The sequence below is a fragment of the Phocoena phocoena genome, chromosome 19 (assembly GCF_963924675.1).
Source record: "Phocoena phocoena chromosome 19, mPhoPho1.1, whole genome shotgun sequence".
NCBI lineage: Eukaryota > Metazoa > Chordata > Mammalia > Artiodactyla > Phocoenidae > Phocoena > Phocoena phocoena.
The window spans coordinates 2019986-2164164 of record NC_089237.1 but is presented as its reverse complement, the minus strand read 5'-3'; the positions used below and the strand labels follow the sequence as shown (position 1 = coordinate 2164164).

Sequence of the window (144179 nt, the reverse complement as noted above, 5' to 3'; positions counted from 1 at the left end):
TTGGAAATGTGCGGTTTCCACAGCAATTTTTGGAATCTCGGTGCAGAGAATAACAGGGGTGACTGTATCTGAAGAATTTGCAGCCGCTCCCCAACCGGCAAGTCACGTGTTGTATGAAATCTTGAACCACAGCCCTTGTGTATAACCCCTCTCTGCTCGAGGGTATCTGGGGAGATTTGGAAGATTGCAGATCAAAGGGAGAGTTTGCTCCAGTTTCTCAGAGTTGGGGAAACATCTTTCAGACCAATAGCGCACCTTCAGCCTAAACGTGCTCAAGACTAGATGGCTTAGCAGAGCATGATTTGGTTTTCTCGGAAAAGGACAGACGATTGAACGAGAAAGGAGAGCAGAGAGAGCGAAAGCTCAGAGAGAATGGAGGGTCCACCCCTTGCATGCTGTCTGGCTTTGTGCAACTCTTGCCAGATCTTGGTGCCATAGTTTTTCTTGGGCAAAATGGAGCTCATCGTACTCAGATCGTCAAAGAATCACCAAGTTCGGAGAGATCTTAAAGGTTATAGTCTGGCCACTAAGAGCCTGATGCATAGTAGGGGCTGAATAACTCTTTGATTCGTCACTGGAGACATAGAGGAAAGGAAACGGCGTGTGAATATGTGCCGGGATCCTGTACCACATCCCTGCAAACGGTGGCTCCCTCTACGCTTCCATGTCACCAGCGATGGGACCGTCTACTGAGATGGGCCACTCCGTCTTTGGCGGCTGTGGCTGTTAGCATTGTGTCCAAACCCCAATCCAAACCTGCCTGCCTGTAGCTTCCATCATTGGTTCTAATTCCGCCCACTGGGGCTGGTCAGATGAGTCTGCTCCCTCTTCTACATGGCAGCCTTCAGATATTTGAAAGTAACTGCCATGACCCCCACTGGATTAATTCTTCTTCAGTCTAATTATGCCCACCTCTTCCAGTCATGCCCCAAAGAAAAAGAGAGCTTTAGGGTTTTCGTTTTCTGCGCGATACTCCTCATTCCCCTCTGCGTGACCTACAGTTTGTCCAGGTGGCCTTGAGCTGAATTCGAGGATTCAGCTGTGATGGGACCAGGAAGGGAAAAGTGGGTCCAGCTCCTGTGTCTACTGATGCCGGGGGTGGCCTTGCTGGCATGTATGCTGGCTACACTCCACTCACCTTACCCCAGACTTGCATATATGCATATATTTTTTAGACAGACACTCAGATAAGGGGGCTCAGAGGCAGAGAGAAACTCCTTCTTGGGTCTTCTCTGCCTCAGACAAAATTAGACACATCAGGCCCAATGGGTGATTTGCTATCCTGGTTTAATCTGTTTAGGCCACCTTATTCCCCATCCCACGCCATGATCCAAACTTCCCATGAGTCAGTACTGAGGAAGAGGGGCCTCCCCGTCCTTCCCCTTCTTACCAATTGCATCAGTATTAAGGATCCTGAAATTATAACAAAGACATTGAATTTTTCCGTGCACGTGCTAATGCTGGTCAGTTTGCCAAGTATTCTCCAATACCTAGGGATAAACCTCATGAAGTAGATGTGTATATCAGACAGAACAGCATTTGACCTGAAGAAATGGAAAGAAAAATGTCCACCAACACAAAGAGTGTATTTTCCCCAAACGACAAGGTGTCCAGAGGAAGGCCAGGAGGGCTAGTAGGTGGCCCCACGGTAGCGTCAGAGACCCAAGGCCATCATCACTATCTGCCTGTCCTCATCCTCCCGAGATGGCTCTCTCCTTTGCTGGCTTTAAAAGTCAAAGGAGATGCTGACTATAACAGTAGGTGTCCAGCAAGCAGCAGCTGCTATAATTCATTTAGAATTTTTGAGCATCTACTACATGGCAGGCCCCATGTCAGGAGCTGGGGATTCAGAAAATCATAACACAAACCTTGTCCTGAAAGAAATCCTAGCATTTCTCTAACACTAAAAATGCTCCCCCCACCCCCAGTTCAAAAGCTGTCCAATAGCGATAAAGCTTTAATCCAATGAAATCTGACTTTTTGATATGAAGACTCAGAGTTTTCTTGGCTCGGAGAAGCCATGTCAAAAATAAAAAGTGCTGACTCCACTCAAGTGCTGTAACCCACAGGATTCTTATTTCCAGCCTTAAAAGCCCCGTTGTTTGACTGCTAAATTATAGTCAGAGGAGCAAACTTAACTTTGGCTGTACATGTTTGAATCATCTGTAGGGCTTGTCCAGGGTCCCATCTGCCAAAACGCAGATGGATACGGCCTGGGGTGCACGCTTGCCTTGGAAGTTTTTAAAGTCCCCAGGAGTTCCCAACACCGCCCCCCCCCCCCCGCAGGGATGAGAACCGCTGCTGTTGCCAAAGCCTGATCTTTTCCCAATGGTGTGAAAGCGAAATTCCCCTTTAAGAGATGGGCAGAAGACCTAAATAGACATTTCTCCAAAGAAGATATACCGATGGCCAGCAAACACATGAAAAGATGCTCAACATCACTAATTATTAGAGAAATGCAAATCGAAACCACAATGAGGTATCGCCTCACACCAGTTAGAATGGCCATCATCAAAAAGTCTACAAACAGTAAATGCTGGAGAGGGTGTGGAGAAAAGGGACCCCTCATACACTGTTGGTGGGAATGTAAATTGATACAACCACTATGGAGAACAGTATGGAAGTTCCTTAAAAAACTAAAAATAGAACTACCATAGGACCCAGCAATCCCACTACTGGGCATACACCCTGAGAAAACCATAATTCAACAAGAGACATGGACCCCAATGTTCATTGCAGCACTATTTACAATAGCCAGGACATGGAAGCAACCTAAATGCCCATCAACAGACGAATGGATAAAGAAGATGTGGCACATATATACAATGGAATATTACTCAGCCATAACAAGGAATGAAATTGAGTTATTTGTAGTGAGATGGATGGACCTAGAGTCTGTCATACAGAGTGAAGTAAGTCAGAAAGAGAAAAACAAATACCATATGCTAACACATATTCATGGAATCTAGAAAAATGGTTCTGAAGAACTTAGGGGCAGGATAGGAATAAAGATGCAGAGGTAGAGGATGGACTTGAGGACACAAGGAGGGAGAACCGTAAGCTGGGACGAAGTGAGAGAGTGGCATTGACATATACATACTACCAAATGTAAAATAGATAGCTAGTGGGAAGCAGCCGCATAGCACAGGGAGATCAGCTCGGTGCTTTGTGACCACCTAGAGGGGTGGGATAGGGAGGGTGGGAGGGAGACGCAAGAGGGAGGGGATATGGGGATATATGTATATGTAAAGCTGACTCACTTTGTTGTACAGCAGAAACTAACACACCATTGTAAAGCAATTAGACTCCAGTAAAGATGTATAAAAAAATAATAAAGCCTCTGACAAAGTGAAAAAAAAAAAAAAAAGGCGAGAGAGAGAAACTCCTGAAGACATAAGCCAAAGAGACACGGCCAGCGACAAAGTGTTTTTCCATTTACTTTCAGCGAAGAGATTGAAATTCAACACATTTCACACCTTTTCAAGCCACCCTCCCAGGTCTGGACGGCTGCTACTTTTAGCAGACAACCCGCGTCTGGCTGGGGAGTAGCGGGGGTAGTATTGAGAAAAGATTAAGTTGCCCACATATCCAAGAAGGCTGTTTTCTCATGTGGCTCGTTCAACATTTACTCTGTCACCTGCAGGTATCAAGCACCTACTATATGCCAAGTTTCATGCCGGGTGCTGGGTTTTCAAAGATCAGTACAACCCAGCCTCTGCCTTAAAGAGCTCAGAATCGAACACTGAGATGCAAAGCTGCCCTTTCTGTACAAGAGAAGTGCTTTCAGGATTGAGGGCATGGAGCTAGTTTTGAGGTGATAAAGAATCATCTCTGAAATTTGCTCAGTCTTCTATGAATATTTGTATCTCTGTCCAGGGTTTATTCACTTCCGGAGAGCAGCCTCTTTCTAATTTCCCCCTCTGGTCCCCCAGCCACCATTCCCCTGCCCCTTCAGAAAATTATTACCATGGATAGGGTCCTAAAAATTGCCAGGGTGCCATAATTTTTTCACAAGGAGAAAGAGCCACGTGAAGCCGCAGGCTCCCCTTCCCTAACCCCTTCTCATCCGCCGGGTCCTTCTCCCACACGAAGGGCGAAGGGCGCACTCCACACCCCGGGAATGCGTCCTGTCCTCTTCTGCCTGCGGAATATTCCCTGATTGCAAATGCAGCAGGAATCCGATCCTCACTGGCTGAGGAGGCTTTGGCAAAGCCCAGGGAAGTTGGATTCCTCTTTTTAAGATAACCACTCAGCCAGTGGCAGCCGTTTGACACAGAGAGCGATGTGAACCCTGGTTTTGTAAAATTAAGGCTGGATTTGGTTTGCCTGGGTCTAAACAGGAACTTTCCCCCCGCCATAACATCACAGGCTTCTACAAAGACCTGAAATGCAACCTGAGAGGCAGTGCAGCTAGAAGGAAACCCTCACCCCCTTTTATTTGTTTTACAGACATCTGCCGAGAGTCCACTATGGGGGAGATGCCAGGCTGTGCTAATCACCCACCACTGCATTCCCACCCACTAAAAACATCAGAATCCCACTAAATTTTCAGTGTTTTTTGGCAGACTCCAGAGAGGATCATTCTGAGTTGTTGGTTTTTTTTAATACTGACTCTGGCATCCTGGAAGAGATGCTGCGTCACGCTTACTGCATGCTCTTTTATCTTCATTCTGGTAGAAGAGCAATGCCTCCCCTCGGGCCGCTGGAAGGATGCAGGAACCACGTCAGCAGACACCTCTCTTCACAACACCAGCTCCTAAAATCTGGGGCAGAGCCAGTGAGGAACACCAAGGTCATGGCTGGCCCAGCAGAGGAAAGCATTGAAGAAATGCTTTCTTCAGTGTGTAGAGGCGTAGTCTTGCGGTGATCTACCCCCTCAGTGCCTACGTGTGGGAGGATAAATAACTGTCCAGCAACGTTAGGAAGTTAGATTACACTCAGGCAGGGTTGCATTGCACCTGTGAATGTTAGCCAGCATGGACACGAGCGACGGACGAACACAACGAGATCACTGACTCTAGGAGTTGAGTTCTTATTCTCTTCTCTCCTCTCCTCTCCTCTCGTCTTCTCTTCTCTTCTTTTTCCTCTCCTTTCCTTTCCTTTTCTCTCATAGAAGCGAGCCTTGTATCTCCAAGCTGCTTTAAGTGCAGTCACACGTAAAGTCTAGAACATGGATCGGATGACTTCTAGGTGCCTTGGGACCCTAGAATTTGTCATTGAATTTGCAGCCAGCCTGGGCTTGATTCCTTGAAGGCTCTGAACTTTTGAACATACTAAACAACGCGCACCTCCCCCAAAACAAAAACAAGACCTTGTCCTTCTTTACTTTTACTCCTTAACCTTTTTCGCTGATTCACGGAAGGCTTAATTTTTTAACATCAGCCTGTTTATTATTTCTGAGCTATAGGAAAGGCACAGACACCATGGTCCCCTCCTTTCTGGCACATGTCCTCTTTCAATCTAGGGTACACAGCTCCCTTTGCAGCTACGCTGATTAATTCAATTGTCTACTTGCTTTTCATCTTATTGCCATGAATCACGATGACACAGGGAGAATTTTATATTTTAGCGTTTCCCATCTCTCTTAAACCGGGGATTCCCACACTACAGCTCTTGGGCCAAACCTGACCCTCCTAGTTTAAGTACATCAAGTTTTATGAGAATGCAGACACTCCCTCTTGTTTGCACATTTTCTACTGCGGCTTTGGGGCTACAACAGCAGAGTTGACTAAGTTAGTTACAACAGAGACTCCATGGCCCGAAAAGCTGAAAATATTCACTATCTGGCCCTTTGCAGAGAAAGCTGCCTGCTCTTTCTTAAGCCAAATTCCCCTTTACGATTTCTGACTAAGGAATTCTACCTGTCTCCACTTCATAAAATTTTCCTTGAAGTCCAAAGTCCATGACTATGTCCATCGACCAGCAAAGGAAGTCAGGAAGGTATCCAGGTCCCTTCCTAGAAGGACCTGGGGTGGACAACTGTCCCCGTCCTACTCTACCTGCCCGCAGGCTAATTTGCCATCTGAAAGAAGAAACCATCCAGCATATCTTGTGCATGACCTGGCAGTCTGTGGATAAGTTTCCGTCTTTCTCTCCTTTTACTCTAACCGTAAGCCACTCCTTCCCACCAGCTTCTATTTCCAGGTGGAGGATTTCATGCAGAGAGGCCGGCTCGCACGGGTGCCAGTGAGGCCTTAACCTCAGCACTACCCCACCTGGGCATTGTGTTTTCTTTTACGCAAGGTGTAGACTTCCATCCAGACCCAAGTAGAGCTTCAAGCTCCAGACAATTACGATGGAAGACAGGAAAGCTTGAGACCTCCAGAGGAAACTTCCCACACTTAGACCACGTGCCCAGGCATCGAGAGGAAGAACTACCAGTGAAATTCACAGCTGACAATAGATCTGATTTACATACATCTTTGCAGAAACCCATTCACACACAAAGCAAGATCTACACAGACAAAGCTCTTCTTCTGCTCTAGGACTTGAGCAGGCAGGACTCATAGGTGAGAATAGTAATAACTGCATCCGCCAGTGTATCCTGAGTAATTACTGTGTTCCAGGCACTGCAGTAAAAGCTTCTGTGGATTTTCCTCATTTAATCCACACTATTGCTCCACTAAATCAATCCACTATTATTAAGGATGAGACAACCGGCGTTTCAAGAGATTATAACGTTATCAGCGCGTACCTACTCCCTCGCTCATTCAGACGCACCCTCCCAGGCTTGCCCCGTGCACGACGGCCTGATTAGCAATCGCTTGTGTTCCACGCTTGTTCAGAGCCGCCACGCGCGTGCTTGCCCCTTCTGCCCTGCGGCTGATTTGTCCCCCCCTCCTTTCTGAGCTCTCTTGATCAAATAACCCTTGCATGTGTGACAGGTGTCCGTGGATTCATCTGTCCCCGATTGCAGACAACGTCTTTCCATTTGGGCTGCTGTTTCTGGAGCTGATGCATCCAAGCGAGGACATCCACCTCCTGGCAGCTGAGGGGGAGACGGCGTCCATGGCAGGAACCTGGAAGGGAGACGGTGGACTCTGCAGGTGTGCCAGCACCCCGGGGGGCGGGGGGAGGCGGTCAGGAGCAGAGGAGGGGAGCCGCTGAGGCCTCCTGGCAACGCAAGCAGCTGGTTCAGGGAGAGCTCTGCTACTTCGGACGGGACGAGCTTGGGCGTGATGCCTGTGGGAGGGTGAGGGGTCTGGTTCCCGGTGAAAAACCTCTGTATGATTTTTCAGGCCTGACCGTCAGCAGTTGCAAGGCTTTCCCTGGCAGGTCTCAGGTGAAAGCTGTCCTCCCCACACCGGGCCGGGTGGCAGCCATGCAGATGCTGACTGGAGTCGCAGACAAGGCCTCAGGCCCTTTCGGCCTGCTATGCTTCTCACACACTCATCCCTCAGTGTCTGTGGGAGCATCGGGTCCGGGACCCCCCGTGGATACCAAACTCTTCAGATGTTCAGCTCCCTTATACAAAACGGTGTAGTCTCTTCTTGTACCCTACACATCCTTCTCTATACTTTAAAGCATCTCTAGATTAATCATAACGCCTAATATAATGTCCACACTATGTGACCAGTTGCCAGTGGGGAGAGGGGCGGGTGCAAATTCAAGTTTCGCTTTTTGGAAATTTCTGGAATTTTTCTCAACAGTTGGTTGGATCCAAGGATGAGGAATCCACAGATATGGTGGGCCAGCTGTATTTGCATTCCTAGCCCTGGCACCTTTTTTCCTAGGTGTCTTTATCTGAGGCCTCGGGTAGACAGAGGCCTTCTTCAGGACCCTGGCCTCCTTATGGGGTGAAGCATGAGGGAGAACCTTGCAGACCCTCTTCCCATCCCTGACTCAGCACACAGTACTCTTCCACTCCCGGCCTCCCCTGCGCCACTCTGTCCCCGCCACCAACCTCAGGTCCCCCAGCCGTGACACGACCCCTCGCCTGTCTAATCCACCTGACCCTCACTGTTCCAGGGTCGGGGTGGGGAATGCAACAGGGAAGTCAGCATTTTCTCTGGTTTCGGACTTTTGGTGGTACCGTCGCAGTAAGCGTTTGAAGGCTTCACTCTTTCATTTTTGGCGTGTGTCCAAGATGGACTACCGGCCACCTGGCGGCTCAGCATCTTCTCTCCAGCTCGCTGAGCTCCCGACACACACGCCCTGGGGTCCTCACGGGTGAGAAGGAGATCGTGGCAGGCCTGTCTCACGCCAGGGTCCCGCCTGGAAGGTGTCGAGCGCGTGATGAGTTCACGACAGTAGCTGCATGGCTTTTTCCTTCCCTTTTCCAAGGCTTGATTCTAAGTCTCACATCCAGACCTCGGTGCACGTGTGTGGGGGTGTCATGAATTCAGGAAAATTCCTGCGACACTCCCTCTCACCATCCGGGGAGTTCCACCTTTCTCTCTGATGCGTACCTTTCCCCTGAAAGTAAAGAAATTCTCTTCCTGCCCTGAAGGGCAGCGGGCCCCCTCTTGCCACCAGGTGTGCCAGCCTACCCGGGAGCCCTTGGGATGCGCAAAGGCTGGGACCCCCGCCCGGTGGAGGAGAGCACAGGCAGCTGACTGTTTACAACGGGGAAGCGAGACTGAAGCCCAAAGAAACGGGGTTGGTCCCATTTTTACGGAGTTTCAGGGGTGCCTTTTATTTGATGCTCTAGAGATGGATTTTCTTACTGTGTGTTAAACTTCCCCATCTGCTTTGCCATTGTGACTGTGGATATGTCCCTGGATAAAGATAAGAGTCCTCAGAAGCCCTCCCAACCCCAAGGTGGCAGGAAGGACAGGAGACCTGTGATGCTGATTGGTCTGGGCTGGGAGAGACTCGTCCTGGCGGGAAGCTGCACAGCCACTAACCCAGAGACAGGGCACTTCCCGTCCCCTGGGCGCCTGCAGGGGATTTGGGTCCTGAGGGTGAGAGGTAAAGGAGGGAGGCAGGGTCATTGGGGAATGAGGGGGAGTGAAGAAGGGGCCCCGCTCTCTGCCCCTGCATCACGTCCCGAGCATCTCCCATCCCACATGCCAGGCTCGTACCGGGGCCTGGGCATAAACCGCAGGCGGGACGATGTCCCTGCTTGCGTGGGATCCTCAGTCCACTCTCCCCATCGCCCTGCTCAGTCCACTGCCCGCGCCCTCACCAGCCGGCTCTGTGGTCCTCTGACCCCTTCCACCTGCCCTGCTGCAGTGCCTGTCCTGACCGTGGCAGCTGCCCCCATGGCTTGGCCTAAGGCAGTCTCTACTCTGTCCACTCAGGGTGGTGGCTGTGAAGGCGGGGGACTCTGAGATAGTGTCGTGGTGGCTGGCAGGTGTCTGTCCCTCAGGCTCAGTCATTCATTCGGCAAATGTCTCCGTGAGTCCCTACGACGTACCAGCGGGAGCAACTGGATGGGTGGCGGTACCGCTTGCTGGAATAGGGTCAGCCATCCAGGCTGACCTGAGGACCCACACACCACTGTCTCCAGACAAAACTGAATCCCCAGTTCCAAGACACAGATCTAGCAACAAACAGCTGAAACGGAGCTCATACAAAAATAGCAAATAACAAGCTCCTTCTATATAGTACAGGGAACGAAAGTCAGTACCTTGTGATAACCTAGAATGGAAAAGAATCTGAAAAAGAATAGGTATACATGTATATCTATATATATAACTGAATCACCTTGCTGTACACTTAAAGCTATCACAACATTGTAAATTAACTCTCCTTCAATTAAAGAAGTGAACTGAAAGACAAAAACAAAAAGTAGCAAGTAGCCAGTCCGTTTAAGATTGTGTTATATCAGGGAATTTCAAACAAGTCTAACCCTTTATAAGCACGCCTGGGTCTCACATTATCCACATCCCCAAGAAACCAAGCAAAGCAGAAAAAAAAAAAAAAATCCAAAGTCTTGCTCACGGTTTTGTTTTGTTTTGTTCCTATTTCTTGCTGACTGGAACTAAATGTTGCCATATGCTCAGAAAACGTCCAACATTTGCATGTTGGGTTTTTTTTTTTTTTTCTTATTTAGTTTTATCTGGTCAACTCACAGAGCCTTCAGCTATGAAACCCTATAATCTGCACTTCGTGACTGGCCATATAATTGAGCAATTGTAGTCACGGCTGAGGGCTGCTGTGTGGACGGTAGTCTCTGGGGTTTTTTCCAAATGTTTTTCTGAATGCCAGGAAAGGGAACACGTGAGTGGAATCTCAGGGCCCCTGGTCCTGGAATCTGCAGACCTTCTTCCAGGAGTAATGAAGGTGAAGAAACAGAGCCTTGGAAAGCACAGTGAATCCAGCTTGGGAGCATTTCCCAGAGTGATCTTCTCTGTGTTTTTTTTTTTTTAATTAGAATCTTGGGAAAAGCTAAATCTGCCCAGAGCCTATTTGAGTGCTTAGAAGCGTCTTTTTAGAGCTCTGTGCCACAGACACCACCGCTTGCAGAGTGCCATCCATGCCTCAGGGCATCAACACCAGCCCACTGTTCGCTCTCTCAGCACAGAGTTGGGGAGTAGCAGCCTCCACTTTTCAGGTGTGCGAGCAGGCTGGCTGCGGCTTAGCTTGTTTTACATCAGGCTGTACGTAACTTACGGTGACAGATCTTGAGCCCAAGCCCATGTGATGCTCAAGAAGATAAAGTCTCCCATTGTACCCTAAACGTGTTGACCTGTGAGTCAAGTGCAGAGGTGTTCCACAGCACGGCACCGTCTGTCCTTTCGTCCCTCTTCCCAGGGTTCTAGAACTGTCTGGGTGTCTCTAAGTCCAACATGTCCCAAACTCCAAACATCACACCCCCTCCAAAGTCTTAATTCCTTCCTCCTATATTCCCCGTCTCACTTAATAAAGCTGCCGTCTACTGTTATTAGAAAAGGAAATCTTGGGGAAGTCTTAACATCTCTCCCCCTTCTCTCTCTCTCTCTCTGTGTGTGTGTGTGTGACCCACTTCTCTTCCCTTCTAAGCATCTTTCGAATCAACTACATCCCTCATCTCCATCCTCTCTCCACTATCTTAGCTTTAACCCTCTCCATCTCTTCTCTACATTTGCAAGAGCCCCATAACAATTCTCCTTGTCAGAACTATTTTTCTGAAACACAAGTGTGATTGCGGGTCCCCACTCCTCAAATTGCTCCCCTTGGCCTCTAAACAGTAGGAAGCAAAATCCTTGGCGAGTCACACAGGGCCCTTCTTCATCTGCTCCAGCCTCATCTCCTGCTTCTTCCCACCCAGCTTCTTCGATTCCGCCCCCTCACACCCACCCTGCTCCGTGCACACTGACCCCTCTGCACCACCAAATATCCTGGATGCCCACGCTCTTCTCTATGTTTACACAGAATCATCCTTCTGCCAGGACTGTCCTTCCTCTCCTTATCTTCTGGGGAACTCCAGCGTATCCTCAGGACTTAGCTGGAAAGTCACCTTCTCTGCGAAGCCCCCTCCCGACTCACAAGCAGGACCCGTACCTCTATTTCCTCCGCTGTTACAATCTTTATCGCAATGAGTCGTGGTTATCCGTTGTCTGTCTTGAGGACTCTGATTTCCCAAAGAGCAGCAGTGACGTATTAACTGCCCCCGTGTCCTCCTACGCCCGGCCCCACGCCTGGTACTCAGTGACTACTCATTCAATGTCTGGCAAAGAAGAGGATGAATGAGAAAAAGAAAAACATGGCCCCCAGGCTTTGGAAAATCAGGTGTGGTTTTGCACTAAGGGGATAGCTGTTACCAGGCACTGGAGAAGATGCTGATGAAAGCACAAGGAGACTCAGAGGTCAATGTGCCCGTGTCGGAGGGGGTGCACGTGGCGGTGTTTGAAAGCTCCAAGAGCTACAACGGGACGTCAGCTGGCTCCCCTGCAGCCGGCCGGCAGCTTCCTTAAGCAGCACCGTGTGTTTTGTGTAACTGAGGCAGTTCTACCCATCTTGTAAATCAGAGTCTGAAAATGGCCACGTTGCGGCAATCTTGCAAGGACACGGGAGGAAGGCTTTGTTGGGAGGCCTTCCGCTGCCAGGCTGGGCAAATCGTTTCCCAGGTCCCATTTTATTTCAGCATGAATACGTTGCACACATGTTGGCGACCTGGCTTTTTGCTCTCCACTCTGATGAAAGTTTTTAAGTAGTAGATATTCTCTCTCCACTCAGGAGACCTCAGTCTGCTTGGAAAAGTCAGCATATATACCTGGAATTATTAGAAGTCCCAAGACCGTATCAGATCAGTGGAAGACTGTATAAAATGAGTTGGGAGTAAAGAGGCACCTAGAGAGTGGACAGATGGATGGATGGGTGGATGGATGGACGGATAGATGGTTGGGTGGGTACATCGATGAATGGGTAGACAGATGGACAACTGAATATTCTCTGGACCGAGAATTGCTTTAAGTTCATCAGATACGTGAGAAAATTTTAGTGCTTCAAGGTGCCAGTCTTTCAACACTCCCAAGTAACACAACGATTTAGCCCAATTTAAAATAGTCTATATTACTTTAAGGGGTGACACTAATGAGTGCGAGATGTGAGCATTTTTGGAAAGTTGCAGGTATTGACGTTTTTTTGGTCCCCAAATGACACCTACTTTGTCTGCAGAAAATGCTAGTCCTGGCAGGAAGTCCCAGAAGCTCATCACCACTTAGGAATGAAAATAAGCAACAAACAGGAAACCACGTTTATTTTTTACTGCAAGTCAGCCAAACTCCCACACCTGTGCTCTGCATTTCCTCTGTTGGGTGTCATAAAGTACAGCAAGAAAATGACACTTGCCTGCTCCCTTTCTCCCGAGAAGCTGTCTTTACCGTCGCCCTGCTGGGTTCAGAGAGCGTGAGGGAATGCAGGGGAGCACAGCTGGGGACAGTACAGGGGGAAATGCTCCATCCTCCAGCCAGGGTTCCTCAAGAGAGTCATTTTGCAACTCTCCCTCCCAGGGAAGCATGTAGCTCCTTAGCCATGGCTGTGCTTCCGAGTACGAGGTAGCATTTGATAAACCGGCCCCTCCCACCGACAACGTGAAAATTATTCTGGAATGAAATGATTTGGAAGAAAACGATGGACCCTGACAGCCACGGGCTGTGCTCCATGTTCCTTGCTCACCAGGACAGGGAACATTTGCCTTCGAACAATTACGTTGCCCACGATTCCTTCAGTCAATGTACTTTATCCCAGGGAGTCTCTTCCTGGGAGCGATTGAAACGTGAATACCTTTTCTAAGTTAGACTGCTCTTCCAACTCCATTTAAATTACTGTTATCGTTCCTCATCTTCCATAATGATGCACCTCGGGAGGCCAAAATGTCTCTGAGGTGCAGACCTTTAATGAGGATCTTCATCCAAGAGAGATAATTTGACCCGTCGGCTGTGCGGCAGTCACCAGCTCAGCCGGGCCGTGTCCCCGCTTGCACTGAACTTCTCTTGCCCTCTTAAGAGGGCTTCTGCTTGGCTCTCTCCTGTTTTCTCATGGCCCGGGCACCTGAGGTGTCTTTCTGCTTAGATCTGCCTGTGCAGTCTTCATATAGCGATAGCATCATCTCTGAACCCTGACAGACAGATTGGAGAAACATCCTCCTTCATGTGCACAGGAGTAAAAAAATCATCACCAGGTGGTTCAGCTGAGAACAAAGTTGCTTTCTTGTCCTAATTTTAATTTTTTTATTGAAGTAGAGTTGATTGACAATGTTGTATTCGTTTCTGGTGTACAGCAACGTGTTCAGTTATACGCATACATACACATATGTATATTCCTTTTCGTTATGGTTTATTACAGGATATTGAATATAGTTCCCTGTGCTAGACAGCAGGACCTTGCTGGTTTTCTATTTTATATATAGTACTTTGTATCTGCTAATCCCAAACTCCTCATTTATCTGGCCCGCCTCTTCCCCTTTGGTAACCGTAAGTTTGTTCTCTATGTCTGTGAGTCGTTTTCTGCTTCATCAATAAGTTCATTTGTATCATTTTTTTAGATTCCACACGGAATCTATCACATGGTAAATGGATATCATATGGTATTTGTCTTTCTCCGTCTGACTTACTGCACTTAGTAAGATAATCTCTAGGTGCATCCATGTTGCTGCGGATGGCATTATTTCATTTTTTTATGGCTGAGTAGTATTCCATTGTATATATGTACCACATCTTCTTTATCATCCATCTGTCGATGGACATTTAGGTGGCTTCCATGTCTTGGCTATTGTGAACTAGTACTGCTACGAACATAGGTGTGCATATATCTTTTCGATTAGAGTTTTGTCCAGATATATGCCCAGGAGTGGGATTGCTGGATCATATGGTAGCTCTATGTCTAGTTTTTCAAGGAACCTCTATACTGTCCTCCATAGCGGCTGCATCAACTTACATTCCTACCAACGGTGTAGGAGGGTTCCCTTTTCTCAGCACCCTCTCCAGAATGTGTTATTTGTAGACTTTTTAATGATGGCCATTCTGACTGGTGTGAGATGGTACGTCTTTATAGCTCCAATTTGCATGTCTCTAATAATTAACGACATTGAGCATCTTTTCCTGTACCTATTGGCCATCTGTATGTCTTCTTTGGACACGTGTCTATTTAGGTCTTCTGCCCTTACAACAGAGTCGCTTTCAAATGTAGTCGCTCTCTACCTCACACCCATTAGGATGGCTACTATTTAAAAAAAAAAAACAAAAAAAAAAACAGAAGATAACAAATGTTGGCAAAGATGTGGAGAAACTGGAAACTTTGTGCACTTTTAGTGGGAAGGTGAAATGGTACAGCGGCTGTGAAAAATAGTATGGCAGTTCCTCAAAGAATTAAAAATAGAATTACCATATCATTCAGCAATTCCACTTCTGGGTATATACCCCCAAAGAATTGAAAGCAGGGTCTTAGATGCTTGTACACCCATTTTCATAGTAGCATTATTCCCCATAGCTAAAATGGGGAAGTGAGCAAGTGTCCATCAGTGGACGGATGGATAAGCAGAATGTAGCCTATAAACACAGTGGAATATTATTTAGTCTTAAAAAAGAAAGAAGTTCTGGCATATGCTATAACATGGACGAACCTTGAGGAAATTACGTTAATGAAATAAGCCAGTCAAAAAAAGACAAATACTATATGAGTTCACTTATATGATGGACCCAGATTAGTAAAAATCAGAGACAGAAAGTGACTGGTGGTAGCCAGGGGCCGGCGGGGGGAGGAATGGGGAGTCAGTGTTTAATGGCTTTAGGGTTTCAGCTTTTCAAGACGGAGATAATTCCGGAGACAATGGTAGCGATGCTTACACAACAGGGTAAATGTACTTAATACTACTGAGCTGTTCGCTTATAATGGTTAATGCAGTAGACGTTGTGTGTATTTTATCACACTTAAAATTTTTTTTAATTCTTTATACAACGTGTGCCTGAGTTTATGCACATATTGACGAATCTAGACCATTCTGACATTTTCCCAGGTACAAAAGAGTCTGAAAACTCTTCTAAGAGTTTCAGGAAAGCAAACTGGCGTTGCTTTCAGTGTAGGAAGGATCTTGTCCTGAACTTAAGCTGTGTTTCCCTAAGGACTCAGGTATGAGCAGGAATCACTAGAGGCCTCTAAGGTTGATCAGATAATGATGCCTCAATCATTGGGAAGTAAGAGGCCACTTCTGGCCCTGCAGGGGGATCTGTCACTCAGGAGAGCCCCTCGTGGACTTAGGACTGAGTCCCGGGAAGAAAGGGGCTACAAGTAAAATGATGGAAATATTATGGGATCGTGGGGGCCATGACAGTGATGGCCTGGTACCGAGACACGGTAAAATGAAGTGGGAAGAGACGGGGAATCCCGAATAACTCTGGCACCTCATAGCCACCAGCCAATTAGCAGCGCCCAAGGCTCCAGCGCTGACAGTCTGAGCCCCCGGAACCCACGGCTAATTGGGAACAGGAAGAAGCGACTCTGGACCAAAGTCAGTGCCCTCGGTGGAGATGCCAGTATTTTTAATCATGGGCCCCTCCCACGGCAGTGCTGTGGCCAAGTCCTTGGGTATAGCTCCACGGGCAGAAAATATCATCAAAGCAGCCAAGGCAGAAGGAAAAGAACGTGGCAGAGGCCAGGTGAAGCACAAAGATTTACGTATGGGCACATATGAGGACACCCTGAGGACACCCAGGAACAATGGGTGGGGATATAGAAGGGAGCCCTTCATCCTTCAACAACAAGCAAGGCACATCCGAAGTCAGCATCCGTTATTACCGTTATTAACGTGAACCCATTCTGACCCCTGGGCAGGCTGGAGATACCATGAGTTGCATTAAGATTCTTAAATATATTTGCTAAGTGAAAAATTCTCACCAGGCTATGTGTATAGACGGGCCTGTGGACATTTGGAGTATGAACTACCTGTCCTAGGATAGGAGCCCTATGACACAACGCTGAGGTGGAGATACCTGTGACTAAGGTTCGCTGCTGAGTGCCCTTAGGAGCCGTGCTTGTAAAGGAGTGAGGGACACGGGACGGGGAGAGGAGGCTTGAGCTCTGAGGCAGTTGCAACTGCAGCCTCAGTTCCCACCCCATGGGGGGCCCTGAAGCAGAGACGGTTCTTCTTTCTAGAAAGCTGGGTCTTTGGGCTTCTGCATCAACCAGTCACTGGACGGGGCTGCCGCGCGGGAGGACGTGCTTTGAGTAAGGGTGCTCTGTTCAGTGAGGGGGGCGCTGGGGGCTCAATGCGAGCCAGGCAACCCTCAGGACATCTGTAGGAACAGCCTCTGGTCCCGAAGTGGGATCTCAGTGGCATATTTCATCACCCACTACACTCCATTTCACGTAACTTCTTTTTACTGCCGTGCACCCCTAATCCTGAGTTATTCTGAGAAGTAGAACACAAAGACCCAGCTGAGCCTTCCAGCCTCCCTCCCCCAAACTCACTTGAACCAGAAGAGGGAAATAACGGGGTAGAGGAGGGGGTATGAAGCAGAGACCTAACTTGTTGAGATTAGACTCTGGGAAGGAAAGGAGCCAGCACCAATAACCCTTAGAGAGCATCACAGCGTCTGCCTTTGGTGCCGTCTGACCTTCCTTTCTTCATTCTTCCCCTCTTCTTCCTCTCTTCCCTGCTCATTAATGGCCGAAGTCCTTTTCTTGTACGGACGGGCAAGACCCCAGTCTTCATGGAACTTCCCGCCTAGTCGGAGACACAGGTGAATAATCCCAGTAGGGTAATGAGAGCTTATGACTCTTGCAGCACAGGTGCAGGGGAGGGGGTCCAGCACCAACATCAGGCAGGCCTGGAGCTGGGAGGAGGTCAGGAAATGAGGGGTGAGCGTGCAGAAGGGGAGAGCTGGAGGGCTGCTCACAAGCGGAAAGGACAGAGGCGCGAAGACGTCAGCTCACACCATGTACGAGCCCTCTACCTGAAAGTTAGCGGGATGCTGTGGGTTGTCGTCTGATGAAACAACACGATAAACATGTTTTAGCTGTCACGGTCTCTGTTGTTGTTTATTACATCATTCAGACTTCCATCTAACAGCCTCCCCACCCCAGCCTTGCCTTTCAACTTCAATTTTTTCTTTGTTCTCAATCGAAACTCCCATTCCAGGAGTGTTGCTGCCTGTAACTACGTGTGGAGCTGACGGCCAGGTCACAGCAATCAATACAAAGACGTACCAGTGTTCACAGCAAGCAGCACTATTTACAGTAGCCAGGACATGGAGGCAACCTAAGTGTCCATCGGCAGAGGAATGGATAGAGAAGATGTGGTCCACATATACACGGTGGAATATTACTCGGCCATATTTGCAGGAACATGGATACACCTAGAGATTATCATACTAAGTGAGGTAAGTCAGAAAGAGAAGGACAAATACCATACGATATCTCTTATCTGTGGAATCTAAAAACAATGATACAAATGAACTTAATTATAAAACAGACTCACAGACGTGGAAAACGAACCTACGGTTACCGAAGGGGAAAGGTGAGGGGGAGGGAGAAATTAGGAGGAGGTTGATATTAACATATACACACTGCTAGCTATAAAATAGATAACTAATGCACTTCCCTGGTGGCGCAGTGGTTAAGAATCCGCCTGCCAGTGCAGGGGACACGGCTTTGAGCCCTGGTTCGGGAAGATCCCACATGCCGCGGAGCAACCAAGCCCGTGCGCCACAACGACTGATCCTGCGCTCTAGAGCCCGTGAGCCACAATGACTGAGCCTGCATGCCACAACTACTGAAGCCCGCGCGCCTAGAGCCCGTGCTCCGCAACAAGAGAAGCCACTGCAATGAGAAGCCCGCGCACCACAACGAAGATTAGCCCCCGCTCTCTGCAACTAGAGAAAGCCCGCACGCAGCAATGAAGACCCAACGCAGCCAAAAATTAATTAATTAATTATAACAGATCGGCCCACTGGGATGACTGAATAAGAAATAAAGCCGTTTGCCTTGAGGGAAGTGACATCAGTGTGGAACGGGTTTAGTAACAGTGAAGCCCAAATGCAGGGACGGGTGAGTGGAAGGTCTACTCTCCCTTCATTTAATCACCTCCCATTCTTACCACTGTCCTGAGATTAAAATACCCAAACATCTGTTTAGTCGAGATGACGTTCACCCAGAAACAAAATCTCTCACCTCTTGGTCCCCTAGATACTGACTTCATATCCAAACCAAAGGAAATGCAGGATGAGAAGACAAAGACAAGGCAGGGTTTGGACCATAATGGCCGTTTCCTCTCGCCAGATGGGTCTGTCCTTAATTTCACGGTCCTGCTAATTGGTAGGTCTCTGCTGTTATGGACTTGCTGGCATTTGGGGCCGTTCTGGTCTTAATTTAAGAGAAGGAAATAAGTCACAAATCTTTGTGGACAAAGATATTTGCCATGGGCCACGCATTTCCCAACCAGAGTCTTTTCCTCATTGCCACTGGATCCACGAGGACTCCATCTCGCCAGCCTCGGCCACAGTTATTCCCCCAGAGTGGGCGTCCGGGTCCCGGCCCTCTTGGCTTTTAATGTAGCCATCGGCTAGTCGTTGAATTTCTCCTCTTCCACCCTCTGCTACCCATCTCCCGAGGCTTAAGAGAAGTTTCCTTGAGAGCAACAACTCTCAATTGTCCAGAGAAAGGCTTTTGTACTTGTCCATTTGCAGTCTAACTGTTCGATTCATAAATTGATGAACGAAATGGTCTATTATCTCTCCGTCTGACGTATGCTGTGAACTGGCCTAAGGGTCATGCATAACTTGTAAGCTGTTTAGGGAGATCATGGCAGCTGCTAAAGAAGTTTAGGGTGGGGAAGGTTTAGCTATTCTCTTACAACCTTCCTGCCAGGGCGTAAGGGAAGAAAATCTCAGACCAAAGTCTTCCAACCACATGGACATTTACTCAACAAACGTTTCTTGGCAAGCAGACACAAAACAGTTCACGCAATCAGTCTGCAGACTCAAATGAAGTCCCAACTCTCTGTCTCTTGGGAGCTTTGAACAGTTCCTTTATTAGAAAGGTTTGCTCAAGACAGACACAACAACTCCAGAAGCAGGATTCAATTCTCTCAGTTGGATTCAGGCCACTGGAAATGTTCCAGGGTCACAAGCTGAACACAAGACTACTCAGTCTAAGAGTACCAGCTACAGGCTTGCAAGATCTTCATACCCTGGGGTTGGAAGGTACAGGTGTCTCCAAAACACTTTAGCCAACACCCAAAACCTGAATACTTTCTTTTCTCCGATGAAAGCTGATTCTAACAATCATCGTTCTAGTTAACAAGGTACTATTTTCACCAATAGAAGTAATTCTAATATCACTCTGTTTCCCAGCGATGTCTGCTGTTTTCAGCCAGCAGCCTGTAGTATTTGCTACAGTGAGAGAGAGTGCAGGACAGAACAATGAAGAAGACCAATCCTCCGGGTCAGAGGAAGAGCGGTCTGCAAAGCACAAGGACTTTGGAAAAGTAACAAGAGAGGAACGCATGGTCTTCAGTGTGTTGGACAAAGCTCCAGGAAGGAGTCGACTTTTGGAGAACTTGCAAGGTGGAAATGAGAAATTGGAGGAGGATGAATTTTCGACGCTGGTGAAATCAGGGTAGGGGCTGTGACTGGGAAGATCAAAAAAACGAATTAAGAGAATAAGATCAGGGCCTGGGTGTGATGGGGGAAGAACAAGATGACACAGAGGATGTAGACAGTGCAGGGGCAAGGAGGCTGCAAGTGACACACTGAGAAGACCGGCTGACAATCGAACAGCAGAGAAGCACCCTCTCAGGATGTGTGCAATCACAGCAAGCCTACATCTGATTGGCTCATGAAGAACCAATCAGAGCAAGCCTGGGGCCTCCAGAGTAGTCATTCTTTTGCCAGTGTAGACCTTAAACTCACGGGGGGTGAATGATGCCCTAGAATTAAAACTATGTACGGACTTGCAGGAAAGGCCCCTAACTCGGATTTCCCCTCACTTCTTTTCAAAATAGAATTCCTTTGACTTGACTGAATCTAATTCACCAGTCGTTTGTATTAACAAGCCCACACAGATTTGGGAGTTTTGCTTTATTCTATGACAGCGTATAAAATGCTAATGAACGCAGTCTCCTAGCTACTTTCGAAAAAAAAAATAGAAAAGAAAAGATTCTGTTGCAAACAATCCTCCTTGAATTTTGACACTGCTCCCACAACTTTCCCTCTGGTAGCCAGAGGTAACTGCACTCAGTTGGGGCAAAGAAATCTTTGTTTTCTCATTATAGAACAGATGTTTTACAGAAGCCATTACCCCTATGCCACCCGTAAAAAGTAATCTAACAAATTGATCTTTGATTTAGAAAATAGCTGTGTGATTCTGCCAGCAAAAAAAAAAAAAAAATCTTATTAGGAAAAAAAATGAGTTGTCATTTATATGGACCAGATGTATTTCGGAGCGGCTTTCCTTGATTTCCCAGGATTCTGAGAGTCCAGGAAATGGGGACAAGTGCCTGTCACTGCCGGTTCCGTGGAAGTAGGTAAGGGGGGTGGAGGTTAGGGGGAGGGGGTACAACACAATTTATTTTGGCAGAAGAGGTGTTTCTTCTTCTGTTGGCTCTCAGGACCGAGGTCGATCTCAAGTGATATCTGCTCTGTAAAGGTAACTTTCAACAGGATCATTGTGACCCATCATTCACGTAATATTCAACTTTACGGAGCATTGACAGTCTCAGGCAGGTACCACTGCCCTGCTCAAGGACTTTCAGTGGTCCCCCTATTGCCTACTAAACTAGGCATTAGTGCTTCTCCTGGAAGCTGGAGACCCACCGCGGATACTCCTAAAATCCTTCTCCAGCCCCAGTTTCCTCTCCTCTGTGCTCCCACCAAGCTAGACCACTCACCTTTTCGCCAATCCCCCTCAGCTTTTCCACCCATCCCAGCTGGACCTTCCCAGCTGGAGGTGGGTCCCATTGTATGCAAGGAATGTGTTTCTTCGATTCACACATCTTAGGACCAATTAACCTGCAGCAACACATATAAAGTTTGGAGTATATATTCTCTGACCAGCCAAAGCTACAAGCAAATTTGTCCTTACAGATGTGTAGCCGTCAGTTTTTCCAGTTTCCAAATCTATAAACTATTTTAGGACTTTTGTTAGCCACAAGTATATTTTATAAAGCATCCATTCGAAACTGTATACTTCTAATATTACCCTTTTCTTTCAAACATTTGTGAAAATGACCATGTACGTTGTCCAGTAGCCTCCTTTCTTTGCTTGTTTCCTTATCCACAAATATAGAGCCACCTTTTCATTGTTAACAGTTGTTTAGCATTTCAGTGAATGAATACACCACAATTTATTTAACTTTTTTTTTTTTTTTGGCAGTCTTGTCAAATCATTTCTTCGGGTGTAGCCTGGAAATGTAACTATGTGTAATCTGGAAGGGAATTGTGGACCAAATTTTATTACCAGATCTCCATTCATCCATTCTTTCAACGAATGTTTACTGAGCACAGACTATGGATGAAACCTTGTTTAAGTACTGGAGATACGGTGGTGAGGACAGCGGGCACCGACTTTGCCTTGTGGGAGCAACCATTTCAGTAGGAAAAGACGTAAATGTATAGACAAGTAAATATATAAATAAGCAAGGTAATTTTAGATGGAATTCAGTGCTTCGGAGGAAATAAATGGGGTTTTGTGATAAAGAGCAACTGGTAGGTGGGGGAAGAGGGATGTGTCCTTCAGGGTCAATCAGAGAAGAGGACCAGTACAGATACATATCACGAGATGTATTGCAAGAAACCGGCTTACACAATGGTGGGCCCTGGCTATGCAAGTCCAAAATCCACAGGGCAGCCTGTTGGGAAGAGCAGGCTGACACTTTGGACATGGACTTAAACGGCTAAGCACAGGTGAGATTTCTTTTTCTTTTCTATTTTTTTTTAAATTAATTAATTTATTTTTGGCTGCGTTGGGTCTTCGTTTCTGTGCGAGGGCTTTCTCCAGTTGCCAGGAGCAGGGGCCACTCTTCATTGTGGTGCGCGGGCCTCTCACTGTCGCGTCCTCTCCCATTGCGGAGCACAGGCTCCAGACATGCACGCTCAGTAGTTGTGGCTCACGGGCCCAGCCGCTCTGCAGCATGTGGAATCCTCCCAGACCAGGGCTCGAACCCATGTCCCCTGCATTGGCAGGCAGATTCCCAACCACTGTGCCACCAGGGAAGCCCTCTTTTTCTTTATGGAAGCCTCAGCTCTGCTTTTGAGGCCTTTCAAATGGTTGAATCAGGTTCCCCCAGATTATCTAGGAAACTCTCCCTATGTTCACATCAACTGACTATGGACTTCAATCACATCCACAAAATACTTTCACAGCAGTGCCCAGATTTGTGTTTGGCTCTAGAACTGAAGACTGTAGCCTAGCTAAAGTGACACATCAAAAAGACCATCGCAGTGTCCTGGATGGGATGGTCCCAGAGAGTGACATTTGGACAAAAACTTGTGGAAAGAGAGAAGCCGAGCAGGAGAAACAATTACCCCGGCCCTAACACTGGAAAGATCACAGTGGGTTTAAAGTACTGCCGGGAGGCCAATGTGCCTGGCCTGTTATAAGCCAGGAGGAAGAAAGAGCAAAATTAAATGGAGGATACCCAATTACGTGGGCCTTTTAGGTCACAGAAAAATATGTGCATTTCATTCTAACTCAAACAGGAAGTCATAAAAAGTTTTAACCAGCAAAGTGATCCAAATTCACACCGTTTTAAAGAGATTACAAGGGAATACCCTGATGGTCCAGTGGTCAGGACTCCGAGCTTTCACCGTCGAAGGCCTGGGTTCGATTCCTGGTCGGGGAACTAAGATCCCACAAGCCACGAGGCACGGCCCAAAAGAAAAAAAAAGAAAGAAAAAAAGAAATGTGAAGCCGTTTAAAAACATAAACTAAAAACTACAAAATAAATAAAAATAAAAAGATAACCAGTCACTGTGCAGGGAGATCAGTTAGAAGGGGATGCAGGTGACAGTGGATCGTGGTACCACTGGGCTGCTGCAGGTGAGACACAGGAAAGCACAGAGGTTTGGGAAATTTTTTGGAGGAACCCCAAGACAGACACTGCTACTTAACTCTCAGGATCCATACTCCCCTTTTCACTTACGAGTCTCACCTTTGCTCGAGGCAGGAATATTGTAAGCTTATTATCCTCAGCTATGTCTACTGCTGGAGTTGTCCAGGGACCTGTGCAAAGGATTCTAGGAGAGCTTTTCTTAAGGACAGACTCAACTGGCTTGATTTTTGCCCTTCCACCTTCTTCCTGCCTAAATAAGATGCAATTTTAGGTACAGAGGCTATCTTGCGCGATGAATACAAAAGCCACACTCTTAGGGGCGTGCATCTGTGCGTGTATCTGTACGGAGACAAGGGTGCTTATTTGCATATACATTAGCATTAAGAAATGGAACCCTTGGGGCTTCCCCGGTGGCGCAGTGGTTGAGAGTCCGCCTGCCGATGCAGGGGACGCGGGTTCGTGCCCCGGTCCGGGAAGATCCCACATGCCGCGGAGCGGCTGGGCCCGTGAGCCATGGCCGCTGAGCCTGCGTGCCCGGAGCCTGTGCTCCGCAACGGGAGAGGCCGCGACAGTGAGAGGCCCGCGTACCGCAAAAAAAAAAGAAAAGAAAAAAGAAATGGAACGCTTTATAAATGAACTAACTTGTTGAGTCTGGACTTGAGTTATCAGAGGTAAAAGTTCTAAGAAGTCTCTTCTCTTGTCTTGACAAACAGAGCACCCGTTTGTCTTTTCCTAGCAAGACCCAATTAGGCCTTGATGTAGAGATGGCAGGTTGAAATACTATGATTCCACCCATCATATTCACAATTGATGCATTTGCATCTCTAAGGAACCAGATCAGAATAAACAGACTCCTGGCATTTTCTTAAATTTTGGTCTCTGTCATTTATCTCTTAATAATTTCCAGAAGAGGCGGTGGAAAAAGAAGCAATGGTTCAGCCGGGGTCAGCTTCCAAGCAACTGACTGATGTTAGCATTGGAATCTTTCTTCAGTGACATCTTCAGAAGAGAGAGGAGTGTGGAGGCATAATGCGTAATCCCCACGTATGCTGAAAGGATGCAAGACACTCAACAGAGATGCTTACAATCTAGTGCTTTTGGATTTCTTTCTTTTTTTGGCTTTGCTGGTTACTTTTGTTAGGAAGATAACTCCATCTTGTTTCACTGAAGCAAATGTCAAAGTGGCCTTTGGAATAATAGGGCCCAAGAGTTTATTTGTAGCATCTCTTGTTAGGAAACTAGAGGAGTGACCCTAGAGAATCACTTGCTGTACCAGATGTTTTGTTCTCACAGCTCTGGTTGCCCAATTGTCATCTTATTTACAAACGAGAGATTAGCCTGCAGAAAGAGCAAAGGCCTAGCTTTGTAAAGTTGCAGATTCCAGGGCTAAACCTCAAACCAATAAACTTCAGGGGTGAGACCTGGGAATCTGTATGTGATCCTGATAACCTATGACTCTTCCCCACTCCTAAGATTCCAGCATATGGTGATTTCTCCTGGAAGCAAACAAGAACAAGGTTGAAAGAAAACTCCAGAGGCAAAGTCTGTTGAAAGTGGCTAAATTCAGAGCTGGGGAATATGCAGGGGAAAAAGCTACCAGGCTCGCCACCATTTATTGGGGAAATCAAGCCTGTTCACAAGGTCAGATGTTTCAGGAGTAACACAAAGTACCACACCAACAAAAGAAAGAAAACCAGCCATAAGGGCTAAAGGTACGAGTGGTAAAAGAATAATCAGAGGTGGAAGGGGACTGTTTCTTGCAAGAAAATTAGTTTGTTTTGATATTGGGGAAATTGCACTGATTTGGTGACAGTTCTATATTAGAATTAATTATTTTCAGCCCAGAAACAAAAGCATGACTGTGTGGGCATATAGTATAGGATGTAGCATTTTCCAAGTGGAGGGGAAAAGAAACACTATTTAACAATTGTGTTGAGATATTCCATTTTGCAAAAGGAGTTAGATCCCTCCCTCATACACAAAAATGAATTCCAGATGGATTAAATACCCAGAGATAAACCACAAGCTACAAAAGCATTAGAAAAAATAGACAAATTTTTTTATAACTTTAAGGCTAAGAAAGACTTCCTAAGCAAGACATAAAACTGAGGTCTAATTGAAAAGATCTGACAGATTTGACAACACAAAAAATGGAAAATCTGCACTACAAAAGATACCATAAATAGAGTTAAAATCAAACAAACCAATAACAGCCTGAAAGAAAATATGCTCAGCAAATAAAATATAAAGAAATAATAACTAGGACTTCCCTGGTGGCGCAGCGGTTGAGAGTCCGCCTGCCAAGGCAGGGGACGTGGGTTCGTGCCCCGGTCCGGGAAGATCCCACATGCCGCGGAGCGGCTGGGCCCGTGAGCCATGGCCGCTGAGCCTGCGCGTCCAGAGCCTGTGCTCCGCAATGGGAGAGGCCACAACAGTGAGAGGCCCGCGTACCGCAAAAAAAAAAAAAAAATATCCAGAATGTAGAGTTATTGCAAATCAACGAGAAATGGGGAAACAGCACAACAGAAGACCAACAAACAAGTGAGACCAGGTGAACGGTAAGAACAGACAACAGGAAAGGAACCCAGATCATGAGCAAACATGAAAAAAATGCTGAACCTCATTGAAACTCTAGCGGGATAAAAATTATTACAGGAAATACTTTCATGATATTGATAACATCCACTGTTAGCAAAAAGGCAAGATCAAAGACACTGTCGTACACTCTTGGTACGACTGTAAACGCACAAATATTAATTTGTTAATGCCCATGTCCCTGGAATCTGAAATTCCATTTCTAAGAGTGTATCCTCAGAAAATACCAGTGCCAGTACTACAAAGATGCATGTAGAAAACAAAAAAGTTCACTTCAAAACAAAAAGATGTGGCATATAGACATACACACACACAATGGAATACTACTCAGTCATCAAAAAGGACAAAACTTTGCTGTTTGCAGCAATATGGATGGACTTGGAGGGCATTATGCTAAGTGAAATAAGTCAGGTAGAGAAAGACAAATACTGTAATGATATCACTTATATGTGGTCTAATAAACACAACAAGCTAGTGACTATAACAAAAAAGAAGCAGACCCACAGATACAGAGAACAAACTGGTGGGTACCAGTGGCAGTGATGGGGGCCAGGGGGAGCCGCAGTACAGGGGTGGGGGAGTGAGAGGTACAGACTAGTGGGCGTAAGACAGGCTCAAGGATGTACTGTACAACCCGGGAACTATAACCAATATTTTGTAATAACTGTAAATGGAGTGTAACCTTTTAAAACTGTACAAAAATTAAAAATTATAAAATTAAAAAATAAGTTAAACGTTAGAAACACCTACAAATAGAATTCTTGATCAAGGGGTAGGAAGATTTTTAAGTTGTCTCTTTTTTTTTTTGTTTGTAAATTTACTTATTTATTTTTGGTTGCATTGGGTCTTCGTTGCTGCGCGCGGGCTTTCTCTACTTGCGGCGAGCGGGGGCTACTCTTCGTTGCGGTGCGCGGACTTCTCATTGCAGTGGCTTCTCATGTTACGGAGCACGGGCTCTAGGCGCGCGGGCTTCAGTAGTTGTGGCGCACAGGCTTAGTTGCTCCGCAGCATGTGGGATCTTCCCGGACCAGGGCTCGAACCTGTGTCCCCTGCATTGGCAGGCGGATTCTTAACCACTGCACCACCAGGGGCACCAAGTTCTCTATTTTTAAGAGGCATATTTCAAAATACGCTGTACATTTTCTACACAGGACTCAGGATAAAAATAGTTAAACTGCCCTATAATTATTTTTCAGCAATATTACAGTCCTGGCGCTGTAAGCTACCCGAGGGCAGAGACCATGCCCCGCCTGTGCCTCATGGTCATTATGGAAGGAGCGCAACTTTCCAAGCCTTGATCAAACACCAGATTCTAACGAAATAAACAACTTCAGCTATTTATGAGAGTGTGAGACTCTTAAAAAGACCCCGCTTTGCCTAATGAAGATGGCATGAAACTAGGAATTGGATGACTTAAGTCAAATCACCTAAGGCAAGCCATTTCACCTCCCTGATCTCCAATTAACATGTTTGCAAAAGAAGGATAATAACTGTCCTTCTAAAGGATTCCTGTGAGGATTCATGAAATAACCTAGGAGGTCAAGCTCAGTGCAGAGCTGGAGTTTATCAAGACTGAGTATTTTGTGCAATAGAATGAAAACTGAAAGATACTTATGACGGATAATTGCTTCCTTCAGGAAATGGTTTCTTCAGGGAATGGTTTCTTAGAAATACCGATGATTTACCCCATCCCGGCACTGGCGTATCAGCAGAGCCAAGAGTAAGCAGAATGGACAACGCATCCTGAGCTCTTAGGAAACGGGGTTTTGCTTCAGGAAAAGAAACAAAAGCTTGTTGTTTCGTTTCAGTCTCAAACTGGGGTTTTGACATACATCTAATCTTCACATCACTTCCTGAGCTTGTGTGGCGGATACTTGGAAGAGGATAGGTCCAGCACCCTATGACATGTCATTGTGTCCCTTTGCAAAGTCGTGAACCCCTGGAATCCATTCTGTACACGGTGACCTCAGCCCCTGGTCACAGATGATTAGTCTAGAAAGGGGTGGCTGCCCAAGCTGGTCCAATCAGAGTATCTCTTCTAGAAACTTGCAAAAGGCCAGCCTCTCTGTTGACCAAAGCTGTTAACTTTAACCCTGAAATGGTATGGCGACCTTTCTCTTTACAGTTATTAAAAGTGGGATTTTTGCACTCCACTGACTAACCTCAGAGAATTTATCAGTAGAGGTAAGACTGAAATCACAACCTGTTATGTATCTTTGGCTTTGATCTCTCTGTCTCTCTCCCTCCTTCTCTCTCTCTGGTCATGTACATGCGCGGGGCGAGGGGGGGCGGTAGGGAAATTCACAAAACATTAGTACTGGTCATGTAGTTCCCCCCCCCCACCATGGTGCAAGTTTAAAGAAGAGTAACAATGGTAGGCTTCCTCATCCACAGCCCCACTCTCCTCCAGCTGTTGAAATTTTATAAGCCAACAAGACAAGCTTGTGGCTGGATGAAACAGCACACAGAAAACAGACGAAGCGCTTCCTAGGCCACAGCTCACTTGGATGCATCGAACGCGGTGTGGCTTTTCCTGTGCACCGAGGCAGGCTTTTTGCGGCCACTAATACATGCAGCAGAAGCCGTGTGATCCGGACCACACCACTCAATACGAGAAACAACTTTGAAGAAGACCTGTGTCACCAATATGGAAAGGCCCCAATCGAGTATTTTAAAATGATGACTTCCACAGCCAAGTTTATACAGATATCCTCCCAAACTCCCCCTCCCCCCATAAGTAGTTTAGGAGCTGGTCTGGAGGGTGGGATGGGAGAATGAAAAAATCGGCAAGGGAAAAGTAGAAAAGAAAGAAGAAATTCTTTTTCCCGGAGCTCCAGTGGCTTTCCTGCTCCTGATTCCTTTTTTTTCGTAAGTTACATGAGATAGATACAGAAGCAGCCTTAAGATAAATTGCTGAAGTTGTCTTGGGTGAGGTTCCAATGTTTGTAACAAAACAAGTCTAAATTTTACTGATAGATGTTACTATCCCCCTTTCTCAGTGAGGAACCTGAGGGTTAAGGAAGGCAAGTGAGTTGGCCAAGGTCAAACGGTTCTCGCCCCAGGTTTATCTAACTCCCAAGCCCACGGTCTTTCCATTGCGCTGATGCGGACAGGATGTGTCCCAGCCGACAGCAGCCTGAATTATCCTGAATTATCCGGCTACACTGCCTTGTTGATTTCCTTCTTGGCTCTAGGCAACAAGTTATCTAATGAGAGAATCTCATTCATTCCTTGTTCCTCTGCTTCCTATTCTCCAGGTCAGGACTAGAATTCCATTCCCACCCACAGCCCTTGAAATCTCTAGGTCATAGCAGGTCAGGGAGAGAGGAATCTGGGAAGGAAAGTTTTGTGTACCTCTCCTCTCAGACTCGAAGCTGGAAAGGGTGGCTACTGTCTACCCTTGTATTACTTGACTGTGCTCTTAAAAATTAAAAGGCAAGATGTAAATCTAAGTCCTTCCAAAGGTCAGCTCACTCAGTCTTCCCTCCCACCTTGCCTTTACACACAGGTATTTCTGAAGGAAGGGGGCCCTACAGTTGAACAGAATTACTGCCTCTGAATTTTCTTTATTTTGGTAAAAATTAGAGGGACAGAAACATGGATCACCCAGAATCCTACCATCCTAGCAGTACCAGTGTTAAGGGATTTGGTACATGTTTCCCATCCTTTTTCTTATGCATCTGTTTCAAATAAAGTTGTTATGAAGGGGTCCGATTTTGTAACATGTTCTTTTTTAATAAGCATTTTCCCTGTTGCTGCATGTTCTTTGCAACCATAAATTTAAGGATAGACAAACTTTAAGGATATAGCATAATTAAGATGGACATTTACAGGGGGTTCTCTGCAGGGAGCCGAATCATTGTAAAATAAACTTTACTTCAAGTTAAAAAAACCTAAAAAGGTAAATAAGCATCAGGGATGTAATGCACAACAGAATGACTACAGCTGCCTGGGCTGCATGATACATCGGGAAGTTGTTCAGGTCCTGAGAGCTTTCATCACAAGGAGAAAATCTGCCTTCTTTTTTCTTTCTTTTCTTTTTATTGTCTCTACATGAGATGATAGATGTTAGCTAAACCTGTGATGATTTCATTTATTTCACCGTATATGTAAATCAAACCAACACGCTGCACGCCTTAAATTTATCCAGTGATGTATGTCAATTATTTCTCAGTAAAACTGGGAAAATATATATACAGCTAGTGAGTTTTGAAAAACACACACATCTGTGTAACCACCACCACAGTTAAGATGTGGAACTTTGTCTTCATTCCAAAAAGTCCGGGCTTCCCTGGTGGCGCAGTGGTTGAGAGTCCGCCTGCCGATGCAGGGGACGCGGGGTCGTGCCCCGGTCCGGGAAGATCCCACATGCCGTGGAGCAGCTGGGCCCGTGAGCCATGGCCGCCGAGCCTGCGCGTCCAGAGCCTGTGCTCTGCAGCGGGAGAGGCCACGGCAGTGAGAGGCTTGCGTACCACCAAAAAAAAAAAAGGCAAAAAGTCCTCCATGTCTACCTTCAGCCCCAGGCAACCACTGAACTGTCACTCTAGACTGGTTTTGTCGGCTGTAGAATTTCATGGATACCATTTACTCTATTTCCTTCCACACATCATAATGTTTTTGAGATACAGCCATGCTGATGCACGTATAAAGTAGTTTTTGTTTCTTTTTATGGCTTTATATCCACCGAATGGATATATCACAATTTCTTTATCCATTCACTACCTGGTGAACGTCTGGGCTGCTTCCAGGGTTCTGTTGTTGTTGTTGTTATTATAAATAAAACTGCAATAAACATTTCTGTATAATTCTTTTTGTGGATGTATGTTTTCATTTCTTTTACATGCACACCTAGGAGTGAAACTTCTGGATCGTCTGGTAAGTGTATAAACTTTATGAGAAACTGTCAGGACTTTTTCCTAAAGTGTTTCTACAGCTTTACATTCCCAGCAGTCATGAAGTCGGTTCTCATTTCCCCACATCCTCACGGGAGCTGCTGTTGTCAGCCTTTTTAATCTGAAATGGGTGGAGGCAGGACCAAAATTCCAAACTCTTTCTCTGGAAAGAGGTAAAGTGTTATACTGTACCGCACAGCCATGCAGCTTGCGCCTCACCGGATGCTACTGGTTAATTTCTGTGATGTTTGTTTGGGTGGAGAGCAGGCTAGAAAGAAAAAAGCAAAGGGGGAGGTAAGGAGGGGGGGAATATTAAAGAAGTAAAGGAGAGTGTGTAGGTGGGCAGCGGGGCTCCAAGGACACATCCCAGAAAGGATTAGCTGGAGCTCAGAGGTTGGCAGATGTCTGTCATTCCCAAGCTTAGGTTCCTGGATAGAAGGAGTCCCTAAAATTGGCGCAGGAGCCCAGAAATCACACTCGTGGCAGCAGACGGAGACTCCTGCATATGTATGAACTCTCCGATGGTAAGACTCAGCTTATCGCTCTGTGAATTTTATCAGTCCTTGCTCACGGGCTTGTGAACACCTGTCTAGAGTTTTGCAGCTTGTGAATATCCAGCCTCAATTACTGAAATGAACCGTGTGTTTAGGGTGAAAATACCCTTTCCTTCGCCAACTCCAAAGCATGTGTCTTGCTTCTTGGACATGACCAGTCGTGATGTCAACAGGAACAGCCTAACCTAGTCTTCCCACCGCAAGCATCTGCGAATATGTTACAAGAGGCCATGCTTCAGATCTTGTATATAAAAACCAGGGTCTTAGGTTTGCTAAATCAACATGCTCAAAATAAAATATGTTAGAGCCATAATTCCCATGGTGAAAAAGACAGTGGCTAGTGTACATCAGAGGCTTTGCCTGCTTTCAGACTCATGCACAGTTAAATAAAGGTCTTTGTGCCTCTTGGGTTTTTCCATCTTCATAAACAAGGACCAAACAATGGACCTCCTTGATGCTAACTAAAAAGGGGAAATTTTCAGAAAACCAACCCTATCTGTATGATGATTACCATAAATTAACATTTATTCTGTGCTTGCCAAAGGCCAGGCAGTCATTGCACTAAGCTCTTAACAGGCATCTGAGTGACTTATTCAAACATTTAAACAGCCCTATCCCATACAGTCGTCCCTTGACATCCCTGGGTGATGGGTCCCAGGAGCCCCTGCCGATACTCAAATTTGCGGATGCTCAAGTCCCTCATATAAAATGCTGTCCTAAGCGAGTACAGTCGACCATATCCGCGGGGTTTTGCATCCGAGGACTCAACCAACCGCAGATCGTAATTTCGCGATTGGAAATCCTCCATGGGTTGAATCTGCGGATATGAAACCCGCGGATACGGAGGGCAGGTGCTGTACTCCTCTTATCCCCATTTTAAAAACTGGCGAGGTGGAGTAGCTTGCCCAAGGCCAACAATGTGAAAAGCGCCAGAACCAGGAATCGAGTACACGCTTTCTCCCTCCAAAGCTGATGTCCTTAACGACCACCCAGTTACAGCACACAGTAAAATGAACTTGCCACCAGTACTATCTCAATGAACGGAATTGAGTTAATTAGTTTATCTCACCTTGCTACAAACGCACATAGGTTGGGCCATTAGTATAAGCCACGTTTTCCAAAGCGTAACCCAGCAAAGTTTCCAGGAGGCTTCTCTTATTCTCCTTCCTTCTCCAGCTCCGGAGCTCCCACCTCTCCAGACGCCACACGTTTCTAGCAGACATCGGGTGAACCTTAAGAAAGAAGGCCAAACATGAAGAGTAGCTTCTAGGAGAATTATAGTATCATTAAAATGCCTACAGGGTGGAAAAAAATCAAAACACACTTGGATCTACACAAATTACACGGCAGTTCACCTGGGGCATTAGATTTTGTGGCAATGTAATGTATTTCAGATACTATTAACTTTTGTTCTCTCCTTTTGGCCCCTTCTTCTGTTTTTAACAGCAAAGATATTTCATGCTTATTGGTTCAGGAGATGATGTAAAGAAGGAAGCAAAGGGAAAAAATAATACTTTCCAGACTGTGATGTTTCAAAGGCCCAGGATGTTAGGGCCCTGGAAAGGACTCCCAGCTTAGGCAAAACATTTCTTGGAAAACATCCTAAGTAAGAGTAAAGCCAGGTAGGAACCATGCAACAGGAACAAGGAAGTCCCTACGGGGACATGCTTGGGCCAATGAAGGAAGATCAAGTTGGGTGGTAGTTGTCTCATCCAATGCCCTTGTAACCTCATTAAAGAGCAGATAAGCCCGTGGGACATTTGGTTCCCCCAAATTTAAATACAATCCTAGAGCAGAAAAAGAAAAAAAAACAGTTAACAGAGATTAAATGTTTTCCACTCTGGTGAAATAAGGGTTTGAAACAGAAGTTAGATTGAATTTCAAAAATACATTGTAAGTTGTTTTTCTTGTGTACAATTTATATTTATATAAATTTATATAAATTTATACAATTGAATGCAAAGCAGGCGAGCATTCCTGGCAGGCTCCTGTCTCAAAGGGTGTCTCAGGGAAGGATGGAAAGGAAGACTTTACAGGCCACAAGTTTGGGAAATTTCTGGACAGCAAAAGGGACAGGCCATGCTTTACTGCCAAGTCATCTCGTATTAAAGGACAATTTGTTTCTTTATAGACATCCCAGAGCAGGGACGTCAAACAATTTCGAAACACTTCTTCTTAGGGAAAGCGCCAGAATGTTACATAAAGTTAAACACCAACGTGTAGCCCAAGGCCCAAGACCAACAGCGAACCTCTCCAAACGTACTAGGAACCCTGTTTCCCTGGAAGGGGCAGCCTCCACCTTGTGCCCTGCGGACTTGATGCCACGGTTTGCTTTTCTCTTTGAGAGGAGCTGGACAGGCTACATTTTTAGCCAACAAATAAAGGAAGGGAGAAATCCACAGAAAAACAGGTGCTGCATCTGGTTCCCCTCTGATGGCCGCATATCCTGAGTGTGGATCCAATTTCATGCACACGTTTAACTCAGTTGCTGCTTTACAGACAGGACAGGTGCAGAAATGACAAGAGAGGTGCTTCCTGCAGTCACAAAGGATTCTGGGTCTTTATACGCAAAGTGTGGTCCAAGGATCCACAGGAATAGCATCACCTGGGAGCTTGTTACAAATGGCTCCTCTGTGCTCCACTCTTGGGCCCCACCCCAAAGTGGAGCACACAGCACTTTTAGGGCCGTGAAAATACTCTGTATGACATTATCATGATAGGTAAACGTCATTATACAATTGTCCAAACCCATAGAATATACAACACCAAGAGTGAACCCAAAGGTAAACGACGGATTTCAGGCGATGAGTTAATGTAAGTTCATCCATTGTAACACACGTCCGGCTCTGGTGAGGGATGTGGATCACAGGGAGGCTGTGTGGGGGGAGGGGGCAGGGGGTATATGGGACATCTCTGTGCCTTCCTCTCAATTTTGTCTTAAACCTAAACTTCCCTAAAAAATATATAAAGTCTTTTTTTAAAAATGAGACCCCCCAACTGCTCCAGCTCACGGTGGGAGCTGTGTGAAACCCTATAATAAGCACAGAGAGGAGTACAGGCCTGGAGGGAGTCTGCCTGAGATCGAACCCTGCCCTCTTTATTATCAGCTCTACAGCTTTAAGCAAAGCGCTCTCTGGGCCTCAGTTTCTTAATCTGTAAAACGGGGACAATGATGATAGTAATGGAATTTAGCTTCCAGGATTGTCGAAAGGATTAGATGGAACAAAATACATTAAAAACATTTAGGACGACACGTGGCACAGTGAGCTCTCAAGAAACGTCAGCTTTTAGTGTTCGTAAGAGGAGGTGTTTTGTGTGTCGATACCTAACAAAGGAGTTGAGACCATCTTGGAGATTTCTTCCCTGCTCTTCCTTTTCAGCGGCAGAAGACGCAGTAAATGGTTTTAACTGCTTCTGTCGGGTCCACGCTAAATGGTGGGCAGTGTAGTCAACTCTAGGAAAGAATGGCTTACATCACTGTTTCTCAAACTAGTCATTCTAGAAACGTCTTCATTTTTTTAAACCATTTCCATATACAACCTTTATACATTATTTTTACATACATCAATTTACAATGAATTTGGTTTCTTTAGAAGCCACATCAAATCAGTAGTTTGATGTGCTAAGTTGTATTTTTTTTCTAATCCACGTGAAAGGGAAACCATAACTATGGAAATAAAAACATTCACATATGCATAAAAGTGTGACTGAGAACTTGAGGAAGTCTCTTCATTCCTACGTGAGCATTTTATTAGCTCCCAGCGGCGCTTCTAAATGTTTTGACGTTAAATCTCTCCACCCAAGTGACTTGAGCAAAACCTTCCGGCTTCCAGCTCGTCCAGCTCAGCCAGGGACCAGAATCACCAGTCGATTTGCCCAAGATTTACACGGCCGGTGCAGGGAGGAATAGACCACAGCTTTTCTGAAATACAGAAGGGGTGAGCATCCTTCTTTGCCCCAACAGCACTGAGACAGCAGCTGTGTCTCCAGCCCTATTCCAAGCCTCCCCACTTGGTGACTTTGTGTCTCATTCCTGTGATTGTTTAGAACGCCTTTCTTTCACATCAGGATGATTGGTGCGTTCATACTGCAGAGGTAGAAGTAATTATTTCTAAATGTCATGGCTTTCATTTTGCAGTTTTCCAACGTCCGAGGGGCCCAATTTCTTCCAGAGTCAGTCATCAAAGTTTTTTTTCACAGAACCAACGCAATGGCTTGGTGCTCTTGCCATCCTGCTTGTCACAAAGCATATTTCAAAGGCTGAGTCTCCTTGGCCTCAGATTCCATTCTTCTTAAACATGTAAAAAAAAAAAAGCTACTACAAAAGGAATGTGTGAGCAAACTCCCATGAGTGACAGCCTCCAGCCCAGTTATTTCTTTTCCACATTTTTTCCTCTGTGAATTGCCTATAGCAATATTCTAGCGATTCTTGACAGCACTGATTAAGGTATGAGGAAGGAGGACAAGTTAGTAGTGTCTCTCTGCTCTGCTTTAGAACAAGCGTGATAACATCCTTGGACATGGTTACCATCAACATTCAGTTCAGTTGAGTAACTATTTTTTGAGGGTTCCAGGCAAGCCACAAGTGCTAAGTGCTTCCCGGTGACAAGACTTCCATGTGACATCCTCCGGTCATCACAAACGAGGGATGTATCTCTTCCATCCACCCAACAAAAAATGTCTTCAGCTTGTGTTTATCTAAATCACGCATTCTCGGTGGGAGGAAAATCGGTTCTTAGAGGTGAAAATACCTTGGCCATGAGAACAGTGTGTGACCCTCCAAAGCTCAACTCTACCCCACAGAATCTTATTTCCTAGAAGCTAATTTCTCTCATCAGAGACACATTTAATTTTAGTTAATTGAAGTATTTAATTGCACTTAATAATTTAATTTTTTTCTCAGGGGCAGCGATAATGGGGGAAGAAAAGGTCGAGAAACACTGAAAATGAAATGAAACTGTACTTCAGATGGACTTCTCCTTTGACCTAGAAATTCTGCTTCTCTTATCCTCCTAGAGAAAAGGTTCCCGAAAGAAGCACGTATACAAGGTTGCTGACAGCACCATCTTTTTTAATAGTGCAAAAACCTAAATGTCCATTAGTTGAAATGGTTAAGTAAACCAAACTCTCTGTATTATGAGAGACTATGTACCAGTTAAAAGGAGTAAGGTAAGTCTGGATACAGACAGCGAACCACGTCATATTACTGGGTAGAAAAAGCAATCTGCAGAATACATATGCGTGATCGCATTTATATTAGAACAAAAACACAAGATCTACATGGTTTTGTAGGCACGTGTCATATATGTAAATACAAAAGAAAGCGAATGGTAGGATACACACGAAAGTAATAAACCCAGGTTACCTCTGGGGAGAGGAATGGATGTGATGGTCGAGGGGCGGTGGAAGAGGTCCATGGGCTGTTGATTTATCTCTTGCCTTGTGCTTTGTTTTTGCATTTTTTTCACAAGAAGGAGTCGTGAACAACTTGTAGAAATAAGAATAATAATAAATATTTACACAAAAATAAACCCTACCTCAACCACCTGACTACTGCCCTGAAGAAAAAGTTAGTCACTTTATTTCTAATAAAACTGGGAATCAAAAGCCTGCAAGCTCCAGTTGGGTTAAAGTTGTATCTGTTTAAAAACTCGAATTATAGAAAACAATGACAAAAAGATACGCCAAGGCTTTGAAAAGAAAACGTCTACCAAGGTTTGAATAGAAGAAATCAAAAAGTAAAGAGATCGGGCTTCCCTGGTGGCGCAGTGGTTGAGAAACTGCCTGCTAATGCAGGGGACACGGGTTCGAGCCCTGGTCTGGGAGGATCCCACATGCCGCGGAGCAACTAGGCCCGTGAGCCACAACTACTGAGCCTGCGCGTCTGGAGCCTGTGCTCCTCAACAAGAGAGGCCGTAATAGTGAGAGGCCCACGCACCGCGTTGAAGAGTGGCCCCCCGCTTGCCACAACTCGAGAAAGCCCTCGCACAGAAACTCAGACCCAACACAGCAAAAGTAAATAAATAAATTAATAAACTCCTACCCCCAACATCTAAAAAAAAAAAGTAAAGAGATCGATTTTACTACATAAAAATGAAACAACAGTGAGCAATATTTCTCCGGGATGGCTTGGAAATACGTATCAAAGTGTAAACCAGCACACCTTTTAACCAGCAGTCACAATTCTAGGAATTACACAAGGATGTTTATCGCTGCGTGCTTTATTATGCAATAGAGAAAAATTAGAAATCACTTAAGAGTCCATTACTAGAGGATTGATTAAGCAAAATATGGCAGATACGTACAAAGAAACACTCTGCATTCATTCCCAATGATGGTCTATTATTTACTGACATGGAAAGAAATTTCCAAGACATTACTGTATTTTTTTTAAGTTGCATCCACCAAGGAGATTTAATGTTGATTTGCAGATACAACACAAATAAGGCTTTCACTAACTTGCCAGAGAGGAAAATTCTAATTGTCAAAAAAAAAAAAATGTATTGATGGTCAATCAAAGAAATTTGGTGGCCCTCTTTCAGGTGTAATGATGACCCACTTGCAAGGTCAAACAAACAAACAGATGTATTATTCCCACCTATCAAGTTATCAAATATAAAACATACATATAATGTACAAAAATATATTAAGAAATAATATACACATAGAAAAGGACAAAATCTTCAATGTAACAGTCAATGAATTTTGACCCCGATGTGCATACACACACAGTGAAACAAGACTTTACTGTATTTTATTTTATTTTCTTATTGCGGTACGCGGGGCCTGTCACTGTTGGGGCCCCTCCCGCTGCGGAGCACAGGCTCCGGACGCGCAGGCTCAGCGGCCATGGCTCACGGGCCCAGCCGCTCCGCGGCACGTGGGATCTTCCCGGACCGGGGCACGAACCTGCGTCCCCTACATAGGCAGGCGGACCCCGAACCACTGCGCCACCAGGGAAGCCCTGTGTGTGTCTTAATGAGAAAGAAAATATAAGACATTTAAAACGTTGAGTCTGAACGTTCTAAACCGTTTTTCAATCTGTCATCAACGTCCACGTTTTTCCACACAAAATTCAGGCGACCAACGATTCTCCTCCGGGATTTTCTTCTAACACTGACACCTGTTCTGCAGCTTTTGATGTTGGTGCTCTCTTGATCATGCTACAGTCAATCACGACAACCTCTCATTGCATTGAAATTTCTTCCCTCTAGTCTGTGGAACTTCCCAGTTTCTCCTGCCTTCAGTCACATAGCTTAGCAAGGGATAAAAAAAATCCTTCTGTGTGTATTTCCAAAATAAATAAATAAATAACGCAGCTTTATCTACTCATCGATATCGAATGAGTCGATATCGACTCACTTTATCGAATCCCTTCCTCAGGGTCTCATGAAACCGTCATTGTTTTGCAAGAAGAAAACATGGAACTGTGGTCATTTCTCCACTGATGAATACTTGCTTCACAAATATCCAATTCATGTGCCACCTGTCTGGCAATAATTGTAAGATGCATCCTTGACTTCAGAGATGTTAAACTATGGACGATATACAGCCTAGAGTTGATGACATATAATGTCCTGTTTGAACCTCCCAACAGCCCTGTGACATAGTTAATGTTTTTACAGATGAATATGCAGAAATGTAACTAGAGAAAAGAACTTGTCCAAGGCCACACAATCAGTGAGACAGAACAGATACTCAACTCCAGGACCTTCTGATGCTATAACCTGAGCATACGACCTCCACTCTGCTGCTTCACGAGTCAGTAGAGTCCCCTTCGTCCCTAGCATCATGGTCGACATTGTCATCGCCATGACTCCGTCATGGTCATCATCATCACTGTCATAGTGAGACAGGCTGGGGCCTGGGACCCTTTGCTGCAGGGCTTGCACCTGGACAAACGTCTCCTCAAGCAACAAAATACACAGAAACTACATGGGACTAAAAATAACTGCGTGCATGCCCAGTTGGGGCAAATTCTGGACGACAAGATACAAAAAGGCCCAAAGAACCCAACTGCCTGTTTCTGAAGAGCCGGGAGCGACAGCCGGGTGCTGTGCAGGCCCCCTGCACTCAACACCACCAAGGGGTGGGCAGGACGCATCAGCCACCACTCCCGCCCGACCCCCGGATGCACCCCTACCCTCACCCCACGTAAGGAGCCAGCTGCCCCCGGCCTCAGCGAGCGAGCAAGGGGACCTCTTACTTGTTCTCAGTCCCCCTGCTGCAGCAGGGGCCCCAGTAAAGCCTTGCCTGAATCTCTTGTCTGGTCTCTAGTCAATTTCTCTTGATTAAGGAAGCCAAGAACCCCAGTCAGTAACGACAGCAATCACCAGCATCGTCGTCATCAACACAGCTAATATTTACTGAGCATGTATTGACCCTGTGCTAGGCTCTGTGCTAAGGTTTGCCTCATAACTTCCCAACAGATAGGTTTTCTTATAACCTCATTCCACAAGCATTGATGGTAAGATGGTAAGATTCAACAGGATCAAGTAACTTGTTCAAAGTTATTCATCTGACACCCGAATTCAAACCCTGGCCATCTGACTATAGATACCACACTCTTAACTACTACAGGATTAAGTACAGGGCACAGCAAACTGAAGGCGCTCGATCCATGACATGTACACTGCGCCTGTCCCAGGGACTGGCGTGCAGGAAATGAACAACTATTACAATAACAGCAGCTAGCGTTTACCGAGCGATCGTGACACGCCAGGCATTAGGCCAAGGGCTTCATACAGTTTCGTTCTTTTTGTCTTCATATGAGCCCTAGGAGGCAGGCACTGCTTTACCCTCATTTTACAGGTGAGGAAATTGAGAACTGGGGAAATTAAGAACATGTCCAAGGTTATACAACCAGTTAGTAACCCAGCACTAAGTCAAGCCCAAGAAGCCAGATTCAAAAGCCCATGTTCTCAAGTACTACACAATATGGCCTCCTACAAAGAGCATTATGAGAGAATTTGTTTCCACTGACTCACTCCGCAAATATTTCCAGGGCTACGTGTTGTGCCGAGTGCAACGGATACAGTAAAGGATAAGAGAAAGATCGATTCTGCCTCCGTGGAAATTAACAGTCTGGATGAAACACCAATAAAAATGAGAACACTGAGGACCGAATAGAAAGGTGGTGATAGAACACTCGCATTTACACCCTACCCTTCCCGAAACCCTGCTAAGAAGATCATGAGATTATAATGATGGTAACTAAAATGTGTCGTGATGTGTCAGACATTGATATGAATGTTTTACAGGTATTATAACATTAAACTGTCATGGGAAAGAACAAATCTGACTCCATATTGGATCTGTTTCTTTTACTTTAACCTTTGTACTCTATTGCTTTTGCTAGAAGTTAATCACTAAACGAATGTTGCTTATAGCCTGAAATATACAGGGTAGCCCATTCTCAAGGCTCTGACCTTGAAGCGTGTAACACTTCTCCATTCATATCCAGAGGAAAAGCTGCAGAAGAGAATAACATTTGTCTGGTTGGAGGTTCACAGGACCATCCTGACCTGACCTAAGGGGACAGCTGCAAGAACAAAGGATGCTGACACCAAGAAGTCTGCAACAACCAACCACGGCCGCGCGCCTTTTAGTATAAAAGCCTGAATTCTACCAACCACATCCCCACCCCTTTTAGTTTAAAAGCCTGAATTCTAACTCCTTTGGGACACTAGTCTACCATCTTCTCGGTCTGCTGGCTTTCTGAATAAGGTCACTATTCCTTGCCCCAATAACCAGTTTTTCGATTTATTGTCCTTTCCTGTGGCAAACAGTATAAGCTTGGACGTGGTAAAAAAACAAAAACAAAACCACCTTATAACAACCTGTTTTACAGATGAAAAAAATCTAAGGCTTGGAGCAGTCAAGGAATTTGTCCAAAGCCATACAGTTAGTTTGTGGCAAAGCAAGTGTAAGAATCCAGAGCTTGCGCTTTAATGCACCTCTTCACACAGTAAAGGAACAGAAATATAAATTCTCAAGGACAGAGGCTTCAGGAGAAGGGATATCCTTGAATGGATCAATAGAAGCTTAAAGAATGGAAAGCAGGGCGGGAGGAGTGGCTTATTTAGCCGGGCAGATAACATCATGAATAAAAGAAGAGGACTGAGAAAAGAACTGCTTCTCCCCACTGCTGGACTTCCCAGACACACATAAATTGGGGATATCTGATGTCACAGAGTGTGGGAGGGGGTCACAAGAAGTCACCCTAGAGGATGCAGTGGAAGCCGATATTCATCACCATCAACGCCTTCACCTACTCCCGTGCAGGCAAGGACCCTCCCCGCAAGCAGACGCCAGCAGGGAAACGTACCAACTTCCGGTGTCTCCTTCTGAATGGAGATGTGACTCACTCTTGGCCTCTCCCAAACTCTCACCTGCTCCTCCCACAGGGCAAGAATGGTTAATCTGGGAAGATCTGGCCACGCTTAGTTCAGCGACCCCCTCCCTTTCTTCTTGGGAGAGGGTCTGTCCAGGAGACAGCACGTTTCCTTCTGCTCTTCCCTGATTTAAGTCTCACCATGAGAGGAGGCCTGTCTGGGTCCAGCACTGCCCATGACTGGGTATATAAGTCTCCAAATTCTAGGGTTCAGGTCACAGGCCCACGTGGCTCTCACTCTAAGCCACATCTCAACCTGAGCTTTTAATAGTTTAAGAAAAGTGGTGTTTTGATCTCCCATCTGCCTTAGGTTTTTGTCTTATTTCTCAATTTTCTCAGAACTTTGGTTAATTAAGAAAAACAGAGAAAGAAACAAAGAGACAGAGAGAGAAAAAGGAAGAAGGAAGGAAGGAAGGAGGGGAGGGAGGGAGGGAGGAAGAGGAAAGGAAAACAGAAGATGCAGGATTTTTTAAAAATGTTAAATAACATCCTTGGAGAGATATGAGGAGAATAATGTCTCCATAAAACAAGAATTTATTAATCAGAGAGCAAAGGAGAGTTCTCAAAAAGTAAAGAGAAAGCTCTCAAAATAAAAATTTCTCTTGATGAACTTGAAGATGAAGTTCACCCTAGTTTCTCTCCCAGAAAGAGAACAAATAGAGATAAGGAGGTGAAAACTATTGGGTGGAGGGGGAGAGACATGAAAGAAAGGATCAATCCAGAAGGTTGAACAGCCAAATAATAACAAGAGCTCTAGTTCCAAACAGAAAACAGTAGGTAGGAAATATATATATCCAAGGAGAAAGGAGCCTCCAGGTTGAAAGAGCATTCTGGGAGCCCAGCATCAGAAGCAAAAAGACACCTACATCAAAGGCGCGTCCTCACAGAATTTTACAAATCAGGGATAGAGAGCCACAGAAGGCATCCCTCCAACAGTGCCCCCGCGACAAGGCACTGTGAAGGTTAAGGCAGCAAACTTCCGAAATCTTCACACCTTCAAACCCCTATGATTTTCTGCCCCAGCTTTTTAAATTTTTTTTTTTAGCAATTCCTGACCCTGAATAAAGCCAACCATCCATTTTCTCTGTTCCTCTTCCCAAGTGTTGCTAGAGGAAGTTCTACAACTGTGTCAATTGTGTTACAAGCCCAGGACTCACAGCTTCCACTGGGCACACCCTCTGGCTCATCACGCCCAGCCAAGAACCCTCCCATCCCTGCCTGGCCGTACGAAGGCAGTCGGATGTGAGTGTCTGTTCACGTGTGTAGATATGCTGCTTTCATATTGTAAAGTATATTACATACTATATAAAATATAAATAATGTATATAATTCTGTATTACAAACTATATCATCACATAATATATAAAATATCTAAAATATTTTACATATAAAATATCATTACACATATAACCATATATATACACATATGTATATGTGTACATACCATATACATACACACACATATGTATATACGTATATATATAAAAACTCAGATCATGATAAGGGCTGTAAAATCCACATTCCTCCGTGAACGAGACCCTCACAAAACGTCACCCTGTTCACTACGTTGTTACAGGGACCCTTTTGCCTGGACTATTCCTACCCATTAATTAATGTTCATTAATGATAGTGTCTTGGTTCAAACCTCCTTTCACGCAGAGGCCTCCTTTGAGCCCCCTACCCCAATGCATTGTGATGCCCCGGAGCAGGGTAGCAAATTCACAGAGAACACTCTGGGGTATTTTTTAATTTCAAGGGAAATCCTACAGTGGTTGACATCTGTCGGACACATAATTCCTAATTCAAGGTTTTGCAGTTTCAACGTTAGATCACTGCCTTCTTTTTGATCAAATTTGAGCAAAGTTGGGATTAGGGCAGTTGGCGTGATCAAAAAGCAAGAACCACCTGACAGGGCTTCCCTGGTGGCGCAGTGGTTGGGGGTCCGCCTGCCGAAGCAGGGGATACAGGTTCGTGCCCCGGTCTGGGAAGATCCCACATGCCGCGGAGCGGCTGGGCCCATGAGCCATGGCCGCTGAGCCTGCGCGTCCGGAGCCTGTGCTCCGCAATGGGAGAGGCCGTAGCAGTGAGAGGCCCGCGTACCGCAAAAAAAAAAAAGAACCACCTGACAGTCACTGTGGGAAAGGACCTGAGAGTGGCGGGGTCTGATCTGATGCCAACATTTGAGAAGTTATCCCCAAAAATCACACATGTAACTTTAGCAAGTAATCATTTTTCAAAACAAAAGAGTTTTCTCTCGATTTCTGTGTATTATTTTTCAAACTTCTACTAAATTGTTAGGACATAAACCCTAAGTTTTTTGGACCTGATCACTTAACAAACAGAAATTGGGTATTTCTTTTGGCCTCGCGCGCTGCGGAAGAATTACTAAGGACTCTGTGAACCCAGAAAGTTTGGGAATCTCTGTCCTAGACCATTAGATCCACTGTCATCTGTCTTTGTAGGGCTCTTCCCTTCACACAACAGTCGCTGTACTTTTTTTTAATATATAAATTTATTGCTTTTATTTATTTATTTTTGGCCGCACTGGGTCTTCATTGCAGCACGCGGGCTTCTCACTGCGGTGGCTTCTCTTGTTGCGGAGCACGGTCTCTAGGTACACGGGCTTCAGTAGTTGCAGCACGCAGGCTCAGCAGCTGTGGCTGGCGGGCTCTAGAGTGCAGGCTCGGTAGTTGTGGCGTGCAGACTCAGTAGTTGTGGCTTGTGGGCTCTGGAGAGAGAATTTTGTGGCGCACGGGCTTAGCTGCTCTGCGGCACGTGGGATCTTCCAGGACCAGGGATCGAACCAGTGTCCCCTGCACTGGCAGGTGGATTCTTAACCACTGCGCCACCAGGGAAGTCCTAGTCATTGTACTTTGTTGCAAAGTACTTTGACCGGCCTGCTGCTAGTACAGACCACGCGTGCACACATACACACACACACACACACACAGGCACACACATCTCTATCTACTTTCACATGCATGGAAGCTTCCTCCATTTGTAACTGGCCTTTGAAAGAGGAAATTTGGAGAACAAACCAAATGAAGACGAATGAAACCGTGTCCATGCACGGGGTCCCTTTCAGGTCCAGCAGGAGGGAAGACAGTAGAGGCAGAAACCAGGGCAGCTGTTGTAAAACTATAGACGGAAAAAGGGATATTTTGCAACCTCAGGAGACAAAGCATAGATGGAGCCCAGTCCAGGGTGGCACCCTTGCACTTGACACTGATGCTTCCCCGAGCACAGGTTTTTCAGGCAGTGGGGATGGAACAGAGGAATGGGAGGTGGAATGGGAGGACAGATGCACTGCAGGGGACAGACTGGTTTCTGGACCCACCCGTTGAGAGAGTCCCCTCAACATCTGGGAAATCATTTAAATGAGGGCTGAGAGCCTGTCATTCATAGATGGGAAGATTTTTGGATCGATGGTAAGCTGTATGAAGACAAGGACAAAATCTAACATCTTTACCCTCGTGTCTCTAATACCTAAGACAGGGCTGACCTCGCGGTTAAGTGCTCGTTCTTTTGTTTTCGTCTATGTGTGTTTTTTGTTTCCGTCTAACTCCCTGCTAAAAGAGCACAAACCTTTCCAACCTATCCAACTCAAAACATACAAAGCCAAACTCAATGTCTTCTCCTCATTTGCTCCTGCCTGTCTTGGGAGGTCCTTTACCGTCCCACGTTCTTCAATACCCCCAAACCAATCCTCCGCTGTGGTTTCCATCTCTGGTCTCTCTCTTGAATTCTGCCTGAGTCAGGTCTCCATTGCCTCTTCCTTGAGCCTCTGCTCTATTCTAGCCCATCCTACACACTCCTTCCTGAAACTCAGGCGGGGAGGAGTACGTCTGACTCCGTGTGGATCTCTTTGTTTTACTTCCGCCTCTGTGCCGTGCTGTCTGTGCTTAGCCATGCTGACTCTGCACCTTTTGCAAAAGAATGTTGCCTATAGCCAGAAATATACAGGACAACCCATTCTCAAGTCTCTGACCTTTAATAACACTTTTCCATTCACACAGAGTTAAAAAGTTGCAGAACAGAGAGTAACATTTGTTTTGTTGAAGGTTGACAGGAACGCCACGATCTGAGCTCTGTGGACAGTTGCAAGGACAAAGGATTCCAGCACTAAGAAGTCTGCAACGACCAACCACAGCCCTCCCTCACCTTGTCTTTAAAAAAGGTTTTGCTGAAACCCTTTGGGGGAGTTTGGGGCTTTGGGGGCAGGAGACATCCATCTACTCGCATGGCCCTGCAGTAAACCTTTCTCTGCTCCAAACTCCCATGCTTCAGTTTGTTTGGACTCACTATGTGTTGGGCACACGAACTTAACGTTCTGTAGCCCGTAACAAAACCCAACTGTTCGCTCTGCTACTCAGAAACTTTCCATGGCTCCTTAGTCCTGTCTAATAAAGGCCAAATTCCTTAATGAAGATTGTGAAGGCTGCTTCTGGCCCCTTTCGACATCAGTTTCTCCCATTTCCCTCACCCTGTACTGAATGCCCTACACTCGTCCATCTCTGTATTTTTACCCCGACATCAGTTTCTCCCATTTCCCTCACCCTGTACTGAATGCCCTACACTCGTCCATCATCTCTGTATTTTTACCCATTGCATCGTGCTGTATCTACTCTCTCATGCTGGATTATAAGCTCCTTGAACCCTAGGGCACGTGTTATTTGTCTTTGTAACCCCCTGTGCCCCTGCACCCAATACAAGTGCCTTGTTTGGGGAGGGGTACTTAATACACAGTCTATGGGAACAATACTTACTAGCATGATACTCAGGGCTCTCCCTTCCCCCCTTAGTGACTCCACCCCAGGGAAGGAGAACATGACTTATCTGACTCATGAGTTTGGCAAAAGGATCTGAGTTTGCTCAACTCAGACCCAGCCCCCTCCATTCTCCCTTTGAGGAAACAGCCACCTATAGTTAACCTGTATTCTCACTGAATTCTCATTTCTTCTTGGCCACCCAGAAAGTTTGGGGTAGGATCATTCCAGCAAAGGAGGCCTCCAGTTTTGGGGAGGGATGCAAGTTTGATCCAGGGGCATGTACACAAACCTATTGGCCAGATTAACCCATGCCCTACAATATAATGCTTTGTGAGTAAGAAAGGTGATATTTTTACCTCCATCTGTCTAATTCCTATGTCCATTTTTCAACTCTTCCCAATTAAGGCAGGTTAGAGGGGTGTTATATTTTAGGCCCTCTCAAAACCTAGTGTCTCATACAGACAATGTGTATCCTATATGTAGCCTTGATTTAGCTGGCTCAAATTCTGTCCCAGAGACTTATTTTCAGCTTTCTCATCCTGAGTGAGATTGAACAAACAAAGCCTTACTTTATAAATAGTACAACAGCAACATGGCATCTCTCAACTGAGGAAATTGAAACATTTGGGTTTTGAGAAACATTATTTGTTATTGCACAAACAGCAGGCGGTTGGGAAAAGCCAAAAGTGAATTTTCCATGTCAAATTCCTCTTCATCTATAAATCCTCCCCTTCCCGGGGAAATTTATAGGATTCTGGCTCCCGTTTCCCTTTGGTCATCAAATTTAATTTCCCAGGAGGTTTGTTTTTCCTTTTCTTGGTTTCTATTCTAAACTTGTAAAGTTTTCCCGATTCTTGACGTTCCAGATCTTCTCCTGTCTCCTCAATCCGTCACTTCTAACCTATTCCTTCCCTCTACCTCCACTCTCCACTTTTATTCCTCTGTAAATTCTAGAAATGACCAGACCTCCTGCTTCTCTAAGGTCCATTTTGAGCCTTTGCATTTCTTTTGTTAACATCTCAAAACATCCACCAACATTTTTCATCCTTCTCTCCATTCTTTGATCATATGCCTCTTCTCCTCCAAAGTGAGCTTTTCACTTCTACCCTCCATTGAACCCAGGAGACCCCTTTTCTCCATTCCTTTTATATCCTTTCTATTTCTTTTTCTCCCCTGGCTGCTTCCCACCTGCCTTTGAACATACCCAGATCCCTTTGTTTTGAAAACCCTCTCACTTTTCACTTCATTTGTTGCCCAAATGAAGGCTGCCTTCCCGGCTCACCGCCCTCTCATTCACTGTCAAAGCTCTAAAGACATCATTACACAGGTTCTACCTGTATTTCCACATCACTGAATTGCTCCAGGACTCCACGACCTTTTGCTTCCAACCCAAGCATTCAGTGGAAAGAACTGCTCTTAAAGTTCACCAACAATTTCTTCATTGTCACATTCTTCAGTCTTTACTCAGCCCTTGTTCCTCTTGACTTCTCTGATTCATTCAACACTGATGGCCACTTTCTACCCGACCAACACCACCAGCTTATTTATCTGTCTTTTTGTCTAAGTCTTTTGTTCTTTCTCTCAAAACTGTGATCCAGTCCTGAGTCTTGGTAAACTCTATAGCAAGCATTCACGGTTGCCGTGCTCACATGACCTGACTAATACAACAAGGTGTTCAACCCAATCACGGCAAAATGTTCCCATTTGACGGCAAGTAGTGTAGGGATGGGCATGTGACCCATTTGTGATCCATGATAAAGGGAAGACCTCTTAGGGGTTCAGGGAAACATTTTACTTCCTATAAGAGAGGCATACAAGGAAAAAAGCATTTCTTCCCGCCCATCCCCTTTTTCTTGGGGTGTCATCACATAAGAACATGAAGTATCGAGCCGTGCCATCTCGTCACCAAGAGGGAAGGTCAAGAGAAGAACATAGAAGCCAAGACTGTCCCCTGACATCAAGGAAGTTCCAAGCCAGTGCTGAAACTTCCCATATGTTTGAACAACAACAGGTCTAGAGGTAAGTAATCAACTATTGACTGTACTTCTATGACTTGCACCCAAATACATTGAAGCATTCTTCCAAAACTCTACCTCATCCATTCTCACAGAATAGATCGTGATATCTATGCTGACCTCATCAAGATCCTTATGTCCAAATGTCTCTCCCACCCCCAGATGTCCCGAGTCCTCGGTGTTTCCACTCGGGTTTCACACCATCAGCTTAAAGCACCATGTTCAAATCCAAACTCATCAGCCAAAGGCAGCCAGCCTTTTGTCATCTTCATAAAGATTAAGAAACCATTTGAGCTTTATTAGAAGAACATGAGTTTCAACCTTGCTAGAACTTCCCAGGTGGTATGGGGGGGGGGGATTATGCAGACAGGTAAGACAGAATTTAAGATTTATGTCTTAATGAGGCTTATCTCTGTCTGGGTATGCTAGGTATTTCACGATGGATATGGGTATAAAAACATGGATGAGACACAGGGTACATAGCAGGAAGTGGCCAAAGATAAAGCCCAAGTGAGAGCAGTCATGAGACCATAAGAGACGCCTTCTTAAAGAGTTAGGCCTTAATAGTGTAGATTGTGTAAGATTTTAAGCCATGGAACAACATGACAGATTTACACTTTGCAGAAGTAGCTTCAGCAACAGCATGAAGAATGGATCAGAAGATGAAAGCCTGAGATACCAGAGCTTTTAAGGCAGTTAACTGAGCCAGGTGCGGTTGCCAAGATCACTTCTTAGCTAAGGCAGCCCTGCCAATGACAGAGCAAAGCGTGGTGCAAAATCCCCACCAACACAGGACTCCAGAGCTCTCCATTGGGCTGGTAGAGACTATCAGAGCTTCACCGCAGTCAGATGGCCCCTTCTGCCCAGTAAATCCTGTGTACACAGCATCTGTATCCCAGAGAACCCAACGGACGCAAAGGACATGAGTTCATGCCTTTTATTCGATCTGCTTAAATAAACATTTAATAGGTATTAAAGTAAAGGGTAAGAGGTTAGTGACTTCCTCAACTAACCAAAACTACCAAATACAGATATTCTTATTCAAAGCAATTCACTTCTAATTAATGTGCTCAGTCCTCCCCGGTTCTTTTTTTTAAATTAATTTTTATTGGAGTATGGTTGCTTACAATGGCGTTAGTTTCCGCTGTACAGCAAAGTGAATCAGCCATACGTATACATATATCCCCTTGCTTTTGGATTTCCTTCCCATTTAGGTCACCACAGTGCATTGAGGAGAGTTCCCTGTGCTATACAGTAGGTTCTCATTAGCTGTCTATTTTATACGTAGTATCAGTAGTGTGTATGTGTCAATCCCAATCTCCCAATCCCTCCCACCCCTCCCCCCTTCTCCCTTGGTATCCATACATTTGTTATCTATGTCTACGTCTCTATTCTCCCTGATTGTGTATCTCTGTTAACCCAGAATATAACCATATTCCATCAATACTCTCTCCAAAACATCATCAATTTCTATTGTTTTACTTTCCTCTTAAATTTTATCTTGCAACCAAATATTACGTAGGAAAAATAAACAAGGATGAATAAATAAATCACATGTAAAAGAATTCATTCAAGCCCCTTTGTGTATGTCATCACTGGTTATTTTCCAGACTCAGCTATCTTATGACATAAACCACAGTCATTCAACACATAACTCCATATGGCAAAAGCTCTGTATAGTAAGGTGAACTTACAAGGCATGTATTAAATCTGTTCCCAGAACATCATGGGCAGAAGCACTGCCAAGAGAATTAATTGAAAAGATTCTTGTTTCTGAGAATCTAACAATTTATTTCACAAAGACAGAGGTTCATTTTCTCTTTCTTCCTTTTATACCAATCATCACTGATCCCAGATTAATCTTCCAAGAAAAGCACATATAGCTACAAATATGTTGGCATTTCCTTCTTACAAGAAAAGCAACAGGGACTTCCCTGGTGGCACAGTGGTTAAGAATCCGCCTGCCAATTCAGGGGACACGGGTTCGAGCCCTGGTCCGGGAAGATCCCACATGCCGTGGAGCAACTAAGCCCGTGCACCACAACTGCTGAGCCTCGCTCTAGAGCCCATAATCCACAACTACTGAGCCCGCGTGCTGCAACTACTGAAGCCCGCGCGCCTAGGGCCGGTGTTCTGCAACAAGAGAAGCCACTGCAATGAGAAGCCCGTGCACCGCAACGGAGAGTAGCTCCTGCTCGCCACAACTAGAGAAAGCCAGCACACAGCAACGAAGACTCAACGCAGCCAAAAATAAATGAAAAGAAAAAAAAGAAAAACAACAAAGCAGATAAAAATCTGCTTTCCCAGATTCTAGACGGCCAGTACTGTATTACTGGTGTCCTATTGCAACTTTCTGATTTTTTCTTTCAGGGGTCAGCAAACTACCACCCATGGACGTAATCTGGCCCACCACTTGTTTTTGTAAATAAAGTTTTACTGGAACACAGAGATGCTGTCTGTTTACTATTGTCTCTGGCTGCTTTCCTACTACAATGACAGAGTTAAATCATAGCGACAGGGACCATCTAGCCTACAATGCCTGAAATATTTACTATCTGGCTCTTAACAACAACAACAAAAATTGTCCTAATTTAAAAAGCATGGGATTTTCTCACATTTCAGATATTTATTCGTTCGTCATTAACCATTCACGACATTTTAACTGATACCGTAACATGTTAACGTCATTGTTAATGTGTCAGTCTGAAATCAGCAATGATTTCTTTTTTTTTTTTTTGCGGTACGCGGGCCTCTCACCGCTGCGGTCTCTCCCGTTGCGGAGCACAGGCTCCGGACGCGCAGGCTCAGCGGCCATGGCTCACGGGCCCAGCCGCTCCGCAGCATGTGGGATCTTCCCGGACCGGGGCACGAACCCGCGTCCCCTGCATCGGCAGGCAGACTCTCAACCACTGTGCCACCAGGGAAGCCCCGGCAATGATTTCTGAAGATCATAATGAATTACTCTTCTTTTCTTTTGATTAATATGTGATTATTATTTTTTTAATGAACCTAATTTTTAAAAATCTATCACCAAGAAGACATTTAGAATCTTGAGTATAGCATATGTTCATCCATGTTTTAGGCTAGCTTTAAACTTCAAGCTTTAAAACAAAATAAGATTAACCTCCACGAAAGACTGGAAATAAAACTACAGCTTTAAAAAAAATTAAAAGATAATTATACCCTAACTGCCATGTTTTCCTTTCTTTCCTTTTGGAAAGATTGCCTCTCTAAATAAAAGAATATGTCAGCCTTTTAAAATGCCTTTTATCCCCGGATCTTTTGATGTCACAGACCTTCCTATTTTAATGGTGCAACATCTTCCTAGGAATTAATCAATGAATCATAGCCTGAGAATGAGATGGAAAAGGAGGAGGAGGTCTACGCTGAAAGAAAGAGATGCAGGGAGATTCCAGACCTGATCTGCTGCTATAGGCGGTGAGGGCTGCCCAGACCACAAGTCTGCTCAACTCAGGTGCCCAGGAGGCTAAGCGTGGACGTCTGGTTACCGACTTCCGTGTCCAGCTTTGAGCTGGGAGCTCTTCAGGTTTGCCCTAGAGCATAAACGAACACAGGTCTCTGCGTGATGAACTTGCCCCTCCACCTGAGATGCCTTATTTCCTCCCCGTTTTCTTCTCTAAGTGGATACAGTTGTTTGGGGTTTTGTGAACTGTGGGTTCAACCATATCTTCGAGAGGATGAGATCGGCATTTCTCAACGTAGTCCTTCATTTGTCATATGCCAGCTATTTTTTTACTTTTTATTTCAAAAGTAAGACAAAGATCTTTGCATAAAAATCATAAAAATACTGGTAAGCAAAAAAAAGACAGAGGAAAATTCAGATTATCCCTAAATCCTACCACCCAAGGAAGCCACTGTAACATGTTGCTATGTATTTGGTCATACGTGTCGTGGGTCAAATGTGCTCATCCAGTTCCCCCAAAAGATGTGTCAACTAGACCTGGAAATGTGACCTGATTTGGAAAAAGGTTCTTTGCAAATGTAATTACGTTAAGGGTCTCAAAATGAGAGCACCCTGGGTTATCCGATAGGTGCTGAATCCAATGGCTCGTGTTCTCGTAAGGAGAGGAGAAAGTACGTGAAGACAGAAGCAGAGACTCGAGTGGTGCTGACACGGGCCAAGGAATGCCTGTGACCGGAGCGGGGCCCTGTGGTCCTGCCCGCCCATGTCCTCCACCTGCCTTCTGTCTGTAGAAAAACCGTAGCCAAAGAATAAGTTTAATTAGAGACGTGAGAAAATGCAGAAGCAAAGGAAAGCAAACGGGGCAAAATAATAACAGCTGAGTCATTAAACAGGGTCAAGGACCTTTGGCTCCTTCTCAAGGGCTATAGATAATATTCTGAGCCATGTCCTGCGAGCTGCCTTAGAGATACTGAAACCCCACCAGGCGGAAGAAGTTAACTACTTGATGACCAGACTGTAGCTGTGACATGAGCTACCATAATTCCAAGGCCTCAGGAAAATGGGAACAAACCCACCCTGGCATTGAAGATTTGCTGTACTTAAAACAGTCAAGATGTTGCTGGTCAGACACCGCAAGATCAATTTCAAGACGACTGTCAAGCTGACTGTGCTGTCTCTACATGTAGCCCCCTCCTTCTGCCTATATCCCCCTGAAACTCCCCTTTAAAACCTCTCGCCCTGGTTGTCAGTCAGGGAGTTGGCCTTTGGACACGGGTCTGCCCTCCCCGCAGTTGCCAGCCTCGGGAATGAAGCAGACTTTCCTTTCCACCAACCTAGCCCCTCGTGCAGGGAGGAGCCACGCCCCACTTTTGGTAACACCTGGAGCCTCCAGAAGTTGGAAGAGACAAGGGAGCATGGCCCTTGCTTTCAGACTTCTGGTGTCCAGAATTGCAAGAGAATAAATTTCTGTCGTTTAAAGGTGCCAGCTGTGTGGCCATTTGTTATAGCAGCCCTAGGAAGCTAACATAATACATCTGTTCAGTAAATAGTGAACAACGGCTGTGAACCAGATATTATACCCAGGAGTTGACGAATAAGACACCAAACCTTTCAAAGTCTTTTTCTACCCATACACAGAAATATATGTATAAATATATTTTAATGGGTTATAATGTAAAAGTTGCTATTAATACATCTTTTTACCTAATAATATAGACACATGTTCATGATAATAATACATAGAGCTTCATCTTACAGATTTTTCCTAAGCAGTCCTCAACTTTGGAACATTGACCTTATTTCCTTTTTTTTTTTTCTATACTGCAATAACCATTCTTTATCTAACTACTTAGGTACACGTTTGATGATTTCCTTAAATTTTTAAAAATGGAATTAGAGGTCAAAGTCTGTGCCAGTTATCAATTTCTTGTCTCAGTTCCAAATCTACCTTTCTTGCCCCTGCTTTGTGAAACCAGAGCTGGACCCTGTAAACATTTCTCCTCTACCAGCTGGCACAATGTGGGGCTTTGTCGACAGAAGCTGCCGTAGAAAAACCGCAAGGCGACAGTGGCAGGAAGACACTTCCTTCTGGGTCCCAGTGCCTCTTTTTTTAGGCAGCAAAGAGGCCGCCCTCACAGACCAGCTCCAACCCCAGGCTCGGCCACATGAACAGCTCCACACTGTAGCTGTTTCCACTGCCACTCTGGCCATGGCCTCAGACATCTGCCTCACCTCCCATGGACACGTCTACAGATCCACACGGCGTGCCGTGTGCACAGTTTCTCTGCTACCCGTGGCTGGGTTTTCCAGCAGCGGACACATGACCTCCAATGAGATCTAAGTCTCAGCCTTGCGTAGGGGGTGGGAGAATCTTCCTCAACCTTAATTCCTTCACTGTCCACTTCTCCTCAGCCTAGATGCAAGAGCTTCTTTTCTGCACGTGCTACTCCTGGATCCTTGAAAGGCGCCCTATCATTTTTACTAGCTAACGGTCCTTCTGATTAAATCTTTCTCATTCAAATAACCAACGTGCTTTCGGTCTCCTAACTGAGCCTGGCTGATAATCAAGTCTCAATGCACTGACGTGACCAAATTAAGCTCCAGAACGGTTGCTCCCATGTACAATGCCTTCCCCAGGCTCTAACCAATTCTGGATATTTTCATTCATTTTTAGCAATGACAGTAGGATAAGAAAGTATCCCTCGTCGATTGCTTTCATTTGCACTTCCTTGATTACTAGGAAGGTGGAGGAAAGACTACGTGAGTGAGTATATGCTGTATTGGAAGGAGTTCTATCCAGCCAATAATATCGTCCCCTGGGAAGGGGCTGCGGTTAAAGAGAGGGAGGGGGAAGGGGGCCGTCCATTTATTCTCTAAAAGCTTATATATTGTCCAAATACTACCCACAGAGAAGATGGTCATGGATTACTTCTATAATTAAGCAATATCCATCATGACGACACCGTGCTGTCGCAACCTCTCTCTAGCTGGTACGAAATTCACTAGCAGAGCTGAGCAACCGACTTTGGAAGTGCCTTATCTAGACCTGTAACCTCAGGCTCCAGCCCTCATCTCTCTAAGGCTGCATCTCGAACACGGAAAGGAAACGAGGGCCCAGCATGTGTGCTTGGTCACAGCAGCTCTACTTCCCGTATTTCGGGGGATGGGACCTTGTTAGAGCACATGTGAAACCATGGGCTGGACCCTAAGTTCAGATGTTTAGTTCATGAGTTACGGTCACCAAGTCGTGGGGAGAACAAAAGGAGAATATAGAGGCCAATATAGGGTCCAAGTGCCTTTTCCCAACTGTGAGGTGAACACAGTTGGAGATTTTGAATCGCGGGACTTAGCCTAACCCAGAGAGAAGAGGACATGATTAGTTCTGCACAGGGATGGGCTACAGTCATCTACCTCCTTCCAAAATGATTAGTCATCTGTCACACCTTTCATCCTTGCTTCCCAATTAAAAACAAAAAACTGGGACTTCCCTGGTGGTCCAGTGGTTAAGATTCCACCCTTCCGCTGCAGGGGGCGTGGGTGGGATCCCTGGTCGGGGAACTAAGATCCCACATGCCACGGGGCGTGGCCAAAAAATTAATTAATTACTTTTTAAAAATGTTTAAAAACCGAAAACCATGAAGAGTTAAGATGATGGAATTGTACTTATCACAACTGAGAATTGTATAATTCGCTGTCTGATAGGGCTAAAATATGATAATATTGTGTTACAGATATCTGAAATCCTCCTTTCAGGGAGGAAAGATTCTTTAATTACCCAGATGTTTAGAAAGGTACACTAGTCATCAAAAACCACAGCAAGGTAATTTTCACTTCTCCACCCCCCTCAAAAGACATTGACTGAAGGCAGGTTAATTTTCAAAGCTTTTTGGACTCATTTCTATTTATTTCAGCTGTGTTGATGTTCTGTGGCTGAACTTTGAGCCAGAACAAGATATTTGTTTGTGTTACCTTTGTCTAATGTTTGTCTCACCCACTAGCTGTGAATTTGCATAATGGGTTAGGAGCAGTGAAAAATGCTTAAAGACCTGGCTTTCCAAATACCCCCCAAATCCCAACTTCCCACCTTCTGAAAATAGCTATGCTATCGAAGTAGCAAAAAGTGAACCAGAGAAAACGCATCTCTTGTTGTTCGGTGGGATTATAAAACTCCCATAACATGCACAAGTGTGCTGCTTAGAGGAATTACATGATTTGGGAGCAGCTACACTTAAGTTTATGGATTTCTTCCAATTCAAAATAGAATTTAATATTATGCAGCTGATTTAAGTCAAGATGGTTCTCACACGTATTCTTTGCCCTCTATCATGTATCTCCTTTTGAAAGAAATGGTTCAAGTTTCTTGACTGTGGATTTTTATTAACCTGCTTAATCTGAATATCAAAGCCCAACTCTTTAGCTCAACTGCCTCTTTAAAAGATTGAATACCCCAGGATATGAGCCACAAGGAAAATCAAGTTTTTAAGGAAATATTGTAAGTATACAAACGAGCACAGAGAATAATATGACTAACATCCATACACTCACCACCCAACTTTGTCAAATTTAAACGTTTTGTGATATACACTTCAGATCTCTTTTTCTAAGAAATAAATCATAACCAACATTTTTGAAGACCCATGTATAATCTTCCACAATCCCACTGCTCTCACTTCAATCCCATATATAACCACTATGCTGAATTTGGTAATAGTCCCTCTCATAAAGGTTTTCCTAATTTCACTAAATCTATATTTATCCATAAATAATATTGAGAATTGCTTTGCCAGTTTTGAAGTTTATTAAATAGCATCCAACTACTATACACACATACTCACACACACACCTATATATCGTATGTAAATATTCCCATCCTTTCTCCACTTGAAGATGTATCTATGTTCAGAAAATACAGTTCCTTCATTTTAACTGCTGTTTCCCATTGTATAGCCATACCACAGTTTATTTACTTATTCTCTTGTGGATAGACATTTAGATTTTTTGCACTTCTTTGCTATTATAAGGCAGGCTGCAGGGAAAGTTCTTTTGGATAGATGTATGCGTCTTTTGTTTTTTAGTTTCTTTTGTTTTTAATGTATAGATAAGAGAATACTATGACCAATAAAATTCACCCTTTTAAAAAAGGTACAGCTCTGAGAGTTTTAAGGCATGTACACACTGGTGTGACCACCACCACGATGACGACTCAGAGCAGGTCCATCACCCAAAACAACTCTAACAGGCTCCTCCTTTGTAATCACACCTTTGTCACTGCCCCGATGCCTGGTAACCACTGGTCCATTCTCTGTCACCACAGTTTTTCCAGTTCTGGGATATCATACTAATGGCTGCTTCCTTTCAGCACCATGCCTTTGAGATGCAGCCATGCTGTAGCGCACATCAATACTTTGTTCCTTATTATTGCTAAGTAGTATCCCATTGTACGAATGTACAACACTTTATCTATTTTGCCCATCGAAGGACATTTGCATTACTTCCGAACTTTGGCAATTATTAATAAAGCTGCTCTAAACCTTCACAGACAGGTCTTTGTGCACACAGAAGTCTTCGATTCATCTGGGTAAATACCTAGCTGTGGGATTACTGGGTCTAATGGTAAGTTTGTGTTTATCTTTCCAAATTCTTGGAAATTTACAGGTATCTTTCTGTAATTGATTTCTAGTATAATTTTATTATGATCAGAGAACATAATTTGTATGATTTTGATGCTTTTAAATTTTTTAAGGTTCGTTTTGTAACCCGGGGTATAGTCTATCTTTGTGTATGTCACGTACACTTAAAAATAATATGTATTATGTTGCTGTTGAGTGGCGGGTACTGTAAATGTCAATTAGATCCAGTTGGCTGAAGCACTGCTCAGTTCTACTATATCCTTGTCTTGCAGAGAAGAAAAGAATTGGTTTCGAGCTGTAACTGTTGGATTTGTCCATTTCTTCCTTTGGCTTTGTTAGTTTTGCTTCATGTTGTTAAAAACATACATGTTAACATACATCTTGTTAAAATATGCACAGTAAGGATTATTATGCCTTCTTGGTGAACTGAGGATTCTTTAGGGATTACAATCTATGAATGTAACATTTCTCAGTCTACTTAGCCTTCATATTACCACTTCAAGGGGAGTATAGAACCCTTACTGGCTTTATAGGTTACTTTACCCTCCTCCTTTTATGTTTAGTGGCCATTGAGTCTGTAGATGTTGTAACTCCATCAGACATGCTTTCAACTATCATACATATTTTTTTTTTAATTTATGAGGAGAAAAAGAATCTATTATATTTTCCCAGACATTTAGCATTTCTGTTGCTCTTCCTTCACTCCTAACGTTCCAGGTTTCCCTTTGGTAGAATTTGTCTTCCATCTGAAAAACTGATTTAGCATTTCTATGAGAGCAAGCCTGCTGGCAATGAATTCTCTTAGGTTTTTTTTTTTCCGTATTTCATCATCATTCATGAAGGATAATAATTCTAAGAGAGGATTTTGAAATCGTCTAACTTAAAGTACTCATTTTACATATGAGGAAAATGAAGCCCAGAGGCATTAGATGATTTGCCCCCGTGTCACCGAGCCGCTTATCGCCTGAGCCAGGATCAAGGTTCCCGCTTCCTGACTCCCAGCTCAGTGCCCTTACGTTGCCTCAATTATTTACTTTACGCTGGAAATAAAGTTGTGCAAAAAGAGCTGGATTATTGCATGCTAGTACAAGAAAAAACTGTACAATTATCATTTTTTAGAACTGAGAAGGACCTCAGAGACGACTCATATCTGTGCTTCGTGTTTCAGATGGGGAAACCGAGGCCCAGGGAAGGTAATGCAGCAAAGCTGTGACTTTTTAAGGCAAGATCACACTTGTAAAGAGCAGGCACTGGGGCTGCTTGTTTATTTGTGTTCCCTAGTAGTGGTGATGGATTGTGCTGGACCAAACTAACTTATACCCCTACTCTCTCTCTCTCTCTCTCAACTTTATGACACAAGTCAGAACGCCAGCCCTGGACAATGCATCCCAGCTGGACCGTTTGGAATCAAATCTATATGTCTGCTCCCATTAGCACTATCCTCTCAACCAATGATTCCCAAACGTCAGCGTGTATCAGAATTGGACCTCAGTGTGTGCAGAACCGTATGAGCTGGTAAGAATCAGCTTACTAGCTCAGAATAAGAGAAGAGTGAGTCCAACACCAAATCAGTATCAGTTTTCTGAATCCCGCTCCGTTCTGGATCTGCCATTGACAGTAGTCTAATTGCCTCTCTCCTCTCTCACTGGCTGCTGAGACAGCAGGTAAAGGTAACGTTGTCCTCATACACATCTATACAGTAACAAAATCTCTTAGGGACACAGATGTCTGCAGTTAGCATAGTTATTTCATTCTACGTCTCTTACCTATTGCTCTTTCAACAGGACCATCGAGATTCCTAAGGTTTAGATATTCTAACTAAATGTAATATTTAACATATTCTGGGGTCAGATCTTAAAAGTCCCGATTTTTTTAAATTTTATTTTTATTTTGGACGCGCCGCACGGCATACGGGATCTTAGTTCCCCGACCAGGGATCCAACCCATGCCCCCTGCAGTGGAAGCGTGGAGTCTTACCCACTGGACCGCCAGAGAAGTCCCAAAAGTTCAGATTTTTTTAATACTCTTTTTCAAACCACGTCCCGGATACCTGAGCACACACGGACCCACATATACAGGTATCAATTATTCCACAGGTGTTTGTTAATTTCAGCTCCATGCCTTCGATGTAAGAGTTCCTATGAAAGCAGGAAAAGGAGGGGGAACATGTCGGCCCCGTGCTCGTGGAGTTAGCGCCTAGTGTAGAAAACCAACCACACAAACAAGAAACAACTAGTCGTGTTTTAAGTAACATATGAACATGTGTACAACAGAAATAAGTGCAACCTTCACAGATTGAAGAGCTCTTGTGTTTAAATGTTGACTGTTGTTTTCGTGATTTAATTCCTGGAAATAGAGGGCTTGATATTTAGCTAGACTGAAAGGAAACACAAGTGCCCTTTGCGTTTCCTCCTCCTAATTTCTGCCGTGGCTCAGATTCCCTGGCCTGCTCAGGGACCTCTGTCTTAATTGTCTCCTGGATACAGACAGATCTGGTTTCCCTAATAACCATAAGAGATGCTTCAAGGGAGGAACAATGTCTTGTATTTCTTCTTCATCTCCTACAGGGTCCCAAGTTGTTATTTTATTCTAACCAATAGTTCAGCCCCTCCGGGACACCAGGCTCTGTGTGAGAGGCTACAGCTGCAGAGGTATAGCCTGAGATCCCTGCCTCCAATGATTTCCCTTCATTCCTTCTGCAAAAACTTCTCAAGCATTTCCCAAGTGATAAACCCTGTCCTCAGAGCCCGCAGTCCTTAGGTAACAGCCTCCTTCTACGCTTGAGGAGGTCATGCTCCAGCGAGGAATGCAGATGTGTACTGGATTCGACTGCAAGGGCTGCTGTAACTAAGGGCCACAAGCTGGGTGGCTGAGACAACAGAAGTATAGTGTCTCACAGTTCTGGAGGCCAGAGTCTCAGATCAAGGAACTGGCAGGGCTGGTCTCCCCTGAGGGCCAGGAAGGCAGATCTGCTCCATGCCCCTTCCCTAACTGCTGGTGGTTTGCTAGCCATCCTTGGCCTTCCCTGGCTTGTGGAAGCAGCACCCTGATCTCTAACTTCATCCTCACGTGGAATTCTCCTTATGTGCATACACCTCTGTGTCCGAAGTCCCCCTCTTTATAAGGACACCAGTCATACACTCTACTCCAGTATGACCTCATCTTAACTGACAGCATCTGCATCGGCCCTACTTCCAAATAAGGTCACCTTCTGAGGTATGAGGAGTTAGGATTTAAACATATAAATTTGGGGGGGTACAAAATTCAAACCGTAAAGCAAACAAACCACTAAACTCAACGTGAGGGACACAGATGAGGCTGGGGAGGGAGCCAGGGCCCAAAACGTGGAGAGTCAGTGCAGGAACCCAAGGGAAAGGCTCATTTCTGGGAGAGAGAAGGAGAGATTTAGACAAACCCTGAGGACAGTGACCTCTGCCTGGTCAACTCTGCCTGTAGGGTTTCCACTCTCCCACCCCAACCTTATTCACACTTCCTATCTGACTTCCACATGCCCTTTTGCCCTTGACCTTTGTGGGGCAGGGAAAACACGCTGCGATAGTCCCTACTTGAGTCAGGAATACTGTTTCCTGAATTGAGCTCATACAAAAGACTCTACTGAGCGAGCAGGACCCCGTGGGTGCGCGAGAGGTGAAGTCATAAGACGTGTGATGGCTTCATGGCCACGTCCTCTGCCGGCCCAGAAACGCAGCCTCGTTATTAGGGATGCAACACCGACCCACGGCCGACTTCTTCACCCTCTGGCATGGATGCCTAATTAGACACGTCCGAAGCTGCAAAGTTTCTTAGAAACTGGAGACCAGTTCGAGATTAACTGCAGAGAAAAAGAAGAAGGTGGTTCAGAAAAAACCCCTAAAAATCCTGCCAGCACCCAGCTGAGAGGAGCAGCTGGCAATAGTATCACCTCGGGACTGCTCACTTGGACTAGGCATTTTAGGCCACTACGTTGTGTTGCGGACAATCGTCCCTTTTGGGCATCTTCCTTTTCAGTACTTTTCTATTTTTGTCCCACTCACCATCTCGAACCCGTCCCAGTGTACGACAGGAACCAAGAAGTAATCATATTTCTGGCAAACGCATCTTTCACACGTACCGCGTGCCGTTCAAAGCAAGTTACAGGCTTTAAGTGGCTCACGCCACACAATAACCCTGCGGGGTAGGATCTGTTACCATGTTCCCTTACAAATGATGGGGATGGCAAAGGCCACAAGGATCTCCCGCCGAACCACAGGAGCAAGAACTCTGGTCTGAACCCACAAGTCCAAGTGTGTCTGAGGGTTCTTGACTCCAGCAGGGAAGGACGGGGTTAAAGACCGGGGTCCCCAGACGCGGGAGGGAACCGCTGCTGCCTGGGCGGGCAGCTCGCTCAGGCGAAGATGCCTTTCGCTCCACATCCAGCAGGCGGGGGGGTTTCGGTGAGCACTTCGCCATCCCACCAGGTCATTAAACAGAGCAGCCCGGAGTTCAGGGCCAGGCAACTGCCTCTCCCTCTTCCTCAACGGGAAAATGGAGTGGGGAAGTAGAAGTGACCTCACAGGATATCGGGAGAAAGCCTGAATCATGTGGGCGGACCCGCCTTCACACCCAGCTCACCGCAAAAGTTCGGAGTGGGGTCATGCGGGCGGGGGTGGAGTCCAGACCCCCTCCTTCGCTGCAAGACAGATTTCCTCTCGGTACAGTGCAGGCGCAGTTGGCACCAAACTCCCTCCAAACAGGAAGTCGCCAAGATGCTAGGTGGAACCGGTGCCTTTTTTTTAAAGGTCAAACTTTTTCCTTGGCTAAGCGGCTGTTTCCCGAGCGCCTAGTACGTGCCAAGCACATGCACACGACACGCAGTCCTTATGGATCAAGTGGGTGCTCTGCGGGAAGATGCAAAGAGAGAAAAGCCCACACACGCGCGCGCGCGCACACACACACCTGGCAAATCTTACAGGAGAAAGGCTTTCCGGGAGCTGTCTTGTTTTCTAGGAAATCAACATGAAAATCGAAGGTCTCGCGCGCACACCGCGGGAGCCCCACCTTCCCCGCACCAAGCGCCCGGCCTGAGCCCCGGGCAGGGCAAGCGGGGGTCCCGGGCGAGGGCGGAAGGCGCGCGCGCGGCGGGGCGGGTGACCAGGTAGACCGGCAGGGCCGGAAGAGGGCTCGGAGTTGGCTGGCGGGCGGCGCCGGAGGCAGGTGCCAGCGGGAGTGGGCGGGGGCGACCCGGCGTCACCCTCCTCCGGGGACCGGGCGCGCACACCAGCTCGGCCCGCGGAGCCGGGGGCACGGGCGTCCCCGCCGCCCGCAGGAGGAGCCCGAGCGGCCGCATCCTCCGGAGAGACGCCGCGGGCTCCGCAGCCGCCCTCCCCCTTCTCCGAGAGGCGAGCGCCGCCCGTCCCCGTGCCCCGAGCCTCCACCTGCCGCGGACTCCCGGGCTGCCGGGCGCGGGGCTGAGAAGGTGCGAGAAACAGGGGCCCGGGAGACAGCGGCTCTCGGGGACCGCTCCGCGCAGAGAGGGGACGCCCTTCCACGCCTCCAGCCCCCGCGCGTTCGGCGCCCCGGCCCCGAGTTCAAGGGCCACCGCCCTCGCAGGGGGCCCTCCGCGCGGGCAGCGCCCAGTCCTGGGGCTCCGGCGCCTCGCCCCACCACCACCACCCCGCGGCGGGGCCATGCCGGGGCTGCGCCGGGACCGCCTGCGGACCCTGCTGCTGCTGGGCGTGCTGCTGGCCGCCGACCTCTACTTCCACCTCGGGCCCCGGGTACGGCGCCGGCTGCGGCCCCGGGAGCGCCCGCCCGGCTGCCCGTGCGCCCACCGCGCCGCCACCTCGGCCCCTCGGCCGGCCGCGCGCCACGCTCCCCCGGCCGAGCCGGACGGCGGCGGCCCCGGCTCCAAGCTGCGGGCCCTCTTCGCGCACCCGCTGTACAACGAGCCGGAGAAGCCGCCGCTGCTGGGGCCCGAGGACTCGCTCCTGGCCGGCCCCGAGGCGCTGCGCTATTACCGGAGGAAGGTGGCCCGCTGGAACAGGTGAGACCCCGCGCCCCGGCGCCCGGCCCCCGAGCCGATCTCCGCGCGAGGAAGAGCTTCTGGGCAGCAGCGCCAGCAGGAGGTGCTCCCAGCTGCTCTCCCCGCGAGCCCCTGGGGTCCATCCTGAGCCCCTTCTGTTCCCCGGGCCATCTCCCCCCTCTTTCTCCTGGCCCTGATGTGGAAAGCCGCTGCCGGACTTCGGTTTTCCAGAATGAGGTTCCCCAGCAGAGCAACTCGAGAGAGAGCTGCTTCGAACCCGGCACCTACCTCTAGACCTGGGCGCCTTCCACGAACCGAGGCTACGCCCGCCACCCGGCTCTTCCCCTTTGCTTATTCCTCTGCCCGGGGTCAGAGATCACGAGAGGTCACCCGGGCAGAAAGTCAGTGGTCAGTTTCCTGAAATGGTCGCCATGCTGTGCAAAGTGGCTTGTCCCGTGAGTCTTACGACCTGCAGGCGGTTTTATTATCGTGGGGATTTGAGCACTGGGAAGATAAAAATCTACCTGGGAATTTTGTTTAAATCCAAGGCAAAATATAGAGGGAAAAAAAGCCAAACATGTGTAGGCTAACATTAAGAAGGATTTTGTGTGTGTGTGAAAGGACAGGGTGGGAGGGTCCTTTGGAGAAGCTGGAATGGTCAGTTCTGAGGTCCCCAGCTGATGACAGAAGGCCTTCATAGGAGTTAGGACTCTGTTTTGAAGTACACACTGGTCTGCAGATCACTCAGTCCACTTTCGGACCGCACCCATCACTTTTCTTAATACAAGAGATTTCCAGATTAGATGTCTTTGCTGGCTTTATAGTCCCTCTGGAGGATGGGTAGACATTAAACGCCTATGGAAGGTCAGCGCTAGCCCAGTTTTACTGCTCGTTACTCTGTAGTGCTGAGACTGACCAGGGGTGGAGGGGGCCTTCAGAAAGCAAAAAGAAAAAAAATTGAGAGTTACTGGCCAAAGTCACTGTGGTGTGTTTCCGTTGCAACTGGCTGATGATTTTGTATTAAAAAGAAAGTGGTTCTCGGTTCTCTTGTTGATTGGACGCAATAAAAAGGCAGTTTGAGATTGCTTCTCAGGCACTGTCATTTTCGATATTACCTTTATTTCATCAATAACGTGCAGGTCAGTGAGCTAGGAAGTTTTGCCCTTGGAAAATTATCTCCACGTCCATTGAGGATCTGAGAAGGGACTGTGGGAGAAGTTGCTTGCTTTTGTCAATGTCGATCAATATTCACTTAACTCACATTTCTGTGGCCTTAAACTTCCCTACGTTACTTTTGTCCTTACGGAGAGTCGAAGGGAATCTTTTGGAAGAAAAGCGAAAGTCTTTCTCACCAATCTGTCCTACAGACAATTTTGAGCTTGATTTCTGTGCCATTATATGTCAGAAAAACACATTTACTGACCAGGAATGATCTTGGGCACTTAACGGAGGTTTGAGGGGGACTGGTGACCTTGCTGTATTCGGCGCTAACAGAGTAGTTTCGTGTGGTTGGTTGAACATGACAGTTGTGGTACCTACTCATCACTACCTTTTAATACTTGAGATCTCAGGTGAGGTTTGTGGGCTATAACAGGAGGGGAGCTACACTTACAAGTGTTGAAACCGGACCCCAGAGGCAGAGAACCTTCACCCAAGCTGCATTGTAAATGTCAAGGCAAGGATTTTAATACGTGTATATACCAGGGCTAAAAATGGAATGTGGAAGACTCATTAGCCAGGGTGCATTGGAATTGCACTCAAAGTTCTATTGTGAGAGATAGTCACTCGTTACTTTTAAGTGAGACAGCGCCCTGACGACGTGAGGACACATAAAAAGTACCTGCTGCGATGTGCAGGGCCAACCAACGCTCCAGATTTCGGTGCAGACGATTAGAACGAACAGCAAAGGAAAAAAACAACAACAGGGAGGGACCTTGCCAATTGTTTCCCTCTTGCACAGACAAACCCCCCTTGTTTGTAGCCACAACCCAGCCAGTACTGAAAAGCCAGGCCTTTCTAGACATATGTGGATGCCACCCTACCAGTAATTACTTAGCATCATTAACTGCTATCCAGAATAATTGTAGCATTAAACCAATCTGCCTCACCGGGAGCGGCGCAGGTAATAAACTAGCCAAATCAGCATTTCCTCCCCAGTGGCCCAGAGGAGCCCATTAGTCTGAGTGAATGATTTTTTTATTTTAACCCACCACACTAATAAGTACTGGTATGAAGTCAGAACGTATCTTTCTATAACTTGAGCTCGTCACCAATAGGAGTTAGGACACGGCCCGCCTTTTCCTCCGCAGCACGTCTCTTTTTGATTTCAGTGGCAGATGGAGCTTATACACTGTTTGGAACGTTTCAGGTTCTCGATCGGTATTTGTTCACGGGGTGTCAACATGTAGTTGACACGCTGGGTAGGGTGTGCTATCCTCGTGCTGTCACGAAGCTTTCTGCAGACCTCCTCAACGAGCTGCTCTTCCCTCCCTTCCTCTCTTTTCCCCCTCGCGGTGTAACTAAGCACGGCAGCAATCCAAGTTAAAAATGCAGTCGGGGAAAATGTCTCTGTCGCGCCATTGGCCGCTGATCACAGCGAGCGGTCCAACACGTTTGGCACCTCTCTTGACTGGAGAAGAGAGCACACAGGGAGCCCGGGAAGTGGGGTCGTCACTATTTCAGACCTTAAACCAACAAGCCAGATGAAGCCTTTTCCTTTCAAAGCAGTGGTGGAGGGCAGCGCTTACCTGCAGCCCAGGTTCAGGCTGTCGCTGCCCTTACGTCTTAGAGGCTGAGCTCTGGGTTCCTTCCCCGCCCAGCAGCTGCCCGAGCCAGACAGCATCTGTCCTTTGACATGTCAGAGCCGGTCAGCTTGGCTTGGCCGTTTGCCCTCATATCTTTGGTCGGTTCCTCTGTAACCCTCCGGTCTGACAGTCAAGGTCAGACAGGGTCATGCCTGCCTGGTGTAAGAACTCCGGCAGCTACAGCACAGGTGCAAGTTTTCCACTCTCTGCTTTTCTTTCTTGACCTCATCCTCAGGTATCAAGAAGGTTATATTTTCCTACACTTACCGAGTCAGCATTTCTCAAACACGTGTGTGTACCTGTGTCTTTCCCTCCATCGGATGCCCCTGTCTTCCGCCTTCACACCTCCACCGCTTGCCTTCGCTGAAGAAAGCCTGGCCCTGAGTCTCCCTTTGAAAATCACAGCAAAGAGACAGCTTTGCAAGAATGACAGCTGTTTGAGGGAAGTAACTTGGCTCCGGCTTTTCCCGGAGAAGCTATGAGAAGATCCAGAAGCCGAAGCAGTTGTAGGAGAGCGGCAGCAGGTGGCGGGGGTGGGGGGGGGGGTGATGCCAGAAGAGACGGGCAAGAATTCATCTGGGCATGAGAGTGGTCTGGCCTAGGAATTGCTGGAGAAAAAGCTTCTTCCCACCGTGGCATCCGGGGAATAGAAAATAAAGTGTCTTTATTCTCATCCCCTCCTTTTCATCTCTTTCCACCTTATCTCTTGCTGGCCCGAGATTGTTCGGAGCACAGGGTTATTGAGAACAGGCAGTTCAGCTCACAGAGCAGATAAAAGCCCGGGGTCTTACTCAGGGGTGCCGGCCACTTGTCATTCACCCAGAGTCAGCAGGACCTGGGCCCCTTGTTCGATTCTTCGGCCAGTGATGCCAGGCTGAGAAAGGAAATGAGCCTCCTGGGATTTGAAGAGGGGCCTCAGCCACCACCTGTATGTGGCTAGCAGAAGGAGTGGGGATCCGGACTTGCATTTCTCTTTTCTCCCAATTAGAGCCTTGCTTGGCCGGTTGGGAAAAGCTGTGATTTTAGTGGTTTCTGAATCCCTGGATTTGTAGCTGGAGGAAACCTCTCCACTCTTCTCGGAGCCAAAAGCTCCAAGCAGATGGTTTCAGAGAGAGCTCATCCAGAGGCCGTTTCCAGGTTCCTGCCCCCTCATGTCAAAGCTCAGTTCTCATTGCAGTCAGCTCGGCAAAGACCTAAAACAGGGAGGGTACCAGTGTGCATCCAAGGAGGACGGCACTTCCCGTCTCCAGCTGCATCAGAATGAAGCCCGTCGGCCAAGAACTGGAAGATGCTCACCAGCTGTTCCATTGGTCCCAACCGCTGACAGCCCCCTTTTACCCCAACCAAATTCTCATCCCTCTGGGAACTCCACTTGGTAGTTCTTTGCATGCAAATCCTCCTACCTGAGACATGCTTGGTAGGTGCCAGGTACTTGACATATACTTGCTAACTCAGGCCTCACAATTTCCTGAGAAGTAGGTGCAGGATTCCAAGATGCGCTCCCTAGAGGCCAGGCCCTGGGTGTACACACACCTCATTATCCAAGCCAGTGCTCATCTAGGTACTGCAGTAAAGGGAATTTACAGATGTAACTGAAGTCCCAGACCGGTTGACCTTGGGATAGGGAGATTACCCAGGTATGCCGGACCTAATCACATGAGCCCTTTAAAAGCAGAGTTTTCTCTGGCTGGTCAAAGAAGAGGAGGTCAGAGACTCTGCATATGACAAGGGTTGGATGTCCCATTGCTGACTCAGAGATGGAGGGGCCATGTGGCAGGAGAGATGAGTGACCCTCAGGGTCTAAGATGGGCCCCAGTCGACAGCCAGCCAGGAAACAGGGACCTCAGTCCTACAGCCACAAGAAATGAATGCTGCGAACAGCAAGAGTGAGCACGGAAGCAGATCCTTCCCCAGAATCTCCAGGCAAGAACTCTACCTAGCTGATGACTTAACTTCACCCTTGTACAGCCTGTGCAGGGAGCTCCGTCACGCTGAGCTCGATTTCTGACCTATAGCTCGGGGTATAATCAGTGGGTATTGTTTAAGCCACAAGGTTGGAAAACTAGTTCAGCACTGTGTTTACTTCATCTTATGGAGGAAACTGGGGATGGGAAGGTGGTCATAACTTGTCTGCGTAAGTCAGGCAGCCTTTGCACCCAGAGGGTCTGGCTCTAGAATCCATGCTCTCTGACCAGCAGCTCTCATCCTCTGCATCCTTGGACGTCCACGGGTGCTCGCTCGCTTTTCCGCTCTGGAAAGGCTTTTCCGACGACTTCCGCCCGCTCTGGTCCCTCCCTGACTAGACTCATCCTCTCCCTGTACCATCACGTTAATCGTTATGACCGTGCAGCTTCATGGCAGCTGTCATGTGAGCATGAATGACCACTTGCTCCAGGCATGAAAAGCCCCCAGCTTGCACATGGTTGCACGAATACATCTGTTTCATGGTTCCCCGCAGGGGAGAGCCAGAGTAAACATCTGTGGGACAGATAATGGGGGGCAGACAACCTCAGGATTTGGAGGCCGTTAGTCAATGGCTTGCACCCCTATGGGAGAGAAGAAGCCTTGAACAAAAACAATCTTAACCGTGAAATTATCCCACCCATAACCTGGCTCTTTCTCCCTATAAAAGGCAAAGGCAAAGCCAGCCTGCTGAGACATCCTGGAATTTGGATCTGGGGTGCTCTCCCTACTGCAGTAGCGTAAATAAAATCAATTTCCAAAAAAAAAAAAGCCCTGAAGGAAAGTTGAAAAGGTGCCGTTTGCCAAGAAGAGAGAATTTCCTCAGCTCCCTGAACTTTCTGAGGAAGAGCCGCCAAAAAGTCACTCACTCACGAAAAGTGGGAACCACAGAGAGACCCTGACTTAGCCGGAGCAATCCCCACTCACCCCTTGGTAGGTGCTGACCTGTGTTTTCCTTGTGATTATTCATTAAACTGGAGGGCGATGAGAACCTGTGGATTCTGCTGAAGTCGGCTTTCGTGTGGCTAAAAGCCAAGTGAGGATTCTACACAGCTGCAGCTCTAGGGGAGCAGAAGTCCCTAGGAGTAAGGACGTCTGCGTACCTGTCGTTATAGGCAGGCACACACATATATGCCTAAGGAAAACCATGGTACGGAAAAAGAAAAGGCCTAGTTCTTTTTATGGCCTGCCACTTGGCAGGATGTCCTGTGGTTGAAACGTGAAATCAAGACAGAACTGAGCTTGAGTGCCTTGGAGATGCCAACATCCAATACTGTCGATCCCTGGAGGCTGACCTTGGAAGCCAAGAACTGGAGACCACCAGTATCCTCGGGCTTGAGCAAGAAGCACAGTTAAGAACCAAAAAAGGGCCTATTTTATCAGATTCTCTAGTAACCAACCAGGTAAACTTGGGAAGTCACGGGATAGAAAATAGCACAGGACTATGGTTCCCAAGAAGCCAGGAACGTGTACCAAAATTCAGCAAAATGTGGAGAGTAGAGAGAAACTTGAGGAGTCATTGGCCCAGGGGCAGATGAATTGAGGCACTGGACCATAAAAGACAAGATGGCCTGGGGAGAGATGGGAATTTAGACAGTGTGGGAGAGGTGGATGGGTTAGAAAAGAGCTCTGCTGGCAGAAAAAGACCAGAGCTGTTCAGCCCTGGGAAGTCAAGTTCAGCTCTCAGAGAACAAACTTGCCTTCAGCTGTCTGTACCTGGGTCGAGCTCTGTAGTTCGTGGGTACGTACTTTTCGTGATGCTCACCAAAACGGAGCCTGGGGCTTCCCTGGTGGCGCAGTGGTTGAGAGTCCGCCTGCCGATGCAGGGGACGCGGGTTCGTGCCCCGGTCCGGGAAGATCCCACGTGCCGCGGAGCGGCTGGGCCCGTGAGCCATGGCCGCTGAGCCTGCGCGTCCGGAGCCTGTGCTCCGCAACGGGAGAGGCCACAGCAGTGAAAGGCCCGTGTACCGCAAAAAAAATGGAGCCTGTATGGAGGGACAGATTGTCTCTTCTGGCCAATGCAGTCATCCCGGTTTCGTCGGTTTCAGTGGGCTTTTCTATTTCTCTGGTTCACTTTCTTCAGCGGCTGAAGAGTGACAAATCCTGTAGGGAAAGTGTGTTTATCTGCACTCACAGCCCAGCTCACGATTTTTCACTCTGAGTTAAAGAATTCTGCACAACCAGCGGCTGCTTATTTATGCCTCTTCTGTGCTCCTCTTGGGCGCTCAGAGATGCTGGGGGAAGTCAGACTGACCAGCCACAACTCCATCGTCAAGTCAAGCCCCGATTAACCACCCTTTCGTTGCAGGGGTTTTTTTTGTGTTTGTTTTTTTTTTGTAACTGGGGTCATTGGATCCTACTGAGTTCAAGTGATGAGGTCTCTATTTCCCTTAAGTTTTTTTTTTTTTTTTTTTTTTTTGCGTTACGCGGGCCTCTCAATGCTGTGGCCTCTCCCGCCGCGGAGCACAGGCTCCGGACGCGCAGGCCCAGCGGCCATGGCTCACGGGCCCAGCCGCTCCGCGGCATGTGGGATCTTCCCGGACCGGGGCACGAACCCGCGTCCCCTGCATCGGCAGGCGGACTCTCAACCACTGCGCCACCAGGGAAGCCCTATTTCCCTTAAGTTTTATGCGTACTTTGCATTCTGTGCATATGTTTATTTTCTTAGGAAACAATACATTGTATTTGCAAAGCGTTGCCTACACTCATCAGAGTACTTTGATGTCAAATGACAGAAACCCAACTCCCACCGACGCAAGCACTTAAAGGAAATGTAGAGAATCGTACCCAAAATTCCGTGACGTCAGCTGTCTCTACTCTCCCTACGCTTAGTTCTTCCTCTTGTTGTAATCCCCTCTTGCGGTTTCAAGCCCCCGAAACCCTGGGACCAGAGAGAGAAAAGGGCTTCTAAAATTTCCGGAAAGAAAGACCCTGGGCAAAGCCACTGACTGGCCAGGCCTGGGGATACGACTAGGCTCTGGAGGGTTATGATTGGTCCAGTTCTGAGGAGCATGCCCAGGCTTCAACCAATCACTGACGCGGGGGAGGTGGAGTCACTGGAAAGTCTCCACTGAGCTCTCCATTCAAGCCACGTGGCTCAGTGTGGGAAGAGCAGTTCCCCCAAACCTGGCTGGGTGCCCAGACCTCAAGTGACCCACAAGAACTTATGTGACCAGAGTGATGCTAGAAAGTTTCTCAACTTGTGCTTGCTGCATTTTTAAAAACAAATTCGTTCGTAACAGATTCCTAACGTGCAGAACTTTTACACCAACCATTAAAATTACCGCAAGAAGATAGGAATCTTTATTTATTTGGGCTTTCTCTTAAATCAGCCGTGCTCTCTTCGTGGGAGCCTAAAGAAGGAATTCCTGTGGACCCATTAATGGGCTAGTGTCTCTTTCTCCCAAAACTCAACTGAGAACCAAGATGCCTGAGTGTTAATCCCAAGAGAAACACTTACCTTCTCCAGGCCTACGTTCCTCCTTTTGACATGAAGAGGGTGGTTCCCACAGGCTCTGACGGCTGTTTTCCAAGCTCTGCACATCTTCAACCAGGATTTCTTCTGAGTGAACATACGGGACAAGCATTTTCCCAGCGTGTCTCATGAACGTCCAGGTTCCTGGAGGTGCTTCACAGGTTCTGCAAATGATTGATTGAATTTGCATTTTGAAAGTATATACTTTAAGGCGGTTTTGACATAATATGAGAAAATGCACACCTGATTGTGTTATGCACACTGTGGCACACTGAGCCTGCCACGGGTAATTTATGTGGACAGATGACTTTCCTCCCATCTTTGCTTCATCGAGGAGTGTCCTGACATTGCAAGGAGAGCTGTTAAAAAACTGTCTCCTGTCCCAATGACTTCTGTGTGTTTATCAGGATTTTTTTACACTCTGCTCCCAAAATAATATGCAGAAATTAAGTGGGTACTGAAATAAGACTATCCTGTCCTCCATTCCCCCCCCCCCCGATTTTGAGTGCTTGAGTCCATAATCCTATTATCCCTCTTGTTCTTATTAACTTTAAAAAATAATTTGACATATTTGACCATATAAATTCAACTTATACCAAAAAGTTATGTTTGACCTATTTTATACATTGGGGATTCTGTGTAAGATTTCTTTTGAAAAGAAAGTTCCACTTCTAGAAAAACTTTGAAAATCACTGATTTGGCATATACAGAAATAGCGTAGATTCCTTTCCTTTTTTCCTAAAATCGATGTGCCTGCAACCCAAGCCTCGTGCCCCCCTCGTCTCCCAGCCCCAGCTGTTATCACGCATTCTCTCTGATAACCAAGCCCCCACCATGACTTTGCCAATGCTCCTGGCCACTCGAGCATAAAAGAGCCACTTTTAGGTCCTGTGTACTCTCTGCTTTTGTTTCCTCCAATACTTGGTGACTTAAAACAAGAACCATTTACTTCTCACGATTCTGCAGGTGAGCGATTTGGGCTGGGTTCAGCCAAGCAGTTCTTCTAGTCTCTGCTGGACTCCCTCAGGCATCCGTGGTCTACATCTGGGATGTACTTCCTCCTATGGAGTCCCGTGTCTAGGACCTGGGCTGAGATGATGATCACGGCTCCACGTGGCCTCTCATCCCCCAGTCCAGCCAATCGGTCTTGTTCACATGGTAGCAGCAGGGTACCAAGGGAGAGCGGAAGTGTGCGTAGCCTCTTGGGGTCCTGGCTAAAACCTGATGAATGTCACTTCTGCAACATTCGATTGGCCCCAGTAGATCCAAGGCCACCTGGGGAGATGCAGCTACCATGGCCATGGAAGTGGAGGTGGTCTGCACACCTTAGTACTCTTATTGTGAGCAAAGGCTTGAGGGTCGTCTTCTCTCCTGGTGAGTTGTTGGGCGCTGGACAGGCAGCTCTCAGGGGTAAGACCCCTTCCTGTGCGTCAATGGGAAAAATAATATAACCCTTCACAAATCTAGTGAAGCTGCTGTGGACCGAATTGTGTCCCCACAAATTGTGCTGACTTAGGCTCGTATCCACCTCAGTGCCCGGGGCAGCGTGCCGAAAGCCATCTCTGAAACTGTCTCCCTCCTCCCGGTACGGCCCTTCCAGCCCATAGAGGCCTCTCGGCCTCCCTGACTCCCAGACAAGATGGGCTCAACCCCTTCCTTGGGGCCACGTGTTTAGCTCTTCAGTTATTCTCTTTTCAATCTATTTATGGATAGACTTTAAGTCCACCTTCTTCTGCAGGCCATCTTTGAGGTCAAAAGCTGAAAACTGGCCTTTGTCTCTCTTTGCATTCCTCCTATAGTAACTCTGATCCTCCCCAAGGCCACAGGTGCTCTGATTGAGTGGAAAGAGTACACAGCATCCTCTCAGAAGGATTTTAAAGCTCGTTTTATAAACTTTTAAACACTTTCATATTAACCAACATAATATTTAGAACAGTTATGAAGGTTTGTTCTTCCTTATCAGGTGTATTAAGAGCCTGTATTTTATAAACAGATTTCCAGAGGCCATTATCTGTCCATTGATCTGTAAGGCATCTGTGAAAATTATTGTTAACACCATGAATAGGCAGAGTCCTTTCTACTTCCTGAAGCTCTTTAAACAGTCTATAATTAGTTCATTACTGAAAAAGATTGGGCTTTACAGCCAGTAAGAGGTTGACCGGTGTACCCCCATGGAAAGATGTCCAGTCAATCCATATTTTATTATAAAGCAGTATCCCCTGGCATTGCCCCAGGCTGGCGAGGCTTCAGTGAGCTCCGTGTGGGACCCCTGATGAAAAAACTCGGCAAGAACCACAAGCGCTGCCTTGTCTTGAGACCCTCAAGAGGCCAGACCTCTCAGAGAACTCTCCACTGAAATGGACTAAAACGCCGTCAGTGCAACTCGAGGCCCTCAAAGCAACACATGGAAAAGTGTGTGCTCCCTGTTTATTATATCAGTATGTTATTATAATATAATGGTGAGAAGCTGAGATCTTCTCATGTAATTTGCTATTAAAAAATTAAATATGCCGGGACTTCCTTGGTGGCGCAGTGGTTGAGAGTCTGCCTGCTAAGGCAGGGGACACGGGTTCGGGCCCTGGTCTGGGAGGATCCCACGTGCCGCGGAGCGGCTGGGCCCGTGGGCCACAACTACTACTGAGCCTGCGCGTCTGGAGCCTGTGCTCCGCAACAAGAGAGGCCGCGATAGTGAAGAGGCCTACGCACTGCGATGAAGAGTGGCCCCTGCTCGCCGCAACTAGAGAAAGCCCTCGCACAGAAACGAAGACCCAACGCAGCCAAAAAAAAAAAAAAAAAAAAAATTAAATATGCCATCCAGGATGGGTTTTCTACGACAAACTTTTCTGCCTCAGTAACCTGGACCCCTTTCAGGGATCCCTTTGTGAGCTGTATAGCAACAGCTGGATGCCTGACACATCCCCCTTCTAGGAAGCTGGAAGTCAAGTCTTTAAGCCATCAGATCTCTTGGCATTTCCTGAGCAGGGTCTAAAAAGAGAATTCAGTCTCTGTATTTGTTTCCTAGGGCTACCGTGACAGATTGCCACTGTTTAAGTCACTGTTGGTGGCTTGAAACAACGTAAATTTATTTTTTCACAATTCTGGAGGCTGCGATCTGAAATTGAGGTGTGGGGCAGGGTAGCAGGCCTTCCAGAGTGTCTATGGGAGAATCCATTATGTGCCTCTTGCAACTTCTTTGGCTGCCAGCATCCCTCGGCTTGTGGCTGCATCACTCCAGCTCCGGCGTCCTTGATCACATAACCTCCTCTTCTATCTCTGTCTCTCTCCTCTAAGGACACACGTCGTGGATTTAGGACTCACCTGGTAATCCAAGACAATCTCATCTCAAGAGCCTTACTTACCTCTGCACACGCTCTTTTTCCAAATAAGGTCACTTTCACAGGTTCCGGAGATCAGGTCACAGACATCTTTTGGCGGAGCAGCATGCAGCCCGCTACAGTCGTGTGTCATGATGACCATAAAGGCCCTGCAGGTGCCATTTTATTTTTATTTTTTTAAAGAGACTTTTACCGTTTACCTAAAAGATTTACATAAAAAGAGTATTTTGTCGTTGACATTACAGATCTTGCTTTCTCTGCTAGAGCTTCTGATAGACATTCAGGGGCAGCGCGTTTAGGATGAAACGCTTGGCGGTGCCTGGAACGTAGGTCGTCAGGTTGTCATTTGGAACAGAGAAATAGATCCAGTAATTAGCTGAACTTGGACATAGGAACAAAGGTTCTTTACGAAGGTCGCGGAGTCGAACGGGATCGGTGAGTGAACTCAAGCCACGGACCTCTGTCCAGAGAGGGGCCGAAGGGCCAGGAGCAGCTTGGACTCTCCTCGGACAATTCTTTTGGACCTGCTGTGACAGGTGAGCCACCGGGTGATCAGTGCATCAAAGCCATGTGCCGTGGAATGCGACTGCAAAATGTTTGGCTGGAAAAATATTAAAAATAGATGATAAGCCAATGCCCACCTTAGGTATTAGAGAACCATCAATAAAGCAACCATTGGACGCCAGTGTGAGCCGTGTAACTTACCAGGGGCCCCTCTGGGTTAAACTCATCGCAAACTGTACACCCCAGGTAACTGGATGAGGTGGCGTTCTGTTCTGTTATGGGCTGTAAATCCATTGAAAGGTCTGGGGGGTCGGCCCAAAACGATGATCTTGGATTTATAGCAGTTGATCTGCAGACCTTCTTTTTGGCAGGAACCAAGCTAGCGGTCTGTTTAGGCTACTTGTAATTTGTGATATTACAACCACTTTATCTGCATCTATGAAAATGCTTCTTCCTCACTCTCCGGGCAGGGGATGCTGTGCCTCACACACCCAAAATGGTTTTTTTATTATTAATTTATTTGTTTATTTATTTATGGCTGCCTTGGGTCTTCGTTGCTGCACACAGGCTTTCTCTAGTTGCGGCGAGCGGGGGCTACTCTTTCGTTGCGGTGCGCGGGCTTCTCATTGTGGTGGTTTCTCTCGTTGCGGAGCACGGGCTCTAGGTGCTCGGGCTTCAGTAGTTGTGGCTCGCGGGCTCTAGAGCGCAGGCTCGGTAGTTGTGGCGCACGGGCTTTGTTGCTCCGCGGCATGTGGGATCTTCCCGGACCAGGGCTCGAACCCGTGTCCCCTGCATTGACAGGTGGATTCTTAACCACTGTGCCACCAGGAAGCCCCCCAAAATGTTATTTACTCATTAAGGTATAAGTAAACAACCAGGTGGGCCAGAACATTGGGCCCCACTGGAGATGATCTGCTGACTCTTTTCCTTCAGGTCAACTTGCAAAACTACCCACCCAGAGAGACCTTTCCTGCCCCTCCAACATAAGGGATCCCAGGACGCTCTTTTACCAACTCCTGCTTTATTTTCATCAGGGCTCTTATCACATGCCCTCTTGTCTATTGATATGCTTTGTGTATATCCTCATCAGCTTTTTAAGGAGGGATTGAATCGAGTGGATATAGCCATTTCCGGATCCCCAGAACATGTCACCGTTACCTCTTGGAAAAAAATTCTTTGCAGATGCAGTTAAGGATCTTGACGTGAGGAGATCCTGCTGGATTGTGTGGGTGGGCCCTACATCCTATGACACGCGTCTTTGTAAGAGAAAAGCAGAGCGAGATTAGACACAGACAGAAAAGGAGGAGACTTTGTGACCAAGAAGGCAGAGGCTGGAGTGGTGTGGCCGCAAGCCAAGGAACGCCAGTAGCCACCGGAACGGGAAGAAGCAGAGGATTGATTCTCCCCTGCAGCCCCCAGAAGGAGCAGGGCCTGGCCCACGCCATGATTTCAGACTCTTGGCCCCAGAGCTCTGAGAGTGAATTTCTGTGAAGCTCCCAAGTTTGAGGTCATTTGTTAGGGCCGCCACGGGAAATGAACAGAAGGCGGGATGCTGTTTGCTTCTTGGGCAGTGTAACCCCGGGGTCTAAAACGCTGCCTGTGTATAGCAGGTGCTTACTGAGTGTTTGGTAAACGAATGAATAAGGGAGCATCTCGGAGGCTTTGCAGTTGGGCAGCTCTGGGTTTCAATCCTGACTCTGCCTCTGAAGCACTGGGAGGCCTGAGGCTCATTTCCTCCTGCCTCTGTTTCCTGCCCTGTAAAGTGGGCTGCATACCTACCCCTGGGGGTGTCGGGAGGGCAGATTGAGGTCACGTGTGTAACACACGAGGCAGGGCGCCTGCTTCCTGCGGCCCTGAGTCGCCAGTAGGTAAGGGACCACTAGTTAGTTATCGTGGTACTCTCCGTATGGGTTATCTGATAGCCACCAACAGCCAGCCGCGTTCATCGATGTTTGATGCTCAGTGGGTGGAGGAGAGGAGGAAGAAACAGCCTTTGTGGTTCCCAGACGCCAGGGAAAAGCACCTGTGCTTCCAGCCCAGCCCCTGGCCTGCCTGGCCTCAGCCTCAGCTGCTGCCAGAGGGAATGTGCGCGTGTTCATCTCTCTGCAGTCACTTTGACATCAGATACCCAGAGCTTGCGGGCGGGGGAAGACACAGACCTGGGGCAGCCTGCAATTAGTCTACTGACGTCAGAAATTCTATCCCAGCGTGTGTGCGTGCACGCACACACACACACGTACACGTGTACACACACATCTTCACACACGCCTCCACACACACACATACATACACACACACATCCACATGTCCACACACACACGTACACACATACGCCTCCATATACACACATACACGTCTACACACGTATCCACATGCATCCACACACACTTGTATATACACACACCTACACATACACATACACGTGTACATATGTATCCACATACATCCACACGTACACACACATCCACACACACACACACACACACACACACACACACACACACACACGCCCTTCTGAGGGGAAACCAGCCAGCTAACGTTCCTCACTGACTTGACAGGAACCCTCCTTTCCCTTCCTCTCGTCTCCTTTTCCCAAGGCCTGTACCAAGCCAGCTAAGCAGGGCGCTCCCCGCTGGCTGGAGGCCTTTCCCCTGGCCCCGACCCTGCTGAGCCGGGGGCGCGGACCCTCCCTCCGTGCGCGGCACAGAGACGACCCCCACCCCGGACCGTCTCCTTTAGCCTCAGAGCCGCCCCATAAGAGGGGCGCTACAGTAGTCCATCCTCAGATGGGAGGCTCAGACCAGCTGGGTCCCACCGGAACCCGGACTTCCAAGGCAGAGGTGCCGCCTCCACGCCGACTGTGCCTCACGTCTTAGGTCGGATCCTGGTGCGCTTTCAGCGCGGGAAGCGTAGTGGGCGGCGATCAGAGCCCCAGCCCTGCGAGGCCCACAGGTGGGAAGGGCAGAGCTGCTTCTGGCCCTGGACTCTGCAGGTGGAGACTGCCGTGGCCCTTCCGGAGACGAGGTTGTCACGAAGCTCAAAAGCTCTACAAAGAGCCCAACTTGTCCGTCCTTATACACCGTAGAGCTGCTGTTCATCTTTAGACTAAAGTTTTGTTTTTTACCGTCAGGGTAAAAAGCTTTATTGGAAGAATCTCTCACCCATGTCCTGATTCCAGGCTTGGGTTTAATCACAGGTCTGCCACTTCTTAGCAGGGTGACCTTGGACCGCCTTCATCTGGGCCCCGAGGTAGTAACAATAATACTGACCCTTTACGGAGCTCCTGGGAGGCCTCAAAGAGTGAAAACTGCAGAGTGCTCCGGGCAGTGCTTGGGTCAGTGTAAGTGCCAGGGGAGGGTGAGCTGTGTTCCTTGTTACTATTCAGACCTGTGGGCCCCTTTGGGCCACTGGCTCTTCTTCCGCCTGATGTTTGTTCACAGGGACAGAGGTCCCCGTGGCTCCCACACGTGGGATGCTCTCTGACGTGCCCCTCCCCATTCCGTCCGCTCCAGCTCGGAAGCCCTGATCTCCGGGCAGGGCTTATGCCACCGCCAGGCCAGAGCTGTGGTTCTGGGACAGCAGCATGGGGCCAGGGACCCAGCGAAGCCCGGAGTGAAAACAAGTGGCCCATTGCGACACAGCTCCAAGAGGAGAAAGCGATTGTATTTCAGCCAGAAAGCAAGGAGCTTGTGCTGGGAAATCAGCCCGTTTGGCAAAATCTCACTGAAACCTCCGTAGTTATTACTTTCTCAACAGAAGACAGATAAGCAGGTTCAGAGTTTCCACCACCACCCTGATGTTTCGGGAGTTTCCCTCCGTGTTCTCGATGCACCTTGACAAAGCGTCTCCGTCTCTGCAGCCTCCATGGAAGGGCGGAAAAGGCTTAGGTCAGAACCCTGGCTGTCAACTTGCTCCTTTTCCACGGACCGTGTTGCTGCTTCCACGGTGCAGACCTTCCTTTCCTCCTCTGTGGATTGGAGGAGTGATGTAGTCACAGGGCTTCGACAGCACAGGGAGAGAACCCCCAAAATACATCTGCAAGAAGCTCTTCGCAAATGCAGAGATCAATAGTATTAACTACAACGATGCCTCGTACGTTAAAGAAGCACCGCAAGGCTATGGGAGAGGCATCGGGATCCATGGGTGTCCCAGCCCCCTCGCAGCTGGGGGGACCATGTGCCGAGTTCCAGCCCATGCCATGTGAGCTGGAATGATCTACATCGCTTCCTGGCCAGAGCCTTTAAAAGCCGGGACCTAACCCCTCCAGTTCCTCTCTTTTGTAGCCCCGCTGGCTGGGAGACCACAAGCGGGGGTCTTGGTGTGTCCATCCAGCTGACCCCTGAGCCCCTCTGTGGCGCAGAATCCCCACTGACTGACCTTCGTTAGAGAAGCAACACAACTAAGAGATAAACCTTTGCTGTGTGAAACCACTGAGCTGCCGGGACCATGTTGTTTCTCCCCAGAACCTGATTTTACTCTCCAAATGCAAGTGTCGAAGAGATGTACCGAGGATTCCTATTTCTAAAATCACATCCAGTGGGACTCTAAGCCCGTTTCCCGTGAGGTTGGTTGGAAATTCAATCTCAGTCATCACTGGGGTTCCTTTCCCTAGACCCCCTAGTGTCGGGGGAATGTCCTTAGGGTCTTAGGTAGCAGAAGGTGTGAGGTCCTCATTCTGTCACCTGATCTCGTGCATGAGGGTGGCAGTGCTGCTTTTGTGGCGAGCTCGGGCACGGGACTATTTGCTGGTGCCTGAAATGCGCCTTCCCGGGTGCACCACACAGCCGCCTCCCGCCACCTAGGGTCACCTCCAGGACTCACCACCCCAAGCCAACTTTCCTTTCCTGATCTCAGCGAATCTGCCTGTTCCCCCAAAGCGTGTGCTTCTGCCTGCACTTCCCTCCTCTCTCCCCTGTCTAGCCTCTCCCTTTGCTGAGTTTAGGCTTTCCGAAAATAAAACCATTTTACAAGCCAGAGAAGGAGTGGGGAAGCCTGTCTAAATGTCTGCCTGGTCCTGGATCATAAACACCCCCTAAGACAAGGAAACACAAAGTCCGGCCCCTTCTTAGAATAGAGGTGGGTAAAATTCCACGAGAACAAAAGCCACATTAATATCTCAATAAATTACCCTACCCCCCGGGTGACTTCTCATATGCTCGGGAGGAAAAGAGGCCAATGATCCTCTCCGTGTGTAAATCAGATGGAAAGATAACACCATGCAAATTAGCACCAGCGCATGGGCCAAGGACTTGAGAGAATTTAACCTGTGGGGAAGCCACAAGGAAGTCTGCCTACAAACCATGAGTATACGTGCCCCCAGCCCCTACGGTCAGATCCTTCTCTCCTTCGGATGCCCACGCCCGGTGACAGGCGGTAAGGCAAAGGTCAGACACTTTTGAAAAGATGTATGTTCCGGTTAACGTTTGTTTATTGAAGGACCCAGCGTGTGGATTTTTAGTCTCCTCCTGTTCTCAGCCCACGCTGAGCGCTGCCTTTAGACCTCAGCTCTGCTTTTCGCACTCGGGAAAATGGTGGAGGAGAGGGAGGGTACACAGCCATCCAATTCCAGCGTCAGTGTCATTTGCTAACTGTGTGTGTGTGTGTGTGTGTGTGTGTGTGTGTGTGAAACATACACTCGTCTATTTTAGGTTGCACAGTTGGAAGAGGGAAGAACCAGAATTTAGTAGTGCCTCCTTTGCAAGTAACACGTGTGTTGGTATTTTATCCATATGCTTGTTAGGCCAGTAGAAGGCTGACAACTAAATGATGGCTGACCCACATTTGTTTTTGTTTTTTTTTTTATACAATTAAATAATACTTAAAGTCTTTGCTGTGCAGAGGATATCGGAGGAGTGTAGGAGACCCCGAGGAAGGCTTTTATGCTGTCTGTGGAAAATATGAAATTGTGCAGAGTCCAGAATCCATCATAGCAATTTTCGGGTCATTATCAGAGGATTAAGTGCCTTCATGATTCTGTAACTCCAGCCAGGGGTTTCTCAACCTCAGCACCACTGACATTTGGGGCAGACGATTTTCTGCCGTGCTAGGCTCGACAGAAAATTAAATAAAAGAGGAGAATGCATTAGAGGATGTCTAGCAGCATCTGTTAGCACCCCTCTCCACCGACTGTGATGCAAAAATGTCTCCAAATATTGCCATCCGTGAGGGGTGAGGTTGCCCCTAGTTGACAACCTCTGGTCTACACCATGGAGGCCGTATCCCATGGAACAATGTAGTTCACAGCTGTGGGACCTCGGCTCTGTGAATGGTCACGTCGTGATGAGGTTGAGCGTTCAGTGTTAATATTTAATGTTTCTCAAAATCCGTTGTGCGCCACACAGAATCCAGTGCATGTCGTCACGGGCTCTGTAAAGGAAAGGTTTAGGAAGTGCCCTCTGCACGGGAAGCCTGACTGCAGGACTTCTCAGAGCCTTTACTGTCTTTATGTAACTGGGACTCTCCCAGAGAGGTTGCAGTTTGCGACTCTTACGGAGCAAGTGACGTGTGTGAGTTGTGCCGGTGCTTTGCTTTGTGCCCAGGACCGGAATCTGGGAAACGTGGCCCAGCTAGGAGTTCTCTGCTAGGTCCCTACCTCGACTCTGGGGATCCCTTAGACCAGGATCTAAGAAGACCTGCCATCTTCTCCAGGATGTCCAGTCTGCCCTCATCTTTGGCAATAGGTCTAGAAGTTGTTGCGAGGGTTGAGATGCAGGTCTCTCACTGAGACCATAGTCCCAGCTCCGGGAGTGTCCTCGCTCTGTTAGCTCATCCAAAATCAGCAAGGTCTGTTGACAGTTGCCAAGACATGGAAACAACCTAAGTGTCCATCAACACATGCATATATGTATATGTATACACAGTGGAATATTACTCAGCCGTTAAAAAGAACGAAATTTTGCCATTTGCAGCAACACGGATGGACTTGGAGGGTATTATGCTTAGTGAAATAAGTCAGACAGAGAAAGATAAATACTGTGTGTCATTTATATGTGGAATCTTAAAAAACACGACAAACTAGCGCATAGAGCATAAAAGAAGCAGACTCACAGATACAAACTAGTGGACACCAGTGAGGGGGACAATATGGTTGGGGGGGGAGTGGGAGATACAAACTGTCGGGCATAAGACAGGCTCAAGGATGTATGCACAACACAGGAAGTACAGCCAGTATTTTGTAATAACTGTAAATGGAAAGTAACCTTTAAAAATTGTATAGAATTAAAAATAAGTGAATAAATAGGAAAAAACCCAGCAAGCTCTGAGCAAAACGGGCAAGTCTAACCACTTTGATAAGACCAAGAAAAAAAAAAACAACAAGATCACATTTTGGGTCATGAGGACGGAGGTTCCTCACTTTATCTCGGATTTCTGTGTGAGTCCAGCAAGTCCCTTTGTCCCTATATCCCCAACTCCACTTAGTAACGTCTTCCACAGTAGCCAGCCCCCAGGTGAGTGGAAGTTGTCTCCAGCGACGCTCCCCCGCTGGATGGAGCTCTGGTGGCATCACGTGCCTATAGATCCCTCTCCCTGGGGACAAGCTGGGAGGTCAGAGGGAGCCTGGGCTCGCCGCGGCCTCCACGTGAGGAGCGGAGGGCGGGGCGGGGGCCCCAGTGTGGAAGGCACATCGAGTGGGAATGCAGAAAGTGACCTCAAAAGCCAACTGGCCAGGTTCATACGGCTGCTCTGGGGTGGCACTCTCCAGCCAGGTGACCTTGAGCTAGCTCACCCGTGCCGGCCTCCTTGTCTGTGAGATGAGGTCGACAGTGCCCCTGCCCCCTCCGGAGGGGGAGGAGGGTCCTGAGGGGTGGGCACGGAGCCCCATCGGTGTTGGCATGATGACTCCACGTGAGGGCAGAGCTGGGGACAGCCATGAGGAGTGGGCCAGCCATTGCCATGGCTCTCGTGTTCTCCTGGGAGCTTGTTTCACTGGCCAGCCAGGTCCATTTAAAGGGCTCAGTGGGCAGCCACGTTGCAGAACTTGGGATGGGATGGAGAAGCAGTAGCCTCTCTCCAACCTATTAGCATCCACTGCCCCCCACCCAGTGATAGCTCCTGGGCATGGGGGAGTCGGTTCCTTGTGGGGAGCCCCGTGGACTTGTTCTCGGGGGCAGTGGTGCCCCAGGACCACTCCCTGCCTGGTGGTTCCCATCGGCTCCATCAGCTGTGGCCCCAGTGGCTGCTTGGATTCGTTTCCTAGAGCTGCCATCACAGGTCACCGCACCCTGCGGGGCTTAACACAACAGAAATCTATTCTCTTACATTTCTGGAGGGCAGAAGTCCAAATTCAAGGTGTAGGTGAGGCTCCAGGGGAAAATTCATTTCTGGCTTCTTCCAGCCTCTGCTGACTCCAGGCCACTTCTCTCCAAGGTCGGCCTCTGGGGCCACATGGTCTCCCGCTCTGCTCTGTATCTGCCGAGGGCCTGTCTGATGGGGATAGTTGTGGTTACCTCCAGGGCCCACGCAGGTGTCCAGGCTCATCACCCCGTCTCCGGATCCTAACTGCATCACTTCCGCAAGTCCCTCTGGTCGTGTGAGGAAACATGTGCAGGTCCCAGGGTGAGGATATGGATATCTCGGCCCAGCACTCAACCCACCACAGGGATGCAGCATAGAGCAGAATTCGGGGAACTGGGAAATGAAGCAGAGGTCACGATAATCCTTCACGGCCCTCCTTCCCCACCCTACACACATGGAATCTTAGAAATCACAGTAATAACTCACTCACCTATTAATTAATTTAATCCTCACTAAAAACCCCCTAAGGTAGTGCATTTATTATCCCTACTTTTCAGAGGTGCAGAGAGGTCAAGGAACCAGCCCTAGGTCACACAGCCGTGCATGGCAGAGCTGGGACTCTGGATGAGGGACCTGCCTCTCCTACCCTCCCTGTCTCTCTGGATGTGCAGGCTCGTGACTCTGAGTTACAGATACAGCAGCATTGTCACCTGTCACCTACCCCTAAAAGTCAAGCCGCGGCCCATGGGCTCAGCGAAGCAGATATTCCTTCAGGCTGAAGGACAGACTCCAGGGGGTGAATGCGTTTCTGTCTTGGGAAGTGAGATGAGGGATTGGGGACCCGCTTTGGGGTCTGACAGGTGGTGGCAGATCCATCTGGCTCACAGCTTCCGTGGACTTGCCTTGGCCTCAAGGGCACAGGGATAAACAGAGAGGGAGGCGGGTGAACAGAAAGGGCTGCAGTGGGGGCTGTGCTCTTGGAGCCCGTGGGTTGGAGCGGTGGGGAGACGCCCGTTAGCATCCCGGGCCTGTTTGCGAAAGGCCACGGGATGGTTTTTTTTTTTTTAATTGAAGTAGAGTTGATTTACAATGGTGTGTTAATTTCTGCTATACTGCAGAGTGATTCAGTTACACACATATATATTCTTTTTCATATTCTTTTCCATTATGATTTATCCCAGAATATGGAATACAGTTCCCTGAAGCCACAGGGTTTTGATGGTGAGCCCACCAGTCTGCTGAGGTGTATTTGAGGAGAGTTGGCTCTTCCAGAGAATTCTGTAGTGAGGACATGCAGCCTGCAGGGACCCGATGGTCTCAGAAATAAAGTCCATTCGAGTAATAAACAGAAAGACCGTTTCCAGAAGCCGACGGCTTTCTTGGCCTCCATCCCTTGTCCTCATTAGCTGTTGTGCTAATGTTCTCCTATCAGGTGTTGGCTAGGAGAAGCAAGGAGGTCCTTTACGTAAAGCCCTGAGTTCCCTGAAGTTATGTGCCTGCCCGTGATATTCATGTCAGGTATTCAGTCAAAAGCGCTGGGTTGTGAGTTGTGTAATTGCCCATCTGAGGCAGATCTACCACGAAGCTGATAAAGCTCCAGCCCAGCGCCCCTTGCTTCCCCTGTGGGTGCAGGAAGCTGTAAGCGGGGCGAGTGGGGTGCTGACTAGGAAGAAGAGTCAGTTTCTACGTTAAGTATGAAATCTCAGGGAAAAGGGATCTAAATCCTCAGGGCACTAGTGATTTGTTGATATCTTTTCTCATTCCAAAGAAATAGTCACGCGCATGCCTAATTTTGTATTCACAGTTTTGTACTCTTTTTTTCCTAAAGTGGTCCTCCAAATGTGTAAGCGTCAGGTCCCGCTGAACCAGCTCCTTATTCACAGGAGAAATAGGACAAGACGAAGGAAGACTTTTCCGAACTCGTCACCACCCAAACGAAGCAACTCTGGGAAAATGTTCTTTCTAAGACCAATGTCAAGGAGGCTAAGAATATTGAAACCGACCCGTGGATCAAACACATGCGCAGATTGAGGTCGAAAGCCGAGTCCCTTAGAGACTCGCTGTGATGCTTCTATAATTTTCTTCATGGCAGAGTGCTTTTGGAGATTCATAAGATCCGTAGGATAATAAATAAGTAACCTTATGTGTTCCCTTCTAACAGAGATGCCTGTGTTCCGGAGATTCTTGGCCCCCCCGCCCCAAGTTTTGATGCTAGTATTTTGGAGTCGATGGAGTTTCTGCAGCAGGAAAATTGTTGAGGCATCTAAGAATCAGTTATTTATAGAACATTTCCTGCGCGCAGAGCACTTTGTCAAATGCTAAGGAAGCTGTGAAAATCTTAGGCAGGCTCCGGCCCTCGAGAAACGTAGAGCTCTGTTGGGAAGAAAACCCACATGGCTCGGAAATCTTTCGCTGCCGCCCCACCTCCTGCCCGATGCTACAGCACAACGACCACTCAACTGAGTTTCCAAAAGAGGAGATTTTGCCTGAGTGCCTGACAGCCCCGCCTCCCTCCGGCTGCTCGGGCCGCTGGGAGCAGGCGGTCTGGGCTCTGTGAACCTCCACAGATGATCCGTCCTAAGCCAGATGATGGGGTTCGGGGAGCCCCATCGTACTTCTCCACCAGGCGCGGCGTCTCCCAGCCATGCTGGGAACGAACAGCTCTAAAAAAGCAAGCAGGGGGTCAACCAATTAGAAAATAATTAATGGATTATCACCAGATTCCTCCCCAGGGGACCTCAGTGTGAGCCCTTAAAGCAGAGAGCACGTCATCTCTCATCACAGCTTCATAACGAGAGAATGTAGCAAAATATAGATTCTCAGGCATGCAGCTGAGATGGCTCTGCTTGCCAGGGCCTGGCCTCGTTGCTTTTGGCGGGGAACGTGTGTCCAGATGCCAAAGAGAGACTGGTTATTTCAGCCGGAAAGGACAGAAATTAATTCCCAGGATCGGTTCAGTCTGTCCTGACTCAGGAGAACCAGGAAATTTACGAGATGCTATGGTTAGAAAGAAGGAAGGACGGCAGGCAGGATTTCTGGAAACTTTAGCGTTAGAGCGAACATACGCTATCCAGAAAGCATGCACGTCAGCTGCCCTTGAGTACGCCTGTGGTTCCCATTAATTGTCTTTCCAGAAGAATACGGAGGGTAGTTCCTACAGCGCTGTGCACCCACTGTGGGTGAGGTACGGAGCATATTCATTGGCTCCCCAAACTTTATTGAGCACCTGTTGCCTACAGCAAGAACAGCAGAAGAGATGGGAGGTGTATACGGATTTGTAGGGGCGAGAGAGAAAGCTCACATCCACCTGCAGAATTGGAAAAGCTTCAAAGAGGACGTTCCTTGAGAGTTTGACCCTGGAATCTGGAGATGAAAATGTGGCAGTAGGCATTTCCACGGGAGAAACAGCACGAGGTGGGGAGGAAGGTCTGGGAGCACTAACCATAGTGCTCAGGTAGGAAGGGAATGGGGGCGGGGGGAGACTAGAAGGGGTCAGAGGGGCTCTCGGGGGATATCAGAATCAGGGCTGGCAGCGAGGACGTGGCGAAGAATTCTGCAGGAGGGAGACGCGTGCTTGGAGCTCTGATTTCCAGATAATTTGGCTGAGATCGGAGCCTGGAGAGACGAAGGAGAAGACTTGAGTCCTGATCAGTTAAGAGGCCACTGCAGGCTCCAGGCGAGGTGTGAGGGCTGAGGTGGCAAGGGCAACAGGAGGAAAGGCAACATTGTAGAGGTTGCAGAGGTGAAACTGCAGCTTTGAGGAATGATTTGGAGGGGACGGGAGTCAGATTTCTGCGCTTCGCGGCCAGGTCGCCTGAGCAGTGACTAGCTTGTTCCTAGAACTGATGGGGCCTCGACTGCCCGTCCTGGTCCAGCCCTAGCCTCTCGCTTTATGGGCCGTCAGACAGTATTCTTGCGTATGCCTTTGCACGGTCTGGTGCCAGAATTATCCCCAAAGGGCCTGACCCCGCCCCATGAGGAACCTAAACACAGTGGAGGCATCTACACCTTGAAACCAAGTGTGGGCAGGGGGTCTATCCTACCCCTTGTCTTTCCTCCAGACCGGAAATCGAGGAACCGAGCAAGTTTTTCAGGCCTGAAGCCGTGCGCTCAGCGACTGGGAGCATGGCGTGGGGGAGGGTGGCGCCCAAGCCTCTGAGAACCTTCCAGGTCCTTCCTGAACCCTCTGAGTCACAGCTGTCTCCCCTCCTTGCCAGATGTGTTCACAGCACCTGGCCCCTGAATACCACACCCCAGGGGCTCTGCCCTGAGAATCCCAGGAGGGACCAGAGCCAGGAATGACATCCTCCACACACTCTTAGCTCCCCACATCCGAGGAAGAGGACCCAGGCCCTCACTTAGCTGGGCGGCAGCAGCTGAGGTGCCCGGCTCCAGGCTTCCCACCCAGCCCCAGGCCAGACCTGCCTGAACAGTCAAAGGATGGAGAAAGCATTTTTCTCTAATGCCCCGAAGATAACCTGGCTACTGCTTCCTTAGCACACCTAGAGACCGCAGACAAGCCACGGTGGGATTCCCGGGTCCCTGGGATGATCCGTGACCTTGCAGACGTGCCAGGGCAGGCGAAAGGCAGTGTGTAGCGCAGCAGTAAGACAGAAGTCCTTCCCTTCTTGCTTACAGGATGTTCCGAGGATTTTGCTGTGGCTTGTGAAGCCGGTGATTTCTAGTGACCCACTGCAAATGTGATGATCTACCTGCTCTCTAGTCTTTATAAGCAGTAACAATAGTTAAAAATGGCAGCCATCCTTGGGCACCTGCTGAGTCAAAGGGTAAACTCATTATAAATTTTGAAATGGAAAGTTGCCCTCTGAAAAGATGTGCCGAAGTATTTTCATCAATAATGCAAGAAAGCATTATACTCGATGCTACTCAGTAAGCCTGTTTAAACCCTTTTAAGGTTTCCATTTTAAAAGCATCTTATAATTGTAAAATTCATGTAGGTAACTACACAAGTTGGCCTACATAGGAAAACTCTTAAAAAGAGCAATACAGGGGGACTAGCCTTACCAGCTATTAAAGTGTTTTATGAAGTTTTTTAAAAGGTTCAGACTATCCTACCAGAGCATGGCTAGACAGAACATGAAACAGAATGGAGAGCCCAGAAATAGACCCCAAAATATAAATGGAAATTTATCGTGTGAAAAAAGATGATGTTTTTAAGCAGTGAGATTTTTTTAAATGGACTGTTTAATAAATGATTTTTAGAGAACCGGCTAGCTATCTAGCGAGGAAAAAGGTGCATGCCATACTAAATATTTTCTACATACCTTTTACTAAATATTTAAATGGAAAAAATGAAACCAGAAAATACTAGGAGGAACCATGATTTGCTTTGATTTCGTTTTGTATTCCTGTCACTTCAAAGTGAGACTGGCTTTTCTAAGTATAACGTAGAAGTCAGAGCCTGAATAAAAGGAGTGGTCATTTCAGCCTTTATAAAAATCAACAGTTTTGCATGAAAAAGATCATCCCAAATAAAATCCAAAAATTGGGGCGGGGGAAACATTTGCAAATCCTAGTAGGGAGAAGGAGCTGATTTTCTACGTGCGCACGATCAGTAAGAAAAAGATGAGCAGCCCAGCACAAATGGGCAGAGGAAATAGACATGACTCCTGAACACATGAAAAGATGCTCAGCTGAGCGTTCCTCGCAAGATAGAGACGCGCATTTAAAATACACGGAGATACCATTTTTCACCTATTAGGTTGATCAAAAAGTAACACTGTTGGCAAAGCCTCATGAAAATCGTCTCACACAGCGCTCACCCTTGGAGGAGGGCAGCCTGGTAACTTCTGTAACAATGACAAATGTACTCATACCCATCAATTCCGCTTCTAGAATGTCACCGTACAGACATCCTCCCGCACAAGGGAAACGTCACAGCTGCAGGTCAGACTGCACAACATCGCTTGTGGTAACAAAAGAATTCAAACAACCTCGATTTTTACCAATAAGGAATAAGGTGAATTCTGTGATTCCCAGACACTGGAATACTATGCAACCTTACAGAGGAATAAGGAGCGTTCTGGGTGCTGAATTGGAACGGTTGCCAAAACCTAGTGACCAGAGCAAAGCAAGTTTCAGGACAGTGTGGATTTCATGCTACAAAACCTACAAGGGTAAAAGGGGAGAGAAACAAAGGAAAAAACTGGCCACATCAGTTACCTCTGGAGACGGAAGTCGGTGAACGGGCAGACAGGGATGGAAGGGAGATTTTTGAAATTTAAAATTTTGAACCGTGTAAATATTTCCTATTCAGAACAATTTTTGTGGAAAACTCCTGTACTTCCGAGGGTAAGGAGCAGAGTGGATTTTACCCCTCACCTCAAGGTCATGGGACTTGTAACCGAGGTTTTTTGTGAATGAAAGCAACATCCCATCAATACTTTGTGCTTTATTTTTTGGCGTCGACTTTATTTCTTCCTTTAAAAGTAAGGCTAGTTTAAAGACCAGGAGTATCTTGGCTGAGACTGTACATAACAATCCCTCCCCCCCATATATATTATATTTTTTTAATATTTACTTTTGCCACATTGAGCTGCGTTTTTAGAAATCCACTTTTTTTCCTTGGGTATAACAAACAGGTAAAAAAAGCAGGTAATTTCTGTGTTGGCCATATTTAAAATTTTTTATTTTACATTGGGTATAACCGATTAACAATGTTGTGTTCGTTTCAGGTGTACAGCGAAGTGATTCAGTCATACGGATACATATAACCATTCTTCGTCAAATTCTTTTCCCATTTAGATCCTTATTACAGAATACTGAGCAGAGTTCCCTGTGCTGTACAGTAGGTCCTTGCTGGTTATCTCTTTTACCATTTTTATGTTTGCATGCAGACAGCCATAATCAGAGCACAGGCCGGTGTGCTGCAGAACGGGCTCTCCTCTGGGGGCCAAAAAGCCCCGACCTGTCACATTTGCCAGCTTCCATGGTATAAATTCTCCCACGACGGCAGATGTCAAGCTACCTGTCCAAGCCAGCTCCAGCACACCCCTGCTGGTTGTCCCCAAGGAACAAAGGGCACACAGACAACGTTTCTGATTTAAAAAAAAAAAAAAAAAAAGAAAGAAAGAAAAAAAAAAAATAGAAAACTCTCAACAGCTCTACCTTAACCATTAAAAAAAAACCCCAAGCCGGGGGCTTCCCTGATGGCGCAGTGGTTGAGAGTCCACCTGCCGATGCAGGGGACGCGGGTTCGTGCCCCGGTCCGGGAAGATCCCACATGCCGCGGAGCGGCTGGGCCCGTGAGCCATGGCCGCTGAGCCTGCGCGTCGGGAGCCTGTGCTCCGCAACGGGAGAGGCCACGACAATGAGTAGGCCCGCGTACCGCCAAAAAACAAACAAAAAAAAACCCAGTGGGAAGGACCCCGTGATGCCCTTTCTTTGTGCTCCCCCACCCCGCCCCCGCCCCCGCCCAGGCTGTGACACTGGCCCTGGGAAGGGCAGAATCGCTAACCAGAGAGCTATGCATCCCCACCCAATAGTAAATACGAACGTTTTAAGAGCGATTTGTCCTCCTGAGGAAGTTACACTCAATTTGCCACATTTGTTTTTCTATTTGGAGGCTGGAGCCCCGGCTGTTGGACTGTTGTTGTAGCTGGAACCCATCAGCTTGCAGCCCCGCTTAAGAAAACCCCACCTCTTCCCCAGCCCTGCTCCAAATCCCAGAATCATTGTTTCTCTTTCTGCTGCTCTAGCTCAGGGTGACTAACTCAGCTCAGGACTTTGCAGTCTTTCCACCAGACTCCCAAGAGAGTCGGGCAGTCCCAGAGTTTAAGCCTCAAAGTAGCCTTGGGAACTAGAGCCTGGCCCGGCTCTCTTTTAAAATAAAAATAAATGTGCGGAAAGTAAAGAAAAGCTGGCCGGTGGCCTGCAGACCTAGTAAACTGCTAGCACTGAAGCAGTTTAACCGGAGACATTTCGGATAATTACACCAATAGTTCAAGCCTCCCCTCCACCCCCAGCTGGAAGGCTGCCTGCCCAGAGCTTGCTGTCTTGGGGGGACGTCCCAGCCATCTTTTCTCCCCTCCTTTTGGAGAACAAAGATCTACACTTCTAGTACATTTTAAGCATACAGTACAGTGTGATTAACTAGAGTCGCCATGCTGTATATTAGATCCCCAGGGGTTATTCATCTTGCACAGCTGAAACTTTGCACCCTTTGACCACTATCCCCCCACTTCCCCCTCCCTCCAGCCCCTGGCAACCACTGTTCTCTCTGCTGCTATTAAATTTGACTTTTTCAGAGTCCACATAGAAGTGAGATCACTCAGTGTCTGTCTTGCTGTATCTGGCTTATTTCACTCGGCTTAATGTCCTCCAGGTGCACTGATATTGTGGCAAAAGGCAGGATTTCCTTCTTTTGTAAAGCTGAATAATCTTCCGTTGTGTGTATATACCACATTTTCTTTATCCATTCATCCATCGACAGACATTTCGGTTCCTTCTGCTACCAGCCAGAGAAAACTCTGCTTTCAAGAGTCATGTAACTACGTTAGGCCCTGCTGGCTCATCTCCTCACCCCCGGTCAACTGTGCCACAACACAGAATAATCCTGGGAGTGACAGGCCATCATGTTCACGGGTTCTAGCGATGAGGGCGTGGAACCTTGAAGGCCAGTTCTAGAATTCTGCCAGCCACAACATCTCTATTTTCTCAGAGACATGTGATGTGGTTTCTCCACATTTATTCATTATTTGACTACCTTAATAGGAAGAAAACATCTTGAATGGGGGTGGTAATTATCCTCTTCTGCTCTGCACTGGACAATCCATGTTGGGCTCTTGCATTTCATTCTGGGTGTCAGAAATAAGAGGGAAGTGGGACTTCCCTGGTGGTCCAGGGGTTAAGAATCTGCCTTCCAGTGCAGGGGACGCAGGTTCGATCCCTGGTCGGGGAACTAAGATCCCACATGCCGCGGGGCAACTAAGCCCACACGCTGCAACTGCTGAGCCCGTGTGCTCCAGAGCCCACGCGTGCGCTCCAGAGCCCACGCGTGCCGCAACGAAAGATCCCGAGTGCCGAAAGGAAGACCCAATGCAGCCAATTAGATAAATATTTTTAAAAAGACAAAAAAGAAAGAAAGAAGAGGGAAACAGACCCACATAACCAAAATCACAAATGGATCACACCGTGGCCTGGGAAGGTGGTGAAGGGAATGCAGAAACTCAACCTGAAGATGGGAACTGAGGTCACGTGACATCCATCTTCAAATATTTACAAGGCTACAGTGTAAGGAAGGGATTTGTTCTGCATAAATCCAGGGGATAGAGCCAGGACTCCTTGATGGAAGCTCCAGAAAGACTTTGGCCCGGAATTGGAAAATGCTTCCTAATAGAGCTGGCCTGATGGATTGGGTTACTCTGGGTGTGGTACATCTGCTTCACTGCAGCTGATCAAGTACAAAACAGGCAACTCCTAGATAGGAATGTGGTAAATGGAATAACACGTTGGGTTCAAGGGTCTTTCAGATCCCTCCCAGGCCCGAGCTCTTTATCCGACAGACTTGGCTTCTTTGGTCCAAGCCTTCCTTTTGAGTCTGCTCCGCCTGGTATGTGCGTCTTGTTCTCAACCATAATGTTGTGTCACAGTCTGGAACTCCCCTTCACCAGATCTTTCTTTCCGGTTGGCTGTTTTCAGAATTATGGCTTGAATAATAGAAAATACGAAGCGACAGATTGAAAGAGAGGAAGAAAGGGTCGTCCCAGGAGGACTCATCTGATCGAGCCAATGGAGCTGTTTCTCTAGGAAGGACCGTGGCAGTAAGAGTCTGGAAGAAAGAGCAACAGGGTGGGGCCCTAATCCAATAGGACCCGTGTCCTTATAAGAAAAGGAGGAGACACCGGAGATGTGGCAGGAGACAACAAGAAAGAAGGTGGCCATCTGCAAGCTAAGGAGAGAGGCTGCAGGGAAAACCAAACCTGGCGACACCCTGATCTTGACTTGAGCCTCCAGACCTGTGAGAGAATAAATTCCCGTCGTTTGAACCACCAGCCTGTGGAATTTTGTTTGTGCAGCCTGAGCTGGCGGAGACAGTAGGTCAGGGATCTTCATCCATTTACAACGTGGACACGGAGCCTGAGACTTACAAAAGCTTTGACAATGCTCTGAGGCCTGGACAAAGAAAATGGATTGGCTCAGAAATGGAAAGAAAAAAACCCAAAAAACCCCAAACCGAGATGGATTAATATATAACGAAATGTCCACAGAACAATGAGCCAGCGTTGACTTGGTTATACTACTAGATACGATATTCTTTGTTGTTGTTGCTTGTTTATTTTGATACTTTATTCTTAACAGATTCAGAATGATAAAAGAAAACTTTCAAAAGGGATAGCAACAAATATTGAATGAGGGGTGGATTTTAATATGTGTGACATGATAAAAGGCGAAGGTCTCCAAAAGTAGGGGCACCCAGAGGCCACCAGGACCCTGGAGCAGGTACCAAGAAGGCTAGGACCAAGAGCTGCCAGACATCCATCCTTCCACATCAGTCTATAAACCTGAGCCTCTTCCTCAAGACAAATGACTTTCACCCAGGACAGCGTTATTATTTGACTGTATTCACACAGGGCGAGGTGAGTGCAGAACAAAACAAAACAAGACAAAACTCCATTCCCTCCTGAGGGTCTGGACCCTTGGAGGTAAAGTCTGAGGTGACCAAGTGAAATTTTCTTGGAAAACTACTGTTTTTTATTAAAAACTGATTGTTTCATTTCCCTCCCCATAACGTGTCTATATTTATTTTAGTATAAAAGTAATTTTTAAAACTATTTACCAGTGAGAACATTTGACACGCCAAGAATATCGGCCGTGTTTGTTTTGTTATGTACCCCATCACAGACCTCAGAGGTAAGGTATCACGGTTTGATAAATACGGATGTATAGGGACTCGCAAACCCTGCCCCATAATCCCACCTAGCCCGTCCCGGTCAGCTTCACCTCGTCAGATGACATGTGCCGACTTGCCTTGCTTTCCAGTCAGACGACGTCCATCTGTTCACTCAGCCATCTATTTTATCCATCCTTCCTCTCTAATCCTCAGCTATACCTGTCCCTCGCCTGCCTCTTGTAATGTCCATGTTGTCCCCAATCCAGGAGCACACCCCACATCTCCCCTTCAATCCAAACACCACCCATGTGGATCCAGCTGAAGCCCACTTTCTCCCATCGGAGTCTTCCTCTGACTACGTCACCATATAATCGTCTTTCCCTTCCCCAAAATGTTAAGGCGTTTTTGTCTGAACACATGTCCAGCAGTTGATTACAACTGCCTTATATTCTGCTCTGATGACTTCACAGACGTACCGCTCGTCTCCCGGACTGGGCTCTGAGCCTCTGCGCGGCAGTGGCATTGTTTTTCAGCTTTTTCTTTTTATCCTGGCAGGAAAGTTTCCTAAGCAGGACCAACAGTACACGGCTAATTAATTCTTCTTTTCTCCTAGGACGTATTGATTAATCTCACTCAGCTTCCAGCTCTCCTTAACAATCCTGACCCTCGTTCTTTCCATTCTCATCAATTACCTTCTCTCTCCTACCTCCTGATTCCTAAGGTCAGGAAATATTGGGCAGTATAAAATACACACTTTTTCATGGGAAAGTGCTGGAAGCGGCCCAGGATCACGCCCTGAGATCCCAGATTATACGAGGCCCCTAATTTGACTCTTAACCGTCTGCGCTTTTCCTCCACGGTATTCGTCGCGGTCTGTGGTTAGGTATTTGCGGGTGTGTGTGTGGCACTGTGTAACTGTTTGCCTGTTTCGCTCACTGGATTGTAAACTCTCTGAGGGCAGGGAAGCCCTGTGGCTGCTTTGTCCCCCATGGTACCCTAAGCACAGCCTCAAGCCTCATACATATCAGGTGCCAAGTGAATGAAAGAACGGAGAGTCCAGACAAGGCGCTTTGGCAGGTCTTTGCTCTCTTGTTCCCGCAGCTGAAGAAAAACTCTTCCGGCTCTTTCAGGCGACACAGGATATACAAAGAGCAGCTGAATCTCACTTCCCTGGATCCCCCACTGCAGCTCCGCCTGGAGACCAGCTGGATCCAGTTCCACCTGGGGATCAGCCGCCACGGCCTGTACTCCCGGTCCAGTCCTGTCGTCAGCAAACTTCTCCACGACATGAGGCACCTTCCCACCATCAGCGCTGGTGAGGGTCACAGGACCAGGCGGGATGGACTGACTCTCTCCCAGAGAGGCTGGGTAACCCAACCAGGCCAGGCTCCAGGGTGAAGTGGTAAAGGGTTGGTTCTGACACCCAAGAGAGAAAGAAGCAGAAAAACACAGACAGGGACCTTTTTCCCTTTGAAAGAGATCTTACAACCGTGATCTCATCACAACCCCATAAGGGACGCACAGGAGGTGTCCGTAGCTTACAGAAAGGTGATGGCCACTACTGATCCACTGCTCCTTTTGAATCTGGCGACTCTGTCTTATACAGTGATCTCATGATGTAGACATTATCACTGCCGCTTGACAGATGGGAAAACTGAGGCTCGGAGAGTTTAAAAGTGACCTGGCCGAGGACGCAGTGGTGGCCTGCTGCCTGAGGCCTCGAGCACTACGCCAGCCTAAGGGACACACTGAGGGATCTGCAGACACCAGCCAGCACCCGTTTCCCCACCAGCTGTTGCTGGAGCGTCCACGGAAGGGCTAGAGAGCACGGGGCCTGGATGGAGCAGGCTGGGAGGCTGCGGCCCCAAATGGGGCTCGGGGAGGTCCCCTATTGAATGCGCAAGGGCCCCAGGCTGCCTTCCAGGCTCCCCCTCTGGTGTCTGAACCAGAGTCGAGGGTTCTCAGCGCCCTGCTCCTCCTTCGCAGACTACAGTCAGGACGAGAAAGCCTTGCTTGGAGCCTGCGACTGCACCCAGAGTAAGTGGCCCGGCCCCGCCCCCGGCCCGCCCCGCCCCGCCCCGCCCCTGGCCCCGGCCACGCCCCCAGGCCCTGGCCCCGGCCACGCCCAGGCCCTGGCCCCGCCCCCGCCGTGGCCCCACCCTGCCCCCCTCCATCCCCCTCCATCCCCTCACTGCCCTGTGAAGCCCAGTACCTGGGAGCAACGTGAAGGTCCCACTGCCCACTCCGTGGGGCTCCATCAGCAGCTGAGGAGCATGGGTCCCTCTGCCTCATCTCTGAGAACCTACATTTCTCCCCACCTTCCCGCACAAAAGAAAAGGCATTTAAGAGGAGCTCTTGGGTAGGACCCTGCTGGGTGGCAGCTGGTCATTGGCACAGCATCTTCCGTACCATCCAGGAGCTTGCCAGAAACGCAGAATCTCAGTCCCCGCCCTGATCTTCTGAGTCAGAATCTGGATTCGCACAAAATCCTCAGGGGACTAGAGTACATTTTCAGATTTAAGAAGCAGCGGTGCAGGACGGTGGTTCTCAACCCGGCGTCAGAGTAGCCACCCGGGGAGCTTTAAAAATTGCTGCGTCTTGGTCCCCACCCCAGGGGTTTTGATTCGATTGCCAGGGGGAAGCCCAGGCACCAGCATTTTATATAAAAACACTCCAGGTGATCCTCATGCAGCCAAGGTTGAGACGCCCTGGGGTAAATGATGAGTAGAATCAAAAAGATAGATGTGAGATACAGCACGGTCCCTGCCAGGGCGCTGTGACTTGGGTACAGGTGTACCTGGACACTGAGATCCCACCAGTCACTGCCGGCCACGAGGAGCCCCCTCCAGTGACCTCGATGAACTGAGCACACGTCAGAAATTTCCGTGGGTCACGACTTGTTAAAGACACAAGTTTGTAGGGCCTGGGGCTTCCGTTTTCTTTAGTTTCGCCCCTGCCGTTTGCCATTTTTTAGAAGGCAAAGGTGAGGGAGGCATTATCCCGCCCCTCGCGGGACTGACGGCAGGGCAGGGGCAGGGCCAGGCGAGTGAGGTGCCCAGGACACACATCAGGAGGCGGTACCCACTGGCAGGACCATGCACGTGCACCGCAGGTGTCACCAAGCCCCATCACAGCCCAGGTGTCCAGTCTTACGTAGGAAGAGATATCAATAACCAAGTCTAATGCCATGTAACATGTGGCATAGTCAGAGTCTTTAAGGCACAGCTAAAGCGAAGAGGAAGGGGTCAGCTCTTCTTAGGAAAACATCCTTTGGGGTTTTCAGCGAGTGTCTCTCTGGGGAAACCTGCACTGTTTTGCCCTTGCCCTGTAACAGCAGAGAAAGTTTTATCTTGAGTCGCTGGACACACTCTCCACGGCCTGACCCGCTGGACCGTACCCTGCAGGCTCTGTGAGCAAATCCCACTCTTTAGGGTCTCAAGTGAGAAGGGCGAAGAGAAGAAATGGGCTGGGTTTATTGAATGAGGAAATGATCACAGCCCGGACCTTGGGCCCAGAATCATCGTTAACTCCCCCTTCTCCCCAAACAGTCGTGAAACCCAGTGGGGTCCACCTCAAACTGGTTCTGAGGTTCTCGGACTTCGGGAAGGCCATGTTCAAACCTATGAGGTAAGTGACTGCTCTCCTCACCTCCATATGCACAGCTGTGGCAGCCCTGGGGGAGTTCTGACCAAAAATGAATAAAAGTGGTCTAAAATCTTTAAGCCAAGCATTTAGAGACTCTCTTTGGGGCCATCTGCACAAGCATACAACTGTTTTGGTGATAACGAGTCAAAATAGTAAGAGCTGGGTCTTTGCTAGTGTTTCTGCTACACACTTGACATGCATTGTGCCTTTGGATCATCAACTATCTTATGAGTCGGGGACTGTTACAATGTCCACTTTATGGATGAAAACACTGAGGCCGGGAGAGGCCAGCTTGCCCCAACCTCCCAGCTACAAGCAGTGGAAGCAGGATTCAAACCAGGCAGCTGGACTGCCAAATTCACACTCCACCTCCAGAAATGAGCCTCGCTTTTTTCCAGGGCTAGGACCCTCATAAAAGTTTAGAGATATCTGCATAATAATACTTGTTTTGGTTGAAAAACTAGATCATGAAGAAAGGCTACCCTGAAGCCAATCACACTTTTTTTTTAATTTTATGTATTTATTTTTTATACAGCAGGTTCTTACTAGTTATCTATTTTATACATATTAGTGTATACATGTCAATCCCAATCTCCCAGTTCACCCCACCACCATCACCCCCCTCCCGGCTTTCCCCACTTGGTGTCCATACGTTTGTTCTCTACAGCCAGTCACACTTTTAAATTAATTTCTATTTTATTCGTAACAACAGCAAATACATGCCTTTAGAATTTTGTAGTGTGTCTATGTGGGTGAAATAATAGGTGTTCAGTCTACGGACAGAGCTTGGTGTGCGTATGGGTTCCTGGCCCCCAAAGGGTCTGCAGCAGAGGTTTGAGATTCCTGAATCAGGAATGGTCCCCTGGACACGACACGCCCAAGAGAAAATGGCCCAGGAGGGGGTCTCATTACCCAAGTCACGCTTTCTGCCAGAAGGCGCGGTCTCCCGGTGGAATCCCATTCGGCTGACTTAGATTCCAAAGCTTCCGTCAACGGGAGAGGCATACTGAAGGCCCTGTAGGTGGGTCTGATGGTCGAATGAGCACTAAATAAAAAGCCTTAGCTCCGACCCCTGCACTGCCCTAGCAAAACCCCTCATAAAGCACTAAGCACTTACATACTTAGGCATATAAAGTACTAAGGAGAGATTTATAATACATCAGCTGCGTGTTGAATCACTTCGGAAGCCTTGAAAAACCCCGATGCCTGAATCCCACCCTCAGGGGGTCCAATAGGATTGGTCTGGGGGGCCCCTCTAATCCCAAGGCAAGGACAGCCTTGAAAACAACTGCCACACAAGGAGATCCTCCATTTTTCCATGTGAAAATCCAAAAATCTAGTTGTTTGGTCAATTTAAATAAATAACGATGTACTGGGAGATTGGGATTGACATATATACACTAATATGTATAAAATAGATAACTAATAAGAACCTGCTGCATTAAAAAGAAATAAAATTCAAAAAAGAAAAGAAACAGGGCTTCCCTGGTGGCGCAGGGGTTGGGAGTCTACCTGCCGATGCAGGGGACGCAGGTTCGTGCCCCGGTCCGGGAAGATCCCACATGCCGCGGAGCGGCTGGGCCCGTGAGCCATGGCCGCTGAGCCTGCGCGTCCGGAGCCTGTGCTCCGCAACGGGAGAGGCCACAGCAGTGAGAGGCCCGCGTACTGAAAAAAAAGAAAAGAAAAGAAAAGAAAAGAAACAGATGGAGTACTACAAAATAAATAAACAAATAAATAAATAAATAAATATATATATATATATATATATATATATATAAAACGATGTACATGAAACGAGGGAATGTCTGCCTGTATTTAATTTAACCATGAAAACAAATCTCATAAAACAATACAGAGATTTGGAAATATTGCTTCCCCCCGACCCCGTCTCACATGTCACTTGTCCAAAATTTTTGACATTGGTCCTCAGCATCGCTGGAGTCGAGTTTGGGATCAATGTTAAATCCATGTTAAATTCTGCCCCTGTCACCACCAGCAGCCTGTTTTAACCAGTCCAGTCAGGTAATAAAAGCAGCATCTCAGCTGAATGAATCTGTCCCAGACAAAATAAAGAAATTGAGAGGGAGCCCTTGAATACGTTAAGACTCCCTTTTCTGAGGGACAGTTTGACGAGGGAGGGTCTCATCTTATATTCAAGCCTATAAAGTACTAAAAAGAACTGTGTTCCTTTTAAAAGAGAGCGACAGCTTTGCGCACACAGGGCCATCAGCCCAGGTCCAGAAGCAGGCACAAATTCTTGGGTGCCACTCAGCTGGACACAGAGCCACCGACGTGTTTGGGCCGTCGGAGAGTTTTAAATGATCGTTATGGTTAGTCGTGCATGTTTAATGTATAGTCCTAACTGAGCATCAGTTAGAGAGGAAGCAGAAGGAACACTGATGTAGAAACACGAGATGTTAAAGAGAAGCGTCAAAATAATGATAAATCTGCGAATTCACCATTTATCGCCACATCCACGCATTGCATTCTCTGAGCAGAATTCGTATGTGGCACATGAAAATGTCTGTAATTTTAAAAACTGGAAGCTAATAGAGGGTGGATGAGCTCTATTTGGGGGAGAAAAAGCGACTCACACTTGTAGTGTTTTATTTGCAAGAAAGCCCATGAAATAACAGCCTGAAATCTCTTCTCTGCCTTGTCAATTACGAACAAAACGCAAAAAGTGCTCAACTGAACCAGCTGTTTCCCTGAGTGTAATGCAAAAGCTTCCAACATTAGGTCACAAAAGCCATTTGATCTACACTCACGCCATAACACAAAGTTTAATCTGCAGTTTCTAAAATTTAGTCCCAAGCCGAAGTATCATTTTAAAATGTATTTCTTGAAAAAGCATGCATTTTTTTCCTACGAGTAATGTAAAGTAAAGAGCATTTGTCCCTTTTTAAAAAAGGAAAGTAGAAATTTATCTTTGGGTAATACAAATTCTGACCACAAAGATTATATTTTTAATGTGATATAATTCAATAGATGCAATGAGAAATACATCTGTGCTTCTCAAGCTTTGGGAAGTACCGACGTAAAGGAGAAATGATTTCCAAATTTAAAATCATGCCTAAATATGCCATACAAAAATGAAGAAATGATGGTTTAGAAAATTCTAAAGGGCATCCCAGAGATTGTGTATTCTCTCTTTTTTTTAATTTTTTCTTTACCTTTTTTTTTTTTTTTTTCCTGGCCAGGGGTTAAACCCGTGGGTCACAGCAGTGAAAGTGCCGGGTCCTAAACACTGGACCGCCAGGGAATTCCCAGACTGTGTATTCTTACATACAGAATTCAGGAACGAAAACGAGCTGAGGACACATGGACAGTCCTTGCTGACCTGGACATTCGGCGAGGCTGTAAGCAGCCCTGGGTCAGGCCTGGGCCGTACTCTAAGTGCGGCTGCACCTTCTAAAGGAGAGTGCCCACTCTGGGCAGCCCCTTGCCGTGGCTTCCAGGACTGGCTGGTGTCTGGGACGAAGCGCCCATCACTGTTTCCGTTGCAGGCGCCGCGTACTTACAGCTCATTACACATTATGCTGATTTACATTTACATGCTTTCACAGCCCTCGTGCAGCCCCGCACGGTGGATTATAAAATTACTTGAAGATCATCCTTCTTCCAAGGATTATCATCAGCACTGGGGCCAGTCAACCTGGGGCAGCAGCCGGGATGCCCTTCATATTACTGGGAGGCACCTAAACATACCTAGCCAGCCAGCCCTTCATGACCAGGCAGGATGGTGCTTTTCAGGAATCTAGTAGGGATTCTTTAATGTACGTAAGTACATATCCTCTGCATCAGCCTCCCTTCGATCCCTGGCAGGACCCGCTCTCACGACCCAGGTGAGGTGCCTCCGAGTAGACGGTCGATTCCCAGACCCAGAACTTTTCGCTCTTCCGTGTCAGTCATGCTAGATTGCACCTGTAGGGCACTTTTCCTTTTATAAAGTTTGTCTCGTACCCCACCTCTCTTAATCCTTGGCCCCCGGGTGTACACAACCTCTGGTGTGTTAGCCAGTGCCCTGTCTTCTGTGTGTCTGCGGAAGAATGGATTTCTTCCCTCCAACCACTGGGCTTTTCAGACAATCAGCGGCCGTCACCAGAGCTGCTCGAGAAGGAGGCTTGGCACCCGGGGGCCCCCAGGATGGTCCGCATCTTGCAAGAAGCTTCGCTCCTCCCGCCTGCCGGTCTCCCCAGCCGAGGGAGCCACGGGCTGTTCCTGATGTGCTGTCCCATCATCTGTGCATCCCTGGAAAGCATAAAAGCGTGTCTTCCTTTCCGTCTGGTCACGTGTGTCAGCTCTTTTCTCAGGCTCCCAGCTGAGGTCTGAGTCCAGGGCGTGATTCCTTCCTTCCAGACAGCTGCGAGATGAAGAGACGCCCGAGGACTTCTTCTACTTCATTGATTTTCAGAGACACAACGCTGAGATTGCAGCTTTCCATCTGGACAGGTAGGGTCTGGCCCCAGGGAGGCGGCGCTGACTGCGGAGGCCAATCCCCAGAGGGCGCCCCAGGGAGACCCGGCCCGCCCCCGCTTCTTCCTGGTACTTCATCTTCTTCGTGGGTCCCAACACCTTCAAACCCAACATGACCCATCCAACCCCATGGATCGAAAATCACAAGGCCTTTTTGTTATTTATTTATTTTATTTTTGGCTGTGTTGGGTCTTTGTTGCTGTGCACGGGCTTTCTCTAGTTGCAGCGAGCGGGGGCCTCTCAATGCGGTGGCTTCTCTTGTTGCGGAGCACGGGCTCTAGGCACGCGGGCTTCAGTAGTTGTGGCTCGTGAGCTCTAGAGCGCAGGCTCAGTAGTTGTGGCACACGGGCTCAGTAGTCGCGGCTCACAGGCTCAGCAGTTGCAGCTCACGGGCTCTAAGGCACGCAGGCTCAGAAGTTGTGGCGTACGGGCTTAGTTCCTCCGCAGCATGTGGGACCTTCCCAGAGCAGGGTTCGAACCCGTGTCCCCTGCATTGGCAGGCGGATTCTTCACCACTGCACCACCAGGGAAGCCCCACAAGGCCTTTTAAGGTAATGAAAAGAGTCACTTAGTAAGAAAACTAACCCTGCCAGACTGCCCCAGCTACACCTGAACCTGACATTGCAATCTGGCTCTAGTTTCCTGCCCTGAAAGTGGCGAGAATGTCATTTCCCCAAAGGGTCTCAAGGTTACGATATTAAAAGGTGAGAGCACCTTCCTCAATTTCCTAGCTCCGTTTGCCTGTCGTTGCTACTCGAGGTGTGGTCTGGGGACCAGCAGCCTGGCCACCCCCGGGAGCTCTTCAGAAATGCAGACTCTCAGCCTCACCCTGGACCCACTGACTCAGAGCTGCATCTGAACGAGATTGCGGGTGACTCATGTGTACACTGGAGCGTGAGAAGCACTGAGCTAGGACACAGCGTGGAGGGTGGAAGCTTTGCCCAGGAGGCCTCATGGGATAAGGATTCCTTTCCCACCCCTTCTCCCAGCCCCTTAGATGCAGGCTAGCCCTCGGCACGGTCAGCTCTGCACTGCGGAGACCCCTGCCCTCGGCTGGGTGTGGTCAGAAGGCCGGTCCATTTCTTTTTTTTTTCTTTTTTGGATCCTGCCGCTTGGCTTGCGGGCAGGATCTTAGTTCCCCGACCAGGGATCGAACCCGTGCCCTCTGCAGTGGAAGCGCGGAGTCCTAACCACTGGACCACCAGGGAATTCGCAGCAGGTCCGTTTCTAATGGGCGATCATCCCCCAGATCTGAACTGGGCTCCCCCTCTTTCAGGATTCTGGACTTCCGACGGGTACCACCGACCGTAGGGAGGCTCGTCAATGTCACCAAGGAAATCCTGGAGGTCACCAAGAATGAGATCCTGCAGAGTGTTTTCTTTATCTCTCCAGGTAGGCTTCTGGCCAAAGCAACACTCTGGGTCTAAGAATGTGGTTGGCCAGTGTGGTCTGACCTCCTGCTGGTGGCCCCATCCCCTATCAGGTGGCTACATGCTGCCATCAGACACTTGCACCCTGGGCCACCTGGGCGTCACACAAGGTGACCTGGGGATGGGAGACGGTTGGACATGAGATGCTCACCAGCCTGGGCCCTGAACTCTGATGCTGGCTGCCCCCGAATCAGATGCCACCCATCCGAACAAAGGCCGGGTTGGTCGCGTGGGCGCGATGCAGCAAGGCTGGTCCCACACCGTCTCTACTCAGACGTTCGAGAGCTGGTCCCCAGGATGCTCAGTTGAAGAGCATCCACAAGCCCCTACATCGGGAAAAGGCGCTGTTTTCTTCTTCCCCGGCCTTTTCCCCCCTGAGCCGCGGGTTCAGGGTTTCCCTTCCCTCCTCATGGATTTCGTGGGGCAGGAGGACGGCGTGCGTCCTCCGCTTACCGCTCTCCTTCTCCGCCTCTAGCCAGCAACGTGTGTTTCTTCGCCAAGTGCCCGTACCTGTGCAAGACGGAGTACGCCGTATGCGGCAACCCGCACCTGCTGGAGGGCTCCCTGTCCGCATTCCTGCCGTCCCTCAACTTGGCCCCCCGGCTGTCCGTCCCCAGCCCCTGGACCCGCTCCTACTCGCTGGCGGGCAAAGAGGAGTGAGTGGCCCCTGGACCAAGGACTCGCTCGCCTGGCTTGGGGAGCCCTGACGCTGCCTCAGTCCTCCTCTGCCTCGTCTCACGTGGATCCTGGTGTCCGTTCTGTCCCTTTCGTTCATGCGTTTGGTTATAAAGAGCCCACTGCGTACCCAGCACTGGAGGCTGGGGGAGACAGGACAGACCTGGGCTGTCCCTTCAAGAAGTTCTGTGGTCCAGCGGGGCGGCAGACGGTAGCCAGGCTGTGCCCACCTGCTGTCCCGCAGAGAGGCCCACGGGGAGGCCGCGGGAGGGGCCGGGTTTGCTGAGTCCACGCCATGAAGCCGGGACCTCACGGTTGTTCCCCAGGGCGTGGCACACTCCCGGGCACAGGGCAGGTCCTCGGTTAATACGAGGTGACTGAATGAATGGGCTCGTCGATCCAGCCACCCCAACCGTGGTGGGAAGAGGAGTAACCGGGCCAGAATTTCTGGGGGACGTGACAGATCCTTAGGGACTCGTGAAGGCTGAGGAAGACAACCCCCCCCCCAGACGAAAAGGGACCTGGGGGCGTTCTAGGCGGAGGAGCCCACGTGGCAGAGGAATGGCAGAGGATGGCTGGCAGGGGGGGCTGCGAGCGGCTCGGGAGACCGGAGGGCAAGCGCCCGAGAGGCTGGGCGAGGGGCCGCAGAGGGAGCGGGTGCCCTCCCGGCACACGGGCAGTAAGGCGCCCAGCCAGGCGATGCTCGGAAACGCGCGGAGAAAGGGCCCCACCGCTTCTCACCCAGGGCGTCTGCCGGTCCCGCGGGTCCTTGCCCAGGTCCTCGTGGGGGCGCCTGCCGCCAGCGGCCCGGGCAGGACCGGGGGGCATGGATGCGGGTCGGACACCTTGCCGTCCGGGCTTCTGCAGCCCAGGCCCTGTTCTCCCCTCAGGTGGGAAGTCAACCCTCTTTACTGCGACACGGTGAAGCAGGTCTACCCGCACAGCAGCAGCGGCCGCCTCCTCAACATCATCGACATGGCCATCTTCGACTTCCTGACGGGTGGGTGCTGCCCGCGGGGCCCGGCCGGGCGGGGACCCTGCGGCCTGGGCCACCCGGCCTCCATAACCTCGCGCCATCCACGGGCTCCAAGTGGTAGAGGCCCCGGGGACAGGAGTGAGCGGGCCGCCCTCCTGCTAGGGGGCTGCGGGGAGGCGCACAGCGGGCGCAGCGGCGCGGCCCAGGGAGCGGAAGGCTCGGCAGGAAGGCCGCTGTGCGCCCTGGGAGGCGGCCCGGCGGGGCGCCGGCGCGGGTGGGAAGAGCCCCCGACGGGACGGCAGCTCACACCGGCTCTGCCCGCCTGCCTGGCTCCCTCCTGCCCCCTCCGCGATTCCACCGGCCACCTGGGGGCGCAACAGCTGGCGGCCCGGGTTCCGACTCCGGCCTCTGAGCAGCCCCCAGGCCTCCGAGCCCCGCGGGGTCTCACAGGGCGGGAGCCCGCGCCCACGCCTCCCCTCCTCCACAGGAAACATGGACCGGCACCACTACGAGACGTTCACCAAATTTGGGGACGACGGGTTCCTGATTCACCTCGACAACGCCAGGGGGTGAGCGTCCCCACGGCCCTTCTCCGGCGGCGGCACCGCTGTGCAGCGGCCCCGGGGGCGGCAGGGCCCGAGCCAGGGCCTCCACGGTCGCGTCCCGCCCCCTCCGGGCCCTCCTGGCCCCGTTTCCTCTGCTCTTGATCTTTGCTGAGTACCGCCTGACTCTCCTCCAGCCTAAGAGCGCTAGGAAGCAGATCCACGTTTTCTGTAACCCACCCCACGGTCCCCTCCCGGAGACCCAGCGCATCATCCTCGTGCTCGGCCTTGGCCCTGTGCGGCCGGTGCATAAATGAACGGATGCTTGCTTTTGCCAGCTGTGGACAGAGGCTCTTGTGACCTGACGGAGAAGGGCTGGAGAGGCAGCGGCCGTGATCCCTGGCATTTTACCCCAAGCTGGGATTCAAAAACGGCAGAGGGGGAGGCAGGAGGAAGCACTGAGGCGGGAGGTGGTGCCTGCCCCCCCACACACCCCGTGCCCCCGTGAAAGCCTGTCTCTCCTCCCTGCAGGTTTGGACGGCACTCCCACGACGAAATCTCCATCCTCTCGCCGCTCTCCCAGTGCTGCCGGTGAGCTTTCCGTTCAGGGACGGGTCACAACTGTGACACTTCGTCCTGCTTGCCACCAAGCTGCGCAGGTCATCAGTTTTCACTGGCCGAGGATGTGGGTGGGTAGAATGACAGCAACAACCTCATTCCTTGTGCTACAACCACAGAACTGTCCCCAGCACTTCTCACACCTTCATCTCTCAGCAGATGACTTAGGATCTAATCTTTTAAAACCTCTCGGTCGCCCGCTTTAATAACACACTCAGATCATCACTCACTTTTCGAAGAGCCCGACGGCCTCTGACAGGACTAACCAGACCTCTGCTGCGTCCCGCACTCACGTAAGCTCATAGGTATTACTGCCTGATCACCAGCTAAGCAAAATCCTGACTGAAGTCCCATAAACTCATGTCAGATTAAAGGAAGTCCTCAGGCCTCTGCCTGGCCAGCATTTCTCCAGAGAACCTCTGCCCTGCCTCTACACCTCTCTGGTGTTTCAGCCAAGCTGGTCAAGATCGTCCACCCGCTCAGCTGCAGTGTCCGGAGCTAATTAGAAATACGGGGCCCACACATAGCAAAACGGTGTCTATTTCCAGCTGGAAAACTCAGAGCAGAGCCTGAACTTTCTTTCTCCACTTCTTGGGGTAACTTACGTGTGCCTCCCTCCCTACCCACTTCCTCTCCTCCTGAGTAGGAAAGGCAGGAGTTGTGTATGACCCTAATGCGTGGACACCTAAGCTGCTTACGTATCTGAGTCCAGGTCACATTCCCACATAAAAAGAAATCAAAATCCTAAAGGCAAGGTTGGCCCCACCCCATTTCCATCCCTGATTTTAGAATCTGACACAGAGAAATCAGAATTACAAAGTCGAGCAGAAACAACCTGGAGCCCGGCAGTACCCGCAGCCTCTGAGACGGCAAACATCTCCATCATTTCACCTGCTGGAAACTTCTCTCGTTAGCTTTCAATTTCCTTGAGAAGCCATTATTACACAGCACTTCTGTTCGGATTCCCCGAGGAGCAGGAGATGCTTGGCGGGACGACTGGGCCAAGGACCGCCAAGTCCTATAGCTGTCACCCTTCATCCATTCCCTTCTTACCGGGTTTGCATTAAGACGTGCCTGAGAAGACACTGGGGGCGAAGGCTCTCCAGACGTCAGCCCCCACCACTGTCGGCGGGGAAGGAAGTAAGTTCGAGAAGTTTCTTTCTTTACGTTTACTTACTTGGTCCCCTGACTTTGTCCTTCCAGAATAAAAAGGAAAACACTCTCGCACCTGCAGCTGCTGGCCCAAGCCGACTACAGACTCAGCGACGTAATGAGGGAGTCGCTGCTGGAAGACCAGCTCACGCCTGTGCTCACAGAGCCGCACCTCCTCGCCCTGGATCGCAGGCTCCAGACTGTCCTCAGGACCGTGCAGGGCTGCATAGAGGCCCACGGAGAGCACAGCGTCGTGGCCAACGGCCCCACGGGACAGTCGGCCCCAGACTCCGGCCCCAGCTAGGGGCTGGACGAGTCTAACCTCGGGAACTACGCCTGGAGCCCGCGGTGGACTCTGGAGTGTGGACCACCGTGTCCTCGTGGGCCCCAGCCAGGCTGGGGCCTGGGTCAGGAGCTCACGAAGCAGGCAGGGCACTGGGATGATTCCAAAAGAGCAAAAGAAGTGGGACCCACTGCACTTTCCTCCTTGGAGCACTGCCCTGGCTCCCTATCTCCCCAGAAGCTCAGCTTCAAGGCCACAGACCACCTGCTGAGCCCACTGGGAAACCTGGACACTGGACGGCCTGGAAGCCTGGCTCCCAGCAGAGAGCATTAACTGTAACAAATAAAATTACGGGACATCAGATGGACACCCCAGATCTTTATTACATCTACAAGGATAAGTCCTGATCCAGATTAATAAACGTCTGGCATCTCACAAGCAGACCCCCAAAAACAACCCTAAATATGACTCCAACGGGTTCAAAGTAGTCTGCACGCGTTCTATTCATACCCTAAACACTGTGGCCCAGTCTGAGCACAATAATCCCTACTGACTGGTCCTAAAGTAAGTTCTCAGAAGGTTATTACAAGAGGTGAAAATAACATAGGGATGTGCTCAGAGTATCAGCAAAGGGATATTTCAATCCGAAGAGTAAACGTCAATTGAAATAACATCAAGGCTGTCAAAGCTGGCATCCAGCAACAACAGAAGGCAAAGCGAGGGTGGCCCTGAAGGGGGGACAGCGGACGAGCGGGTCCGGCAGGTCCATGAGCCCGGACTAAGCAGCACAGCCAGGGCCGACCCGAGCCCACCGGTGAGTCCCCCTCCCCTAAGATTCAGGAATTGTCCCCCACCCGTCCCCAAGCGCAGCAGGGCTGTCTGGAGAAGCCTGGCACTCTGGATGCCACTCCCCTCTGCTCACTCAAAGCACTAAGTCAAGTTTACTTTCCAAGCCTCCCTCAAAAGTGGGCATCTCAGGGGTTTCCTCCCTGCTGACCTGCTCGTGTCTGAATAGGAGGCTGTTTCTTATTCAACAATCCATGAAAACACACAGGATAGGCGTGTATTCACGTTAATCACTCAGCAAGTAAAAACGGCTGATTTCATCAGCTCAGCTTTTCTGGTACAGGCCAGAGGCGCAAATACCAGTACGAGTGGGGTGGGAAGAAGCTGTCGCTAAAGCGGGTATGAGGTCAAGACGCCTCTAGACGTCATCCAAGACGTCTGCCGTGTGCCCAGAGACAGGGGCGCTTCCGGCCCAGCCCGGCTGCCCCCATCACTGGTACGCTGCCCCGAACCTACGTCCCCGTGATAGTGATACCACTTCCATTCACGGAGCTCGTTCTCCACGTGCGAAAGTCAAACGCAGGCTTCCAATCCTCCCCGACAGAGAGGATCCCTGACCCCCAGTGTACCTCCAAGAAAACTAAGGCTCAGGAAGGTTAACTAAAATCGCGCAACTTAATGATTCAGAACTATCCCAAAGCGTTCTTTCCACTGTAACGCAAAACTCAACAGCATCTCACCCAATTCACGCAGTTGTATTTGTTGGCTTTAAAACAAAAACCAGTCTTCAGTAGAGGAACCTCCATCGCAGAGCCTCGTGTTACTGAGGCGTCTCTACTGCTGCTCAAGGCCTCCCACTTCACAGATGGTTTCTTCTACTTCAAGCCTACGTTTCCTCTTGGAGGGGGTGCCAGGTAATCACACAGCGGAGCGAGAGGAGAATATTCAGGCGAAGGTGTGCAGAGACTATAGCACGAAATGGTCTGAACTTCCAAACTGCAGAGGCTCAGGAAGGCAGGCCCAGCTCCATCTCGACCCGGCCTCTTCCATGACAACGGACTAGTTTTCAGATGGCCTACAATAAAAATGCTGGCGTACTTTACAGACTGAGAGTAAGAGAACTGAGTTTGACCACAGTATGTCGCGTACCTAGATATTTCATCATTCACCCATCCATTATTTTTTCACTAATACCAAAATTAAGCCTCTGCCATTTGTCAAAAATACCAGAAAACAAAAGACCCCAGTCTTAGATCTATCAAGTTCTTCCAGCACGCTCATTCTGGACCACTGTTCAATTTTCCATGACATAAAAACTCTCCTGTCTCTATGTTAAGAACTTTTCATGTTTTCCTGTCAGTACTACTGACAGCAAACTAAAAAATGAAAGGGAACCGACAGCCCACGAGCTGGTGGAGAAAGCGGTCTGGAGGAACTCACTTAGCCTCCCCCAAAGTCAGGAGGACAATCTGAGTCTGAAGACGGTAAAAAGGGTAGTTGATTCTCTTATCTGTGGTAGTTTTATGGTTGATGAGTCACCAAGGACACGGAATCAGCGGAGACAGCCGCCTTCCCCTAGAAGCGATACAGGGCTATAGGTTCCTGTGAGAGCCTCTGGTGACATTCCTGTCAACCTACCAATACACGATCTTGATTCCTGTGTTATGGTATGTTGAAGACACCTCAGTTAGTATCCACTGTTGCTTCATGAACACTGAGCTCGGCCAACGGCGCTGCCGCTCACGCCTGAGAGAAGCTGGCTAACACGTACCCCTCTAGAGACCCACCACAGCCATCTCACCCTCGGGACCCCCAACCAGGACATGAGCACTCCTCTGGGGGCCACTTTAAATAGAGAAATCACCAACAGGAAGTATAAAAATGCAAAAAAGTGGCACTAAATAGACCAAAACAAGGGCATCTGATCCCAGCTGAAACTAGAAGGCAGAGTGTGCCTGGTCTGACCTCCGCCAGGCACTCGCGTGTCGGGAGACGCGGACCCCTCTCCACTCAAGTCTGGGAATGACTGTGACAGCGCCGGGAGTACTGATTTGGGGGTTACAAATGAATTTCAGCAAGTACGCAAATTTGCAAAGTTCGCAAATACAGCATCCGTGAACAACGAGCACCGACTGTAACTGACTTTGAGGCTAACAAAGGTGATAAAAAGCCCTCCATCTAGTGGTGACTTAGAAAACCACAAAGCTACTTAAGCTACACTGGCAGAGAGCTTTCGCAAAACGAAAAAATTCTGCTCATTAGTGGTTTGGGTTTTTAGGCAGCATCAAGATGCAGTCACAGCTCTGGACTTCTGTCAGTCCACAAATTTTAACTTTATAACGCACACAGTAACACTGACTGCTGTGTGAAACTCCTTAGGGTAAGAAAGGAGGGATTTACCATTCTCCCTTTTATGTTCTCTCCACAGTCTTTCCTGATGGCTATTATGATGGTGATCAACACACTGCCTCTCCATGTTGTTTTAGCCCATCTAGAAGTACACTGCCAGGGCCTAACAAAAATACAAAAAGGGTTCAGCTGTTCGTCTGTGGTTGGAGAGAAAGCAATATTAAGAAAACTAACATCATACTACTTCAATTGTACACTGTCAATATTTAAGTCATTAAAATACAAAAAGGGATTTCATATAAGCCAGTGTTTTAGAGGGAAAATTAAACTACAACCAGTAGTACAGTCAACCCAGGAAAATGTTCTTCAGTTATATTCTGTTGTGACTCAAAAGGTTCCAACTCCAGCAGGTTGAGGGAGGGGATTACTGAATCTGGACAAAGTGCATGTGTTACAAAGTAGCACAGCTTAAGCAATGTTCTGGGCAATACAACATTATCTCCAACTTCACTGGATGTAAATGAATTCAATTTAATCGTCCCCGCCTCAGAAATGAGAAATGTTAGGAATGACTTTGTATGTATGCGGAATATAGAAGCATACCTAAATATATGAATGCACATATTAAATTTAAACCAAAGAGTATGCTGACCTAGAAATGACATCCCCCATGAAGTGTGGGTAAGTTCCAAAGCCAGAGAACCAGTCTACCCTCAATAAAAAGGAAATCTTTGACCTCTGATTTATTGTTTTCCTTCCATTGCTCAGTACAGATCTGCTACATCTCAATTACCCTTAAAGAAAGGTTTTTAGATTCATTCTTTGACAAACTGAATTGGAAAACACTGAAAACAAACACATTATTGTTTCAAAACACCGATCCCCTAATTCACTTTCGATTTTCACTCATGCCCACCGGATTAGCAGCTTCGGGGGTGGGGGGGGAGAGGAAGAAGAGAAGCAGAGGAGAAAGGGAAGAAAAACTGATTCGTTAGAGAATTAAATTATTTAATCTTTTTTATTACTTGACCTACCATTAAGACAATCTATAACAAAAAGAGGGTATATTAGCACACACAGTATAATCAGACTAGTGACCAGGAAACAATACAAAATGGTCCTTTGGCCATCTACGCTTTCTAGAGCAGTGGAGCTCATAAATCCACTTACCAAGCCCAGAAATAATGACTTCTAAAGCCCCGAATATCCACTGAGACAAATGATGCCAATCGTGATTTCTCACATAGACTGCACAAAGATAAGGCTTTAAATGTGATCATTTTAAAATTCAGACTTAAATTTTCTTAGATTAAAAATTACAAAAGGGAGTAAACAGCAAAGCCAAATGATTTAAGAACAAAACTCATTTAGAAATCACTGTTATGAATCTAAACATACACAAGAGCATGATTATATACATATATGAAACTCTGCAAACTTATGGCATTCTAAATAATTTAGTTAAGTACAGTTTTGGCATTTAAACAAAGATCAAATCAAGCTTTAAGCTAATAACATAATTTTTATTTTTAATCTTTTAAATATAAAAAGCTAAACACAAAATACAGACCAGAAAATCCTCATTTAGTAAAGATTATTTTGAAAAATAAAAAATTTGAAATAAGGTGGCTTTCTATCCCACACTAAAATGTAAATAAAATCTCTTCCCCAGATTTATACTCCAAACTTAGTAACAACCCAAAAGCTGTTCAAATCTATGAAAAAAATTTACCATGACCAATTTAAATCACCTGGGAAAGGGGAAGGAGAGGGGATTAAAAATCAGAGCCAGATGCACACAGATGGAAAAAATGCTTGCAGTCACCCCCAATATAACCCTATATACTATATAAATCACAATGCAAATAAAAGTGCCTACATTATGGAACTGTGAAATTTTGTTTCAAAAAATAACAATAATAAAAATAAACAGTTGGGTATCATTGGTGCACATGGAATAATGTAACAACACATAAACCTTGATAAGGCTGGAAAATACTGAAATAAAGTTAAGACTCAAAACACTCGTTTACACAAAAAAGTTTGCCAGAGAAATAAGGTGGTAGATAGGAAAGCAGAACTTTTCAGTAGGATGGCCTTTTAGACCAATATGAAACACAAACAAACACATCCTACCCCACCCCGCAACCCACCATAAATTCTAGTTGATGTAAACAGGGAAGGAAAGGTTAAAGCAAAGTAAAACGCTTCTTTCAAATCTCCTGCCCCAGTGAACTGAGTGGGGCAGAGCTCCCAACACTGAACTCTGTCCACCTGCCACTTCTCCCTTTAGCAATCCCACCTCCGTTTTTCGGTTACGACATTTAGTCTGTCTTTTCCCAGTAAATCCAATCTCCTGGAATCAGTGCTTAAAGAGCGTAAGAGATTATTATCCGGGACTCAACTGAAGGATATACATTAACCAAAAACCCTACGTTAGCAACCAAGCGTGCAGACCTCAAATCTTATTCTCAGTTCAGCATGTGCTGATCAACATTTGGCACCGGCTGGACAAGTGAAGTGTGATCAGAGTCTGTGAGCTGAGGCAGATGCAGTTAAATCATTACCCAATGTTTGCAGCTTAGGATTTGGTGTGAACCTTAAAAGGCAGGTAGGTATAGACAGCCACTCCTCAACATATTTTAGAACTGGAGAGGAAACATTAAGAACAAGATATAAACAAAACCAGGCAAAGTCGCTTGACAAATAAAAATTCTTGTTAAAAAGAAAAAAAAAAGAACTGAACAGATCATTTCCACCTGATAATTAGCAAAAATGGGCATTTTTTCACCCTTAAACTAGTTTAAATACAGGCAGATGTCTTTCTACTATACTAAGATTTTTCTATATGTGTTTTTCCTAATCCTCAGAGCTTAATGAGAAATCGTTTATTCTATAAAATATAGCATATATGGCCACAGTCTAGAATCTGCTTATGGTAACAGGAAACTTCTGTCACTTGAAAGGCAATCTTGCACGGTTACATCATGACTGTACGGTAACTCACGTGGCGCAGGGTCTGCCCTCACCAGAAAGCATGGCACGCGCGGCCCAGGGTGAACACTAACACGGCACAGACAAGCAGGGACAGCCGAGTCTCCACAGAACTCTTTCTATTTATTTAACTGTGTATGAGCACTCAGTTAATGCTCCAAAATAAAAATGGTGCAGTAAGAGCAACTTTTAACAGAAACCGACAAGAAGCTGCGATGCCACTGGCCACGTGGCGCTGCAAAGAGGGGCCAGACAGCAGTCTGCGTGGGGAAGCCTGGACGGGGAGAGGCGGAAGGGAGGCACGGGAAGCAGGTTTCAGACGGACAGGGACACAAAACTGTTGTACTGCTGGATGTTCCGTTTGAGGATGTCCGAGCACGGGCCAAGGACACGTTCAAACCTCGGGCGGTCCAGCTTGACGCACTTCAGCGGGCCACGGGCAACCACGGTGGCAGCGCGAGGACGATTCATGAGCAGCGCGATTTCGCCTGCAGGAGGGAAAGGGCTGAGGTGGGCTAGCTCCCTCAGAAACGTCTTCTGAGGGGCGCCCTCCGGGGAAAAGAAAACCCGTATTTTTCCTCCTAGTAACTCAGTACAGGCCACACTACATCTGCACCTCAGGAAAAAACCAACTGACAGATATGAGACAATCAACAACTTAATTATTAACTGAGTCGAGGTCAAAATCTCACACTACTTCTCTGAGAGCCGAAAACTAAAATAAAAAATAAAATTCAGGGCTTCCCTGGTGGCGCAGTGGTTGAGAGCCCGCCTGCCGACGCAGGGGACACGGGTTCGTGCCCCGGTCCGGGAAGATCCCACATGCCGCAGAGCGGCTGGGCCCGTGAACCATGGCCGCTGAACCTGCGCGTCTGGAGCCTGTCCTCCACAGCGGGAGAGGCCACAGCAGTGAGAGGCCCGCATACAGCAAAAAATAAATAAATAAATAAATAAAAATTTAAAAATAAAATTCAGGAGAAGAAAAGGCAAGATTATGAAAGACGGTGATAGCTCACTGAGAAGTGACTTACAGAAACTATGTGTTTATTGTGAGGAAATCCACATACCAAAATAATCAGAAGGCCCCAATCTTCCCACTTCAACAAATTCTTCATTTTCTGAACGACGCTGTAGCACAGCAGCTGAACCCTATAACAAGATCACCAAAAAGCAAAACACATGAATACTTTCAGATCCTGGGTGGCATTTTAAATATCCTGTGCAATTTTAGCTACTCTGCAAAAAAAAAAAAAAAAGACTCAGCGGTTATGTCAAATCCTCTGTGTTCCTGTGATAAACGGTAATTGAAGAGTCACTACAGGCTTGATGCTTATTTACCCCAGCAGTTCCTGCTAGGAGGTACTTCTCATCACGCTGAGGTACTTCGAGGGTTCAGACTCAGGTTAGCAAACTGTAGAAGGAGGGCCAAATCCAAGCTCACTGCTTTTATAAATAAAATTTTATTGGAACAATACACCAATTCATTTAGATACTGTCCATGGCTGCTTCCCCACTATGACAAGAGTTGAGTCTGCAACAGAAACACTATGGCTCATAAATGCCTACATTACTTACTGTCTGGCCCTTTACACAAAGACTTCCTCAACCCCTGGTTTGAACAACACCGATTAGCATCTACTGAGCCACATTCACAGCGAATCTGCTCTGTGGATCTCCTTGGCTGGCAAGAGTATCCTCTATACATTTCCATGGATTGTGACGATATAAAACATGGTAACATTTAGAATTTAAATACCTGCCTTTGATCCTGTTTGCCAAATTAGCCCAAATGCATGATTTTAACAAGAACGGTGCAAGTACATCACAGCCTGTGTGCTAAATGGCTGAGTTCTGTTTGGCTTCTGTGAGGAGAATTAATTCGAGTAGGTCAGAATTCGGCTATTACTTCATGCAAAGCCCTCATTTAAAATGTGGTGGCCGGGCCGAAAACCAAACAACGACATTTCAAAGGGAACGATAATTTTTAAATAAAACTGTTTATCTGGGCTTCCCTGGTGGCGCAGTGGTTGAGAGTCTGCCTGCCAATGCGGGGGACATGGGTTCAGGCCCTGGTCTGGGAGGATCCCACGTGCCATGGAGCAGCTGGGCCCGTGAGCTACAAATACTGAGCTCTGCGCGTATGGAGCCTGTGCTCTGCAGCAAGAGAGGCCGCGACAGTGAGAGGCCCGCGCACCGCGATGAAGAGTGGCCCCCGCTTGCCGCAACTGGAGAAAGCCCTCGCGCAGAGACGGAGACCCAACACAGCCAAAAATAAATAAATGAATAAATAAATTTATTAAAAAAAATGGTAAAATTTAAAAAAAAAAAAAAAAAACTGTTTATCTTAAGAACGGTAGCTGTAAATGAGAAGTGGTGTCCCCTATTCCCCGCCCGGTGCTGCCCCGTCTTTACCTCTAAAATAATGAAGAACTCATCTCCCGGCTCCCCCTGCACCACAATCTTCTGCCCGTCTTCAAACTGCACTGGTTCCAACGCATCAGCTACCGTGAGACGCTCCCACTTGTCCAGAGATTCTAAAAGGCAGGAATCAAAAGAATTTCTCTGCATTATTTGGTATTGCTAAAAATCTCAAAACAAAAGGTATAAAGAAGTCAACCAAAATACTCTAGTAGTGGCTCTAATCCAACACGGCACCTGTCTTCAACTACCTCTCGTCTCACCAAGATCCTCCTGTTACTTACAGATGACCCTAGAGCTTTCTTTCAGTAGCCAAGTGGCCAGGTTAACCTATACCAACTGCATCCGATGGTACAGGGATAAGAAAAACGTAATCGTTAAGTATTCCTAAAGATTGCCATCAATGCAAATCGAACCTACAATTACAGGACCCAAAAGTAATAGTTCCAGAGATTCAGAGAAATAATGTATCAATTTAAATCCTCAGTAGAATTTATTTACAAAACCAACAAGAGTAACTAGAAAATAACTTTTGTTCCCAAAGGCCAAACTAACACCCAAGACACTAAACAAATGTAACCATTTCAGAGAAAGGACAAATAAGGGCAAAAAAGTCAATTCACTATAACAAAGCAATGACTCAAGACTATATTACCTTATAAAAATCGCCATTTCCCCTCCCAATGAAGAACAGCTTGTAATAATATCTCTAAGTCCACATAACAAAATATGTAGAAATGCCTCCAATTACCCTACTTTACTCTAAATTTCCCCACACTTCTAGCATTTTTTCAGAGAAAGCAAGCTAATGACACCTATTCTTTCTACAGAGGAAATGCATTCTTGGAAATACTCACTTTCCTGAACCAATAAACTCACTGATGGAGCAACAGAGAAACAAGTCCCAGGGGGAATAACTGTGAAAGTCCACACTCAGGAGAACACTTCCAGTCTTTCTGTCTCTCCAGGAGGAATAAGTAACACTTATTTCTAATTTAGAGGTCCGTCATATACTAGCGAATTAAACACACTTTAAAATTACTTTTAATTTAGTCACACTTCAACTCTGCATTCCATGTGGTTTTTGTGAACCATTAAAAAAAGAAAAAGAGTTGATAACTGGAGTAATCTTTACGAAATACAATCAGTTTCCTTAAGCATTACTAACACTTCAATGTAACAATTCTCCGTGCAATCTTCCAAAACTTACCTAAAATAGACACTTTACTAAGAAACTCCTCATACATCTTGCGCTTTCTCAGTGTGCTTCCCTATAAATGAAAAAAGAAAGTGTAATTCACATAATGCTGTGGAGTAAGAAATACTGTTTCAAGTAAATGAACAACAACAGAGAAGTCAAAGCTTGCTACTGCTGCTTGATACATGACTGGCTTCTTCCTGTTGGAGATGGTAAGCCCTCTGTTCAGTTCAATCAAAAGCTCTTAGTAACTTGCTCCTAAAAGAAACACCAGGTGTATGCCCAAAGGATTCACAAATTAGTGAAGTGTCAAAAAAGCAAACAATCAGTTCTCCAAAAAAACAAAACAAAAACACAAAAACCCAAGTAATATATGTGACTACACTTGAATATATTTCCAGCCCAGGGTCCTTTTCCACAACCCTGATCCTGCACAGAAGGAAGGAAATACAACTGCTACCACAGAAACAACATCCCACCCTGACAAAAAAAAGTGCCGTAACCCCAAACTAACCCAAAATGTCTTATCTGCAAGGTTTGCTAAATACATCTGGGGGACAGAAAGGGGAAACACACAGTTCCTCTATAATAAACATCCCTTACCCAGTAAATTGCCTTGGCAATTTATATACTTATAAATATATATGTATAATATGTATTTATATTATTTAATATTTATTATATAATATGTATCTATTACATATACATATACAAGTATATACACAATAGATATACGTATCTCCATCCCAGTACAGAAAATTTTCTAAGTACGTCCAACCACGTACTGTCAAACAGCCAGACATGTAATACACAAATTTAAGAAAACCATTTAAGATGACTAATGCCATTTACTGGGACTTAAACCCCCACGCTACTCCATGAATTTGTCAGGAAGTTCTCATAGAGTCTAATTACATCAGCAGAACATTCCAATGGTTTTTATTACTTCGTTTATTCCTTTACAGTGAGAGGGGACATGAAACCTGCATCACTGCTAACCTCCTTTCCGTTTAGAGAAGCTGATGGCTTCTGAGTGGCCTTCAATAACGCCATGCACCCGGAAGCAGCACCTCTCAGGCCAACTGTAATGTGCAGCGATCAGCTAAGGGAAGATGCACTGACTTGACAAGTGGAGAGATTCCCAGACATAAGCTGACCACTGCATACACACCACATTCGTTTCCCATGTTATTTCTGGCCAAAGTTTTGTTCTCAAAGATCACTGTCTCAAACGGTATAATGAATAATGCTAAGCTGGGCTTAATACAAGCATTCAATCATTACAAGTAAAAAATATTCTCATTTTAATGTGGTGATACTATTTAAACATTAGTTACACAGCCTGGATTGTGAGCCACACTCCAAAACCCATGTATCTTACCATAAGGATTCTTCTATAGCTGTCTCGGTCGATACCCCACAATTTCACATTTGTCTTTGCCTTGACAGTGGCTGCTCTAGGTGTTCCATAAATCAAAGCAAGTTCCCCAAAGCTCCCTCCTTCCCCAACACTGGTTGCCCACTCGTTGTTGACGTAGACCTAAAATACAAAAGCATTGTTTTTTTCTACATAGACAAATACGTAAGTATTAAAAACCTGCAAACCTTTTTAAGAGGTCAGAATCCTGAACTTTGTTTTAAAAAATAAAATGTGTTACATTTTTGGTACACACGGAGCAAAACAGCTGACTTCTGACAATGAGTTAAGTAAGTTCAGAGTGTCTGTAATTTACCTAGTTTAATTATCTGATAAGGAAAAGGTCCTCTGTAAGGATGACCAGGGCAAAAAAGGTGAACTAAGCATTAATATTAACCACATGTATTTACAGAGCACTGTGCCAGGCACGGTGCTAGGCAAGCATTTTACCTGCAGGAGGTACCGAGTTTTCTAATAATCTTATGGGAGCAACAAGACTTCCAGAACCAAGAAAGCTGTACCCAGTCTCCCAGCTCACGACCGGTCTAGACTCTCCCTGACCCCTGTCTTATTCCACAGCACACACACACGCCTTAACCACTTATCTAGCAAAAGTTCTGAACTGTAGGTCTAGCTGAAGAAATTACCTTTAGAAAGTATCTGTGTCAGTAAAATATTTGGCAAAAGGAATCGAACATACAAGGATGTAACAGCCCTTTAGAAACTCTTAGAAGCAATAAATATCAACAAGTTGACTTTTAAGATTATCAACACATTTTTGCAATTATTAAATCTTACATCCATCTCTCCTTGATCAATCACATAGAAGTTATCCCCTTCATCACCTAAAGGCGAGGAGAGTAAAAAAAAAGTTAGAAGCATATTAATTAAAGAAGCACAAATCGAACCAAATTAATGTAAAAATGAACTTGTGTCAGAGAGGTGCTGTGAGAGAAGAGTATATTACAAATTAACAGAACCTTTCAAGAAAAAAGTCCAGCCATTTATTTTAGAAGTCATAAAACTGAGTTTTTAGTCATCTCGTGGCAAAGAATGCCTCTGGAAAAAAAAAAAAAAGCCACTTGTGTGTACCAAGACATTAAACGCTACATCATCTATAACAACAAAACAAGAAACAACTCAAATAGTAAGCAACAAGTATCAGACTGTCACTAAACAAGAAAATATATGGATTATGAAGACCCATGAAAATATCGAGAGTAAATAAGAAAGGAAAAAAGAGAGGACAGCAAAAGATGAGATCCATGTTACTACATGTGGTCAAAAAAGGTAAGAATCAGTAGAAGGCACAGAACCTTACACAGAGACGGGCTAGATGATGAAGAATAGAAGTGTTTTGCTTATTTTCTACTTTATTTTACTTTGTAAGTGGTTAATAGCAATATAAAGGATATGTGAAATATGTGTGGTTCTGGAATTCCATACAAAGTTAAAATGCATGAATTCCCTTTAACAGTTACCATAAACAAAACTATATCAGATGTTAGGGAAATATTAGTCCCTTAGGCAAAGTGTGCCTTTTAGCTCAGAAGATTTTACTTAAAAGAAATAAGAAAATCTAGTAGTATAACAGAAGGAAAACCGCGGGCTTAAAGAGGAAAAAACTTCAATAATAATAGTGCGTGCCATAAAAGCAGCCACCCTTACCCTGCTGAATAACAGTCTCTCCAGCAATAAAGGAAACCGGAAACATGGCATCAAAAATATCACTGCAAGGGAGAGAAGGCCTCGCGTTACATTTCATGTGCTGCTTCTGTGGATTTCAAACATTAACCTTAGAATTAAAGCTCCCAGATTTTCAGCCTAGATTGTTATCAGGTGAACAATTACTAAGAGCCTTAAACCTTGCGACAGTGATGAGACTAGTTTGGGACACCAACTGTACTGGAAAAATAGTGTAACAAAGTACCTGTACCTACCTTCTCTCATTATCATCAAGATGTGAAAACAGTACATTCTTTTCAATGGCTTTGGCTAAAGCAGCCATTGTCTTATAATCTTTTGGTATAACCTAAGAAAGAACAGAAAGTCAAAATGACGATTCCATAAACCAAGACCACTTCATGTTTGCAACCTAAATTACAATGAAATGTCAAGCTACATTACGGTATTTAAACAAGGCTGCTTTGAGTTAAATATTTTCAACACAACATTCTCACACTGTCTTTGATCCACGAAGTTCTCAACAAATATTGACTCAATAATCCCCTTTGCCTACATCTAGGCCTGTGTTTAAAGGCTAGTATTTGGTTCCTAGTCAACAACTAAAGGAACAAACCAAAATTACCTTGCCCGAGGTGATTAGTGAGGCAAAACTAAGCATTTTATGACAATTGGTCATTTTCTAAACTGTGATCAGGTACTGTTAGTCTCACAACCTCTTGCAAGCACAATTCTCTTCCCCCTTCAGGCTAACAGCGTAACTCGAAATGGCAGACTGGCTCTAAGAGCCAACTGAGACAAATGACGCTTGTAGGGTAAAAGGTTGAAAGCCACAACATGAATTACAGGATGTCAAGAAACTGACACCATGATTCAAGAGAAAAAGGAGTACTGCCTGCTCTTCTACTGCGAAACAACAACATGCAAACCAAAACCCCCAAAACTCACTTATGCACTGCTTCATAATTACTGTTAGTTATTTCCTCTGATGGCATGCTGTTACAGAAACCTGTTCCCCAAGTACCCAGGAACTGTATAGGATGGAGTACGATCCATCCTGTTTGTATTTTACTACTCAAAACAGCGCACGCATTCATCAAAGAAGACTGGATGACTACCACGTGGGTCCCAAAACCATGTCCTCAGTGTTCAGATATCAAAACTACCTTCCTCACGTAGGACGCGGCATCCTCCTCCGTGTAGACCTCGGCACTGATGGCACCTCGTCGCCTCCGGCCTTTTACCGCTGGGTTGGGTGGAGGAGGAGAGATTTCATCCTCCCTCGAGTCTGCACGAGAGCTCGCTTTCTGCAGAGTCTGGATCTGTTTTGCCTCCTCCTGAAAAAGATTATAAGTTTATAAAATGAGACCCTTCAACATGGCATTCTTCAGCTGGTATTCTCATACTCCAATGACGGTCCTTCTCAGTCACTTCAAATCTCTCCCTCTATTACCAAGCTGAAAGTTAAGGTGCAAAGGTCAATTACAAATGGGGGGGGGGGGGGAATGGAGAGTCAAGCTTGAAAATAAATACTCTGGAAAGACTTCACTGTTTCTCAGAGGGTAACAGATGCTATATTTATTAATGAACAAAAGCCACTGGTACAGGGCACGTAACATGCAAATAAAAAATTATATACTCATTATGATAATATACTGACAATGATTTGTAATGCACTCAACAGTAATGAACTGCAAAACAAAAGGCTGGGAAATTAGTGTGAGATCCCTGCCCCACCCAAGAATGCCATCTCGGAATAATCACTCAGGCACAGCAAAGTCATAGAAGAATGTCTAGATTACTGCTACTCCATTAATTCAGTATGTATTCTCTGGATCTGCCACGCCAAGTCTACACTAGGCAAGGGGAACATAAAAACCAGTCGGAGGGCTTCCCTGGTGGTGCACTGGTTAAGAATCCGCCTGCCAATGCAGGAAACACAGGTTCGAGCCCTGGTCCGGGAAGATCCCACATACCGCGGAGCAACTAAGCCCGCGCGCCACAACTACTGAGCCTGTGCCCTAGAGCCTTCGAGCCACAGCCACTGAAGCCCGCGCGCCTAGAGCCCGTGCTCTGCGACAACAGAAGCCACCGCAACGAGAAGCCCACGCACAGCAACGAAGACCCAACGCTGCCATAAATAAATTTATTAAAAAAAAAAAAAAAAACACCAATAGGAGAGAGTCCTGAGCCTGTGGAGCTCCTATTGTAGCTGGAGTCTCAGGTATAAACAAATAATGAAATGTGATGGTAACCTAGAATTTAACTAAGATCAGATGTAACAATACTTCTCCTGACAGAGCTGGATGCATTCTTTATGGTCAGGGTTGACACTTGAAGTTAAAACAAAAAAAAGTTTACCCGCTTTTAAAAACTTATTAAACCAATCCGTTTAAAACTGATGTCAACTACTTGACCTTCTTATTTTTCAGATCTAGGGCCTTAAAACGAAATTCCTCTCAGGTCTTCAGTAAAGAATGAGTTATGCCCGGACGTAAAATCAGAATGAAAAAAGCCAAGAATGGTGAGCTATTTACATTCTCATTCATCTGACTCACCCTCCACTATTTTTCTAAGCCGTCTTTCAAATTCTAAATGAACTCAGCATTTACTATTTCTGAAAATTTTTTGATAAAGAAACTAAGGAGCTGCCTACTTTTTCTCCTGCATGGTACTCAGCTCTGCATTTGGCATCAAGACAAATAAAAGAACATATAAACACAGCAAGGAAAATCTAGAACGATAACAATCAAGGCATTAATAGTGTTTATCTCTATTATAGACTCATGTTTGATTTTTATTTTTTTATTTTTTGGAGGGAGGAATTGGCTTTATTTTTCTCATTTCTCTAGATTTTCTAATTTTCAATTAAAAACACAGTAAGAAAAGCCTATAACAAAACCAACTTTAATATATTTGCATATTTAGTTACAAATGCACTTACCTGTTGACCAAATAATCCAGTAAGTCTACTGCCAAGAATCTATTCTAAAATATGCGTGTGTGTGAAATGACAGATATACAAGGTTATTTATTATATCATTGCTTTTAATAGTAAAACACTGGCAACCACCAAAATGGTCGTCAACATGGAGATTAAATAAACTGTAGTACATCCATACAATGCAATACCATGCACATGCTTGATATGAATTTGTAAGTGCCCATACATTATCCCTGGAACACAGTGTCTTCCTGCACTCTAGGAAGACAACGAAGTGGGAAAAAGACTTTTTATTGTCATATCCTTTTGTACCTGCAGAATTTTGAACCATGTGCAAATATACAACCATTTTTTTAAAAAATACATTTTTAAAGAAAACCCACTTCATTTTCATTCCGGTAATTCCAGTAAACAGGTAAGGTTTTCCCATTCCATATTAACAGAGAACTTTAAAACTCAAGTCTCCCCCAAAGTCTAAAGTTCAAGAGTATAAATGAAAACACAAATTCTACCCCAAAATCTGTCACTGATATTTCACAAAAATTTCATGGAAAGTTTCACAAGTAATATCTCATTTGGAACTGTCTTCTATCTAACTGAATTTTTTTAAGACAATTTTGAAGTACCAAAAGCATTTTGATTTTAACACTGTTCCATGGGTTTTCATCTTCAATAGCAATCAGCTAGTACCTAATCCTGGTGACTCAGAGCCATTACTGAGCTCATCGATTTCTATTATACATTTTTACGTCCTTTTTCTTGCTGTTGTCGTTCATCCTTCAGTCAGTCTCCTCCCTCCTCAGTTCTCTCACTTATTAAAACAAAAACAGACAAAAGAACCCCTCCCAGTCCACTTACTGTCAACACATCCTAGAGTATTAAGCTCCGATGCTGTGCCCACCGCTTACTTAATATGCTTTCAACAATCACTATTTGTCCGCTCCCTGCCCCTGCCATTCCATGCTTCCCTGTAGGTGAAGTAAACGTCCCCGTCCCACGGACTTGGGGCTGGGTAAGTGGCTTGTTTTGCCACAGCATGTCCTCTTGTAAGATCTGACTCTGGCCCCTGCAGCAATCAATCCCTCTCGGCCTTGGGAGCAGCTCCTTCCAGTCAACCCCAGAACAAGACACATGGAGCCAAGAAGAGAAGATGGGCTGAGCCCACAAGAGCTGCACATGACCAAGAAATGAGGACTTCTGTAGTCAACGAATGAAATTTGGGGGTCGTATGGTACTACAACATAAAGCTACTACCCCATATGACCACAGCCAAGTTACTTGATTTCTCTTAGTTTTACCTGCTACCTCTGTAAAATGGTGATAATCACCAACCTCACACATCTGAAATAATGAGTACGTATGTATGTATGTATGTATGTATGTAAAGTGCTCACACGGTACCTGGCACACAGAAGACACTCCATGGTCGGAGCTATTAAAATTCCTCTGATCTATCAGACAGGGAGGTTCTAATAAATATATGCAGAAAAGAGGATTCAAATTACAGGTAACAGTCTGAAATAAAACCCAGAAGCTTTCAATGGAGTTTTTTGGTGCATTTCTTATTGAGCGGTTGAGGGTACCAGAAACATGACCCCTGGTTAACACAGGGAAAGAGATGACAAGAGCGTGACCATATTTTCACACATATAACCTAACACCTAATGCACAGAACAATGACCTGTTGGAAAGTTGAAAACCTAGTTACTTGAAAGTCCAGATATTTACATTCAACCCTGGCTAAAGGAATGTATGCAAGTGAACAAAGATCCTTGAATTATAAGAAAAAGTGTTAAGCTGTGACTTTTATTAAAAGGCAAAGAAGCCAACACATTAAATTAAAAAATCCCACGTGCAAAGAAACTACTTTACTCATCATTTCTTGTTTTCCCCTTGCTCAGTGCTTAAACAGGGCTATGAGAGCACAGGCTCTGAAAGGAGCACCACACACTCAACACTCCCTATAAAAAGACACACCCTTCACGTCTCACCAACCTCATCCCCTCATCAGATGGCTTCTATTGATGTCCAAAGAGAAGAAGAGGGATCACCTTACAGTGACCAATTTCAGAATCAGGTCTCCAGAAACACACTTCACTTCAAAACAGGGAAGGCCCACAGCAGCCTGGCGCTACAGTATTTCACTATCAGGAAACTGCTGAAATAAAAGAAAACCAGACTTTCTACCACAATGCCAAGACAGCAAGGCTACATTCATCGGGACTGCTTAGTTTTTTGTTGTTGTTGTTGCTGTTTTTGCGGTACGCGGGCCTCTCACTGCTGTGGCCTCTCCCGTTGCGGAGCACAGGCTCCGGACGCGCAGGCTCAGCGGCCATGGCTCACGGGCCCAGCCGCTCCGCGGCATGTGGGATCTTACCGGACCGGGGCACGAACCTGCGTCCCCTGCATCGGCAGGCGGACTCCCAACCACTGCGCCACCAGGGAAGCCCCCGTTGTTGTTTTTGATTAGTCTAATCATGGTACTAGACACCAATTTCAACAAACAGCTTTTCAAGAAAACAGTAGAAAATTCCTGATCACTGAGCCACCCAAACATTTTTTAAACACTAGTAAAACAGACTCTTTTACTAGTAAATTATGCTGGTTAAGAAACTGTCCAAACCAGTGGGATATATTACAAATATTTCTGGATTACAATTAGATAATTAACAATCATATACCTAAGAAAATGCCTCCCAACTGGTTCACAATTATGAACCACATCAAAACTTCAATATGCTTAAGAAAACCTGTAAATTTATCTCGCTGAATTTCAGAAGCAAATCAAACAAACTACTCAAAACATTTAACAATCCAAACTTTCTCATTCATCATTTTTTGAGGGAAGTGAACTCAAGCATCGACCTTGATGAAAAATGATCATTTTGCTTAGAAAAGCACACACCACAGGCTTAGGTCCCACTGACATACACAGAATGAGGATGAACAACAACGACTAAAAACTGCACTAATTTTTTTTCAAGAGGAAACAAGTCCTGACCAGAGCTGTAAAGTAAAAATTTGACAACCATCAATCTTGATCTCTCTGTTCTAGAGTCGATTCACCTGAGACATATTCTACAGTAAAACACACTTCACTAATTCAGAGTTTCTGAAATATGAGTCCCAAGCTAGACTCAACGGTTTCATTACAGTGATTTCGAAAGGTGGGATAAAACTTATAAGTTCACTTGCTTTACTGAAGAAAAAAGCATTGAATGCTTTCAAGTACTGTAGAATTTCTCACTTCAGTGGTACAGCAGTACCACTGCTGTACTACTTTTTAAAAAATTTTTACTGGAGTATAGCTGATTTACAATGTTGTGTTAGTTTCTGCTGTATTACTTCTGATCAACTGTACCTAGTCAGTTATTTCATTTAGTCAGTTTTATGTACTAATTAAAACAGTTACAAGGAACTGTGTTTGGAAGACAAAAACCTGTTAGCCAAGTAAACTTAGCATACAGATTGGTTTTGATAAATTCTACCGATGACAAAGTTAAAAATTACTTCAAGTGCGTTAACTACATTTCTTTTCTGAAGTTCTATTTTAGATGATGATGATGATTTGGTCAGAATTCCTTTTCTTCCAAAAGGTACAAATCAGCGACACTCTACAGCATCCCCTTTAACAATCGTCAGGGTCATCTCATGCTCTGCCCCATTTATTTTTACCTTCTCCAACCTCTCAAAGTATTCCCTGAGGAATGCCATGGGCCTCTCGGGCCGCGCGGTGCACAACTGCACGATGGAGTCCTTGAGCAGGGCCTGGATGTTGTGCTTCTGCACGTAGAGCTCGCATTCCCGGAGGCTGCGCTCCTCCTCACTGGCGGTGCTGCCAGACGCCATGGCTCACTATGGGGAAAACACACAGATGCCTGTGAAAACTGTTTACAAAGAGCAAATGTCAGTTTGGCCTTAGACCTAACAAATTCACTAGGCAACTGATTCACAAGGATTTCTTTCTAAGTAGATTTTTTTTAAACAGGGAGGTGAGGGCTAGGGAGTCAAGTATGTACAGACATAGCATTCTCTCAAAGTAGTGTTTCACTGAGGTCCTGCTGCACAGGATCTAGGCTCTGCAGGCAGCCACAGTGAGAAGAACCTCAGCTCTCCGTTGGAAGTATGAGCCACTTATCCCCGGCAGAGGCGGGGTGCTGAGGAGTCAGGCCCTTAAGGGAATTTCATTCAGTTCTCCTCCTACAAAAGAAATCATGATGCCGTGCCAAGTGTGTACATGGCAAATGGGACAGAGAATTATAAGGGCACACAAGTCAGCTCTAAGTGAAAGCAAGAAAGCACAAGAAAGAACATCTGACATTCCCTATTCGTAACCCGGATCCCAGGGGAGTGTTCTAATCTCACCCAGCAAACCACTGGAGCAAAGGCTCTGGTTAGCCAACTACTAGCACAATCAACATTTTTTAAAACACAAAAGAAACCCCAGATGAGTTATAAAAGCAACTTTTAATCCTAGACTCTTTTTACCAGATTCCAGCTCTAGATGATAACACACTTACCCACTGGTAAGAGGGCAAATCCTGAACAGGAAAAAAACCCCACATAAACAAAGAAACACCTTACTAAGTAAACGACACAAGATGTGGACAGGAAAAAAAACCATTTTATTCATCTGGACAGGAAAATGTTAAAACATTAAGTTTTAAACTCACATGAAGACTCAAGAGATAAAACTGCATTTAGTGAATTTTAGAAGGTTCAAACTACCTGGATGTGAAGTAAAATAAACAAAGGTAACAATGGGCCGCTAACCTTACCCTGGAATTAAAAGCTTACTAATTTAACAAAAGAGCCATAAACTGTTTTCCTTTCAACTCCTAATTATTAAGTAATTAAGATTAGAAGATAAAAGTGAGGTCTCCTCCACTTTGCAACTGAATTCAATGCTAGTTGGTCTTTTCCAAATATAATGCACACAAAACCACTGAGATGACACTGTAAATTTCAAAGGAGAAAGAATCAGCAGAGTAAAGAGCTACCGTGCTGTTAGGCATCTTGCTTTGACAACTTTCATGGTAAGGGTCAATAAGGAGTAAACTAATTAACAGACCATGAGAAAGTCTGTAGCTCCCTGACAAGCACGTAAACTAAGAGGCCACAGAAAAAGCCTCATGCTGCTAATTCAGAAATAAACATTCTAATACAAACACAAAAAACAAAACAAAACAAACACACAAAAAACACGGTACTTTCGGACAGATTTACACCAGCCCCTTTTCCAGTTCAGACAGCCACACGAACTGAGAATCCACTTCAGTAGGATTTTCTGCATTTGAAAAAATACTGTACTGAAAGCCACCGAGAACAATGATCAATCAGATCTTTTTATGCTTCAAAACATTCAGAGCCATCTCAGGAATATCAATACATGTATTCAACGGATCAGAGAAATCATTCGAAGATCAGGTCTGTGGTAGAAATGAGAGAACTGGGGCTAAGCGTGAGACTGGTTTGTTGTTTGCAACGATGTATTTAAAACACCGAAAGGAGGACACTGGAAATAAGGTAGCATATTAACATAAATGCCCCAGGACTGGCGCAGTCAGGTCACCGTGTGAACCTCAGAATATCCGTATTTCACGGTCTTATTTTTTTAATCGAATACCCCTAGATTAAGTCCGTCCTCGTACTTGGTTGTAAAAGCATAACAATTTAGCTCCCCCCGCCCCCAATTATTTAACTGCTGCAAAACGTACACTGCATTGCCTCTCCTCCTAAGAAAACACTGAGATTCTTTCTTTCATAAAGTCGGTTGTGACACAATTCCGTTTCAAAGGGATCACATGCGAGGCGCTATGCCAGACACCTTGAGAAACTCGCTGATTCAGGCCGCAGACCCTCAGACCAGCCAGGAGCCCTTCCTGGGGGTCATCCTCGGAGCACCGAGAAGACCCATCTCTCGGGCATCCCTCCGGCGGTGACGCCGTTCGGCGTCGCACCTACACTGAGCTGCCGGCGGAGGGGGGGCGGGTCACAGGTACCGCGCCCGTTTCGGGGGCAAGGACACGAAAGTGCCCTTCACTCCACTTAGGCCACAGTCACGGCCACGAGAAGAAGGGAGGCCCATCCTGCAACCCGCTCTGGTCGGAAGGCCAAGGGGAGACCTGGGGGGCGGGGACCGGGAAAGGGGGGCAGGGGAGAGGGGACAGAAAGCTACGGAGAGGCCGGGCGACGACCACCGCGGGGGCGGGGCGACAATCCCGAGAAGGAAGGGGAAGCGCCCGCGGGAGAGGCCGGAGGGAGGAAAACAAGGACTGCCGGGTCCCCGGGGCAGCCGGAAAAGCCGGGGGGCGATGGCGGATTCCGGGGACATCTCGCCACCGTCCTTCAGGAGAAGCGGGAGGGCGAGCGGGGAGGCCGCAGGGGCAGGGCGGTCGGAGCGGGCCCCGGGGGTCTGGGGGGCGCAGACCCGGGCCCGGGAGCTAGGCCCGCGAGGGGCCCTCTGGAGGCGCCGAGCCGGGAGGCGCAGGGGGTGCGGCCGTCCCCCGCAGGTCGCTCCCCGCGACGCCATCTTGGATCGGCCCGGCGCCTCCAAACGGGCGGCTGGCGGCAAAGCTGGGCGCGCGGGGGCCCCCGCCGAGGCCTCTCACCTGAGGGCGGGCGGCGGCGGGTTCGGACTGCGGTCGAGGCGGCGGCCGGCGGAGCTACCTCAGCGCTTCCCTCCCAGCCCGAATCCACTCGGCTACTGCTGCTCCTCGGCGGCTCCACCGGAAACGGCCGCGCTGCAGCCAATCAGTGCCCGGCTGCTGACGTCAATGCGCCTCGCTCTGGCCAGACCCGTCGCCTTGGCAACCTTAAAGGGGCAGCGGCCCCGGGTCCTCCGCCGCCGCTCGTTGAAGGACCCTCGCCCCTCCTCTGCCTAGAATGATCCCCCTTCTACTCTTCTTTCCGTCCTGCCTTGTCCCTCGTCCGCAGCTCTCCTCGCGCTTGCCTCTGATCTTCTCCTCTCTCTAGCCCGAGGCTTCCCTCCTCTGTTCACCTGCCGCCCCTTACCTGTTCCAGTCTGGACGCCACAGGTCCTCTTTTTTCTCTCTGCTGCTCTTCTCTCGCTCTCCGCGCGGCTTTGGGCAGCTCCCCTCTCTCCTCCTCTCCTCTCTTCTCCCCACCCTCACTCCCACCTCCCCCGCCGCCTCCGCCTTTTCTCCCAGCCTTCAACCCCCGCCCCCAGGCCGACCCACGTGGGGCGTCTCGGATGACAGGTGGGCGACTCCGCCCCGTAGCCCGGGCCGGAGGGGGACGCGGGGCCGGGGAGGGGGAATTCCTGCGGCTTCCTAGCCCCGGAGGAGGTGGCGGATCCGCTGCAGCTGCGCCAGGGGCCGAGCACGGGCGGATCCCGGGATGCGCACGCCCGCCGCGTATCCTGTGCTCTGCCCGCGCCGCGGCCTCCGGGCCGCCATCCGGTCCAGGAAATCCGAGCCCTGCCAAGTGTCTGTTTGGCCAACCGGGCCGCTCTCCCCTCCATGGGTGCTGTCGCCAGTGGAGGCCACACAGTCCCTATGGGCACAAAATGCTGGAAAGGACTTTGTCGGGGTCCAAGAGAGGCCTGAGTCCTTCTAGCTCCTGGAATGCCCCCATCCTCGCCCCGACTCCGCATAATGAGAAGTACAAAACGTGCAAGTGGGCACAAACCGTCTGTGACCACACGAGAAATCTCAACCGCCTGTAAAAACTGCTCTCATCGGGGATGATGGAGGGGAGGGCGGGGGAGCGACTTCTATACTGCTTCAGCCATTTTTTTTTCCCATGCAAGTATCCGCCCGTGGAAGAGGAAACGGGATGAGAGGCAGGGGACGCTTTCGGACATATGAAGTCGCTAAAAGAATAAAGAAGGTCCTTGGAGCACACGTATCTTTGTATCTGGCTGATACCTGTTGTACCCTTGGGGTATATAGCTCTAGGGCTGTATGTGTAAAATACACAATGGATTTAACACATAATACAAAAAATATATAAATACCTCTAATAATTTTTATACTGATACCAGGCCGAAACTGTAATATTTTGGATATATTCGGTTAAGTATTAAGATTAATTTCGCTTTTGTTTTTTACCTTTTTAATATAGCTATTAGAAAAATTTTAATTTTCTCTATGACTCGTGTTTATAGTATTTCTGTTGGACATCACTGTCCTAACAGGCCAGCTGCTCCCCGAAATCCGCCAGTATGATAAGGCCTCTGCTTATCAGAGTATTTCTTTTATTTAGTTGTGGTTATCCCTCCCCCTACCCCCCCCACCCCCCCCCCCCCCCACCACGGGCTTTCTGAAAGTCAGAGGAAGCATAGGCAACATCAGAAAGGCCAGATTAGGCCTATAAGAGGGGAATGTAGGGGGGAAGTTTCTTCTCCCACCTACGCCCCCATGGGACTTTCGCCAGGGATGGGTGGAATGGGAGATGAAAGGCACAGCCTCAGTCGTATATATGATTTCACCCTTGTCAGTACAAAGAAAGGCTAATTAAACTGAACCCTAAGCTGGCAAGCAGGAGGGGGAATTCGATAGCACTGAGCAGGCCCGGTCGCGTTCTGAGAAGAAAACACTGCGGTCGGATAAATCTGAGTTTGGTTTCAGGCTCTGCCGTCTCCGGTAATTGACTTAATCCCCGTGAGCCTCAGCTTCCTCGATCATAAAGGATGAGCAGGGCTGTGCTAAAATGAAGCAATAAAGATAATAACGGCACACAAGTCTATATAGCACTTCCTGTGTTCCTGGCAGTGTTCTAAGTGCTTCACTCATACTAATTAATTGAATCTTCATAATAAACTCTAGCATCAGTATTATTATTATGTTATTGTCACGGAAGGAAGATGAGGCCTGGAGCAGTTAAGTGACTGCTGTGTTTCATACCTAGGCAGTGAGCCTAATCACTCCCCTTTGTAGCATGTATGTAAAGAAAGTGCCCAGCACAGGGCGGGACACAACAGATAAAGATTGGTTTGCTTCCCAGTTGCTCTCCCCTTCCTCAGGAGCTACCCACACTACTAGGTTAAGACTTGAGTTGCACTGTGTCCCATTCTCAGTGTTACCTTCCTAAGAGAGTCAAGACGCTTAGAATAGGGAAACCAGCAAGCTGGTGACTTTGAGCCCGGTGCTTTGGGTGGCAGCTGACTCCGTGCTGAGGCCTGGCTGTGTGTCCCCATTCAGCTGCATTCAGGCACCAGTCCAGCCACGGGCCGTCGTTTCCTGTGTCCGTCACCCTCAACCTTGTTCTAGCTGCCAAATCCTCCTAGGCTGGGGCTTTGAAAGACAAAAAGGGAAATGTGCAGTAGATAGTTGAGCCTGGGGAGAGTTCACCGAGACAGCTGCTGCGAAAAGCCAAACAGCCTCGGTGGTTTCCAAACGCTGCGAATGCTCTTTCAGTGCAGACGGCCGTGCCGCTGTGAGAATTTCAACTCATCAAATTCATTTCAGAAATGACAGTGGTTCCACCCTAGCTTGTGCGGTTTCCCCTTCTCCAGAGGCCTTCTGCCCTGAATTCCAAGGTCTGTCAGCCCTTTTTTTTCCTTCTTTTTTTTTTAAATCTGTGTCCTTGGAAAACTCCACAAAATGAGTTTCTACGGTAGTGGCGTCGTAAGTAAATTTTTCTCTTCAAAACAAAATTCCTTAATTGCTGTTACAATGTTTGTGAAACAAACAGCAGCAAACAATTTTAAAAGCAAAATAATCAACAGTTATGCATTTAGCAAGCAGAAGTTGAACTAAGAAAGCCAGTGTACATAAATAGAGACACAAATGTAGAGAACAAATATATGGACACCAAGGGGGGAAGGGGGTGGTGGTGGGATGAATTGGGAGATTGGGATTGACATGTATACACTAATATGTATAAAATAGATAACTAATGAGAAACGGCCGTATAGCACGGGAACTCCACTTCGCTGTACAGTAGAGACTAACACAACGTGGTAAAACAACTATACCCCAATAAAAAAATTTTTTTTAAACAAGAAAGCCAGTGTATAAAAGGAAGGAATATTTTGGCATGCCATTTCTTAGTGTTTCTTATGTTTAAAGTTTCCATTGGGTGAGGCCAGATGCACGTTATTTCAGGTTTCCAAGGAGGAGTTCTCAGACTATCACCACGTATTTGTGCTGAGTGTATATGCTTCCTGTGGAACCCAGGATTGTGGTTTCAAAGATAACCTAATTCCAGCAAGCATTCCAATGCAGAAGTCTTTCTGCTTTTCTCACTGGCAAATGTCCAGGGAGGAGCTGATGTTACAGCCTTGACTCTGAAGAGGGTCTGGAGGCCCAAACTCTTCCTCTGGGAACCTCAATCTTTTCTCTTAAGGCGTTTATGGAGGGTAATGTGCCTTACTTACAGACTACTGTTCTAAAGGTGAATCACGTCTAAAAAATACCTTCTCAACAACATCCAGACTAGTATTTGACCGAACACTGGGTACCAGGGACTCGCTAAGTTGACTCGTAAAAATTAATCATCGCAAGCGTGAGTCAACTCTAGCCCAGATATTTGTATGAATTTCTTCTGAATATTCTTCTCCCAGATATGGAGCTCCTATGCCTTTGCTAGTTTTAACTCATGCTAATCCGAAATCAGTAGTTCACAGATCTGGGGCTTTAAAAAAAATAGTGATGATAAGCAACCAGAATTTACTGTATAACACGGAGAATTCTATTTGATACCTTAAAATAACCTATAATGGAGGGCTTCCCTGGTGGTGCAGTGGTTAAGAATCCGCCTGCCAATGCAGGGGACACAGGTTCGAGCCCTGGCCCGGGCAGATCCCACATGCAGATCCCACATACCGTGGAGCAATTAAGCCCGTGCGCCACAACTACTGAAGCCCGCATGCCATGCTCCGCAATAAGAGAAGCCACTGCAATGCGAAGCCCACGCGCCGCAGCAAAGACCCAACACAGACAAAAATAAAATAAAATAAAAAAATAAATAAAATAACCTACAATGGAATATAATTTTTAAAAAACAACTGAATCACTCTGCTGTACATCTGAAACTAACACAACATCGTAAATCAAATATACTTCAATAAAAATAATTTTAGTCACGGTCTCCTCAGAGAAGCTCATGAAAACAAGGGCTTTCTTTCTCCCCAGAAAATATGCCAAGCATACACACATATGACATTTATCGTCTGATTTCAGTGGGTCCACAGATACTGACGCTCATCCATGCCTGGACGTCAGGTTCAGAAGACCTACAAGGTATTTCCTGAGCATACACAGGGCAGGCCCTAGATGCCTGGGATGCAGAGAAGGGGAAGGATGAGCTCTGGCCCCGCCCTCGAAAGCAAGGAGTACGATTGCTGTATCCTGTGGTACGAGTATGTTTACTTTTGTAAGAAACCTCCAAACTGTCTTCCGAAGTGGCTGCACTGTGTCGCGTTCCCGCCAGCAGTGACGAGAGTTCCCATTGCTCCACAGCCTCACCAGCATGTGATGTTGTCAGCGTTTTGGATTTTAGGCATTCTATCGGGTATGTAGTGGTATGTCGTTGCTGTTTTAATTTGCAGTTCTCTAATAGCCTATGATGTTCAGCTTCACTTTGTATGTTTATTTGCCATCTGTGTATCTTCTTCGATGAGGTGCCCGTTAAGATCTCTTGTCCATTTTCGAATTGGGTTGTTTGTTTTCTCATTGTTGAGTTTTAAGAGTTCTTTGTGTCTTTTGAATAAAGTTCATATAATTTTCACGTCACATTCTTTTGCTTTCTTTCGACAATTTTAAAATGTAAAAATTATTTGTAGCTTGTGAGCTGTACAAAAACATATCGTGGGCGAGTCAACCCCCAGGCCATAGTTTGGCAACCCCTACCTTAGAAGTTTGGGTTTTCTACTTGGAGCCACTGGGGAATCATACAATGGTCACATGCAGGGAAGAGACGTGGTCAAGTACACACTTTATCACTCTGCCTCTAGTGAAGCGAGGGCAGGCCCAGGGTGCATGAGGGAGCTTGGAGCAAAGACACCTGCTGGAGTTTGTTGCCAGAATCAGGTAAGGGGTGGGAATGGCTTAAACTAATAAAATTTTGATGCAAGTGAGTAGAGCCGGGCCTATTCCAGAAACACTAAAGAAATGGGAGAGACAGAACCTAGGGATTGATGTGGAGCTTCAGGAGGAGGGAGACTCGAGGATGACCCCTAGGTTTCTGTCGCAGCCAATGAATCAATGCTGCTGCCCTTCACTGAGTCAGAGAAGCCGGGAGGAGCAGCGGGGGTGGGCGGGGTGAGGGGCCGCGAGCCATCCGCGAGGGGCTGTCAGTTGTGTGCTGGTTGGAAGCTCAGGAGACAGTTAAGGGCTTTGAAATCATCAGCTTATTCATTTCAAAGCCGTGGGCATGAGTGACATCCTTCCCGGTAGCAGGTGTCGAGAGAGAAGCAAAGGGAAGCAGGAAGATGGCATGAGGAGGACCAAGAACAAAAAGATAAAGGGAAGAAGGGATGTTAGAAAGCAGGCGGCAAACCAGGAGAGAATGGGAGTCGCAGAAGCTGAGGGGGGCAAGTGTTTCGAGAAGACAGATGCTGCACAGACACAGAATAAGAAGTGAAGAGTCAGGGCAGTTCACAGCACTGGGAACCAAGATGACACTTCTGACCTGCAATCAAGGGGGAAAGGATGCTCAGAGCTGCTTTTCCACATGGACTCCTTTGCATGACCAGCCAGCAAGAGATTAGAGAATAAATAATCACGAGGCTGTTGTGCTGCTTAAAGCCGTTTGAAACCTGTATCCCTCGAAAGGCACAGGGAAAATACACAGAATGTCAAGGCTGCATTGTTTCCATTAACTGCTTTCCTACTCACATCCCGTGGATGGAATCCTGGATGGTGTTCTCACCCAACCAATCCTACACTGTGATTTCGGGTGTCGGCCCCAACTGGCACATTGCCAGAGCCTGGTTCTCCTGCCTTCCCAGAAGTGCCGTGAGTCACCCAATATACGTTCAATAAATTCCTTTTCTACTTATGTCATCAAGGGTTTGTTTCTTTGCTTACATGAAAGAGCTCTGAGTGATATGTCCCTTATCCTGTCCTGGAAAATAACAGTATAAAAATCTCTAGGCTCTTGTCGGATAATAAGGGAGTGACCTATTCGTTAATGGGCAGTCTTCATGTCAACCAAGAGGAAAAAAAAACCAAACCACTGGACAGTGACTGTGGTCACCCAGTCAAAAGTCACAACTGTGTGGAGAGTCCAGGCTGGCCGGCCACACTTTAGTCAACCCTTGATCCCACCCATGCCTGAAGGTGGCAGCCAGAGAAGCGAGCCCCGATCAGGGGCCATCACTGAACAACTCCTCACTCTATGGTGCAGGGGCCATCTCCACTGTAGAGGACGAACACAAAAAAATTCTCCTAAGATGGAGAAAAGCATGAAAAATTTTTTCAATGCCCATGCTGAGAAACCCTATGTGCCTTTTCCACTTTGAAATAAACATTCTACCTTTTTTTTTTTTTTTTTTTTTTTTTTTTGCAGTACGCGGGCCTCTCACTGTTGTGGCCTCTCCCGTTGCGGAGCACAGGCTCCGGACACGCAGGCTCAGCGGCCATGGCTCACGGGCCCAGCCGCTCCGCGGCATGTGGGATCCTCCCGGACCGGGGCACGAACCCGCATCCCCTGCCTTGGCAGGCGGACTCTCAACCACTGCGCCACTAGGGAAGCCCACATTCTACCCTCTTAGTCGTGGTTATGGGTGAGCTTTACTAAGCAGCTCTCATGGCTGGCCCTTCTGGACTGAATCCTGGCTTGCTTCCCCAGCCCCGCCTGCTCTTCGATCTGGATTCCAGGATGGAAATCGGTGCCCCACGTCTGAATGTTTTCTTATCCCTTCTTGCTGACTTGGTCGTATATCCTCAACCATCTCCTTCCTCTCTCTCCTGCCCCCATGATATGCCTGCCCCCTGCACGGAGTTCGGGATTCTGGATTTGCAGCTAGCTGGCCTCCTGGCCCATGTTCTTACAGACCCATCTTATCCTCCCACCCCCTTGATACAGTCTGAGTTCCTGTCCTGGCATTCCCTTGCTCTTCTCTATTTTTCTACCGCCCATCTCTCTTCGGCCCTAGTTGGGAGTACAAGGTGTTAGCATTTTATGCAAAGCACAAATTCCTGAAGACTGATCCTGAGGAAGGCTGCTGGGTGTTGTCGGGTACCAACTAAACTGGCACCACCAAGTGGCAATAGTATAAACAGAGCTTAGGATTCACTCCAGCTTTGAAATGCGGCAGGAACTTTAGGTCATTTTATTTAGATTTGCATCAAACTAACGCATATATTTTTGTCTCTACTATGCTTTGCCTTGACCACTCATTCAATGACAGTTTAATGTGAACCTACCCTGCCAGGAACTGTGATCGTCCTTACCTTACAAGGGTCCCAAACATGGTCCCTGGTCCCTAGGGGGAGAGACAGAAAAATACACACGGGGGCTTCCCTGGTGGTGCAGTGGTTGAGAATCCGCCTGCCAATGCAGGGGATATGGGTTCGAGCCCCGGTCTGGGAAGATCTCACATGCCGCGGAGCAACTGGGCCCGTGAGCCACGACTACTGAGCCTGCGCGTCTGGAGCCTGTGCTCCGCAAAAAGAGAGGCCGCGACAGTGAGAGGCCCCCGCACCGCGATGAAGAGTGGCCGCCGCAACTGGAGAAAGCCCTCTCGCAGAAACGAAGACCCAACACAGCCAAAAATAAATAAATTTATTTTTAAAAAAAAGTGAAAGGGAGACAAGGTCATTTACATGGCTGTTATTGATAGAAAAGAGGAAGTGCACCCACCTGTCGAGAAACTTCTGTGGCCCTTGGCTAGCGAAGTTCTGACATGGGTTTTACAGCGGCCCTGCCCTCCAGGCCCTTAGCGCCCTCTGCTTTCCCAAGGCCACGCGCTGAGGTAGGTCACTGCCTACAAGCACACAGCTATCAGTCAAAATCCTGCCCAAATGTCAAAGCTCAGCGTAAGGAGTTTGGCACCCATGAGGTTGCCTCTTTCCTCCCTGGTCAGATGTTCTTCCCTCATGTAGTTCCCTGCCTTGTTTTCCCTTATTTCATAGCACTCAGCACATTCCATGTTATAATTCAATGTGTACATGTCTCATCTTACTGAGGGGCTTTGTGGTTAGAGTGACAACTTCACAGTCAACCTACCTGGGTTCTACCTTTGACACTGACAAGCCATGTAACCTCAGGCAGATCACTTCCTCTTCCTTAGCTTCGGTCTCCTCGTCTGTAAAATGGGCGTTGGAAGAACATCGTCCTGTTCTCTTAGTAGGGTTCCTGGCACCCGATTATCGGCATCTTCATCCCCATTATTGTCTCCTCTTCTCTCAGCGCTGAGCCGTCCAACGCAGTAGCCACAGGCGGCTCTTTAAACTGAAATCAATTATAATTAAATAAAGTGTAAAAGTCAGTTCTTCACTGGCACTAGCCTCATGTCAAGTGCCACAGGTGGCTGGAGGCCACCATATTGGACAACGACAGATATAGAACATTTCCATTGTCGTGAAAGTTATATTGGATGACACGGGTCTAGAGCAAGGCTTGGCTCTCTTTCTTTTCTGTAAAGGGTCAGGCGGTAATTATTTTAGACTTTGCAGTCACATGGTCTCTGTTGCAACTACTCAACTCTGCCAATGTAGCATCAAAACAGCCACAGATAATGCGTGAGTGAACGGGCATGGCTACGTTTCAGAAAACGTTATTTATGGATGCTTAAACTGGAATCTCTGGTGTTCACACTTCACAGGATATTATTCAGATTTTTTCAACCACTTAAAAAGGGGGAAATCACTCTTAGCCTGTGAGCTGTTCACAAAGGATAGACCGTAGTTTGCTGACCCTTGCTCTAGCATGTAAGCTCCTTCTGGACAAATCTCCCATCTTTTATTTATTTTATTTATAGGTCCATATCCTGGAATACCTATTCGTGGGTGTCTCTTGGCAGCAGGCTCCTGTTCTACTTTGGAGGAGAGTCACGCAGAAGGTCACAGCCTCTGTACTGCAAGAGCTCACAGACTGTAGTCAGCAGAATAATGGCCCCCAAAGATGTCCACCTGCTACTCCCCAGAATCTATGATATTTTATATCACATGGCAAAGGGGAGTCAAGGTTCCACACGGAGTTAAGGTTGCAGATGACCTTAGGATAGGGAGACTATCCTGGATGATCTGAGTGGTCCCCATGTACTCACAAGGGTCCTTAAATACAGAAGAAGAACGCAGAGGAGCCAGTGTCAGAGAGATGCAACGTTAAGAAAGACTAGACCAGCCACTGCAGGCTTTGAAGATGGAGAAGGCTCCGAGTCAAGGAACGTGGGTAACTTCTAGACAATGTGAAATGCAAGAAACAAATTCTTCCCTGGAGCCTCCAGAAAGGAAGGCAGCCCTACCAACACCTTGATTTTAGCCTGGTGAGACCCACTCAGGACTTCTGACTTCCAGGACTCCAGATAAGTTTGCATCGTCTTAAGACACTAAGTGTGTGGTAAACTGATACAGCAGCAACAGGCACTGATACACAGACCAACAGCAGAGGAGGACCTGGGAACAGATGCGATGTGTAGACGAGCACCACCGAAGCGGGTACAGCGTACGACATTAGCACAAGCAGTCCAGGCAGATGGAAGAAAGGAGAAAAGAGGCCCAGCGTGCAAGTGGAATCATCTGGGTTTGTCCTTCGGAAACTGGCTTATTTCACTGAGCATGTAAAATGCCACTGCTAGGAGGAATCTAAACTGTCAAACTCGTAGAAGCAGAGACTAGAACGGGGAGGGGCTGGGGGAGGGGCACGTGGGGAGATGTCCTTCAATGGGTAGAAAGGGTCAGTTATGCAACACAAGTAAGTTCTTATGGAACAAAACACTGTCAGTCAACTCTACTCCAATACAAAATAAAAATTTTTTTAAAAGATGAGTAAATTCTAGAGATCTACTGTACAGCCTTGTGTCTAGTGTTAAAATATTATGCACCTAAAAATTTGTTAAGAAGGTAGAGCTCATGTTAAGCTTCCTTACCACACACGCACATACATTAAACATGTCACTTTTTTTTCTGGTATCAATTAGACGTCAATAAAGCTGTTGTGAAAAAAAAGAGAAAAAAGAGGCCCAGCATGGACAAAAGCACGGAGAGTAAAGACCATAGCGGGTCCAAGAACCTATAAGAAGTCCAAGATTAGCAGAGAGCTCAGTAGGAGGGGAAGGGAGAGAGGAGGGGAAACATAGGTGGAGCCAGATGTGGGAGGACCTCAGCCCTGCCGACCAGCTTTTCTTTGTCTTCTGGTATTCTAGTTATTGATCGCCACCGAAAGAATTAACCCAGCACTTAAAGCAACAGTCGCAGTAGGGCACCTCCTGATTTACGGATCAGGAATTCTGGCAGAATTCGGTTGCATGATTCTTCTGTCCCACGTGGTATCCACTGAGGTCGCTGGGTGGTGTTGAGCCAGAGGATGGGCGGGCCTGAAGGATTCAGATGGCCCTGCTCACAGGACGGACATCTCAAGATGCCAGACTTCTTCCACGAGGGCCCAGAGCTCCCGGAGAGAGAGTATCCCGAGAGAGCCAGGCAAAATCTGCGTGGCTTTTGATGAGCTAACCCGGAAGTCCCAGAACTTATTCCTGCCCCATGCTCTCGGTCAGACACAAGACTTCAGCCAGCCCGGTTCCAAAGGGAAGGGCGCTGAAGCCGATCTCTCAATGGAAGGAGTGTCAAAGCTCCTAGGCCATCTGTAATCTGCCACATCTAGAAACAGGGAGCTGGTAAAGGGCTTTTTTTTCTTTTTTGGGCTATGCGGGGTTTTTTAAAAGTTTTAGTGTGGAAAAATACAAAAAAGAACATTAGAAATCACCCGCAACCCCCACTACCCAGAAACGATCACGTACCATGGTGAAGAATTCCCTTTTAATATTTTTGACCCTTCATTTATTTTTTTACTTTTCCACTGAAGGACTTTAAACAGGAAAGAGACAGTATTAAATTTGCATGTTGAAATGTTACTTTGGCTTCAGTGTGGGAGGAGTCTGGCAGGGAGACAAATTGGGCTGCTTTTGACGTAATGGAGGCTATGACCCCCCAGGCTTGGCTGCAGAAAGCAGGGGAGGGGCCAGGGGAGGGCCCACTGATTCCAGGAGCTTCTCCCCACTTCGTTTTTGGGTACAGACAATATAACTTTTAAAAATGCTATTCAAAGTGCTTTGCAAATGCAACTTCAGGACAAGCCCAATCCAGAAACAGCCTGGAAAAAGAGCCATATGAAAGTTTATTTCTCACTCACACTACAAATCTACCAGGTGGCCCGAAATATGGTTCCATATTATCTTCACACCAGATCTCAGTTTTTAAAAGTGGCCTCTTTCTAGAACATCCTGGCAGTGGGACAGAAGCTTTAGCTCCTGAAGCTTCTGTAGAGGAAAGACCCGTATCGGTTCCTCTCGCGTTTCACTGGTCAAAGCAGATCTCAGGCCAGTGAGGTTGGAACTGGGGCAGAGAAGACTCACAGCAGCCTGCACGGCCCTCTGATCTCAGCCCTTCTGCTTTCCCGCCTGCACACCCTCCGGCCACATCGTCGTCCTTGCTGCTGCTCAAACAAGGCAGATACTCCTCGGTGCTGGCTGTTCCGTCCACCCAAAACGCTGAGTTACCCCCCCAGCCTCAGGGCTCGAGCCCCAGCTCCTTCGGGTCTGTGCTCACACGCCAGCTGACTGTCTTATTCCAAATGCAACCTTCCACCCACCTCCAACACGATGCCTATCCTACACACAATTACTCCATATTTACCACCGTATGACCTATTATATACAGTTTGCTAGTCTGTTTAGCCTCTCCCCCCTGCTTCTCTCTCTCACACACACAGAAATGTAAGTTTCACAAGAGCCAAGTTTTTGCTTTGATCCCTGTTGTGTCTCCAATACTTAGAGTAGCATCTGGTACACAAAAAGTGCTAAAAATACCTTGGAAAGAGTGTGATGAATGAATGACTACTAGAAAGATGATTAGCTCAGGAGAAAGTCAGAAAACGTTGACTAAACTGTAACTACATGCCTCTCACTACATAGCAGAGTGTCTGGTTAAATAAATATTCATTAACTCATTTGGCTGACCTTCATCTGAAAACCTTAGATGGTAAAAGTGTATCTGCAGGTAAAATGTATTTCCCAGCCATCGAATTATAGGTAGCTTTAGTTGTCTGTGTTTTTTGGATTTTTAATTAATAGCACAATATTTGGAGCTCTCGCTATGTGCCTGGCACATATGTGTGAACATGAACGTCTGGTGAAATCCATATGACATCAGCTCTGGGCTGTAACTAGCCTGAGTACACCCATTAACACCCGGATAACTGGGGTGGAGCAGATGAGTGACTTCTGCAAGTTGACACAGCTCGTCAACGATGGGACCAGATTTCTAACTCAAGCTGTATCCTGGAGCAACAGCCATACCGTGTTGTTTCTTTCCACGGTGAGCGTGATTTATCCTTAGAAATGAAGAGGGAGGGGGAACTCTTATTTAAAAGAAGAAGAAAGAAAAAGAGGAGAAGGAAGAGGAGAAAGGGGGGAAGGAAGGGAGGAGAGAGGAAGAGGAAGAGAGAGAGGAAAACAGAGAATCATCATCTTAAAATCAAGGGCGTGCATCTCCTGACATCATAGCAGACTACGGCCCAGTGACCTTCACAGCACAGTCCCCTGGAAAGCCACTGACGCTCCCAAGACTCCATACTCATGAAGACATTTCAAAACCTCGCGGGGTCTTC

The 144179-nt window shown here is 47.2% G+C and overlaps 2 protein-coding genes across 4 annotated transcripts; one reads left to right on the top strand and one right to left on the bottom strand.

Annotated features, from left to right (window-relative positions):
* Positions 1-63351: 63351 nt before the first annotated feature.
* FAM20A (FAM20A golgi associated secretory pathway pseudokinase) lies at positions 63352-109011 on the top strand. Its single transcript, XM_065897291.1, has 11 exons — positions 63352-63707; positions 95984-96168; positions 96840-96890; positions 98402-98480; positions 102858-102950; positions 104251-104366; positions 104880-105060; positions 105970-106079; positions 106543-106624; positions 107129-107188; positions 108419-109011. Exons 1-11 carry the CDS (start codon positions 63352-63354, stop codon positions 108669-108671), a joined length of 1566 nt encoding a protein of 521 aa, XP_065753363.1. The 3' UTR covers positions 108672-109011.
* Positions 109012-114883: 5872 nt separating this feature from the next.
* Positions 114884-137989, bottom strand: PRKAR1A (protein kinase cAMP-dependent type I regulatory subunit alpha). 3 transcript variants are annotated; one of them, XM_065896429.1, is made up of 11 exons: positions 131454-131593; positions 128115-128294; positions 122662-122832; positions 121753-121844; positions 121481-121542; positions 120611-120657; positions 119777-119935; positions 118408-118468; positions 117192-117313; positions 115847-115928; positions 114884-115267 (listed from the first exon to the last, which is right to left on the bottom strand). In XM_065896429.1, the coding sequence occupies exons 2-11, from the start codon at positions 128286-128288 to the stop codon at positions 115095-115097; spliced, it is 1143 nt and encodes a 380-aa protein (XP_065752501.1). In that variant the 5' UTR covers positions 128289-128294; positions 131454-131593; the 3' UTR covers positions 114884-115094. The 3 variants fall into 3 exon arrangements, with proteins under 3 accessions (XP_065752501.1, XP_065752500.1, XP_065752499.1); XM_065896428.1 differs by lacking the exon at positions 131454-131593 and adding an exon at positions 131051-131207; XM_065896427.1 differs by lacking the exon at positions 131454-131593 and adding an exon at positions 137964-137989 and having other exon boundaries at positions 115095-115267; positions 128115-128265.
* Positions 137990-144179: the final 6190 nt, after the last annotated feature.

Excerpts from the sequence above, each read along its gene's own strand:
- FAM20A (XM_065897291.1), top strand. The coding sequence starts at position 63,352 with ATGCCGGGGCTGCGCCGGGACCGCCTGCGGACCCTGCTGCTGCTGGGC. Across the intron at positions 105,061-105,969 it reads TCGCTGGCGGGCAAAGAGGA|GTGGGAAGTCAACCCTCTTT; the intron begins GTGAGTGGCCCC and ends TTCTCCCCTCAG. Across the intron at positions 107,189-108,418 it reads CCGCTCTCCCAGTGCTGCCG|AATAAAAAGGAAAACACTCT; the intron begins GTGAGCTTTCCG and ends TTGTCCTTCCAG.
- PRKAR1A (XM_065896427.1), bottom strand. The coding sequence starts at position 137,989 with ATGGCCGCTGAGCCTGCGTGTCCGGA. Across the intron at positions 118,469-119,776 it reads GCTATAGAAGAATCCTTATG|GGAAGCACACTGAGAAAGCG; the intron begins GTAAGATACATG and ends TTTCATTTATAG. Across the intron at positions 115,929-117,191 it reads AGTTCTTCATTATTTTAGAG|GGTTCAGCTGCTGTGCTACA; the intron begins GTAAAGACGGGG and ends ATCTTGTTATAG.